The sequence below is a fragment of the Salvia splendens genome, chromosome 15 (assembly GCF_004379255.2).
Source record: "Salvia splendens isolate huo1 chromosome 15, SspV2, whole genome shotgun sequence".
Lineage (NCBI taxonomy): Eukaryota > Viridiplantae > Streptophyta > Magnoliopsida > Lamiales > Lamiaceae > Salvia > Salvia splendens.
The window spans coordinates 15891729-16033232 of record NC_056046.1 but is presented as its reverse complement, the minus strand read 5'-3'; the positions used below and the strand labels follow the sequence as shown (position 1 = coordinate 16033232).

The window sequence follows — 141504 nt, the reverse complement described above, 5'->3', positions numbered from 1 at the left end:
AGGATTATTGCCTACGAGCGATTCCGTTTACCTTGAAGGGGGAAGCTAATACGTGGCTATTGAGGTTGCCTCCGGATTCTATCCGCACGTGGAGGGACTTCAAGTTAGAATTCTTAGATTATTTCTTCCCATCCAACAAGACGAATGCACTTAAGAAAGAAATACTAGAGTGTAAGCAAGATTACGATGAATCGTTGAGTCAGTATTTGTCGAGATTTAAGGGGTTGTTGGATGCATGCCCGAATCACCGAATGATAGAGGCAGAGACCTACTCTCTGTTTTACGAAGGAGCCACTCCCGAGTCAAAGGACTTAATGAACTCCTTGAGTGGAGGAAATTTCACAAGAAAAAGGGGAAGTGAGGCAAGAGAGATCCTAGGGAAGTTGACTGACGCTAAGAAGGCGTACGATAACCTTAGGAATGCAGTGAGAAGAGGATCGGTGCATGCTGTGAGAGAACAAGAAGATGACAAAGTCAAAGCAAGGATGGATAGGCTCGAGAAGGCTCTTTTGAACGCGATTGAAAAGGCGATTCCACTGGCTTCACAAGGGAAGGAGAAATCTCCTGGTCCAGGAGTTATTCAAATTCAACAATATTACGGGACCCAGGAAGGAGATTATCAGGCCCAGGTCAATGCAATGTGAAGTTGGAATCCCGATGGGAGCTGGAATCCAGGGAGACAGAGAGATGCGCCCTGGAGAAACCATCCAAATTTCAGATGGACTGACAATGAACAGAATCAGCCGGCACCGCAACAAAGTCAGCAGTTTGCACCTCAGCCCGAAAGACAAGGTAATTGGTCAGGAAGGAATCAAGAGGGGTAGGGCAACTGGATTAATCGGAACCAAGGAGACCACTCGAGCTGGGGAAACAGGAATCAGAGCAGTCAAGGGAACTCTTATGTACCCCCACACCAAAGGAATTTTCAGAACAATTACCAGGGCCAAGGAAATCAATACAATAACTCTTCAGGCGGTCAAGGAAACGCTCGTCAGAATCAAGCAAGTGGACCGACTCTAAGTATCGGCCCAGGACCCAGTCAGCCACCGAAACCACCAAAAAGTATCGATGATATGGTGCACGACCTCGTCAGTTCTCAGCAACATATGCAAAACAACCTGCAATCGAACAATGACGTAGTGCACAAGCTTCAAGATGCTCAACAGGAGCAGAAAACAGCCATGGATATGCTGGCTAAGCAATTGTCCCAGATAGCTACTTCTTTGCGTGATATGAGGGGAAATGAAGGGAAGATTCCCGCCTCCGTAAGGCCACCGGACAGAGCTAATATAAGTCAGATTACCTTGAGATCCGGGAAGGGATATGATGGGCCAGTGGTAAGAACAAAGGAGGTGACAGATCCCAAGGAAGACAGGGAAGAAGATGATACAATTCCTAGGCCAAGACACTTGGAGGGAGGAAGTCCCTTGGTCAAGGATGACCTTAAGACAGGTGATTTAGAGAAACCTTTGCCTAGATCAACTGAACCATTCTTCCTCGATCCAGAGCCGGAGTTGGAAGATGAGGCAGTGGGAAAAGAAACTGGAGAGTTATCAGCTGAAAGTTCTACCGGAGCAGGGAAGCGACTGAAACCCTTTCCGAGTCGGGGGGAAGCCAAGAAACAGAAGGAAAAACCGATAGACTTCATGGACATTTTTGGGAAGTTGGAAATCAATCTGCCATTCTTACAGGCCCTGAAGATGCCAGTCTTTAGCAAGTTCATCAAGGAATTTATAGCTGGGAAGGCTAGGCCCAGTGGGAAAATTCTGATAGGCGAGAACGTCTCCGCAGTGATTCAGAAGAGGAAGATGCCTTCAAAATGCAATGACCCAGGTATGTTCACCTTGCCCATCTCTATTGGTGATGTGAGAATCGAGCACGCTATGTGTGATTTGGGTGCGTCGATAATGGTAGACACGAGGGTTGTGATTCAACTGGCGGACAGGTCATGCATCTGTCCTGAAGGGGTGCTTGAGAATGTGATAGTCAAGGTACATGACTTCTTGTACCCTGCTGATTTCCATGTGATTAAGATGAGTGATAATGAGTCTGCAGAGTCGGGCGAAGTACTTTTAGGGAGACCCTTCCTACGTACCGCTAAGACTATCATTGATGTTTTTGATGGAACAATTTGCCTTGATTATAATGGGGAGAAATACACATTCAACATTGATGAGGCAATGAAGAAACCTCTTGACGTTGAAAATTTGCATGCTATAGATGTTATTAACCCTTTGGTCCAAGAATACCTTGAGACGGAATTAATGCAGGAACAGATTGAGAACTCCGGGATGAGAAATGCCATTGATAGAGAAGTGGCCAGTTGGTGTCAAGCAATGAACACAAGCGAGTTATCAGATGAGGAGCTAGCTGAAGCAATTCTAAAATTCTGTGCAAATCCGGAGCTAGCTAGGTCAAGGAATACACCTTATGTGGCGAGTGTGGAAGGTTCTGCTGGGTCGAGGAAGGGAATGACAACGGAAGTAACAGAGAAAAATCCCTTGCCCCAAGAAAAAAATGTTCCCAAGAAAGAGTTGAAAACACTTCCACCAGGCCTAAAGTATGCGTATCTAGAGGAGAACGAAACTTTCCCTGTGATTATCAACAGCAGCTTGACCGAGGAACAAGAATAGGGACTGCTGAAGGTAATCCGAAGAAACAAGAAGGCTATTGGGTGGACACTCTCTGACCTGGTAGGAATTAGTCCAGATTTGTGCATGCATCACATCCGCTTGGAGGAAGGAGCAAAAGCCTGCAGAGATCCTCAACGCAAATTGAATCCTAACATGAGGGAGGAAGTGCTGAAAGAAGTATTGAAACTACTCTCCCTAGGAATCATTTATTCCATACCAGACAGTGAATGGGTGAGTCCAGTCCATATGGTACCCAAGAAGTCAAGAATACAGGTGGTCAAGAACGACAAGAATGAATTGGTGCCCACCAGACTAGTTACTGGGTGGAGGATGTGCATCGATTATAGGAAGTTAAATGAAGCGACCAAGAAAGACCATTTCCATCTACCTTTCATTGACCAGATGCTGGAGAGGCTAGCAGGCAAGCAATACTTCTGTTTCCTAGACGGGTATAGTGGGTATTTTCAAATCTATGTGGATACCGAGGACCAGGAGAAGATAACTTTCACGTGTCCTTTCGGCACGAACGCTTACAGGAGGATGCCGTTTGGCCTGTGCAATGCGCCAGGCACTTTTCAGCGGTGTATGATGAGTATCTTCTCGGATCTTTTGGAGGACTGCATCGAGATTTTTATGGACGACTTCACTGTGTACGGGAATTCATTTGACTCATGTTTGGCTAGTTTGGATATAGTTTTGAGAAGGTGTCAGGAAAAACATTTGGTTTTGAACTTCGAGAAATGCCACTTTATGGTCCCTGAGGGAATTGTCCTTGGGCACGTAGTCTCGGAAAGAGGTATACAGGTAGACCAGGCAAAGATTGAGGTGATCTCAAAACTGCCTTACCCGACGAATCAGAAGGAGGTGAGAGGATTCCTAGGGCATGCAGGATTCTATAGGAGGTTCATAAAAGATTTCGCAAAAATTGCTCAGCCACTCACCCACTTGTTGCATAATGATGTTGATTTTGTCTTTGATGAGGAATGCAAAAAGGCTTTTCAGTTGTTAAAAGACAGGCTAGTATCTGCGCCTATTATTAGAGCGCCCGACTGGAATCTACCCTTTGAGATTATGTGTGACGCAAGCGATTATGCCGTGGGAGCAGTGCTAGGTCAAAGAGTTGATGGGAAAAGCTATGTGATCTTTTATGCTTCAAAAACGCTAAATCAAGCTCAGAGAAATTATGACACTACTGAAAAAGAAATGCTGGCGGTAGTATACTCATTTGAGAAATTTCGCCCGTACTTGCTTGGGTCGAGGGTGATAGTCTTCACCGACCACGCGGCTATAAAGTACCTGTTGGCAAAGAAAGAATCCAAGCCGAGATTAATCCGATGGGTGTTGCTTTTGCAGGAATTCGATTGGGAAGTCAGAGACAAAAAGGGAACAGAAAATAAAGTAGCCGATCATCTGAGCAGGATATTTCAAGGGGAGACGGAGGAAGCAATACCGGATGCATTCCCAGAGGAACATTTGTACTACGTAAAAAAAATTCCTCGACCTATCAGCTGGGAAGAGATTATGGTGTTAACAGGTCCAGGGGATACCGAAAAAGGGAAATGTCATCAAAACGCTGAGCCATGGTTCGCAGACCTGGCAAATTACTTAGTCACTGGAGAGGTGCCCAGTTCGCAAGTAATTTCCCGAGCCCAGAAGATGAAATTGAAAAGCGAGGCCAAGAACTATTTCTGGGATGACCCGTATTTGTGGCGAATGGGAGCCGACCAAGTAATCCGGAGGTGTATTCCGGAGTGGGAACAGAGGGATGTGCTGAATCATTGCCATACCCTAGCTTGTGGAGGTCACTTTGGACCTAGGAAGACCGCAAGGAAGGTGTTAGATAGTGGTTTTTACTGGCCTACATTGCATAAGGATGCATTCGAGTTTTGTCAGAATTGTGAGAGGTGTCAACAGACTGGGGGAATCTCCAGAAGAGATGAAATGCCGCAAGTCCCGGTGATCGTTTGTGAAATTTTTGATGTTTGGGGAATGGACTTCATGGGTCCATTTCCATCTTCATACGGGAATACATACATACTAGTGGCAGTGGATTATGTTTCGAAATGGATAGAAGCCAAGGCGACCACTTCTTGCGAAGCTAAGGAGGTATCGAAGTTTCTTAGAGCTAATATCTTCAATCGGTACGGAGTGCCCAGAGCTATAATATCTGACAATGGGACGCATTTCCGCAACCGGACTATTGAAGCTTTGATGAGAAAGTATGGCGTCCACCACAGACTGTCTACACCTTATCATCCTCAATCTAACGGCCAGGCGGAAATATCCAACAGAGAGATAAAGGCAATACTGGAAAAGACGGTTAATCCGTCTAGAAAAGACTGGAGTAAGAGGCTTGGAGACGCACTATGGGCTTACCGGACGGCATACAAGACGCCTATTGGGATGTCACCATATAGGCTTGTGTTCGGCAAAATGTGTCACTTGCCCGTGGGAGTAGAACACCGAGCATATTGGGCGGTCAAGGAGATAAACATGAGACCCGAATCTTGCGAGGAAGAGAGGAAATTGCTGCTGCAGGAGTTGGAGGAGCTAAGGCTGGAGTCATATGAATCGGCAATGTGGTACAAAGAGAAAACAAGACTTTGGCATGACAAGAACCTCCGAGTCAAGGAATTGCAAGTTGGGCAGAAAGTTCTCCTATTCCAATCCCGGCTCAAGTTGATGCCTGGTAAGCTGAAGTCCAAATGGGTCGGACCATACACTGTTGTGAGTCTTCGTGCAAATGGAGCAGTAGAGATCCAGGGAAGTGCTCCAAACTCTACTCCATTTCTTGTCAATGGCCATAGGGTGAAGGTATTTAGGGATAATTCGGAGATGTGTGTAGTGGACGAAATGCCACTACGCGCACTCCCTGATATCGCCTAATCGGTCTGGGAAGTGAGTGTTCTTAGAGAATTTCCTAGGTCCAGCATCCAAGAAGTTTTAACATGTCCTGACCTAGGGAATCTTGAGAACACTTGAACATAAAATGTAAATATTTAATCGCTTTCTTTAAAATCAAGAAAAACCCAAACAAATCAGAAAAAAAAAATAATCTTCCAAAAATATTTTCGAAATACTAGACTCCTTAAGGAATGTTTTTGATACTGTCATACCCTAGACCCGGGGAGTCTGGCGTTTCATTTTTTTTTAGTTTAATGTTTTTCTCTAAGTGTGATTTTGCAGAAGGAAGTTACTTGGGCAGGGAATTGAGAAGTAAAATTTTGGAGGGAGTTGGCACCGGCTCGGATTTCAAAAGACACCTTTATGGGATGCGTACAGTCGCTGGCGTCATGCCTGCAACCCGCCTGCAAAAGCCGTCCTCGCCCTTACTTATCGGATAATAACCGTGTTCTTTTATTTTTACTTACTTACTCTCTCTCTCTCTACATCCCAAATTCTCTCTAGGTTTTCTTTTCTAACCCTAATCAAAGAAGTTTCCGTCCAAGTCTTTGTCAAAAAAATAAAAAATAAAAATTTCTGCAGAATTCTCCATGGATAACAAGCAAAGTGCCGGGAACACCTCAGGATCCGCCGATTCAAGTGCGGCGGCGTTTATGGCAGACATGCTACAAAAGTTGGGGGACCAGAAAAGGCGATGGAGGCGTTTGCCATGTTCGCGGCTGTAATGGGGAAATCCGTACCAACCGCCTCAACATCCTCCGCACCACCACCAGAGACCGTTCAAGAAACCACCGCTGAGCCGGAGGCCGTCGCAGAACCCACTGCCGCCGTTTCAGAACCAACCGCTGCAGAAACTCGTGAAGACGAAGCAGATCTGGCCGCGGGGTTGGAGTTGTTGGCCATAAGTGCACCCAGGTTAGGATCTGCCACTGAGGGGGAAACCCCTGTTTTAGAGGATAGAGTGGTTGGTGTTTCTGAGGGGGAAACCCCTGTTACTGATAGCCGTGTTGAGGGGGAAACCCCTGTTTTGGAGGAGTTTGTTGAGGGGGAAACCCCTGTTGATGGAGTTGAAATTCCAGAGGGCAATGAAGCCCTAGATGCTGAAAGAAATGTGGAGGGGGAAACCCCATAAGTGGTTGGGGGCGACGAAGCCCTAATTACTGAGGAAGATGTCAGAGAGGGGGAAACCCCTGAGAAGTCTGCGGGTACAGAAACCCACGTTGGAGAAGGTTTGGAGGGGATAGAGACCCCTGTTTATTTTTCAGGGGCAACCCCATTGTTGAACGAGGAAGGAGAAGCCCTCGGTGCTGAGAATGTCCAAGAACCCGTCGATGTCGGGTTGGATTTGATAGTGGATCTGACTGATGTCCCCGAAGGGACCGATTCACCGGTTAATGCAAGGGAAACGCGGAGACAGGCTCCTCGGAGCCAGCTTGATGAGATAGATGAAACCGTCCAGCAGACGGAGGAAGAAATGCTGGGCCAGAAGCCACAGCACCTGAGCAGGCAGAATCTCCCAGACCGAGCAGAGGGGAGAGTGATGCAGAGGAACGCCGCCACGCGGCCGAGAAGAAAAGGAAGGGGAAACAAATTGCTCCTTCCAAGACCAAGAAGGCGAAAGGGAAATCCACTGAATTCCCACTACCTCGACCTGCCAAGGTACCATACGCTGCAGAGCCCGAGGATTCTGCTGGGTCTAGTGACTCTGAAGAAGAACAAGAAGAGGAGCTCAACTTTGAGCCAACTGAGATCTGGATTACAAGAGAGCTCCTGGACGAGATGAGAAAGTTTGACGACCCGAAACGCGCAACCATCCACAAGGAGAAGAGTGCCCAGGGCAAGTACGCTAAGTCTGGAAAAATGTACAGCTCATCGGAGCTCAAGCAGATCACTTGCAATGATGAATTCCGAACTTATATCGACGCAATCGGCTTTGATTGGTTGCTCAAGCACAGCACCGCCGAAGTTCCAATCGACCTGGCAAGGGAATTCTTCTCCACCTTCTGATTTAAGTCCACCACCGATCTGAATGCTGACTCCATCAAATTCCGGCTCTTCAATGAAGAGCATGTGATGAGCATCCGTGAATGGACTCTACGGATGGGCCTGCTTACGCGCACAGAGGATGATGATGGTTTGTGGAACGAGAGAATGATTGGTCCGCCGAAGCTGACGCCGGGATTCAAGACGCAGAACGCATGGGAGTTTGTGGCTCACCCTAGGGTAGGTCAGTTCAAAACCAGCTGGTCGAAGGCCCACCATATTGAGAACAGGGTCCTGCGATTCGCCCAGACCTTCATTAGCTACAACCTGATGGGCACAGCCAACAACGCTCTGACGACCCCCGACTTGTACTTTACTTGGTGCATGGCCAAGGGAGTACGTGTTCACTTGGGCTATTGGTTAGCCCAAGCCTGCCATCAAGTGACAGCCAACCCTTCCCGACATCTTTACACATGCCACTTCTAGGGGCTTACCTGCAATGCAACGTTATTATGAAAATCCACAAGTCCTGCAGAGAAGTGAAGATGTGTCTACCCCCGGAGGTGTTCAACGTGGACTACTTTTTCAATAAGGGGCTGCTCATTACACAGGGAAGGGACGTGTGCTTTTATGAAGTTGGTCAGTCGGAGGCGCAGACGAAGCAGGAGCCTGAGATGGTGGAGGCGAAGGATACTGCTGACATGGAAGCCGGAGCCAGGATAGAAGTAGAAGAGGTAAGGAAAGAGGTTGGATGGATGAGGTCAGAGATGAAAATGGTTTTGGAGGGGATTGTGGCCCTACGGGGTAAAGGAAGGGACAGTGCTGAGGATGCAGAAGTCAGAAAGTTAGTTGAGGAAGTGAGAAACGAAGTAGAGAATGTGAGGAAGGAGGTAATCGGTGTACGAAAAGAAGTGACGGAGATACGGAGGGAAATGGGGAGAAGTAGAGAGGAGGTCATAGCCCTGAAGGGGCGTATCACCGACCTAGTGGCAGAATCGTCAAGGCGTTCCGACAAGATGGCGGAGGCCGTCGCACTGATGATGAAGATGACGAAGTGGCTTCAAGTGAAGTTCCCCGAGACACCGATGGGACTTCCTGAACCTAGCGGCGGTTCCAAGATGCCGGGTCAAGGGAGTCTAGCTGTGCAGAAGCCGCCACAAGCCCAAAGGCCTCAGACCACCCCGTCTTCCTCCAGGCCCGTGCTTTTGAAGAAAATCGTACCCCGACCCACAGAAGATCAGAAGGAGACGCCGGAGTCACCGGCAAGAAAGAAAGTTAAAGTGACCCAACAGACAGTGCCACCCAAGTCTGGCTCCCGCGGGGGCCAGAACCCGAATTGAATTTCCCCCAGAACCAAGTAACTTTTACTTTTCTGTCTTTTACTTTTCATTTTTCTTTCGCTTGTGTTTTTATGTGCCAGCATGCATCGTTCTGTATATATGTGTTATACCTTCCTACACTTAGCCCAATTTTTGGTCTAAGTGTGAGAAGGGGTTGTTTTGTTTTGGTTTTGTATGTTGCGCTTTCTCCCACTTAGCTCGATGTTCGGTCTAAGCATGAGAAGTTTGTTTTGTTTTTGTGCTTTGTTTGCGTTTGTGTCTGTTGTCTGTTGTTCTTACTTCCTTTTCCCCCTTCACTAGGATAGCTTGGGGACAAGCTTGAGTGAAGTGGGAGGGGGGGAGTAAGTATGGTGTTTGTGTTCTTTCTATTTTAAGAGTCTTTAGGATGTGTGTTTCGCATGAGCTAGTGAGATAATAAGGCAGGTTTCCCTTAGTGAGAGCGATTGAAGAGAGAATGCATGTCAACTTTGACACCTTCTTCCTTAATAAACCAAAGGCGATCTGAATGAAGTTGGGACGATGGAAAAAGCCTTAGATAACCCAGCTGTGCAGCCCTACTATAAGAGCGAGTTATAAGCCTAAACACTTTTTTGTGCTAACATGTAAATCGGGCTGCCACTTGATGCTTACGGAGTAGAGTATGAAGGAGAAAAAAATGGGTTTCGGAGGTATAAGCTGGACGAAGTCCAGGAAAAGGTGGAATAAGCTGGACGAAGTCCAGGGAATGAGTAAAAAAAAATAATAATTTGGAGGTATAAGCTGGATGAAGTCCAGGGGAAAAGGGGATATAATACAGGAAAAAATAAAAAAATAAAAAAATATAATATCAGTATCCTCAAGGGCAGGAAGCAATTTCAACCTGACCCAAGAAAATCAATGGGAAAAAAAAGGAGAAGTAAGAAGGGTAAAACTCTCATAACCCAACGCATCAGTGGCATAACTTTAACTGGGGAGCGTTTTGATCCTAACATACCTGGTGAGGAATGAGTGAGGAATGAGTGATCGAGTGAACCTAGTTAATGCTTGTTTGTGTTTTGATTCTTTGTGTTGTTTTCTTTTATAAGTCTGTTTTTTTTATTTTGCCAGTTGTCTAGGTCCAGGAGTCTGTTTTTGTTTTTGTTTGTAGAGTCGTTCTTGGGGACCGTGCATTGAAATTCGCCTTATTTCTTTCTCTTGTCTTTCATACTTGAGGACAAGCATGGTTTAAGTGTGAGCAGTTTGATAAGGCTAATTTCATGCATCGGTCTAGGGGTTTTATTTCGTGAAATTACAGGGTCTAACGCATGTTTTAAGCCAGGTGTGTGAAGGTTTTCGCTAGATCCAGGAAAAGAAGAGGACGCTTGCATAGTCCTAGGAAACTGGCGAAAGAGCGGACATTATGAAAGAAATTGCTTGACGGAGGAAGCCTCGGAGTTGAAGGGTAGAATAGGGATTTCTACGAAGACTCTAGAAGGCTATGTCCGCATCTATAAAAGGAAGAAGCATGCAAGCTGGAGGGACCTTCTCGGTGGAGGCCTCACGAACAGCCTGTTGCTCAGTTCACTTTTCACATACTTAGTTCTAATTCGCGGAGGATCTCGGGTTCGCGCTGGGGTTCACATTTAGCTTTCCGATAGTGTTTGTGGGTTGTAACACCGTCCTTCTTTGGGGCGAAGAAACAATTTATTTCTGTTTTTCTTATCGTTTCTGCTGAATTCGCCGAGCTTCGCTGTTCGAAGCTCGGTCCTCTTTTGTTTCTGGATATTTCTCTACTTTTATGCAAGTTTTGTTTTCGCTTACGCAGATCGTGATGATTTTTGTTGATTGATTGTGTTTACTTGAATTCTGGAGTTGGATTGTTGGAGTTGGTTGTTTTCGTGGTTATTTTCTGGATTATTGCAGGTTAATGGTGAGATCTGGAAGAATGGAGTTTGTTTGTGGATGAATCGGGGTTTTGTTTTGCTGATGTTGTGGAGTTGTTTGTGATTGTTGGAATTTGGAGTTGATCGGAGCAGATCTGTGAGAATCGGAGTTATGGAGTTGATTTTGTTGGTTGTTGAGTTCGGATGGCTTGGATCCGGAGTGGATTAAGCGTCTGAAGTGATTCTGAGCAGGAGTGTTTTAATTTTATGCCTAGCTTACGTGTTTTCATTTCATTTCGCCTAGTTTATGTAGATCTGATGTATTTTCGATTCATAGCAAGTTTCCGGCGTCCAAATCTTTATATTCTGTTTGAATCTAGGAGTGTGCTCTGTTTTCTTCATCTGCGAGTTTAGTTAAGTTGCGAAGGTGCATGTCGTAGTTAGTTGGAGCATGGGTTGGTTATCTGCAGCTTTTTACCGTACTTGCTATTTCTGGAAATATGGTCCCCACTGTTATTTGCTTACTGTTTAGCTAGATTAGGTAGTCGTTTGCTTAGTCTAGGGAGTAATTGTGTCTTTCGGTATTGATGTCTGAATCCAGTAAGTTTTCTGTGTCCTAGGTCTAGCGTTTACATTTCTTGCCTAGATCTAGTGGTAGTTTAAATCTCAACCCCTTTGCGTGGCAGCAGCCGTTTGTTTCCATAGTCTCTTAGCACTACTTTGCGAATCCATCTCTGTGGGATCGACCCCACTTCCCTATACTAATTCATAGTATTCGGGTTGAGGGATTTATTTTTAAAGGGGAGTCGAGTGTGTCCAACGACAAAAACACTGTAGTTCTCTAGAGTTCCTGGACCCAGTGATCCAGTGGATTTAAGGAGCGTTGTGTCTGGACCGAGCTTTGCATTAATTCTCATATGTGCACACTAGCTTACTCCTGAGTCTAGTTATTCGACATTAGAGTCGAGCGAAGACCCACCACTTCACTGCCTCAGTAAGGCCGCCAAACAGAGCTAACATCAGTCAAATCACTTTAAGATCTGGGCGAGGTTATGAAGGTCCAGCGATGAGGAAGGAGGAAGAAACACCTTCCGTGAAGGGCAATGAAAAGAAGGATCTAATTCCTGAGTCCAAGAATTCGGAAGCAGAGGGTTTGAGGAATAGAGATGACCTTCAGGCAGGTGATCTGGGGAAACCGCCACCTAGAGAAACTGAACCATTCTTCCTAGACCCAGAGCTAGAAGCAGAGAATGAATTAGCAGAGGGAAAAAAGGACGGATTTCCAGCTGAAGGATCTGCAAGACCAGAGAGGCAAGTGAAACCGTTCCCGCACCGAGGAGAGGCTAAGAAGAAAAAGGATGAGCCTGTGGATTTTATGGACATCTTTGGAAAATTGGAGATCAACCTACCATTTTTGCAATCTTTGAAATTGCCAGTGTTCAGCAAATTCATCAAAGAGTTCATAGCGGGCAAGACCAAACCTAGTGGGAAGATTCTGATTGGAGAAAATGTATCAGCAGTAATTCAGAAGCGAAGGATGCCATCGAAATGCACTGACCCAGGTATGTTCACCTTGCCCATTTCAATCGGTGATGTCAAAATTGAGCATGTCATGTGTGATCTAGGGGCATCGATAAATGTTTTACAGCTGTCCATATACAAAAAGTTGGTAGGAGTAGGGATGGTGAGTACAAAGGTGGTGATTCAATTGGCGGATAGGTCGTGCATTTGTCCAGAGGGAGTTTTGGAAAATGTTATAGTCAAGGTGCATGATTTTCTGTATCCAACCGATTTCCATGTTATCTAAATGAGCGACAATGAGTCTGCTGAGTCTAGCGGTGTACTTCTAGGGAGACCTTTTCTCCGAATCACTAAGACCATAATTGACGTTTTTGATAGAACCATATGTTTGGACTATAATGGGGAAAAGTATACGTTTAGCATAGATGAGGCAATGAAGAAACCTTTAGATGTTGAAAATTTGTATGCTATCGATGTTATTAACCCCCTGGTCCAGGAATATCTTGAGACGAAGTTAATGCAGGAACAGATGGATAATTCAGAGTCGAGCCATTCTATCGACAGAGAAGTAGCTGGATGGTGCGAGACAATGCACACAAGAGAATTATTGGATGAAGAGCTGGCCGAAGCTATTTCGGAATTCTGCATGAATTCGGAGGCAGCAATATCAAGAGGATCAGCTCATGTGGCTAGTATGGAAAATACTCCAGGGTCTGGGAAGGGAATGAAATCTGCTGAAAAAAATAATCCCTTGCCCCAGGAAACAAGCACTCCCAAGAAGGAATTGAAAACGCTTCCACCGGGACTCAAGTATGCCTATCTGGAAGAAAACGAGGCATTTCCAGTAATCATCAACAGCAACCTGACCAAGGAACAGGAAAAGAAGTTACTGGAGGTAATCGGAAAGAACAAAAAGGCGATAGGATGGACTCTCTCAGACCTAGTAGGAATCAGTCCGGATCTTTGCATGCATCATATTAGACTAGAGGAGAGAGCAAAGGTCTGTAGAGACCCCCAACGCAAGCTGAATCCAAACATGAGAGAGGAGGTTCTGAAGGAGGTTTTGAAGCTGCTATCCTTAGGAATCGTTTACTCTATTCCAGATAGCGAATGGGTCAGTCCGGTTCACATGGTACCTAAAAAGTCAAGGATACAGGTAGTTAAGAATAATAAGAATGAATTGGTGCCGACTCGACTTGTCACTGGGTGAAGGATGTGCATCGATTATAGGAAACTGAATGAAACAACCAAGAAAGATCATTTTCCTTTACCTTTCATTGATCAGATGCTAGAGAGGTTGGCGGGAAAGCAATATTTTTGCTTCCTTGACGGATACAGCGGATACTTCCAAATTTTTGTAGATCCCGAAGACCAGGAGAAGACTACATTTACGTGTCCCTTTGGCATGTATGCTTATAGAAGAATGTCGTCTGGGCTGTGCAATGCGCCAGACACTTTTCAACGTTGTATGATGAGTATCTTCTCGGATCTACTAGAGGATTGCATCGAGATCTTTATGGATGGTTTCACGGTGTATAGGAATTCTTTTGACTCCTGTTTAGCAAGTTTGGAGATAGTGTTAAGGAGGTGCCAGGAAAAGCATTTGGTCCTGAATTTTGAAAAGTGCCACTTTATGGTCCCTGAAGGAATTGTCCTAGGGCATATAGTTTCAGAGAAGGGTATACAAGTAGACCCAGCAAAGGGCGGTGTGATTTCAAAACCACCTTATCCTACGAATCAGAAAGAAGTTAGGGGATTCCTAGGGCATGCTGGGTTTTACAAAAGTTTCATAAAGGATTTCGCAAAGATTACTCAGCCGCTCACCCATCTTTTGCATAATGATGTTGATTTCGTTTTCGGCATGTAGTGTAAGGAGGCTTTTCAACTACTGAAAGATAAATTAGTATCTGCCCCTATTATCAGAGCACCCGACTGGAGTCTGCCGTTTGAAATAATGTGTGATGCAAGCGACTACGCAGTAGGGGCAGTGCTAGGTCAAAGAATCGATGGTAAAAGTTATGTGATCTTCTATGCCTCGAAGACACTCAACCAGGCCCAGAAGAATTATGACACCACGGAGAAGGAAATGATGGCGGTCGTGTATTCATTTGAAAAGTTCCGACCATACTTACTGGGGTCGAGGGTGATAGTTTTTACCGATCACGCAGCTATTAAGTACTTACTGGCGAAGAAATAATCCAAGCCAAGGTTAATCCGTTGGGTGCTACTCTTGCAAGAATTTGATTGGGAAGTAAGAGACAAGAAAGGAACGGAGAATATGGTAGCGGACCACTTGAGTCGGATTTTTCAGAGAGAAACAAACGAAGCTATACTTGATGCATTCCCTGAGGAGCATCTGTACTACATAGGAAAAATTCCTAGACCTATCAGCTGGGAAACGATAATGGCGATAACAGGTCCAGGAGATACTGAAAGAGGGAAATGTCAATTAAACGCTGAACCGTGGTTCGCGGACCTAGCAAACTACTTGGTCACTAGAGAAGTACCTAGTTCTCAGGAAATCACCCGGGCCCAGAAGATGAAGCTTAAAAGCGAGGCCAAGTATTACTACTAGGACGACCCTTACTTGTGGAGAATGGGAGCTGACCAAGTGATTCGGAGATGTATCCCCGATTGGGAACAGAGGGACGTGCTGAATCATTGCCATGCGTTGGCATGTGGAGGTCATTGTGGACCAAGGAAGACTGCGAGGAAAGTCCTAGACAGTGGATTTTATTGGTCTACGCTACACAAGGACGCTTTTGAATTCTGTCAGAACTGTGAAAGGTGCCAGCAAACAGGAGGAATTTCTAAGCGAGATGAAATGCCGCAGGTCCAGTGATTGTCTGCGAGATTTTTGACGTCTAGGGGATAGATTTCATGGGTCCATTTCCATCTTCATATGGGAATACTTATATCCTTGTGGTTGTAGATTATGTTTCGAAATGGATAGAAGTAAAGGCTACCACTTCATGTGAAGCCAAAGAAGTGGCCAAGTTCCTTAGAGCCAACATCTTCAACAGATACGGAGTGCCGCGTGCGATTATTTCTGACCAAGGGACACACTTCCGTAACCGGATGATAGAAGCTTTAATGAGGAAATACGGGGTCCACCACAGACTTTCTACCCCCTATCATCCTCAGTCTAATGGACAGGCGGAGATCTAAAACAGGGAAATCAAAGCAATACTAGAAAAGACAGTGAATCCATCAAGAAAAAACTGGAGTAAGAGGCTTGGAGATGCGTTGTTGGCCTACAGAACAGCCTACAAAATGCCCATCGGAATGTCACCCTACAGGTTGGTTTTTGGCAAGATGTGTCACCTGCCCGTGGGAGTGGAACACAGAGCATATTGGGCAGTCAAGGAGATTAATATGAGACCCCAGGCTTCGGAAAAAGAGCGGAAGTTGCAACTTCAGGAGTTGGAAGAGTTGAGACTGGAGTCATATGAGTCTGCAATGTGGTACAAAGAGAAGACAAGGCTCTGGCATGATAAAAATCTCCGGGTCAAGGAACTCCAAGTAGGGCAGAGAGTGCTCCTTTTCCAATCCAGGCTCAAGTTGATGCCTGGGAAGCTAAAGTCCAAATGGATTGGGCCATACACTATTGTTGGCCTTCAAGCAAACGGAGTTGTGGAAATTCAGGGCAGTGCCTCAAACTCTACTCCTTTCCTTGTGAATGGTCATCGGGTAAAGATTTTTAGGGATAATTTTTAGTGGAGGAAGTGCCACTACGCGCACTCTCTGTTATCGCCTAATTGGTCTAGTAAGAAGTGCTCTCGAAGAACTCCTGGGTCAGGTAAATGGGAATGCATTTTTAATCTATACACTGAACCAGGGGATCTCGAGGGTACTAAATTGAAAGTGTAAATATTTGGTTGTTTTTATAAAAGAAAAAATACCAAACAACGAAAAAAAAATTTAATCTTCAAAAAATATTTTCGAAACACCAGGCTCCTTGACCTGGGAACCTGGCGTTTCATTATTTTTGTTTTTTTCTAAGTATGGTGTTGCAGAGAAGAGCGTTTACATGGGGTAGTGAAATTGAGTTTAGGAGGGAAGTGGTACGATTTCGAATTTCAAAATCACACTTTATGGGAAGGCGTACGATTGATGACCTCATGCCTGCAACCGCCTGCTGCAACCGTCCCATCTAATACCTATTTTCCCTCCTTATTCTTTATTTCTCAAACTAAACTCTCTCTCACTCTAAAAAATCCCCAAAATCTTCTCTCGCATTAACCATAATCGGAAATTTTCTTCCAAGTTTTTGTGTGATTTTCAGAATCAGATCATGGAAAACAAACCAAGTGCAGGGAACCCCTCTGCATCTGCCAGGTCGGCGACGTTCATGGCAGAATTAATGCAGAAGTTCGGCGGACCAGAAGAAGCGATGAAAGCCTTCGTTATGTTCACGACGATGATGGAAGGCGCCAAACCTGCCGCGTCGACAACCACCGCACCACCACCACCGCCGATTCCTGAGGATTCGACAGCCCAACCTGTACAAGCCGCAGCCGAACCATCTACTAGCGCGCCCGAAAAAGGCGCCACGGTAGGCGACGAGAAGGGACATGAGGCGGATCTAGGTGCGGGGTTGGAGCAGAGGACGGGTATTGAGAGGGAAGCCCTAGTTGTTGTGGGTGTGTCGGAGGGGGAAACCCCTGTTTTACCTGTGAGTGTGTCGGAGGGGGAAACCCCTGTTCTTTCTGGAAGTGTTGTTGAGGGGGAGACCCCTGTGAAGATTGTGGGCGGTGAAGCCCAAGAGGAGAAATGGTTGGAGGAGGGGGAATCCCCTATTTACATTGAAGGGGCAACTCCTGGATTGTCTGAGGAGGTGGTGGCCCCCGTTACTGAAGAATCACTGGAGCCCGATGATGGTGGGGTGAATCTGGTGGTAGATCTGACAGAAGTCCCGAAAGGGACGGGTTCGCCGGTAGATACACGGAAAGCTAGGAGGCAGGCTCGACGAAGCCTGTTGGAGGATATTGATGATACAACCCAACCTATTGAAAGAGAAGTACTGGATCCAGCGGCTATGGAAACAGGGAAGGCAGATTCTCCTGGATCTAGCGATAAGGAGGAGCGCCGCCAGGCGGCGGAGAGGAAAAGGAAGGGTAAACATGCAGCTACTTCCTTGGTCAGGAAATCAAAGAAGCCCACTGAGGGCAAGTCTGTCGAAACCTCACTTTCTGCACCCGCGAAGGTACCGTACGCGGAGGAGCCACTTAACCCTGCCGAGTCCAGTGACTCTGAAGAGGTCGAGATAGAAGAGCCAGAAGAGTGTTTAAATTTTGTACCTGCAGAAGTATGGATCACCAAAGGACTGCTAGACACAATGGAAAAGTTCGATGATCCCAAGCGGGCGGCGACTTACAAGGAACGGTGTAGCACGGGTAAGCTTGCAAAATCTGGAAAGCAATATATGTGCGGGAAAAATTGGAAGAAATAGACTCCAACGAGGAGTTTCGTCAATACATCAGCGCGATCGGGTTTGACTGGCTCTTGAAGCATAGTGAGACGGAGGTTCCAGCTGCGTTGGCCCGGGAGTTCTTTTCCACGTTTCACCTGAAGTCCACCACAGATCTAGACGCGGATTCCATCACTTTCCGTCTTTTTACTGAAGAGCATGAGATGAGTCTTAGAGAATGGTCCCACCGGATAGGCCTGTTCACGCGTGCTGAGGATGACGATGGCATATGGAATGAGAGGATGGTAGGAGCCCCAAGGAACACACCCGGATTCACACCACAGTCAGCTTGGGAGTTCGTCACGCACCCGAAGGTTGGACAGTTTAAGTGTTAGGGTTTGTATACTAGAAATCACCTTTCGAGTGATTGAATACTGTAAAACTCTAATAATTATTTTCCAATTAATGCAACAGATTATTTTTGTCATAATGTTGTTATGTTTTACATTTAATGGATGTTTATTGCATATTTAAATGTATAAGCGAACATAACATAAGTCTAAGTCTTTGTTCTAGTAGACCGGTTGTGGGCTGCGCTCAATTTAAGGTACGCGGTCAGTTCTGAACAAAGAAAAATAAGAATTTCACAACCCAGATAGACCTAGACTACCTATCGTGAAAGGTTGCAATGTCAGTCCGATTATTTCTAAGCCTTATTGAAATATGATGACGTTGGTGTGGTATAGCACTGAATGGATCCAACAGCAAGACGAGTCTTTATGCTATCTACTGAAAGACGAGGTCTTGATAATTAATTTTTTAATCAATGTACATTAGCATTGAGCATACGATATTGAGTATCTACTATTTTGACTTACCAAAGGTGCGGGTTTTTCGTCAACCAACGATCCAGGTATATTGGGTAGTGGTGATCATTGTCTAGCGGTGCTAGGATTGCTATTATGTTGAATCGTGCGAGAAGAGTCTCGTTTGATAACATCCACAAGAGGAGCTCGAAACGAGATTTTATTATTCGGAACCTAGCTAGTTGGAGTTTAATTACTCTATGAATAATAAATAAGAGTTTCTTGTTAAGTCCACTCTTGGAGAATAAAATATGTTAATTAATTAAGTCCATAGGAGACATTAATTAATTAATTGATGTTTCTATCTTAAGCGCGGAAAATGAATTAAACAAATAAAAGGAAACCCGGAATACTTGTAATTTCGGATTTGGAAAGGCAGTGCAATATTACTTCTGTAGTGGCTGCTTGTAATATTTCAATATAAGCTTATATTAAATTGTGGGTTCAATTTAATTAATAAAAAGCTAATTGGGTGAGGTCATGTCCAAATTCTTCCTTAGATCCCTGACTGGGCCCAATATGTGACTTTATAAATTGGAGAATAAAGGAAACAGAAAACATAATTAATAGAGCCACAATTTTCGCCCCCCTCTAGAGAAAGAGAGAGAATTCGAAAATTGTTCCCTCCGTGAGCTGAGTTATGTCTTCATTATTCGAGTCCTAGTATTCTGGTGAGATTTGCCCACACAAGTATCAGTATACAGTCCGAGACACCAGTCAGAAGATCAGAGGCCGAGTACTGAAGATCTTCATGTGGAGACGAAGCAAGCCATCATCGATTCTTGATTGAATCAACAAGGTAAATTGGCTAATTCCGTAGTGAGCATGTTTTAGGGATTTTATATGCTAAAGCGTGTTTTAATTCAAGTTATGAGCATTATACATGTGATAATTATGCGAATAGAATTTGTCTAAATAATCTGCCAAATAGATCAAATTTATGTGATCGGATCTCATGCACGCTTCCGCTGCCAACCCCTTCATTAAGACCAGTTACTCAAAGGTGTTCAATATCGACAACCGGATCCTGAGGTTTGCTCAGACGTTTATCAGTTACAACTTGATGGGGACCGCAAACTCAGCCTTGACCACAACCGACTTATACTTCACATGGTGCATGGCCAAAGGAGTGAAAGTGCATTTGGGCTACTGGTTAGCTCAAGCCTGTCATCAGATGGCCGCAAACCCTTCCCGACATATGTACACCTGTCATCTCTTAGGTGCCTACCTCCAGCGAAACTCTATAACGAAGATTGCCAAATCTGGGCCGGAGATAGAAATGTGCGAGCCTCCAGAGCTTTTCAGTGTGGATTATTTCTTCAACAAAGGCTTGTTATACATGTCGTGGAAGAATGTGTGCTTCTACGAGGTCGGCTGGTTGGAGCCCTAGGTGAAGCCCGAGCAGTGCAGAATTGAAGCAGTCGCCAGTGTTGGGTACGAGGAGATGAAAACGGACGTGGGAGTAATGCACAAGGAACTGGGTGCAGTTCGACAGGAAATGAGTGTAATGCATACGGAGCTCAGTGCTATTCGGAAGGAAATGACTGAGATGCGGAAAGAGTTAGGCAGAGTCAGGGAGGACATGCAGGCCCTCAAGGGGCGCGTCACTGTCTTGGTGGGAAAGTCATCTATACAGAACGACCGTATGGCGGAAGCCGTCAGCTTAATGATGATGATGACAAAGTGGCTGAGGGAGAAATTTCCCGAGCCTCAAATGACATTGCCTGCTGGATCTAGCAGTGTGCCCACGCAGCAAAGGCAAGGAAGTTCTGGCCTCCAGCTGCGCCCACCAGCGTCCAAGCCCTTGACAGCCCCGTCCGCATCAAAGCCCGTGTCAGTAAGAAAACCAGTGTCTACGAGAAGTGCGAAAGAGGAGGATAAGCCGGAGTCACCGGCGAGGAAAAAAGCAAAAGTCACCCGATCCTACGTTCCACCGCAGCTTGGCTCCCGCGGGAGCCAAGCCCCGAATTGAGTTCCTCCTTTGACCAAGTAACTCTACTTTCGGTTTTTCTTATGTTTTGTGTTAGTTATTTTTTCCAGGCATGCCTTGTGATATATCTGGTAGTCTGCATTTTTTTATGTCTTCTCCCACTTAGCCCGTTGCACGGACTAAGTGTGAGAAGTTTGTGTTGTTCTTAGCATGTTTTGGTTTTTGCCTGTTGTCATTTCTCCCACTTAGCCCGTTGCTCGGTCTAAGTGTGAGAAGTTTGTTTTTGTTAAGTGTTTCTGTGTTTTATTGGGATCTGTTATTACTTCCCTGTTTCCCCCCTTCACTAGGATAGCTTGGGGACAAGCTTGAGTGAAGTGGGAGGGGGAGGGAGTAGTACAGTTTGTGCCTAAGTTTGATAGTTTTTTTAGGTTTAAGTGTTTCTGTGTGTCGCATGAGCTAGTGAATATAATACGGCAAGATCCCCTTAGTAAGAACAATTGATGATAGGATGCATGTCAACTTTGAGGCCTTTTTTCTTAATAAGCTGAAGTCGGTTTGAATGAAGTAAGGACAATAGAGGATGCCCTAGATAACCTAGTTGTGAAACCCCTCTATAAAAGTGAGTTATAAGCCTATACACTTTGAGCTAACTTGTATAAAAAGGGGATCGCCACTTGATGCTTAGGGAGTAGAGTCAGAAAGAGAAAATAAAAAAAATAAGAAGAGGAGAAAATAAAAAAATATAGGTTCTGGAGGTATAAGCTGGACGAAGTCCAGGGAAAAATTAAAAAAAATATATCCTAAGGGCAAGGAGCAAGTACCTCAATATTTGACAGGAGACGCGGTCGCATCCGAAGTATAGGGGAGGCGTAACATCCTCCTCTAGCGGCTCCTCCAAACGGTCAAGGTCGGTATCCCTATCCGGCGCCGGCTCCGAAGACGTGGTTAGCCAACTCGCCAGAGCCAACTTTGGTAGCCCCGACGCCGGCCCGAGCGGTTCCCAACGCCGACCGCAAGGAATGAAGAAGGCGGCGGCCAACCGCCGTCGCGTCGCGACTCCATCCGGCGATGCTCCCGAACCCGCTTCCGTTCTCGTGCCCTATGCGCCACCTCCACCCCCCGCCAACTCGTTGTGGGGGATTTTGGCCCAACTCAATATGGCCGATAGGTCAACTATGACCCTGCGCAACTTCGATCGCACGAGGCCTTGATATTGGGCCTCCAAAAACAATTGGGGGTTGTGCCGCTGGATGAATAGTCTTCCACGGGAATATTTTTAGCTTTAATTATGTAATTTTTAATTTTTAGTATTTTAATTATGTAATTTTTAATTTTTAGGATTTTAATTATGTAATTTTTATTTTTTAGGATTTTAATTATGTCTTTTTTATTTTATTTGTAATGTGTAATTTGAAATATTATTTCGATTTTTTAATGAATTTTAATATTATGGAAATATTTTTATTTAAATTGAATAATAGTATGGTGGGATCCTTGTGCTCGTCCTTGCGGAAGAGCACAGCTATGGGTGTTGTGTTCTTACTTAAGAGCAGGCAGAAAAAGTGGGGTCGGATCCACAACTGTGCTTGTTGGCATGAGCCCGGTTGTGGGTGCTCTGACACGAGCCCAGATGAAGAAAACCGAGTCCAATAGATCCGCGATGACGACGACAATTAGAGGCGTAATTTAAGGTAAGAATAGTATATAGATGTTTGCTGAGTCCGAATTATTTTGTTTGAGTGAGGGTTTCATAATTGTAAGAAAAAGAACAAGTCTAGCTAGTGGGTGACTTGGTGTATAATGGGCCATTTATTTCCTCTAACTAAAAAAGTTGAAGCTCAATATCCATATTTTGTTTATTAAAATATGCTGTAGGTGCGAGCTCGGCATCTTGTTTAATTTAAATTAATGTTGGATTAAACTTCTGAGGTCAGCATATAATAGAGTCGAGCTTGAACATAATTTTTTTGAAGCGAATTTTATACGGAGTAATAATTTTCTTTTGGAGTCCACTCCCGTCATTCTCAATTTCAAGTTGCCGAGTCAACTTGACTTTAGCATCTTTCCAATTAAATAATAGTGTGTGCGAGTTAGAGATGTTAATGTATTCATTTACTGATTTACACCGGCCACATCATCACATGTTATGTTTCATTGAAAAGAAGACGAATAAGATAATTACGAAGCTTCATCATTTATAACTCGATGTTTGAAAATGTGGAATGGATCGGAATTTGACTATCTTCCATGATCTATTAGACAATTTGCCTTTTACTCCCTTCGTCTCCCATTATATGTGATAGTTTTTCATTTTGGTTCGTCCGATATTAATTATCTCACTTCATTTTTACCTATACCTCATATTCCCCTAACTCATTTTCACTATTATTTTATTATAAAACTAGTACCCACAATCTGTTAAATTTTTCAACCTACTTTTTATAACATTTCTTAGAACCCACCAAGTGAGACACATGTTAGGATAAAACATGCATAAGAAATCTGGTTGAAGAAGCAATTGTGAAGTCTTTTGTCCAATTTCGTGGAAATTAATGAAGTATGGACTTAATTGTATTGCATCTAGATAACTACACCATTCTAAAGACGCATACTAAATTTGTTTTGGAAGTTTGCAGCCATGTTTGAGAAGCTACTGATAATTTTGGTGGTGTTGTTGCTCAAGGCTGGAACATCCATTGGACAAGGAGACACTCTCTCAAAAGGGACCCAGACTTCAACCTCAAAAAATGGAATGTTCGAGCTGGGAATCTTCAAAATATCCGCAAACAGATTCTACCTCAGCATTCGCTCTGTTTGGGTCGCAAACAGAGAGAAACCGTTGCCCGACGCAGCCGCTTCAGAGCTCCAAATAGCTTCCAACGGCCAGCTGAGAGTGCGGCCGACCCCGCTTTGGCAGAGCTTCGATCATCCGACCCATACTTGACTGCCCGGGGCTACGCTTGGTGTTGAGGAACAGAACGGTGGATCTTTTGTCGTTCGATTTCGACTCAACTAATGATGGAAAGTTTTTGAGGACAAGAAGTAACATGGAAGTTGATTTGCCCATGTTCAGTTACTCAAGTGTTTCTGCTGCAACAAACAACTTCTCACCAGAAAATAAGCTTGGAGAGGGAGGATTCGGACCAGTTTACAAGGTAAACAATATACTTGACTAGATGCAAAGCTTAATATATGTATTTGTTTATCATATACTAGTATAAAACTGTAATATAAATAGTTGTATGTTTTGGACAGGAAGGATTACAGAATGGGCAGGAAATAGCCATGAAGAGGCTTTCCCAAAAATCTGGACAAGGTTTTGGAGAATTCAGAAATGAAATCTTATTGATTGCAAAACTGCAGCACCGGAATCTTGTTCGCCTCTTAGGTTGCTGCATTGACACTGTTGAGAGCATTCTCATCTATGAGTACATGCCTAATAAGAGTCTAGACATGTTCCTTTTCGGTTCGTACCTACTTAACTTAACAAACAATTCATCATATTCTTTTCCAAGTTCCATATATAGATGAGCAGCATAACCTGGATCAGGATCAAATAAACAAGAAACACTAGACTGGAAAACACGTACCCGCATTGTTGAGGGGATTACTCAAGGGCTTCTCTACCTCCATGAATACTCGAGGGTGCTCATAATCCACAGAGATCTCAAGGCGAGCAACATTCTTCTTGACGATGAGATGAGCCCCAAGATATCGGACTTTGGGCTGGCGCGTATCTTTGGAGGCACTGATTCGCGGGGATACACCAACAGAGTTGTTGGAACATTGTAAGTCTATATGGTCTGAACAAAGATTTTCAAACTCATTTAGCTGATCCAAAGTTGTTCCATTTTTAGTGGCTACATTTATCCGGAGTATGCATTGCAAGGCCTCTTCTCCACAAAGTCTGATGTGTACAGTTTTGGGGTTTTGGTTCTTGAGATTATGAGTGGCAGGAAGAACACTGGCTTCTACAAAACTGACTCCCTCCATCTTCTTGGACATGTAAGCAACAACAGAGTACATTTCCTATTTTTTTCACACACTTGTGAGAAATAAAAAACTGTGTTTGGAATGTGTTGTTGCAGGCATGGGACCTGTGGAGTTGTAGAACTGGTGGATAGTAAGGTGGGATCTGCGGCGGCTTCGACAGCGTTGAGGTACATAAATGTGGGACTTTTGTGTGTGCAAGAAAATCCCAATGACAGACCAAACATGTCGAGTGTGGTGTCCATGCTTAGCAGTGAGATTGCAACTCTTCCACCACCTAAGAAGCCTGCCTTTTCAACTACAAATTTGCTCAGTTCATATTCATCACAGCCCAAAAGTTACCCTTCTGAACATCACCTAACTATTTCAGAGATTGTGCCCAGATGAGATGATGTTGGTATTGCCATTGATAGCGTTATTGCTCAGCTACTGTTTCTCTATCTAGTAGTACTATTCAATTATAAGTATTTGGTTTAAATTTCTGTTCCATATATGTTTTCAGTGTCCCTATATTCATGGAGAAACATATGCAAGCTTACCAAATTAATTTTAAGTTTGTTAAACAGTTATAGAAAAGATTTTATGACACTTGTATTAATGAAATTTAATGCACAACTAAAGAAGTCAATTGTGAAATTTAAGAAGTCAATTGTGAAATTTCTTGGAAATGAATGATTGATTAATTGCGTCTTGAAAATGTTAGTAGTATCTAAAGACTTTTCTCTTGGAATTAAATCTTGTGGGGTTACTGTAATTAGCTAGCTTTATTGTTGGTCTTAGAAACACTCGCAGCTACATTCCAAACAAACAGATTTGGTTTTAATTTATCATTTTCTCCATCTCATGATCAATCATACTCCTACAAAACTTATCTTGCAGCCATGCATGGAATTGGAAAGCTACTAGCAATCTCAATAATTGTGTTGGTGATGGCTGAAAGATCCAGTAGAGCAGGAGACACGCTTGCACGACGGGAATATCTTACCGGAAACCAGATGTTAACCTCAAACAAAGGAACCTTCCAACTGGGCTTCTTCGAAACTTCTAAAGGCACAGGCAGATTCTATCTCAGCATTCGTCACACCAAGTTAGAAGGCCAGCCTCTTGTCTGGGTCGCAAACCGAGATAAACCGTTGCCCGACGCCACCGCCTCCATTCTACGAATAGCCACAAACGGAAATCTTGAGCTTTTTAACGGCCCTGCTCTCTTTTGGAACATATCCTTGTCCACGTTGGCCGAAAGCGCGGTGCTCCGCGAGAACGGAAATCTGATCGTCAGAGACGGAGGGGCGGGTGTGGTTTGGCAAAGCTTCGACCACCCTACGCATACGTGGCTTCCCGGAGCTACCCTTGGATTTGACAAGAAGACCGGCACCGCGCGCCGGCTCGTTTCGTGGAAGAGCAACGAGGACCCTTCGCCGGGGGAGTTTGCGGTGGAGATAACGCCGGAATCCAAGATGGTGTTGAAGTGGAAAGAAACGGCGGTGTATTTCGAGAGTGAAAGCGAAGGTTCCGGCAATAATCAGTTCGGTTTTGATGCTCAACTATTGAACTCCCTCTCCATCAGGTTTGTTGTTTGAACTTTAGAAATAAGGCTAATTATAACAAAAGCATTGACTTAGTTAATATAATAAGATTGATGCATGAGTTTTACTAGTATTAAACTATGTCAAGGCAAAGTTTTTGATGTTCTCCTATAATACTGTGGTGCGTTATCAAGTTGAAGCATTTTTATAATACAGGTTTGAAATGGAGAAGCAAAGTTCGTATGTGACGCTTGAGAACACTGAGGTGATAATGAGTGGTAATAGTTCCAGCCTTGTTTTCGTGATGCTGGTGATGCAAGATCGCGATGGGAGGTTGAAGAGGGTGCCATCGAGGGGTGTAAGCGGCGGTGGAGTATGGGCTGATCCGTCGGCCCTGCCATGGGAGGACTTCTGTGGGGCATACGGGCTGCTGCAGCTCAATAATAGTTGCACGTGCCTGTTCGGGTTCCTGCCATCGTCGTCTCCCAACCCCATGGGCAAGAGCTGTTATAGATCTACCTCTATATCAGATTGTAATGGGAAAATAGTCAAGGAGGGTTTTAATGAGGTTTCGAGTATCAAGTGGCCTAATCAGCCTAAAATAGTAACAGTAAGAGATGGTGGTGGTGATAACGAGTGTAAGGCGGCCTGCCAGCAGAGCTGCTTGTGCACGGCCTATGCTTTTAATGGGAGCGAATGTTTCATGTGGGAAGGAGATTTGTATGGTATACGAACCAACATTGCAGAGGATCAGAAGCTGCACGTTAAGCTTGCCTCTTCTGCTCTCCCGGATACTGGAAGTAAGTACGTTTTGTGTAGCGACACTCTAGCACCCCAACCAAAATCGTTAAACTAGTAGTATATCTTTTATTTTAGTGGCACTCGTAGTTAAAAATATTCGATTTTAGTTTTCTGCATCAGTACCTGACTTGATGCAGGTATTTATGTATAGGTAAAAGCAAGACTTTGGAGGTGGTTATTGCAGTTGTGGTTCCGGTTTTGGTGATTGTTTCCGGTGGATTTCTGGGCTTTTTTTACAATAGGAGGAACAAACACAACAAAGGTTAGTTAGTTGTACTACTTCTAAAAGATTTGAGTTTGATTTACTCTAAATGGGAGGACTATTTTTGTTCTAGTTTTTCATACGATTGTCAATCACCATCAAATTATAAATGTTGAGGTGCATAGTTGAAATGTCTACATAGTTTAACGGATGATGTGCTAAACGGCCTAATTGGATATTTAGCATTAGTTTGTAGAAAATTGACAAGTATGTGAGAATATCGAAACAACTGAATTTGGTATAGTCATGGATGAAACTTCCATGTAGTTAGGCCCATTCACCTTTTAATGATTCAAATTGTACAGACAACAAAGAGCCAGGTGATGATCTATTGTCCTTCGATTTTGAGGTTAGTATCAACGCAACTAACGATGGAACAACTTTGAGGAATATGGAATTCGATCTGCCCATGTTTAGCTACTCAAGTGTTTCTGCTGCAACAAACAACTTTTCACCACAAAATAAGCTCGGAGAGGGAGGCTTCGGCCCAGTGTACAAGGTATATAGTATATAAACTGCCCTTAGATATGTAACATGTTCTTTTTTTTATACAAAATTTACAAGAAAAAGCCATGTATTCCACCCTTTTCCATATTTTTTTGAAAAAAAAGCCACACCCTTCATAGATTACTCAGTATACTGTTGGATTATTTGAACAGGGCGAACTACTAAATGGAGAAAGAATAGCGCTAAAGAGGCTATCCCAAAAATCTGGACAAGGTTTCGAAGAATTCAGAAATGAAATCATACTGATTGCAAAACTGCAGCATCGGAATCTTGTACGCATCTTAGGCTGCTGTATTGACCCTGTTGAGAGCATTCTAATCTACGAGTACATGCCTAATAAGAGTCTAGACATGTTCCTTTTTGGTTAGTACCTACTAACTCAAAACTTAACCAACCATTCTTCCTACATTTCATCCTATTCTTTTCCTAAGTTTCAATAATAGATTAGCATAACATGGATCAGGATCAGAGAAACAAGAAATGCTAGACTGGAAAACACGTACACGTATTGTTGAGGGGATTGCTCAAGGGCTTCTCTACCTCCATGAATACTCGAGGGTGCGCATAATCCACAGAGATCTCAAGGCGAGCAACATTCTTCTTGACGATGAGATGAACCCCAAGATATCGGACTTTGGGCTGGCGCGTATCTTAGGAGGGACTGATTCGCAGGCTCACACCAATAGAGTCGTTGGAACATTGTAAGCTCAATAAAGAAATATTGTTGCAACCTTGTTAGTCGAAAGCTGATCTAAATTGATGTGTTTATTTTATAGTGGCTACATTGCTCCTGAATATGCAATGGAAGGCTTATTTTCCATAAAGTCTGATGTGTACAGCTTTGGAGTATTGGTTCTTGAGATCATAAGTGGCAGGAAGAACACTGGCTTCTACAAAACTGACTCTATCAGTCTTCCTGGACATGTGACCATTTTCTCTTTCTACTTTTCTTGATTGCATCATGTCTTTTTCACATAGTACACCTCCCATTGTGTGAGAATTCAGGAGACATGTTGAATGTGTTGTAGGCATGGGAACTGTGGATTTCAGGCAGAGGAGTGGAACTGGTGGATGAAAAGGCGGGATCTCTGGCAGCTTCGACAGCGTTGAGGTACATAAATGTGGGACTTTTGTGTGTGCAAGAAAATCCCAAAGACAGACCAAACATGTCTAGTGTGGTGTCCATGCTTAGCAGTGAGATTGCAGCTCTTCCACCACCTAAGAAACCTGCTTTTTCAACTACAAGTTTGGTCAGCTCATCTTCATCACAGACTAAAAGTGCAGGAGACCCTTATTTTTCTGGAAATCACTTAAGTAATTCAGATATTGTGCCCAGATGATGATGATATTTGCTACTTCAAAAGAAATATTCCTATACTACTATTTTTCAGTCTATATATAGAATTATGTTTGGTTTAAATACTCTGTTCAAGATATGTTTGGACACTGTCTAAGAGAAACATACTGTATCAATAATATTTAATGGATGTGCATTTCATAAATATGTGATTGAAATGGACAAAATTGAACCCCAGGTTAAACAGAACATCAAACAAATTACTCAAAATCTAAACGACAAATTTCAACAGAAATCTCTTGTGCTTACAGTCCAGCATCTCACTCAAGCTACACTCCACGCCGTTTTGTGTGAGCAGTTTCTGCCTCGACTTTAATCTTCGTATGTCATGCCTAAAGAAGCCCGGATACTCAGCAATTTCATCAATGCTTCTTCCCATCGCTTCTTTCAAGAACTTGATTCTTGGTCTCAATAATTTACTTACACTGTTGATCATAACTAGAGGATAGCCAGCAACCACTGCTGCTAACTGACTCGAACTGAAGCCACAAGACTCCAAGTACATAACATTATATCTGAGAACTCTGTTCACATCCCTGCACAGAACTTCTGGGAAATTCATCGCTGCTCTTTGGAGCTGAGGCTCTGTCAGACCAAGTGATCTTAAAAACTCACAAGCTGGTCGTAGCCGTTTCTCAACACTATACCTCGTGATAAATGGATGTTTGGCCACAAATCTACCGACCATCCCATCTTTGGACAGACCAAGGCTGGCAAGAAAATCCACCAACCGAGAAAGTTTTGATTCAATGCTGTAACTTACGATTATAGGGTTTAAGAGTATCAGTTTGCCAATTTGCTGCTCGGGAGCACCAAGAACTTCGAAGAAGCCAAGAAGCGGGCAGAGCTTCTCTTCCAAACTATGCAAGAGTATGTGTGGGAATTTTGCTATGGCAGAAGCTACCTCCTTCGGTCTTGACTCCAACGTTGCAAGACACTGGATCATCGGTACAAGTTTGTCGTGCAAGTCGAGGGTAAGAATTTCAGGGCACTTCCTAACGACCATGGAAAGTTTCCCCCCTGGTATGCCTGTGCTTCTCAAATAATCCCAAGTTTCTGAGGCAATTTCCCTATCGACAACTTCAAGCGGTCTGCACTTGTTGAACATATCATGAATGCTTTTATCATCAAAACCTCTGTCTTTGAAGAACCACATAATGCCACTACTTGTCTCCATATTTCTGTAGCAATTTGTAAAGGTTCGGATAAAACATTCTAACCTCAAGCAGTAAAAATGCAGATTAAAACAAAAGCTCACTTTCTTCTTTTACCCAAATTTTATGAAGCAAAAACTACAGAATCTTAGCAAACAACATTATAAAACCATGCAATAAATTCAATACAGGCAGGCAACCAGACCAGTAAATTCTACGGAAATATGCATCAAACTCGATTCTTCAGAAACTCATTAATAAACACAGTCAATGTGACATCATTCCACTGATTTTCAGCAAAGAGGTCAATGATTTGTAGTAAAATATCTAGCATTCCGAACTCAATTAACCTAAAATATTCGAAAATAACCCACGAATCTCGAGCCTTATATCTCAGTAAAATCGAGCTAAACTCCGAGGAAAAATATAATCGAACAAACAGGGAGTAAACGGAGAAGGGGAGGATAACTGCGACAGAAGAGAGAGGAGAGAAAATGGAGAAAAAGTGTACCCGCGGGCTGCGGCTGCGGCGGCCGAACGTGGTGGTTTGTGTGGATGGCGACGGCGGGAGTTATTTTAGATTGCACTCTATCTCAAACTATATCCATTTTTTTAAATGTCTTTACAGTAAACTAGTAAAGTCCTAGTAAATATGTGAATTATATGCTAAAATTCAAATTTTATCGTCAGAAAAATAAAATGGCTTTTGCGCAAATCTATTTTTGCTAATAATCGGGTCACTAGAGCTTATGTGACATTTATATTGAAACTCTAATATTTTAGTTGTCTGTCAGAATATAATAAGATGAAAGTTTGATTTCCAAGATAAAATAATATCATGATACAATTTAGGATTGAGTTGTGAGATTATTTTAGTCATATGAGGTTAGCTATGACTAATTATCCATCTAGGATTGAGTTGTGGAGTTGAATCTCATGAACCAAACACACTACAAATTTTAATCCCGGATACAATCTTGTAAACCGAACACCCCTAACTAAATAAACTATGGAGTTGTTTTTATTCTCTTAACAGAAGTCCAAAACAATGTTACAAAATTTAATAGTACTTCAATTCTGTTTACTAACAAAATTTTCGTGATATAGTGCTTATTTTTGAAATATTGGATTATTGAGTTTTAGTTTTAACTTTTAGGTTTGAAGTTTGACAGTTTGACTGCTCATCGCGGCATTGCCCATTGCCATTCCCCACTTATGGAAGAATTAATTAAAAATAAATAAAAACCTTAATCTAAGAAGAAATTAAAATTAGTACAAAAATAAAAAAAAATCGGTGAGAACTAACAATAAAATAAAATGTTTGATCCGCAGCACATACCGCAACTAAGGGTGCCAGGCCAAGCCACGACCCCTGGTAAGTGGTAAGGCTTACCCCAGCAGTGCACCGCATCACATTTCGGCCTCCATTTTCCTTACCATTATTTATCCGTTACAATTATTTTCCTTTTGCCTATATGTTTATATTTTCATAAAAATCAAATCCCTCAACAACAACATTATACATATCATATCACACTAAAAACTTAATTATTTGGAGAACTTTTCTCTCGTGGATACACTTATTCACCGCTACAAAACAGTATGGACACAGACACGGGCACGAACCAGTCTCAAGGCGAAGTTGTTTTGACGGTACTTGATGCTATAAATTCTTCGAACCTGGAAGAAACTCGACATCCATCCTTTACAAGAAAATATATGGATAATGATTTAGTTGCATTAGCAAAGCACCATAGCATAACAAATACACTTGCAAATTTCCCAGGATGCTGCAAAATATAACTTCTAATGGTATTTGTGAATTTATAAATCAAGTAGTAGCATTTAATCAGATAAGCTTAACCTGAAATTAATCAAATTTTCTCCTAGCAAGCGAAAAAAAAATTTAACTCTCATAGCAAGCCAAACTTACAGTATGATAGCTGATCATTTCAAAGTACTTTCATTGTTCAAGAAGAAAATATTTAACAAGCATTGTGTTAATGAACGTACCAGCTCCACCCGAAGCGCCCCCCAACTCTTTGAAAGCAATCTGCTATCTGCTTAGCATTTGAAGCCACTGAACTTTTTATGCAATCAAAATCTACAATGTTCTCCTTCCAATTTACAGCCTTGAAGGAGGAGAAAGGCGCATACTGATACGGATTCTGTAGTACTTCAGAGATGTTAGAACTAATCCCAGCCCAGCCATCAGTTTCAAGACCCCTCTTCCCAAGTGCCCGAGCAACATCCCACGCTCCCCTCGTTGTAACCTTAACAGCTAAAACAGGAAACTTAGAACCACACGACATGATAAGCCTAAAAAGTTGGGTGCAAACCAGATATTCGAATCACATATATAAGGATCATCCTTGTATCTCATCTGTCTTTAAGCATACTCTACAACAGTACTTAGAATTGCACATTACTCTATAACTTTGCACCACGGGATAAAGGAAGATACAAACCAAATATCACAATCACATAAATAAGGACCACAACTCTGTCTTAGCCGTGTTTAAGCATGCCTCCTTTACTAGAGATGTGTTGATTAGCAAGATAATATACAATGTCAGTTTATAGAGATATACCACTAGAAGGGAGCTGTAAGATGTAGTTAGCCGGAAGGCCAATTCCGAAGCCAAGAAAAGTGATCCCAACGCTAAATCCAGCACCACAGCCAGCTCCAACATAACCAACTACCTCGTGTCCAAAGCCGGGACCCCATCCTATGCCACAACCAATGCCCACCCCCACGCCCCAAAAGGCTCCGGTTGTTGGATGCACGGGATTCCACCTCTCATATCTCCTAAAGATACTTCTTATTATCATTTCCTACATCAAACTTAGCAATACAGAGAGATAGCAATTAGGGGGCATTCTCAATTGTATTGAGTAAATGATGCAGGGCTGGCAAATAATTCATTTCAACTTCATATGGATACTTATGCAAGGATTACTGCAACAAGGGCTGTTTATAAAAAAATACACACGTGACTGTTTATGCTAGATATGAAAAGTGTAACTGAAAATAGAAAAAAGAACACATCAAACAGGGAAATGAAGAGGAAACTGATGAATAAATTGTAACCATCAAATTTGATTGTTTTTTGAATACATATATTCTTCCAACAAAAGTTGCACATTTAACAGCTAGAAAAATTACTTTAAGATGTAACAGAAACACCCCACAAAGGAAATGATTCAATAGCAGAAATTTCTGAATGCATGAAAATAAAGGAAAATTCTATAAAATAAAATAATAAAAAAAAAAAGATGACGCAAATTTGCAGGCATGCAGACGACCGAGCGGAACCGAAGATTGACATCAGTGTTTATCTGAACTTTTTTTGAAAGAAAACCCAACGCGAAAGGTATAACTAATTTCCTTCAATGTCAGCAACAAATAAATGAATAATCTTGTAATCAAGCGCTGCATGCACAGGGAAACGGAAATTGAGTGGCTGCTTATCAACAATATATTGATCTATTCTGATTTTTTTCAGAATAATAAGGAGAATTGAAGGGATTGGATAAGTACTTGCAGTTGAGTTTGAGTTTTTGCATAAGGTTGAGTTTCACCGCAAAATCTGAAAATGGATATTGCGATATTGGATAATGAACAAACGGTAGTACCTTTTTGTTCCGGATTCGGGTCTGATCTTGCCCAATCCAAGAATTGAGTGGTTATGACTTATGTGTGAATATTATTTTTTATACATTTTGCTATTTTTGTCCGTCCAATAATAAAAAGTAAAGACTTAGTATTACATATGATAAAAATATTTCGCATTCCACTAACTCACTTCATTCACTATTATAAAATCATACTATAAAAAAAATAGACCTAACTTTTCCAACCCACAATTTTCATATTTCTTAAAATCCGTGTTTAAATCATATGTGACTTCCATTATGAGATGGAGAGAATACATATTACACTGTCCTTAAAAAATAAAAACTTAAAAAATGGTACAATGTGTAGTTGTGCGTGAAAAATAGAGTTGATAAAGTTAACAAGGTGAAGAGAAAAATAAATAAAATAAAAAGAGAAAGAGAAAAAATAATCGAAGTAAGATTAATAGAAGAGTATAGTACTCCATCCGTCCCATAGTAGCTGGCACACTTGAGGAATGACATGTGATTTTAGGAGATGTTGTTTTATGTATTAGGTGGAGAGAGAAAATAATATATTTATATTAATGTGAGAGGAAGCTTTTTTTCAAAAAGGAAAATGTGACATCTTTTGTGGGACAAACCAAAAAGGAAAGTGTGACATCTATTATGGGACGGAGGGAGTACTATTTTGGTCCTAAACATATGGCCGATTTACGATTTTAGTCCAAAACATTCACTTTTTGAGAATCGAGTCCAAAACAAACGAAAAATACTATCGTTTGCATCCTTTTTTGACGGAACCGTTAATTCTTGACGGTCAACCGTCATTTAGCGAAAATTTGACCCGATTAGACTTAATCTGAGATTTTTAGTTGGTTAATATTATGTTAATTATTTTGCTAAATAATTCAATATTAGAATTTGAAATAAAAAAAAAACAAATCTCCTCATTCTTCCAAAATTTTCTAAGTCTGAAGAACAAAACGAAACGTCACTCTCTCTCTTTTCTATCTTCTCTCTCGCCCCTCTCCTAAGAACCCTAGCTCCGATTCTGACCAAGAAACCCGATTCCGACCGATTATTGTTAGTTGTCATGAGTGAAGTGAAACACGCATTCTCGAGAAAGAGGAAGACGACACAAGGACGTTTGCCTGACGAACAAGGAGCGTCAGCTTCGTCGGATGTTGTGGGTTCTAACCCTAGTTCTTCTCCTCCGATTCCAGAAGTCCATTCTTCTCCGATTCCAGAAGTTGAAGACGGCGAGGAAGCAAGTTAGAAAATGAACCCTAGTCCTTCAGTGGACGACCCCGATTTTGAGAGGAGGAAGAAGTCCCGATATCCCCATATTTCGAAGCCATCGGACCATCTACTTCGTGTACTAAACAGAGACGAACTCCGCCTCAAATTCCAACTCCTCCTCATCCAGTTCCTGATTTTCATTCAGAAGGTAATGTTCGATAGAAATTTGGTAATGTTTGAAAGAAATTTGTTTGACTTTGTGGTTCAAAATCTGGTATGGATTTCATGTTTGTTTACTAGGGTTTGCATCTAGGGTTTGTATTTATTGGTTGTGGTGTATTGAATGTGGTGTATTAAGTGGTCCCATTAAATATGCCAATGATTTTTTGAATTTTTAGGGCTTGGTGTTATGCAGAAAGGGTTTATTTGTCTGCATCTGTAAAAAACTGTGAGTTGTAAAGGGTTTGTAAAGGGTGTTAGGTAGGCATGCACAAACCGACCCGGCCCGGCGGTTCAGAACCGCCGGTTCATGAACCGGAACCGGGCCCGGAACCGGCGGGTTGAACCGGCAGAAGGGTCGCAGGGTCATAAGGGCCGGTTCAGGTTCGGCAATATCTTGAACCGTGAACCGGCGGTTCAAAACCGGCGGTTCGAACCGCCGGTTCAAAGGGTCGAACGACATAGGGTTCGTAGGGGTTCGTAGGGGTTCAAAGTAGGGATTGGTATGAACCGGCGGTTCGCCGGTTTTGGGCGAAAACCGCCGGTTTTGGACGAAAACTGCCGGTTTCCGCCGGTTTCGGAAGCTTTTCAGGCGTAGGGGCTAGGTGAGGTCAGAAACCGGCGGTTTGTGTCGGAAAACCGTGGACCAACCCGCCGGTTTTGTGGAAAAACCGCCGGTTTTGTGGTTGAACCGCCGGTTCAGGCGGTAAACCGGCGGTTCGCCGAAAATTTGAAAATTTGAAATTTGAATTTTTTTTTATTTCTTCCAATTTTACTCCTATAAATACCCCACTTCTCCTTCATATTTCCTTACCCCATTCTTGTGTTAACAAGGATTTCATTCTCAATCTCCATTTCTCTATTCTCTCCTCATTCTCTCTAATTGCGCAAGTTTAATTCTACACTTTCTGCTCACTACTATATTTGTTGTGCTCATAATTTACCACTTCTTTTATTCTTTATACATATTTCATTCCAAGTCAATATTACTTTTCATTTATCAATATATTCAATATGTCTTCTTCTCGTGGTGGATCGGGACGTGGTGATCGGGGCGAGGGAATAGCCCAAGATCAAAGCACTACGCGTCCCTCAAAATCTCGACGACCTAGTCGTCGAGATGTTATGAAAGATGTTTCCCGATTGGCAGCCGAACGCATGCAAGTAAGTAATGAAAAATTTGTTTTCCAATTCACATGCACTAAATTTCATTAATTTTTTTTTTGCGTTCATACTTTTAACTTCTACGTACATAATATTTGTAGATGGAAGAAGATCATAGGACCGCCATGCTACTTGCTGAAATGCAACAAGGTGGGGGTAGGGGAGGTCGTTCCCAACAAGATGAGGAGTTCGACGTTACTATATCGTCGGACTCGGACAACAACGAGGATAGATCGCATTCTCGTATTCCTTCTAGCACCGTCGGAAATGAGGAGATGTCTCCCCCTGCACCCACTAACACGGCAAAAGCTTTGAAATCGGACATTTTTATCAAACACTACAAATCGACGTCCTCCCGCCCAAATCGACGTCCTCGATTGGTGGGGAACCCACGAGAAAGATTTTCCCATCCTTGCTTCAATGGCCAAAGAGATTTTTTCTGTTCCGGCTTCCACCGTCGCCGTCGAGTCTGCTTTTAGTGTTGGCTCGCGCGTTTTGGATGAATCAAGAAGTAAGCTCTCGGCGAAAAATATGGAAGCCGTGATGTTACTTGATGATTGGGCCAAAGCTGACGTCCGAGAACAAGAAAATGATTGGAATGATCGTCAAGAGGGATCACAAGATGAATTCACCAGGGATGAAGATTAGGCCAACCGTCAACCGCCGCCGGCCAAGCCAAATAGGTAAGTAAGGTAAGAGAACTACGTGGACTTTGATTCCCTAATGCAAATGAGCAATTGGGATACGTAGGCACCTCAACTTAAATTTTTTAATTTAAGTTGAGCTCAAGTCCTTTTTCTTTTATTTCTTTTTTTCCATTAATTCCTACTTTAAAAATATGCAAATACAATTACATAATTGTATTTGTATATACTCTAGTCGATGAAGTATATTTCTCTATACGGCTAAATGAGGGAAACTTTTGACAATTCTACTATAATTGTTGATTGTTAGACGAAACTCAACATTTAAAGTTGAATTGCTAAAGGTGTCCTTAATTTAGTTATGTAGAAAGATCTTCTTCGCCGGTTAAGAGTATATATATAATACACTTATACGTTTAAGAACTTCAACGTCATTTCTTGTCATTTGTAATTAGTTCTTCACTAGTAGTCTCATTTGTATTTAAATTTTGTTTAAGACTTCAAGACCGCCATATGTTTTCAATTTGTAATTGTTGTAACTTGTAACGTGTAATTTGTAAACATGCAATTTCAATAAAATTACAACTTTAGCCGTATTTTTTTCAATTTTATTTACTCACATTGCATAAAAAAACAAACTTGAAAAGTGTAATTTAATTTGATTAAAATTGAAAAGTTGAAAAATGCAAAAAAAAAAAAAAATTCGTCGAACCGCCGAACCGGCCCGGAACCGGCGGTTCAAGCCGAAAACCGGCGGTTTTGAACCGCCGCGTAACCCGCCGGTTTTTTGAACCGGAACCGGAACCGCCGGGAGCTAGGCGGGCCGGTTCAGGTTCGGCAATTTCTCGACCCTTGAACCGCCGGTTCGGGCCCGGAACCGGCGGTTTACGACCCTTGTGCATGCCTAGTGTTAGGGAACCAGACGACATGGGACCATTTATCTTGTCTGTAAATGTTTAAGACTAATCTGATATGTTTTGCTTAAATATGGGACCAATATGTTATCTTATACTCTCTCCGTCCCATAGTAGATGTCACACTTTCCTTTTCAGTTTGTCCCACAAAAGATGTCACATTTTCTCTTTTGGAAAAAGTTCACTCTCACATCAATTATAAAATTATATTTTCTCTCACTACTTAACACACAAAATAACATCTCCTAAAATCTCGTGTCATCTTCCAAGTGTGACATCTACTATGGAACGAAAGGAGTATTGTTTCGTTATGATGCCTGATATCAGTATACATGTATGCATACAGATGAGACATTCACTACAAGATTGCACTACAATGGTGTCCTTGAGGAAGGGTTTGGGAAGAATTATGTCAACGGTGAGCTTCAATATCTTCACAGCTGCGATCCAGACAAATGGTCGAAGCTCGAGATTGATGATGTGTTGGAGAAGCTGGGGATCGATGTGAATGGGTTAGAGTACTACTATCAGATTCCTAGGATGAACTTCGAGGATGGAATGATGTGGCATTTTGACAACAAGTCTGCAATCGAAATAGCAGAGTTAGGGGTCAGTGCTAGGGTGATAGATGTGTATGTAATTCACCCCGGGGGTGTTGGTGAGGTGTCAACAGGCTCACAGCCTGTTAGTCAGTTAACACGGGAGAAAATTCAAAGTCCGGTTAGAGAGCGTATAGATGGTTTAACCGCAAGTGAAGACGATGAGAGCGAAAATGAAGGTAATGTTAATGGGTATGGTAATGGTGATGATGGGGGGTCGTGTGATGGTGATGATGAGGGAACTGACGATGGTGAGGACGAGAGTGTAACACCCCTTACTCGGTTAGTTTTAACCCAATAAGTGACGTTACCTTTCGGTACGATCGATAAACAAGACCTGCCTATTTTTTTTTCCAACCACTCTGCAAACACCCACAACATACAATACTGTCATAAAAAAAAAACTAAACCTGTTAACACAACTCTTTACTACTAAACATGACAAAATAACATTAACCTGTTTCGATATATATATATATACTACTCCATTAGCAAAAAGAAGGTTATAACCTTACATTTGTAAGTTAACTAATTACAAACAAAAGAAACCTAAGCATGCCACGTGTAAACTCCGACTGTACCAGCAAAAAGGGAGGTGGTGACTTGACACGTGCTGCTGCCAACTAGCGAGTTCACTCGCTTCTATACTCTGCAAGAGGGAGAATAAAAGGGGGGGTGAGCTTCGAAAAGCTCGTAGTGTAATCGCATTTCAGAATAAAACCTCTAAAACTTCAATCTATATCACTATCACAAGTAAACACTTTATTACCTGGAATGTCGTACAACACATATTCAATTTACGTCGGCATCAATATACAAATTTAAAATAATGTCACCCGGTATAAGCATTCATAACAATTTGAATCATTTAAAGGAATCACCTATATCGTTTACAAACAGTACAACATCACAATCATATTAATCAGAACTATATAACACAATACACATAACTTTACCTGAGGAAAACATAACTATTTAAAGAGTTCAAAGCACAACCATATTATTTCAAAAATAGCAAATCACATTCCGCCCCCAAGTTATGCTTAGTGATGGACACGGGTACACGGACACTATCGGTAGCCCTATGAGGGCATCTATCATGTAAGTCTGTACCGGACACTGTAATCTTCCATATGGCCTATGCAAGGCAACTGTCATATATTACCCGTATAGGGTACATTTCAACAATCGATATATCATATAGACCATCGCTTCGGTTATCCAGAAAACGAGTGATCAACATGTGTGCAGTACTGCTGTCCTATGGCATGCCAACTATACCCTGTGGTTCACTTAAGCAATGGGGCACAACGCAACTATCTCATATCAACTTTCACCTTATTCAACACAATTTCAATATCACCGTTTCTATCACATCACCTTGAAGTACACAAAATCCACACAATCATTTTTAAGTTCTATGGCATAAGCATGCGAATCACAAACAAGTAGTAATATTTATCGAAGTTAAAGGAATTAAATTCTAGAACACGCGTACACTATCTGTACACGTCAAAAAAAACCGCTATTACTTGCTAGTCAACCATGGAGGTGCCCTTTTCCCTTATCGCTTGTGCTTGCACTCGGTTCACCTAATTTTTCAAACAAGCACATATGCAATTATAAATAAACACTTAAAGCACAAATATGGAAGCCAACATATCACATCTATCTATCTTCCTTTTAGCATAAAAACCTCTATTCTCAACTTTTAAATCTTTAGAAAGTATTGACTGCATTACATCAACTTCATATAATAAACTGACTTAGCTCGGAGATAACTAGGGGTCGAGCCCTACACCAAAATAAACCTCTAGGTGTCTATTTTAATTACAAAAAAGGTTTTTCTCAAAATTCCAAGGGATTAGGGAGTTATGAACGTTTTACTACAGCCTGCCAGTTTGTGACAGATTCTGGCGACGGTTTAGCATGAATTTTTAAAAATAGCAAACGTTGACGAAACGATCTGAAATTTTGCAGACATCTTACCAAGACCTTATAGTGTGCATTAAAATTTTTATAACATAAATTATATCATGTTAAAGTGGCCGAAACTGATCAGGACAGCAGCATCAGAACAGCCCACATACAAGCTATTTCCTATTTGTGTGTCATTGGGTAATTTCTCCAAACACCTTATGTTCAACACCAAGAATTATATGCTTTTAGTCCAATTATGATTCATATCCAACAATTGAAATCCCCAAATCAAGAACCCTAATTTTTTTAACCAAACAAAAAGGAATCACATCAAAATAACATGATACTACCTATAAAAACAAGATTAAAGAGTTCATGGGATAATCTAACCTCCCATTGCACCCATTTTGGATATTGGTTTGATGTGGGTTTGAATTTCAGTTTCTGATGTGGAGATAAACTAATGGGAATTGGAGACTTGGGTAAGCTATGTGCGCTTTCGGCGTCCCGACAACTTCGCCGGCGATTTCGGGCTGAGGTGTGCAGCTGAACGGAGGGGGAGAGCGGCTGATGAAAATCTTCACAGTAAAGGAGGGAGCATGCGTGGAGGGAGAGAGCAAAAGAAAGAGGAGAAGGATGAGGATCAATTTTTTGTTTTTAATTCTATATTTTTCTTCCTAATTTCCATCCATAAGACACGTAATTTTCACCAACTTACTCATCATCTTCCTATTCTTTTTCTTTCTTCTTTTTCTTTATTTCATTCTTTTTCTTAATTTTCCAAAAATCCTATATTTATCTCTTCTATTCCTAACAAAAACATATACATATAAAGCCACTAACTAAACTATAAATTCTAATCTCTAATTCTTCTAAGGTTGGGATATTACAACTCTCCCCCACTTAGGAAATTTCGTCCCCGAAATTGATACCTGATTCAAAAAGGTAGGGGTATTGCTGTCTCATCGTATCTTCCGGCTCCCATGTAGCTTCTTCTATTTTATGACTTCGCCACAATACTTTAACAAGCGCTATTCTTTTGTTTCTAAGCTCTTTCACCTCTCTTGCTAAAATCTGCACCGGCTCTTCCTCATATGTCAAGTCTGGTTGTATTTCAATCGATTCAGCTTGGATAACATGAGAAGGATCTGATCTATATCTTCTCAACATTGAAACATGGAACACATTATGTATCTTTTCTAGATCAGGTGGTAATGCGAGTCGATATGCTACTGGACCAACACGTTCTAAAATCTCATAGGGGCCAATAAATCTCGGACTCAACTTTCCTTTCTTGCCAAATCTGAGCACTTTCTTCCAAGGAGACACTTTTAAAAACACTTTGTCACCAACACAAAACTCAATGTGTTTCCTCTTCAAATCTGCATAAGATTTCTGTCTGTCAGCCGCTTCCTTCAATCGATTTCTTATCAATCGGACCTTTTCTTCCGTCTCTTGTATAATTTCAGGACCCACAATCTTGTTCTCACTCAGCTCTGTCCAACATAGTGGTGTTCGACATCTACGGCCATAGAGCGCTTCATATGGAGCCATCTGAATACTCGATTGGTAACTGTTGTTATATGCAAATTCTACCAACGGCAAGTATCTTTCCCAACTACCTTCAAAGTTGATGGTGCAACTTCTCAACATATCTTCTAGAATCTGTATTACTCGTTCCGATTGACCATCTGTCTGTGGATGAAAAGCTGTACTAAGGTGTAGTCGAGAACCCAAGGCTTCTTGAAATTTATTCCAGAATCTCGAAGTAAATCGTGGATCCCTGTCAGATATTATCGAGCTAGGTACTCCATGTAATCTCACAATTTCACAAATATACAACTCAGCCAACTTTTCTAGTGAATAATCAGTTCTTACCGCAAGAAAATGAGCTGATTTGGTCAACTGATCAACAATTACCCAAACTGAATCTTTCTTCCGAGGTGATAAAGGCAATCCTACAACGAAATCCATCGTGATTCGATCCCACTTCCATTCTGGTATAGTGATTAATTGTAATAAACCGGACGGAACTTGATGTTCAGCTTTGACTTGTTGACATGTTAAGCACCTTGCCACATATTCAGTAATATCTCTCTTCATACCATGCCACCAGTAGAATTCCCTCAAGTCACGATACATTTTATTACCTCTGGGATGCATAGAATATAAGCTATTGTGAGCTTCTTGGAGTATGTCATTCTTCAACTCTTTGTCTTCTGATACACATAATCTTCCTTTAAAATATAAGTATCCATCGGGACTTTTATCAAATCCATGTGTCTTCCCTTGAGAGATCTGATCAAACTTAAACTTCACTTTATCATCACTCTTTTGAGAATCTTTAACCCGCTGAATCAGTGTCGATCTCACTCTTAGTTCTGCCACAAGATTTCCATCATCTGACATTTCCAGCCGTGCATTCATCGATCTCAAAGCTGCAATTGATTTCCTGCTGAGTGCATCTGCCACAACATTCGCTTTACCTGGATGATAATCAATCACACAATCATAATCTTTAAGTAATTCTACCCATCTTCTCTGTCTCAAATTAAGTTCTTTCTGTGTAAGTAGATACTTAAGACTCTTGTGATCTGTGTAGATATAACATTTTTCACCGTACAAGTAGTGTCTCCAAATCTTCAAGGCAAATACAACGGCTGCCAGCTCTAGATCATGTGTAGGATAATTTCTCTCATGTGTTTTCAACTGCCTGGAAGCATAAGCAACTACCTTGCCTTCTTGCATCAATACACAGCCCAAACCATTATGTGATGCATCACTAAATACAGTGTACTCCTTTCCCGATTCAGGTTGAATTAGCACTGGTGCTTCTGTCAAAATCGTCTTTAGTTTTTCAAAACTTACCTGACATTCATCACTCCAGTTAAATGACACCTTCTTCTGAAGTAGGGTAGTTATTGGCTTTGCTATAACAGAAAATCCCTTCACAAACCTGCGATAATAACCCGCTAAGCCCAGAAAACTGCAAACTTCTGAAATATTTTTCGGAGGTTTCCACTGTACCACTGCTTCAATCTTCTTCGGATCCACTCGAATTCCCTCTGCTGATATAACATGACCCAGAAAAGCTACTTCCGTCAGCCAGAACTCACACTTACTGAGCTTTGCGTACAACTTCTTATCTCTCAATACTTGCAGCACTGTTCTCAGATGTCGTTCATGATCATCCCTGGTTTTAGAATACACAAGTATGTCATCAATAAACACAATTACAAGTTGATCAAGGTATGGTTGAAAAATCCGATTCATCAAATCCATAAAAGCAGCTGGGGCATTCGTCAACCCAAAAGGCATAACTTTGAATTCATAATGGCCATAACGAGTTCTGAAAGCCGTTTTAAACACATCATCATCTTTCACCTTCAACTGGTAATAACCTGATCGTAGATCAATCTTCGAAAATATGCTTGCTCCCTTCAGTTGATCAAATAAATCATCAATTCTAGGCAAAGGATATTTGTTTTTAACAGTTACCTTGCTCAACTGTCGATAATCAATACATAATCTGAATGATCCATCTTTCTTTTTCACAAACAACACTGGCGCTCCCCAAGGTGATATACTCGGCCGTATAAACCCTCGATCAAGTAATTCTTGAAGCTGAGCTTTCAACTCTTTCAATTCTGTCGGAGCCATTCTATAAGGAGCCATTGATATCGGTGTGATGCCTGGTATAACCTCAATAGCAAATTCAACCTCGCGTTCTGGTGGCAAACCTGGTAACTCTTCAGGAAACACATCAGGATATTCTGACACTATTGGTATATCAGTTAACTTCGGATCCTCTGCTCGTGTATCTAGAATATAGGCTATAAATATGCCTCACAACCCTTTCTCACCAGCTTACGAGCCGTAGTAGCAGAAATCACATTATCAAAGTAGTCTGATCTCTCACCAACCACTACCACCTCATGGCCATCTAGTGTGTATAATATTATTCTCTTCTTACCGCAATCAACTAGAGCACGGTGAATATACAACCAATCCATTCCCAAAATAATGTCAAATTCACGAAACGATAACTCCATCAGGTTGGCTAAAAAGAGACATCCTTGAACACTTAGAGGACAATTTCTATAAACTCGATTCACTACCACACTCATACCCAGGGGATTTGACACTAAGATATCATATTTAGTCTTTTCTAAGGGTAAACTATGTTCTTCTATGAGTTTGTCACAAATATATGAATGAGTAGAACTGGGATCAATCAAAGCAATAACAGGCATATCAAATAATGTAAAAGTACCCAGTATAACATCAGGAGCATCAGAATCCTCGCGAGTCCGCATAGCATAAGCACGTGAAGGAGCTCTCGATGCTGGCCTCTGTATGGGCTCAGATGCTGATCTCTGTCCTCTTGCTGCTCCAGACCCCCTTCCGGTTCCACGACCTTGTTGCACTCCTGGCGCCGATCTAGTCTCAGAAGATACTTGTCCCCTCGGACACTCTCTGTAGTAATGATCCTTAGATCCACATAAGAAGCACGTCCCTAGCAATTTTCGGCATTCACCATGGTGAGGTCTTCCACAATGTTGGCACATCGGTACTCTGTCTGATCCTCCAGTACTAGCCATTGAAGTTGCATGTTGCCTTGGCCTAAACTCTGACATTTGGCTTGGTCTTTGGCCTTGGAATCGACTAGGCGCTGAACTCCTGTTACCTCTAAAGTCTCTGAATCTTTTTCCCGAGAATCGAGAAGCCGAGTGAGATGATTCTGCAGGTCGTTTCTCTTGATTCATAGAGCCCTCTTCGACTTTCTCAGTAACTTTAAGTTGTTCAAGAGTCCTGGCAGCGTGTGATAACTTTGTCAAATCTGATGTCTCCAATCCAACTAGTCCAGCCTGTATAATACTCCTCAAACCCCTCCTGAACTTCCGACACATATCTACATCTGAATAATTTACCTCTGGTGCATATCTCGAAAGACGTCGGAACTCAATCTCGTACTGTTGAACAGTCCTTCTACCTTGAACTAACTGTAGAAATTCTTGTCGTCAGTCTTCTATGTACTGCTCTCCAACATAGCATTCACGAAATTTATTAAGAAAGAAATCCCACGTCAACATGTCTGGAAGAGTAGCACGAGCCACACTGACCCACCACCTGTGAGCCTCTTCTTTCAGAAGTGCAGTTGCACCCTGTAACTTTTCATCTGATGTACAAGTCATACAGCCGAATATTCGCTCTAACTGTTCCAACCAGTACTCAGCCTTGGTTGGATTATCATCTAGTTTACCTCTGAATTCTTCTGCGTGATATTCATGCATCTGTTTAAGGATGGACGATTGACTTGGTGGCACATTCCGAGCAATCTGTTGCATTGCAGTTGCCATAGTGCGTAATATATCATCTTGCCCCGCCATAAGAGCAGCAACATCGGCTAAAGGAACCCCCTCGGACTCAGAATCAGAAGAAATATAAAAAGGACTAGAGGCTTCTTCACCTGACATCTCGATCCTGATTAAAATGGCAGCGGTGTCAAGTCACAGACATTTCAAACCTATGTGGCATGCTTCTATGCATATTAAAGACTCAACTAAAGCCCGAGAATCACTTAAATCTGGGCTCTGATACCAAACATGTAACACCCCTTACTCGGTTAGTTTTAACCCAATAAGTGACGTTACCTTTCGGTACGATCGATAAACAAGACCTGCCTATTTTTTTTTCCAACCACTCTGCAAACACCCACAACATACAATACTGTCATAAAAAAAAACTAAACCTGTTAACACAACTCTTTACTACTAAACATGACAAAATAACATTAACCTGTTTCAATATATATATATATATATATATATATATATATATATATATATATATATATATACTACTCCATTAGCAAAAAGAAGGTTATAACCTTACATTTGTAAGTTAACTAATTACAAACAAAAGAAACCTAAGCATGCCACGTGTAAACTCCGACTGTACCAGCAAAAAGGGAGGTGGTGACTTGACACGTGCTGCTGCCAACTAGCGAGTTCACTCGCTTCTATACTCTGCAAGAGGGAGAATAAAAGGGGGGTGAGCTTCGAAAAGCTCGTAGTGTAATCGCATTTCAGAATAAAACCTCTAAAACTTCAATCTATATCACTATCACAAGTAAACACTTTATTACCTGGAATGTCGTACAACACATATTCAATTTACGTCGGCATCAATATACAAATTTAAAATAATGTCACCCGGTATAAGCATTCATAACAATTTGAATCATTTAAAGGAATCACCTATATCGTTTACAAACAGTACAACATCACAATCATATTAATCAGAACTATATAACACAATACACATAACTTTACCTGAGGAAAACATAACTATTTAAAGAGTTCAAAGCACAACCATATTATTTCAAAAATAGCAAATCACATTCCGCCCCCAAGTTATGCTTAGTGATGGACACGGGTACACGGACACTATCGGTAGCCCTATGAGGGCATCTATCATGTAAGTCTGTACCGGACACTGTAATCTTCCATATGGCCTATGCAAGGCAACTGTCATATATTACCCGTATAGGGTACATTTCAACAATCGATATATCATATAGACCATCGCTTCGGTTATCCAGAAGACGAGTGATCAACATGTGTGCAGTACTGCTGTCCTATGGCATGCCAACTATACCCTGTGGTTCACTTAAGCAATGGGGCACAACGCAACTATCTCATATCAACTTTCACCTTATTCAACACAATTTCAATATCACCGTTTCTATCACATCACCTTGAAGTACACAAAATCCACACAATCATTTTTAAGTTCTATGGCATAAGCATGCGAATCACAAACAAGTAGTAATATTTATCGAAGTTAAAGGAATTAAATTCTAGAACACGCGTACACTACCTGTACACGTCAAAAAAAACCGCTATTACTTGCTAGTCAACCATGGAGGTGCCCTTTTCCCTTATCGCTTGTGCTTGCACTCGGTTCACCTAATTTTTCAAACAAGCACATATGCAATTATAAATAAACACTTAAAGCACAAATATGGAAGCCAACATATCACATCTATCTATCTTCCTTTTAGCATAAAAACCTCTATTCTCAACTTTTAAATCTTTAGAAAGTATTGACTGCATTACATCAACTTCATATAATAAACTGACTTAGCTCGGAGATAACTAGGGGTCGAGCCCTACACCAAAATAAACCTCTAGGTGTCTATTTTAATTACAAAAAAGGTTTTTCTCAAAATTCCAAGGGATTAGGGAGTTATGAACGTTTTACTACAGCCTGCCAGTTTGTGACAGATTCTGGCGACGGTTTAGCATGAATTTTTAAAAATAGCAAACGTTGACGAAACGATCTGAAATTTTGCAGACATCTTACCAAGACCTTATAGTGTGCATTAAAATTTTTATAACATAAATTATATCATGTTAAAGTGGCCGAAACTGATCAGTACAGCAGCATCAGAACAGCCCACATACAAGCTATTTCCTATTTGTGTGTCATTGGGTAATTTCTCCAAACACCTTATGTTCAACACCAAGAATTATATGCTTTTAGTCCAATTATGATTCATATCCAACAATTGAAATCCCCAAATCAAGAACCCTAATTTTTTTAACCAAACAAAAAGGAATCACATCAAAATAACATGATACTACCTATAAAAACAAGATTAAAGAGTTCATGGGATAATCTAACCTCCCATTGCACCCATTTTGGATATTGGTTTGATGTGGGTTTGAATTTCAGTTTCTGATGTGGAGATAAACTAATGGGAATTGGAGACTTGGGTAAGCTATGTGCGCTTTCGGCGTCCCGACAACTTCGCCGGCGATTTCGGGCTGAGGTGTGCAGCTGAACGGAGGGGGAGAGCGGCTGATGAAAATCTTCACAGTAAAGGAGGGAGCATGCGTGGAGGGAGAGAGCAAAAGAAAGAGGAGAAGGATGAGGATCAATTTTTTGTTTTTAATTCTATATTTTTCTCCCTAATTTCTATCCATAAGACACGTAATTTTCACCAACTTACTCATCATCTTCCTATTCTTTTTCTTTCTTCTTTTTCTTTATTTCATTCTTTTTCTTAATTTTCCAAAAATCCTATATTTATCTCTTCTATTCCTAACAAAAACATATACATATAAAGCCACTAACTAAACTATAAATTCTAATCTCTAATTCTTCTAAGGTTGGGATATTACAGAGAGAGTTGGTGAGGGTGAGGGAGCTGAAGAAGGTGAGGGTGAGGGAATTGGTGGATATGATTGGTTAGTACAGAGTTCTGCCAGTGATTACGAGGTGGAGAGTGAGAAGAAATATGATGAAGAGAGGCTTGTGGCTGTGAAGGGCAAGGGGAAAGGATCTGGAAAGGGGAAGAGAAAGGCTGAGGGAGTTGGAAAGGGAAAGCTAATGCTGAGGGAAGGGCTGTTGTGAAGGGAAAAAGAAAGGGGAACTGCAAGGAGAAGGGAAAGGAAAAAAGGAAGGCTGATTCCGATGATGACAACGTGGGGCAGCCTACATTTGTAGACAGTGACTATGATCTAAGTGATAAGGAAGAGGACAACATCATGACGGCTCAAGTTGAGGGATGGAAGAATGTGGTGAATTCCATGAGAAACCTTGGTGATTTAGATGATGGTGGGAAAGTGACATTCTTCGCAGTGACTCACCTAGCTCGGGGTCTAGTGAGGATGACTTGGTGGGTGAAGGTGACTGTGATGTTTTCCAAACTTTGAGCCGGAGATATAAGCCTGCTACGGATATAAATGATCCAAGGTTGGAAGTAGGGTTGCGGTTCAATTCCAAGGAAGATTTTACATACCTTATACGTCACCAAGGTGTCCAATTGGGTAAGAAGTTGAGGCTCAAGAAGAACGACAAAATTCGTTGTGTTGCTTACTGCAAGGAATTGTTGCGAAGTAAGAAAGTTAAAGCATGTTGTCCTTGGACGGTTACCTTATCCTATAAGAGTGGGCTTGGTTGTTGACATATTTCAGCTCTGCGTGATATACACAAGTGTGGGGGTGCTTCTTACAACCACGGTTGTGCTAATGCCAAGTACTTTTCACGACTATTCAAGGATGATATGAGGGTATTTCCCGGGATGACGGTTGCTCAGTTTGTGGAAAAGGTGCATTGGGAGTTGAAGATAACCATTTCTGTAGGAAAGGCGAAGCGTGCAATGGCACGTGCGAGGAGGCTGATCGAGGGTAATACAATCAAGCAGTACAAGAGGCCGCTAGATTATAGGGCATAGATTTTGAGGACAAATCCAGGGAGCACCGTTGTCCTAGCAACTAGGCACCTGTCGGATGGAACTGACAAGTTCAATGAAATCTACATAGCTTATGAAGCTTGTAAGACTTCCTTCAAGCAGCACTGCAGGAGCATCATAGGATTGGATGGTTGCCACCTCAAAGGACAAGGGAAGGGCATACTGCTCACTGCCATTGGATTAGACCCGAACGATCAGATCTTTCCCGTCGCATATGGTGTTGTAGCCATTGAGAACATTGATACTTGGAGCTGGTTTTTGAATTTGTTGGTAAAGGATTTGGACATCAAGGATTCGAGCAAGTGGAGATTCATCTCCGATAGACAGAAGGTACCGAATTAAATTGTAAAGTAGTCAGTTAACTATTAGCTAATCTTTTTTCTTCATCATGGGCAGGGCCTGATCAATGTCGTCCGAAGCTGCTGCCATAATGCCGAACATTGCTTCTGTGTGTGGCATATGCACAACAACTTCAAAAAGGTTTTCTCGTCCCCAACGCTAAAAGACAAGATTTGGGAAGCAACCCGTGCAACAAACGTATACGCCTTCGACAAGGTCATGAAGGAAGTGAAAGGGTTGAACACGGCTGCACACACGTGGCTTACCGCGCACACTGCCAAGGAGAGTTGGAGCCGAGCTTTCTTTGGTTTTGAGGCCAATTGTGACATTCTAGTCAACAACATTTCAGAATGTTACAACAGAGTCCTATTGTTTGCGCGGGAGAAGCCCTTGTATGGCATGCTGGAATGCATCTGCATGTATTTGATGGACAAGTTCACCTCCCGACGGAAGATGGCTGCAAAGTTGGAGGATTGTGTCGGGCCCAAGATAAGGAGGAAGCTTGAGAAGATAAAGGAAAAGATTGGAGATTGTATGGTGAGAGAGGCTGGTGAATGGGTGTATCAGGTGAACACCAAATTCAATGAGCAGTTCGTGGATGATATATGAGATCGGAGTTGCAGCTGTAGGCGTTGGATGTTGATCGGGTTACCGTGCCAACACGCAATTGCTGCTATTGAGATGACAGACGAGGATGTGGACTCCTTTGTAGCTAAATGCTACTCAACGGAGATGTTACAATTGGTGTATGCGCCCGTCATCTACCTGGTACATGGACCAGATATGTGGCCGAGGAATCCCCATCCCGATATCGTTCCACCAGACCTTACGTGATTGCCCGGACATCCGAATGGAGAAGCAAGGCCAAAGCAAAGGAAGCAAAGATAGCCCGTCAAGTTGTCACAGTCCGGGATGAGGAGGATGGACGCCAGGGAATGTCGAGGAAGGGGCTGATGTCGGAGTACAAGTGTCAGCTTTGTGGTGAAAAAGGACACAACAAAAGGAGATGTCCCCAAGGCATTCAATTGGGCAAACCGAAAGGTATAACTTCTTTTTTGAACTATTTTCATTCAACTGTAAACCATAATCAATAACACTTCTTTTCTAAACTATTTGTAGGGCCAAAACTATTTGTAGGGCAAACGGTTAGGAAGGAGCGTAATCGTGATAAAGAACAACCGACTTGTACGTTGTGCCACCAACCCGGCCACAATAGGGCAAGTTGTTCAAGTGAGGTTGCAGATATGTTTGTAGAACCCGGCTCCTCAAATGCTGCTGCCTCCTTTGTTCCTGCGAAGAAGAAAACACACAGCAAGGAGAAGGGTGTTTGATGTTGCCATTTTACTTTAAAAATCGTGTCATGTTGTGTAAGAAATACAATGAATACTTGGTCTTGATGTTTTTGGGTTTTGATGGTTTTTGGTTGTTGATGGTGTTAAGGTTGATACATTGCCTTATGACAATATTTTTGTGTGGATGTAACTGTGGTTGTTTTTAAGCTTTGCTGGTGGTAGGATTGATGCAGTACCTTATGACAATAGTTTTTTGATCGTGTAAATGTTCAGGACCAATTCGAAGTAAAAAATGAATATGAAGGACCACTTTGTATTGTATTTTGTTGTCCATTTATTGGTTCAATTTGATGTCATTTTATTGACATAGTCGACGAAAAAACAATCACATACGAAGAAGCAATCACATAACATATGAAACCAACATCAACTACAAAATTTTGTACTTGTAAGTCTGCAATTGGTGTGCTTAAATGTTCAGAACCAATTCAAAGTAAAAAATGAATATGAAGGACCACTTTGTACTGTATTTTGTTGTCCATTTATTGGTTCGATTTGATGTTAGTTTATTGACATAGTCGACGAAGAAACAATCACATACGAAGAAGCAATCACATAACGTATGAAACCAACATCAACTACAAAATTTTGTACTTGTAAGTCTGCAATTGGCGTGCTTAAATATTCAGGACCAAATGGAAACATTTCTGCCAATTTTTCTAAGAAGATTATGAAGGATTCACTTCAAAATTCAAATATGAATAAAAATTTAGGGTTTTCAAACACTCCATCAAACCATCAAATTACTTGAACCTACTAACAAGTATTACAACAACAACAAAACAAAGACCATATCTCAAAACATTCACTAATTTCTAGATTTTATCCTTAATTTCGGTTAAATTCAATACCAAATCCTTAAAATCGACACCACCGACTGAGGTTGACGAAGAATAGGCCCGAGCTTCGACATCACGATTTGGCTCGCACCACTTGAAGAAACTGCATTCCTTCCTCTCACATACGAAGGAAAGCTTCCCCCTCGACGGTTTGCCTTGTCCGGTGACAATACGAAGTGCTGCCGTCTTCCTACAGTAGCAGAAAGCGTAGCTAAATCGGAGGTCTCCGAAGTCACGAACGCGGTCGTTGTCGACGGAGTCCCGACTGCACGTCGAACGGCCCATGTTCGAAGGTGTTTGGTTGTTGCAGAGATGGAGAAAAAAAATTAGGGTTCTTGGGGAGGAAAAAGAAGAAGAATGAGCGGGAGAAAGGGAGAGAAATTTGAATGAAATGAAGTGTTGGAATTTGTGTTTAATATTACCCCATTTTCACTATTTTCATTTAGGATTTTAAATTGTAAAATCCGAAAAAACAAAAAAAAATTAAATTAGCTACAGTAATTAAAATCAGCTAATCGGGTCAAATTTTCGCTAATTGACGGTTGACCGTCGATAATTGATGGTTCTTTCAAGAAAGGACCTATTCGAGAGCGTTTTCGTATGTTTTTACTCGATTTTCAAAAAGTGAATATTTTAGACCAAAATCGTAACTCGGTCATATGTTTAGGACCAAAAGAGGATTATACTCTTAATAGAATAAAAATAAAAATAGTTTATATAGTATTTTCATTAGAAAGAGTTAGTAAAATTATTATCAATTGACCATAATTTTAAGGGTACAAATAAAAAAAAAAGAATTGCAGCGGATAAAATGCCTTATCGCGGCTATCCACAATCACCCTTTTCGCCGCCTTGCGTCGCTGCTTCCTCCGCGGAGGTTAGTCCTTTTCTGTTCTGTCGCATATCTCCTCCTTATGCTTCTCGAGTTTGGTACCGTTTTGTTCGATTTCCTCTTGAAATTCAGCTCTATTTTTATTTTATTGTTTGCTGAAACTACCGGTGTTTCTCGACGATTTCGTGAAATGGTATCGATTCTGAATTTCATTGACTTCATTTAATTTGTAAATTAGAGTAAGTACTCGAGATTCGTTGGTATAACATATATTGGAAACTTTTGCCTAATCGAGTTCGAAATGTATGAAAAATCTTCTGGAAATTATTGACGTCGTAGCTGAAAATCGCTTGAATTTGATGCCGTATTGCTCCAAACTTGGCAAAGTGTATTTTTTGGTGTAGTTTTGTATTTTGATGAATGAACCGGAGTTTGCTCCATGAATAGAGCATAAGGTGTTTATTGGTGTGTTTACAAATTACAAGGAACCCAAGTCCGCTGCAAATTTTGCCTACAATTTTATGAAATGGTGGCTTTGATTGAATTTATTGCACGATTATTTGTTGTGGTTTGCTTCCTTCTTTCGTATCCTTCCTTAATGTCATAAATGTAGTATTCTGCAATTTTTGCTTCTTAAAATTTGGTAGAATGTGAGTAAGTAGAAACCAAGCGTAAATTGACCTGTTCGTAGAAGCTGTATACATATCATTGACCTGATATAGTATTTTCTTATGTGTAAGGTATAATGGAGAGCTTGATTTGTTGACATTGTTCTGTTTTGGTCTTCAATAAGCCATAGAAAGGCTGTAGTCACAGAATTTTGCTATGGTGTGAGGTAGATCACATATGAAGAAGAGCGTGCTTGCCTTGGTTTAATGCTTTTGCCATCTATGTGAATTTTTGTTTGAAAGCTGTTTCATAGTAGTTGATTTCAGAATGTTATCTCTGAAGCTTTTAATAATCCAACAGGAAGATGGACACAGGTTTCCAGGGTAGTGGCATGATGTGGTTCTTCAAAGACAGAGGTTTTGATGATAAAAGTATCCATGATATGTCGAAGAAGTGCAAGCAGCTTAGTGATGTCGACAGGGAGAGGGCCTCAGAGACTTGGGACTACTTGAAAAGCATAGGCATACCAGAGAGGAAACTTCCCGTGGTTATTGGGAAGTGTCCCAAGATTCTTACTCTTGACTTGCACGACAAACTTGTGCCGATGATCCAGTGCCTTGCAACATTGGGGACAAAACCAAAGGAGGTTGCTTCTGCCATAACAAAATTCCCACATATACTCGGGCACAGTTTAGAAGAGAAGCTCTGCCCCCTTCTTGCATTTTTTGAAGGTCTTGGTGCTCCTGAAAAGCAACTTGGCAAAATGATCCTGTTAAACCCTAGGATCATAAGTTACAGCATTGAATCCAAACTTTCTCAGATGGTGGATTTCCTTGCTGGCCTTGGTCTGTCCAAAGATGGGATGATCGGTAAGGTTCTGGTCAAACACCCGTTTATCATGGGTTATAGTGTTGAGAAACGGCTAATACCAACTTGTGAGTATCTAAGATCACTAGGTCTAACAGAGTCTCAGCTCCAAAGAGCAGCAATAAACTTCCCAGAAATTCTATGTCGGGATGTTGACAAAACTCTAAGGCCTAATGTTATGTACCTTGAATCATGGGGTTTCAGTCCAAGCCAGATAGCGGCAGTGGTAGGCGGGTATCCTCCGGTTCTGATCAAGAGCGCAAGTAACTCCTTGGGACCAAGAATCAAGTTCTTGGAACAGGTAATGGGAAGGCAAATCAACGAAGTGGCAGAATATCCCGAGTTCTTTAGGCATGGTTTGAAGGGGAAGTTAGAGTCTAGGCATAAGCTACTGACACGAAAGGGCATAGAGTGTAGCTTGAGTGAGATGTTGGAATGCAACCACAAGAAATTTCTTTTGAAATTCGGCATGTGAATTCTGATGGATTTGTTTGCGAATTGTTTTCCTTTCTTCGTAGGCGGCGTTCTTTCAGAGGTTTGATTTCTACTGAGATGAGAGATGAATTGGTAGAGGGATAGGCGCATAAAGCTTTGAGTTTGAGGATTTAGGAAATGATTCAGGTTATGCTGATAGGCATGTGCTACTACCAGTCTCTCTCTTTTTGTTAATCCTTGTTGAGGGTTACTACTAGTTGAAATTCCCATTTGGTGTAGATTAGAATTCTCAGTCGTTCTGTAATTTATGATTATATGTAAACTTTTGCGGATCATTTATTACGGGGACAGAATTTGAAGTTGGGGTGGGTTCAGGTTGAGAGTTTGGTTGGTTACACATTAAGTCTTACAACTTACAAGCAAATCCATTTTCTAAATATTTAAACATTTCTTGCCATATGCATTATTCAAATAAGGTGTGTTCCGTTTGCTAGATAAAATAGTATCGAGATATAATCTATAATTAAGTTGTGAGATTATTTTAATTGGAGAGGGTTGATCATGAGTCCTGACCAATTATCACAAGATTATACATCTTCGATTGAGTTGTGAGATAGAATCTCTTAAATCAAACACACTATTTATTTAATCTTGAGATACAATCTTGCAAACTAAACATCCTCAAAGAAGATATTTGCTATAAATTATTCAACAGAAAGGCAATACACTAGTGAAATGCACCTAGTCAACTAGTTATCAACTCTTTATTGCTAAGGTGCAAACAAGAATTGAACGAGAGAAAGTTAGCAGATGCTCAGGCTAGAGACTGGGGCTGACACTAGAAATATTGTAAATGCGACTGCAGTACATTTTGGCTTTCTTTCAAACTAAAATATACTAGTACTTAGTCAAATACAGTATAATTCTTACACCAAGTGAATATGGTTTTTTTGTAAATTAAGTAGTAAGTACTATATATATTTACTTTTTTATCGTTTTAGTTATATTTCAACTAGTAATTGTATTTTCAAGATATCCATCTGATATTAAAATAAAAATGAATTGAGAATTTTTTAAATCTATGTCAGAGTTGCCCTTCCCTATTGTAATTTCACGCTCAATAATTTAGTCACTAACTGAGTAACTGACGGTTTATGCAGCATAGTCATATCTTCTCGATGTTGTGATTTGCAATGTTGAATAAAGTGAAATATATTAGGTGCTAGTGTACTTAAAATGGAAAATACATTTATAATTCTATATTTGGAATGCAAAAAATTAGCTTCGAAGTATCAGCATTATTTGCGGATACATCATACATCAAAGCGACGTAGCCAAGAGATATAGTATAAAACATAATTAAAGCTTGTGCGCTTTTTGTTGTACAATGTCCCAACTAGAATTCATTAGATCTTATTAATTCCTAAATTTCAATTTATTATTACAATTTTGAATTCAATGCACCGCATCCAAGTGTGCCTCTAATTCTAATTTTCTAGGCATTTTTTCCATAAAAAGAATAGCAAAATAAATGTATACATGGATAAGCGAAAGGCAAGTAAAACACTAGTCATCAAAATATTTATTTGGACAATAATACAAGCAGTCGATTTTAGGAATACTAAATACCGATAGTGACATAATCCAGTGTTTAGTAGGGATGATAGCTTATTATGGTACATGATGGAGATTACAAAACCAAGCAGTACCAACTCATCATCCAACTTCAAGCGTCTGCTATCAACAAAACCCAAGGTTTTAGTAAACTCTTCCATAACTAAATAAACAAATAAAGTAATAAATGACTACATTAACTCACCATTTGGAGAGTAAGCAGTTGCTGAAGTAAAACCAGAGGATGTCCTAGGAGTGGGCATGGACAGCTGAGTCGAGGAGAAGGCATTCTCGTTTGTTCCATTGTTGTCAAGATTGGACCATGATTCCTTGGTCGTAGGCCACTCGCTGAAGAAAAGATGTTCCTGCTTCAGTGTCGTTGGTGAACTGATATCACTCCCGAAAAGGCCGTGGTGCTGCTGTTTTGATGAGACGGGCTCATGAGCATGAGGTGTATAAGAACTGGCTAGCATCCGGGAGTTGGATCCTTGTTTGAACAAGGAGCTCGAAGAAACTTGAGAAGGCATGAGACCCCATGTGCCGCTGCCTGCACTAGGACCTAAACCCAGACCTCCCGTCCTTCCAGAAGCTTCTTGTGTGAAACTACGCCAGCAAGCATCATAAAAAAAACCAGAGAGATTAGAAACATATAGCTTCTCATTGCTGAGGGTTGGATCAAGTGATTGCAGAAATGTGATAAGATAGATATGTCTGCATAAAAATATTATTCCAATATTAAAACTTGTTTGATCATGTATCCTCAAAGTTCAACCTTGTCATATCTGTATTTATCTTTTCCATATGAATCAATTTATTGAATGCTTCAAATTTATGCACTAATCTCATGTATTCATAATCCTCATCAAGATTTACAAGTTCCTTTTTCATCACCTACTCTAGCCTGTCCCTAATCCCACAGATAGAAGAGGTAAATATCAGTAAATCAGTAAAGCAAAACTAGCAGACCAGGAGCCATCCCAACACAAGTACAATAATTGTATCGCATTGATCAACAGTCTCAGTAATGCATAACCCATTGGACCAGCCAAGTTAGAAACAACTTGGTTAATATTTAACAGAGGTTCATTAATGGTTTACGGAAATGGTGTTCATAACTTATATGCCATGCTCTTTAGATCATGAGTATGCACAACAAAAACCATAGGCCACCGACAGCGACAAGCTAACAATTCATTTAATGCAGTAGGTTGAACATCAAGCTATATTTGTTGTTCAAATAAAAGGGGTGGTCTCTTGTGTGCTCCACCACATCATGTGCCCACAAAGACAATGCATTAATTACTCTAATTAATTCATAACCAATCCTTAATAGTTAATACCTTAAACACTTAAGATAATCAATGCACACAAGGAACGCGCGCACGAGTGTTTGTCCAAATAAAATTACTGTTAGTAGTCTACAATTTAACTAAAATCTCAAGCATCACTAAGTCAGTAGTACCTGAATTCCCTGCCACTGATGCCATACGGTCCCATCTGCAACTTTGTTGCATTGCTCCCAACAGATGATCCTTCAGAATTAGCACCAGAGTACAATGGCATCTGTTGAGAGCTTCCGCGGTTTATACTGCCCCCAGTAGAGGAGTGAGATCCTGCAGTCAACATGGACTGCGATGTAGATTGAGATTCCACATGCTTTCTTGAACGGTTGCGACCACGGTGCATGTGCCGCTCGCAATATTTTGAGTCAGGATGTGCATCTTTCGAGCACCTCCACTTCTTTCCATCAGTTCTCCGGCATCTCCCAGGCTCAGGATCAAACTTCTTGCCATAGTAGGAACAATAGCCCACTGAATGAAGAATAGTTAGATTGCGTCAAAAAATGCATTTTAGTGTACCAGAACAAACAAACAAGAAGTAAATGTTCCATCACAAGAAACTCATTTATTTCAAACCACTTTAACACATTTCTTTATCACTCAATCACGCAGAGCATTTCTTCACTAAACACTTATTATCCAAATTACGCCTGACAACCAACCATCTTAGCATAGGAAGGAGCTAATCCACATCCCAACAAATAGAGTAAAAATCTTTGATTCAGACTCAATATAAGCAATTCTTCTCCACATAGATACCATACAATGAAGAAAACATTTATGCTGCAAATCTCAGATTGTGTAACACGAAAGCTTAAACAAATTTCAGCAGCCAATAAATGAGAAGAAACTTACACATAACAAAATCTGACTAGTTACCACACATAGAAATACAACTATTTCCACACTAGAGAATGGCAACTACTCATAAGCAGGCAGGCTTCAAATTAAACACTCAACTTGAGCTTGTTGACATGCATATAAATCTTAGAGTTAGTTATCATCTCTTTACACATAGGATGCAAAGACAAATATCAAGAAGTCTGCCATTACATGCAGGATTGTTGAAGAGATGGGCGTAGAGTCCCTCGAAGCTGTGACGAATAGGCGTAACGAGGTCTGGTGGCACCGGCAAGCCAGCCACCATATACTTGTATATCATGGCTTGCTGCTCCAGCTCCTTCCATTGCACATCTGTGAATGGCGGTGCCCTATACCCCCCATACCCCAGCTCCGCCCCCATTCCCACCACCGTGATTGGCGCTTTCTCGCTCATCCTCCCTCCTCTCAACTACACACTCCCCCCTATGTAAACCGATCAAATACAGCAGCACTAACTAAGGAACCTGCAACAACGATAGTAAACTTTGAATTAGGCAAAACATAAACATGAAAGCATTTCTTCTTAAATCTTCCTTGTTACTGCAATAGTGATTCAAGAGGCTGAATTAGGGTTCAATATGAGAAATTTGTATCAATTTCTATTAAAAAAAGCTAAGCTAAGCTTAAACCGTGCACGTTTTTTGCAACAGAAACGCACGCACGCATAATGCAATCAGAATCTGAACAATCAAAGAGGCAGGGAAAATTAAAAATCGGAAAAAAAATTGAGAAGAAAAAGCAATCCCCAACCCCATACACACAGAGTGAGACTGAGAGTGTTCACCTGCAGCGGGGACAGACAGATCTAGGGTTAGTAAAAACAGGGAGAAGGATCTGAGAGCATAAATTGGGGGAATAAATGTGGTGGGTGAGGAAATAAAGTGAGACAAAGTGAGAAGTGGTGATGCATTAGCGTACGTGAGAAAAATAAATGAGAGAAGGGGGGGCAACCTGCGACGGGGTGGGGCTGGGGGAGGCCGTGAAGTAGTCGTAGCTTCGGCGGTGGCGTTGGCGGTGGTCCAGTGCTAGTTTACTTGCTACCGTATCAAGACAAACACTGGGCAACTGGCAACCTTTGTCGTTTTCTTTACTCATAAACTTATTCAAATACATTTTGGCTTTTGCTATTTTCATACATATGCCTAAATACACTAGAAAAAAATGAGTATTGATAATATTTATGTGAATTTAGCTCTTTATGGAGTAGTAATTTTAATTAATTGCTATTACAAACTTACTCAAATACTCTATGCTTTTGCTATTTATATTCAAATGGTTAATAGTTGACAAACAGTATATGGATTATAATTTATATGTCAATTTAGTCATTTATTGGAGTATTGAATGTGATGGAAAATATATATTCTTATTAATGTATAGCCAAGTAGTAGTACTTATGATAATAAATATTACTACGACAAAATTAAATTTTATCTGGTCACGTGTCTGATGAAAATGTATACCTCTGTCTATACCTACAAAATGGGAGTTTTGAGAGTATTAACATAAATGTCATAAGAATTATAATGAACTACACTAACAGTCTCTGATCTTGTCGAAAAATGCACTAATGGTCTCTAAAAAAATTTATATCAGTTTTGGTACAATAAGACTAAAGTAACATTAGGCACTACTAGTATGAATATTTAAAGATCTGACGCATTTTGGACCTTTCCTTTTAATTTTTTTAATTTTTTCTTCCATCACCATTTTCTTTTATAAACTCAATTATATTTTCATTTAAATAATATTTGATGCTTTGTGATTTCAAAAATTTAAATAAGAAACCATATGTTTTAATTATGTTTTATTTATTTTTAAAATTAAATATTATTTTATACATATTAATCTATATGCTTGCGAAGAAAATATTATATTTAATAGTAACATTTTTAAATATAAATATTAAATTGAATTATAGAAAATTATTTGTGGGATTTATTTTTACTTAAAATTTTACTAAAATTATTTAAATTTGAGAAGAAATAATATTATAGTGAATTATAGTAATTTTTATTTTAAAAATGTTACTTAAATATTTAAATGTTACTATACTTAAGTGACAAATAAATATTTTTATTATGTTAATTAAAATATAGTATAGTGAAGAATATTTTTTAAATATAATAATTAAAATTTAAGTGAATTATATCTAACATAAATTAAAGTGAACTCTTGCAAGTAACATTTTTTTACTAAAAATATTAAAGTGAACTGTAGTAAATTTTTCATTATAAAGCTTAATCTATACATTATTCAAGTAATTATTTAAAAAATTAAGTGAATTAATTCAAAAGAAAATATTTTTGTTGTAAAAGGTGCTTTTATGTATGTTCAAGAGCATCCACAATGGCGCCCGTCCCGGCGGACGTCTGGCCGGCGTGCCGGAGTTCCGCGCGGGACGTTCGCCATTGTGCAGCGGTGACGCGGATACGGACGTCCGCTGCGGACACCGGAGTTCCGCAGCGTTCCCGGGACGTCCGTCGCGACGTCCTTGCGGACGTCCGCCATTGCGTTGACTTCACAGACGTCCGCGCGGACGTCCCGATTATTTTATTATTTTTTATTAAATAAAGTGGTTGCAATTTCTCCGTATTTGTGTCGAAATTTTAATTTCGTAAATTGTTTAATTTGGTGAATTTGTGAATTTTTATTATTGTGGGAACTCTGTCGGGATGTCCGCCACTGTACAGTGAGATGTCCTTATGACGTGGCAGTACAGTGGGAAGTCCTTATGACGTGACATGAGTTGTTTTTGCGATGTCCGCGGGGATGTTTGCCGGGACATCTGCACCACTGTGGATGCTCTAAAATAATTGTATGATTGAAGAGGTACCAAAATTGTAATTTTCAGCTACCGAAAATGCCCTCCATGGCATTTAGGAGATTTTCCAAATGCTGAGGGGTATAAAAGACCGACAGGTACCAAAAATGTAATTTTTAGGACCAAATAGGCTATAAATTTTTTTCCATAGACCATTAATGCATTTTCGACTAGATTAGGTACTATTAGTGTAGTTCACTCTTAGAATTATTATAAAATCATATTAGGGTTTTTATTGCAATTTTAACACATAAAAAAGTGAAAAGTTTTTTTATTTTATAATTAAATAATAGTAAAGGAAAATGAGCAGTTACCGAAAACGCATAACAAAAATTTTATGCTAGAGAACACTTTCAAATTCCCATTCAAATAGAGAGCTATTACGGGCCCAATAATAGTAACAAAATACTCCATACTAGTGCAAAAAAAATCTCATTGAAAAAGAGGTGCTATTGAATTTGCGAATTGAATACTACAAACATTTTGTTTTTAAATTAAATTTAACAACGGTTAATTAGTCTTTCTATGAAATGAAAAAGTTTTTTCTTTTGTCATAATAGAGGGAGTGAATAGTTTTGCAAAGGTTTTTGGAAAACAATTTATAATAAAAGTTTTATTGATTGATTCAAGAACGGAAGGATGTCTGGTCGTGCTGGCCTCGCATCTGAATAGAATTCATAATACTAAGGATTGCAAGTTCTATGTTTGGGTAAGGAGCAGACCTATAATCGAGAATATTAATGGCTTCTATTAGTGGGTAAGGACCAAATCTATAATTGTTGTCAGATTCTTGCCGTATTGCTTGAGTTACAGAGGAATAGAGGAGGATCTGGTATAGGCAAATCTTGATGAGGAGACCGTGAATTGAGCGAAGGTGAATGATTTTCGATGGCCGATGATACCACAATCTCTAAATTATGTGAATAATGAGATATTTATGGATGATTATCATTAATGATTTGGATGAAAAAATTGAAAAAATAAAATTGAAAAAATGGTAATATAATAGAATTATATTTTGGAAAGTAGAACAATTTTATAATTATATACTGTTAATTTCCGTTTTCTATCAAAGAAAGAAATGTTCTAATAATAGTGGGTTTCACATATGTACGCAGAGACCGCCACGTGGGTGGGTACGTGACTAGACAAACCGCAACACATTTCCTCCCTATTCGTCTCGCCGAGACGGGACACGATTTTTTAAATGCATTGTGACTTGCGGATGCTCTGAATTGTAACTAATTTTTAGGTATAGTCCAAAATTAAAATATACTTTACTAGAAGTAACAAAATATTAGTGTTAAACGAAAGGATTGGTAATCTGTATCATTCTTATTCACTGTATTTTAGACGATAGAGATTACATTGTTATATAGGCTACACAATATCTACAAATGGTAAACCTAATTTACATTAATTGCTTCCTCTATTTTAGGTTGAATATCTTCTCTTGATTTCCCGTGATATCCTCTAATATCTTCCAATATCTTCTAACAATTAGTAGTACTAGTAAGAGCATCCATAGTGGTGGATGAGCTCGCGGATGAGCGACCGGCGAGCCGCTCGTCCGTCGCGCTCGTCCACCATTAGGCGCGGCGAGCGGCTCGAGGACGAGCCAGACGGACGAGCGCTCGTCCGTCGTTTTTTTCGCTCGCCCTCGCGCTCTATATATACGGCTCGTTGCACTTTATTTTCATTTGCACCACTTATTTTTTAAAGAGTTTCTCTTCTTTCTCTCTACATCCCGAGATGGCTAGTGGTAGTGGTGGGGATGCTAATGACGTTAGGCGGCGAATTAACGAAGAGTTGTGGGCCTATACGTCCGCGGAGATAAATCGGTTAATACAAGCGCAATTGCAGCTGGCGCAGCAGGCGGCGGTGGTACCTCGCCCCGTCCAACATCGAGCGTATATACCCCGCGACCACGACGATTTCTCTGAGCAGCCGCGGTTTGGGACAAGTTTTTCAGGCGGCGTTTTCGGATGCACCAGACTCTATTTATGCGTATCATGAACGCTTTAGAGCGTCGGTACACGTATTTCCGACTCAGGGAGGATGCGATTGGCAGACTCGGTCACTCGCCTATACAGAAGTGCACTGCCGCAACCAGGCAATTGGCCTACGGAGGCCCCCCCGACATGTTAGACGAGTACCTCCACATCGGTGAGACAACTGCCCGCGAATGTCTCATGTATTTTTGTTAGGGCGTCATTGAGATTTTCGGGGGTACGTATCTTCGTAAGCCTACCCCCGAAGACTACCAGAATCTAATAGATATGCACGGGTCGGTGCACGGGTTTCCCGAGATGTTAGGCAGCATAGATTGTATGCATTGAGAATGGAAGAATTATCCCACCGCCTGGAAAGGGATGTACACGACCTGCTTCAAAGGCAAGAACTCGACGATGATCCTCGAATTCGTGACTGACTACCGGCTATAGATTTGGCATGCGTATTTTGGGGTAGCCGGGTCAAACAACAACGTCAACGTCCTCCAGTCTTCGCCCCCTTTTCAACGAGCAGTGCATAGGTGTTGGTCTAGCCATCAGTTTCGTCGCCAACGGCAACGAGCACAACATGAGCTACTATTTGGCGAATGAGATATACCCTAGGTGGCCCGTCTTTGGAAAGATGATCAGATGCCCATTAGATCCAAATAAGATCTACTTTGCGGAACGATAAGAGTCGTGCCGCAAGGATGTGGAGCAGGCTTTTGGTGTGCTCCAGGCTCGATGGGCGGTGGTGAAAGGTCCAACACGTTTGTGGTATGAGGACTGCATTGCTGATGTCATGTACGCATGTATTATCATGCACAACATGATCGTCGAACAAGAAGGTCCAGAACTGACTAATTGGGCCAATGAAGATGCTGCCGCTGCCAGTCCAAGCCATGGCATGGCCACCGCCAATATACGAATGGGGATGCCTCATGATGCAGCCGGACGGGTCCAAACATTTGCCGACATGCGCCAACAAGAAGCCCATATTCGACTCCAGAAGGATTTAATTGAAGAGTTGTGGGCGTATAGGGGTGCACGTTGATAGGTATAATGTAATTTTTTTGTTGAACTATGCTTTATTTTTTTTAATTATGTATTTTTTTTAACTATGTTTTTTTTATTTAATGAAATTATGAATGCATTCCTCGTATTCATGTTGAAATTTAATTCTTTATTTGTGAATTTGTGAATTTGTTTGTTGGGATGGCCCAGCGCTTGTCCACTATTGTGCAGTGGGATGTCCTTATGACGTGGCAGTGCAGTGATGTGTCTTTAACGTGGCAGAAGGAGTTTTTGGGATGTGCTAGTGTTAGTCCGGATATCCATAGCAGTGTGAATGCTCTAAGAGCATCGCCAGTGGGCGGACATCCCACTAGGACATCCACTAGGACATCCCAAAAACACCTTCTGCCACGTCACTAGGACTTCCCATCCCACTGCCACGTCACTAGGACATCCCCTGCACAATCTGCCCTTCCCATCGCCCTTCCCACTAGGACATCCCGCAATAAAAAAAATCACAATATTTTAATTACGTAAAAACGGAAATATAATTTTGACACGGAATACGGGAAAGCAAAATACGGGCAAGAATACATATTCATAAAACATAAAAAAACATAGTTAGAAAAAAAGCAAAATACATAGTCATTCAAAAAAAGAAAAATACATAATCCAACATCCCCGGCTCACTCCGCGCTGTCCTCGTCGCTCGTGCCGCCCCCGTCGCCCGTGCCGTCACCGTCGCCCGTGCCGCCCCCGTCGCTCGTGCCGTCACCGTCGCCCGTGCCGCCCCCGTCGTCCCCTCCGCTAATCTCGGCGCCATCATCTCCAATGGGGGGCATCCCCAAATCGCGCCGACATCCATCGATGACATCCTTCAGCATCCTCTTGTACAGCGGATCGGTCGTGCTATGCCACCTATGCATGGTTCGGACCAAGCTTGTCGTTAACTGCGCGTGGGCGAGGCGGTCGATATCTTCTTGGGGAGCGGGGGCCTCCGATTCGACCTCGAACGACCCGCTACCGCTGCTGGTTCCCCTAGCCCTCCGCTGCGCAGCCTTTTGCCCAACCGGGCGACGACGACGGCGAGAGTCTGATTGCGGTAGCGGGGACACTTCGTCGGCTTCCGGGAGCTCGTGCGAACCAGCACTGCTGCTGTATTCACCGGAAGCGTTGATCTTCGTCCGCTTCGCCCAGCCCGATTCGACCCCCCCACAAAACTTTGGGGAATCCTTCACCACGAGAAAGGCATCCCACTGGTCGAATTGTTTGAGTTTCAAGGCTCTGTCAGGGTACTGAGCAAAGGCACGGTTCCGGACATCCTCCTCGGACATACCGCTGCTTGCCTGGCGGAGGTTGTTTTGGTAGAGGCCAGCAAATTGACTAAGCTTAGGCCTCAACCGCTCCCACTGTTTCCGGCACTGTTCGGGAACACGACGCTTCGCCCCAGCCGGTTTGTGTGTGTGGTAGGCTTCAGCGATCCGATGCCACAGTCTGTCAATATGCTGGTTGGCACCGACATAGGGATCCTCGACTATTGCAACCCAAGCCTTCGCAAGCGCGACGTTTTCCCACTGGCTCCAGATCGTCCTCTTTCCCGTCTCCTCCTCATCCTCCTCCTCTGCCACCGTTCGTGAGGAAGACCCTGGGGCTTTCCCCTTGCCCTTGCCACGTCCCTTCCCCCTGCCTCCGCCCACATCATCGGGCGTCTGCCTGACTGGAGATATCCCCAACTCCTCAAAAGAGAAAGTTTCTATGCCGGTGAACTGAGTATCCGGAACATAAGTGGAAGGGGTATCAGTAGACTGCGTATCCACAACCGGCCGATAGACATCGTCCGCTAGTGGTTCAGGGCCCCTGCCACCCCCTCCCACATGCATCATCCCCGGCATCATCCCTGCCATCATCCCCGGCATCATCCCCTGCATCATCCCACCCATCCCCATCATATTTGGGGTCATGCCCCCCATCCCCATCCCCGGCATCATCATATTTGGGGTCATGCCCCCCATCCCGGCTGCCCTGGGCATCATACCACTCATACCACCCATCTGTCCCATCCAATTGTACATATAAGGGGACATCATCCCACCCATTCCACCCATCTGTCCCATTGCCGGAACCGTTGTCGCATTTCCGCTGACGTTTCCCTCCAGGTCGATGGGAAACGCCGGAGTCTGCGACTCGCTCGTGGCCGGGGAGTTCCTATCGTTCTCCATTAAAAGTAGAAATGAAATTTGTAGTAAAAGAAGAGAGAAACTTGTTAACAACAAGTGGTGCAAATGAAATGAAGTTCAACGAGCTGTATATATAGAGTTTAAAAAAAAAAGAAATTTCGGACATCCGAGCGGGATGTCCGACCCTTGCCACAGTGGCGGACGTCCGCCCGCCCGTCGCAGGGATGTCCGAGGACACCCGACGTCCTCACGGGACGTCCGTATCCGACCCTAAACGCCACAATGGTGGAAGTCCCGGTCGCCCGTCGCGACGTTCGACCGGATGTCCGACCGGACGTCCGCTATTGGAGATGCTCTAACATTGGGGAGGATACAATACATTTTTCTTAAATTGCAGCAAAGTCCCTGGCTCTGTTTTTGTGGAGTCGGTGCTCTCTCGTCTCTCCCTCCCAAAAGCAATGAGTCTCTTTGGCATTGGCAGGTAATATACCCAATTTACCTGTTTTTGGTTTTGTTTTCGATTTAATGTCGCGCGATCGCCTAATTTCAGATCCTTTATCCACGAAGCTTCATTTTTCTGGTGAATTCGTTGCATCTCGATTACTGTTTGTGACCTTATTTGTGTTTTTGGGTGTTTTTTCCTGGAGATAATTTTGACTTCCATATATTGAAGTTCGAAATTGAAATGGATGCATAATCGAGAGAATTTGTTACAATCGTATATGATTGAAGCTAATCAAGCCACTTAGTTGTTGGTTGTTGATCAAAATGAAAGCTGCGTGATTCATAATTGTTAAGAGATGCGTGATCGCGCATAGAGATTTATGAATCAATGCAATTCGTTGCAAGTTGCAGGAGTTGGAAAGTAGGCAGAGATGCAATGTTTGTTTCGTTTTGTGGATCGATGTGAATTGTCTTGTGATATATATAGGCTCAGCACGATCCATGGTGCCTGAGTGTAAGATTGATAATGCTATCTCAAATCGATGATTTTTTTCTATGTGATATTCTGACTTGATTTTCTTCTGGACTTTTTATTGTTACTAATAATGTTTGATGTACTGTTTCTGATCAGAAACCAAAGAACATTTCGCCCCAAAAAAAGTGCACCATCAGGCAGTAAGGTGATTTATTTCTCGAGCTCTTTTATTTCAATTTTCTTGGTTTTCAAGATCACTGCTTGACTCACACTAGCATTCTTATTTATTTTTTTCCAAAGAAAACTATGCTTACTTTGTTTCTCATTCTGCCATAAAGGTTAAATTTTCAATTTATTTGTTTCAGGGGGCACAGCTGAGACAGCATATCGATGCCACGTTAGGTAGTGGAAACTTGAGAGAAGCTGTACGGTTACCACCTGGAGAGGACTTCAATGAATGGCTTGCTGTCAACAGTATTATCTCTGTCCTCCCTCCCTCCTTCCTCTCTATGTGTGCAATTATATGCGTCTATAGGGATTTAAACTGATGGAGAGAATATTGGAATGATGAAAACTGATGCATCTGCCATCATGTCTGTATGATATCAGCAATATTGCATTAGTGCACCATATACTAGTATAGTTTGTTTAATCTCTTTGATTTAGCTGCTATAAGGTTCTTTGTGTGGTTTAAAAATTGAAAACTTCATGACTTTTACTTTTCAGCTGTGGACTTCTTCAACCAGGTGAATCTGCTTTATGGCACTCTCACTGAGTTCTGTACGCCTGAGAACTGCCCTACCATGTCTGCTGGCCCTAAGTATGTTATACCTTGATTATTCTCTTTAAGTTGTTGTTTGCAAATATATGTATTAAGGATGTTTTTCTCATGTAAGAAACTAAAAGGAAAATAATATTTTGATCTTTTTGTTAGTGCATGTATTTCCAGAGGATTCTACTGAATTTCTTGGGAATTGGCTGGGTTGAAATAAATATAATTGTATGGCCATGTATATCTATATCATTTACTAATCTGCATTTTACTTTCTAGACAGTCCTTACGGGCTCTGCAGAATAAAAAAGTACTGCAGATGAAAGGAAATTTGAAAAACATGGGCAAGTCTGTTTCATGTGTTCATTTTTTTTTCTTCGGAAGCTGCTTGCCTGCATAGAGTAGTCTGTGTGGCTTGATTTACATGGATTTATAGCTTTACTCTTCCATTGTTTGTATTCATGTTGACATTCATTACATTCATGGTGATAAACTTTAGTTAACCTATTAATCTTTTATGTCATGCTGCCAATCACTTTATCCTCTTTCAGGGGAAGTTTAGTTATGCTTATAACGTTTTGCATAATTTATAGTATAAAAAAAGGAACATGAGAGTAAGTTTTTCTGATGAACATAAATATTTTGTAGGTATGAGTACAGATGGGCTGATGGTGTGCAAATTAAGAAACCTATTGAAGTTTCAGCTCCTAAATATGTTGAGTATTTGATGGACTGGATTGAGAGCCAGTTAGATGATGAATCCTTATTTCCTCAAAGACTAGGTATAGTCCTTCCATATACCATTATCTAGAGAAGCCATTTGATGTTTATAGGCCTATAGCGTCCTGCCTCAACTATGTCTTTATTGGGGTAAAATAGTGCTGTAGCTTTACTTTTATGCATGGTGGTAACCACTCTCTCTTATTCATCCTCCTTTCCTTGCCTTCTTTTGTACAATATCATAAGTAATTCTGATGACTGATGAGAGAAAAATTCGCAGGTGCACCATTTCCTTCAAATTTTAAAGATGTTGTAAAGACCATATTCAAGCGTCTCTTCCGTGTATATGCGCATATATATCACTCTCATTTTCAGAAGATTGTGAGTCTTAAAGAGGAGGCCCATCTTAATACATGCTTCAAGCATTTTATACTGTTCACATGTGTAAGTTTTCTATCTGTTTACTTATTTGATCAGTTTCTATTTTATGTAGATCCTAAGGTGACAAACTTGTTGGTTCTAAATAGATGGTTTCTAACTTTCTCTTGCTATCCAATAATGTATATTCAACCTGATTGACAAGAAGGAACTTGCACCCCTGCAAGAGCTCATAGAGTCCATCGTCCCATAATCAGCCAGTAACATGCTATAAGATAAATTGTTGACTAGAAAAATAAAAGAGTAGATTGAAACAAATTTGAAATGAGAATGGTGTAAAAACGTTGGATTTGGTTGCTTACTGGTATTACATATATTGTTGTGAATATGACTATTCCATTGAATTTTTTATTCTAAGATGGTAAGATATAAATCACTTAAGGCCTTTCATGCTGCTGAAGCTCGATTTATTTCTATGTTAGTGCTTATACTGTTGGCCTTCAGAAATCGACTGATAATCGAGCATTAATTCCCTTTTCTTGCTGAAGCTATAGTATGTGTTGACTGTGCAGGAATTTAACCTGATTGACAAGAAGGAACTTGCACCCCTGCAAGAGCTCATAGAGTCCATCGTCCCATACTAAGCAAGTTTGACCCTCGCCTATCATAATTAGCGTTTTGGAGACATATAGGTATTTGTTACACTCCTAGTAGGAAAATCTGTATTTGCATCTCTTTGCAGCTTCAGTTTCATCTCGTCTTGTTGCTAGAATCTAACATTTAATTATTAAATAAGTGTGTTTCCAAGTTTGTATGTTGTATGTAATGTTGTTCTTCCATGGACCAAGTGACTAGCTAGGTATTTTCATTTCACTGCTACACATGTGGGCGTGAATGTGGTGAGAACCGCAGGTCTATGCTTTCAATGCATGTTACACCATAACAATTTGATTAGTACTGATTGAGAGTTTCGTACACGCTGCTTCATTGTTGATGGAAATTTCATGAATTCTTGCACATTCATTCTCTGCTTTTGATTTTTTGAACACGAGAACAAACGCTCTTAGCACTGTTTTCGTTTTCTCATCATTCGCGGAATTGATCATCTGTTGAGGTGAAGTGAAACAGAAGATGAAATAAGATCGACAAATGTTTATCATCTCTTAACTCATTATAATTGAAGATTGATTTCAACCTCATGCCTCCAACGTGTTATGAATTCAACAGTCATTGTGAAAGCAAGAAAAAAACACAAATTGTGGTCAAGTCAAATATTTTGTACTGTAATGTTTTTGAATTCAACACTAATCATACTTTGATTAGAATTTATGATTAATTAATAAGATAGATGATTAAGTTACTCCTTATTATCGGGATCTCTCTAATTCCATGTTTTCAATAATAGGATATTAATTTTCAAAGGAAAATTACAATATACTACCAAAAGTAAACAAGATATTATACTTGAAAAGTAATGCCTCCTTGGCCTCCATTGCCCAGCACAGGACACGTTCAATACAACAAAAATCAAAGAGATACAGTGTCACAACAATGGTCAATAATTTCTAAGCGGAAGGATATTTTCTACAAGAAATAAGGAAATGTTGCAATTCTGCTATAACCTTGGCTCTGATATTGGTCTACATGTAAACTACATAACACCATGAACATGTAATAAAGAGTGTTGGTATATCTATGTCCGAAACAGAGTATCCTCAATCTACGTCCCTCCTCGTGGAGAATCGAAGAAGTGAACCACTTTGAGGGAAAATAAAAGCATGTCATCTGTCTGAAGAAATGATATTCTGATCTTCGGCATCATCGAGAGCATGTGATTCGATATAGTTAGAACGCCCGTATTTTGGCTCGATATAGATATACGCTCCAGCAACAGCGACAAGAACACTGAAAGCTTGAATGAATAGTTGGAAATTCGCCAGCAACTCACCACGGATTTCATGTTCTGGGGAATGGCATTTGACCTCGTTGTCCTTGAGCAAACAACCATCTGGCATCATTGAACCGTAGAGAGTGAACGCTGTCTGGTAGAACCAAAGGCCTTGGAGTGTCATAGCCATGCCACTGCATAAATCCGCTGGGAAGCTCGTAGGCATGAGAGCTCCAGCGATAGTCGACAGTATACAGAGGCCGATTAGGAGGACGAGGATGAAGTGATACCATCCTTCGAGGCCCTTGTGAGTGGTAGAGTGAAAATAGAATAAAAGATACTCTGCTGTGAATGCTGCTGAAGCTACCAAGCATAAAGCGCCTTCCGGCAATGGTAGGTATCTGAGAAAGGAGCAAGACAGAAACAAACATATTCATCTATATATTAATACAAATTGACCTCAAAATTCCTATGAGCAACTAGAAGAAGATGGCTGTATATTTAAACACAACAAAAGCTAAGTTTAAGCAATGCTAAGAAATGCAAGAACTCGAATTTGCTACAGAAGCAGCAAATGAAAAGATTCCCAAACATGAAGTTTTCATTTGCACATGCCAAATAACCAATAAGTTAACTTATCAAATCTTCAAGATCTCCATGAGGCAATTCTCAAGAAAATCTAGAGAGGGTTTAGTTGAACCACAATCTATGTTTCATGTTCTCTTCCCAAATCAAGTCATCAAAATACAAGACACTATTTTCCAATCAAGACTTCAAAATACAACACACTCTAACACAACAAGCAACAAAATCTAACAGAAACCGCAGGAGACAAACCTCGTCTTCTCAGAGAGAAGTGCGACAACGCCAAAGATGAAGAACATAAGCAGCATCCCCGAGTGCTCAAAGTCGTTCATATGAGAAGGGTTTAAGACTCCATGAACAACGATCTTGAGATGGGTAGAATACAGAAACTCTATGCATAGATCGAAGAAAGCTCCAATTGCAATCACATAGAGCTCCAAGTACTTAAGCCTGCCATCAAAACCAGGAACAGGGTTCCAAACCCTGACTTGGAAAGATTTTGGATTTGATGCATATCTGATTAGAGAGCACCACATGTGCCACACACCAATCACTAGAAACAAAGTCCCAGGAATCGCATGCCCTGGAAATGAACCCATCTCTCCTCAACTATTTTCTGCTAAATCTGCCAAATCTAAACTATTGATGATAGCGAAGGCAGAAACAGAAACACCCCCTTTTTGGTAATCAGTAGGTATCGACAGAAATTGAGGGTGGCATCTAAATCTTCTTCGTCAAAAACTCACAGAAATCCCCAGAAACTCAAAATCCAAAATCAAATACAGATATTTGACTCTGGATTTCTGCCTCAGAGCAAACCTTGCACCGCCTGCCGCAGAGATTTAAATGAGGTTTTCAATTTTCCAGAGAACAACTTCCAAAATGAACACTCAAAACCAGAAAAATCTAACAATCAATACAGATTATTAGCTCTTGATCTAAGCCAAAGCCTCAGAGAAAAAGCCTTGCACTACCCGTGGCAGAGATTTGTACTAATTTCCAGATCTTTTTCACAACAAATTCTTATATCAGTGTGAACATAGAAATCAGAGGTATAAATCTCAGAAAATGGAGAAGCACTTGAGTTCATGCAAAATATTCAATCTCAAAAAAGTCAAAATCACTACATGAACGCGACCAATTTATAAATAATTTCAGGCAGCAAAAAGTTCACAGAAAAGCAGCCAAAATTCAAAATCCAGAATCACAGATGGATCTGTTAATATTTCATAAATTATGCTGCTCTTCACTAAAATATTCAGAATTTTGATCGTGATTTTCAGCTATAGCAATTAGCAACCAAGATTAAAGAAGAGAGGTACCTGAATTTGTTATTAGCAAAATCGAAATGGCAAAAAGGCCTCAATGAAGAGAGAAGTGAATTGAAGTGAGGTCGGTGGGGTCAAACTCAGACGGCAATAATAAATGAATCATTGAATTCAGAAATCTAGCTGTAGTTCATAATATTTTTTTTATATACCCCTTTCTCTCTCTAGAATTGCAGAATCGAGAAAAAGGAGAATTTCCTTTTCGCTAAAACTTGATTGACCTTTGGTGTGTTGCTGCATGAAAAATCATTGCGGCATGCAAATTTGAACAGTTTATTTAAGTTGACAAATGATAATGACGGGTTTTTCCCGTCTGTCATTGCTATTTTGGGCATTTTTAGAAACTAATGATATTTGTTTTGGTGTTTATCTTAATTTTGACCAATTCATCATGTACGGTTTGGAGATTGGGGCCATAGGAATTAGGAAACTTAACCCATTTTGAGAAACTAATCACATTAATTATTACTCCCTCCCCTCCGTCCCACATAATTTGACTCAGTTTTCCATTTAGGGTCGTCCCACATAATTTGACCCATTTCATTTTTACCATTTTTGGTAGTGGACCCCACCTTCCACTAACTCATTCCTACTCACATTTAATTATAAAACTAATATATAAAAGTGGGACCCACATTCCACTAACTTTTTCAACTCACTTTTCATTACATTTCTTAAAACTCGTGCCCGGTCAAAGTGTCCCAAATTATGTGGGACGGAGGGAGTACTTATATAAAGAAATTTTAATCCTTATGTTGATTCAAAAACCTGCGTTCAAAGGCCATTTTAATCCTTTGAAACATAGATAGATAAATACTCCGTATGTTGATTTCGTTCAAATTTTAAAATAGATAGATAAAAATATATGCACGCGGCAAGCCTACAAGTATGGAAGTGTTGATATTCGCGACATAAAGAAAGTCGCTATAAAATATAGAGATATTGGTTCCTAAAATCATAAATTTAGCCAAATTTTAATATTTTACAAAAACTTTAAAATTGTCTTAAATATCACAAATTTTATATTTTGTCTATTTTTTTAACGGCAGGTCAATCATCATATCCGACTAACGTATGTGCATTTTTTTCATGCTACTTGGCTCTACTAAAATATACTCCCCGGTTATTAGGGCATTTCTTTTTGGTTCAGAAATTAAGAAATTGATGTGTTAAATGTTAAAGTAGAGAAAGTAAAGTAAGAGATGAAATACAGTAGTAAGAGAAAGAAGGGAGAATAGAGTATGAGCAAGAGAGAAGATAAAGTTTTTGTCAAAAAAGTAAATGACCCAACTATCCCGTAACAACCCAAAAATGAATACGACTCAATTATCTTGAGACGGAATATATAACGAGTACGCTTTTAAAATTTATAAAGTTTGTACACATAAAAAATGGATAGTGATTAATTAACAAACATTGTACATACAAAATTGGGGTATGTTGGTCGATTTCTATCATTTGCAGTTGAATATCAATTTTACATTATAATCCTTCATTTGATTAAGGATTGAATATAATACTTTCAACAAAATATTAAAAAGAAAATACTTAGAATTTTTTCTAATATAAATTTTTTTATTTTAAAAATTAAAATAAATTTTTTACATCATCCTTTTTATAGTTTGAAAAAAAACATGAAAAAATCAGTTAAAAGAAAAAAGAACAAAAGATAGTGAAAATATTATAATTAAATTAATAATAATTCAATAAAATTTAATTTTGAAAAGAATATAATAATATATTATATTATAAAATCATTTAAAGATTAGTTTTGCCAGTATATTATATTTTCCACTTTCATTCTATACTTAACGTTTTTTATCTATAAAATAATTCTTAAAAACTTATTTTTTCAATAACTTATTTTTAAATTATTATTTTATCCCAAAAACTAATTTATACAATATATTTTTTTTAATTTGGATCTCGTATGTTCACTATTTTTTATTTCATTTTCTTCAATTATTTTAGTATTTGTGATTTGGAATATCATTTGAAGCTTGTGATTGCAAATATTTTCTGTATAATATAATATGAGTTTAAAAATTATAGAGAAATTATTATATAATTCATCATATCGATTTATCTGTTAGTCATAAATTTAAAGAATATGTCACATGTTGGGTGCATCATATTGCTATTATCGGATCATCCCTATTATGGATTTTATTTAGGCACTATGAAAAGAGTTATGAAATTAATATTAAACTATTTCAATGAAATATTGAAATTATAGTGATTTATCATATAATTTCAAATTTTCATGATCTTGTCAATTTGTGAGCTATACATTAGAAGATTGTATTATATGTACCGAGTCAAACAATCTCACATCATCTGACCCCTATTATATTATTAATAATATTTTTTAGCAATGCCATACATCCACATAATATCATTCAATGACAATAGTTTCTTAATTATATAAAATTTTCATTTCTGAAATCTTATCAATATATATTACACTATATAAAATAAAGAATAATCATATAATAGCAAAATAGTATTTATAAAAGATAAAAAAAATATTATTACAAAGAAATAGTATATTAAAGAAATTTAAATGAAATATTTTTTTTTGCAAACGAACAATCTCTCTCTTTGAAATATCTACCAATATGTACTATAATACTTGCAAAATTAAAAAATAGAAAAAAATGTCAGTATATATGGCATAATACGAGAGAAATTCCAAATAAAAGATTATTTTGCACAAATTTTACTTTATTATTAAAAGAATAATTTATTTATCTTCATATCATTGTGATAGTTTAAATAAAAATGAATAATTTTTTTTATTCTTATTAAAATACTATGAATGATTATTCTATCTAAAATTTTATTTTGAATTTTTGAACAACAGTGGATATATTCAAGAATAAAATCAGTTGCATATTTTCTAAAAAAAATGATTAAGGAAATACTGTAGTAGCACAATTTTTCTCCTATAAATAGCAAATATGGTTAAATTAGTCATAGATATATGTAATTAATGAAGCTACCAATTCAAACTAATTTGATCTTATCTTATTTAAATTTGAATTTTTGTTAATTTATAAATTTGTTTAGGCCAATATATTGCATGCACATAAATTCGATAATACTAACTCAAAAGACTATCGCTAAAGCGTAAATTCAAGAACGACTCGAATATTGCTAATTTTTACCTATTGGCCGTATTTGGTTTACCAAAAAAGACAAGGAAAGTTAGACGTCCACTACAACAGTTTGGTTTATATGTTATTTCTGGATGACCTTTTGAATTAGGAATAGGAAGGTACTTTATATCGAACCAAAAATATCATAACGTATATCGCATTAAAACTATCGGAATAAAAAAATACAACATTGGTATCGTACAAAAATTTTGGATATATCAAATTACGCTATAACGAAGTTTTGATATGAATCATTTCCAATACCGTTACCCTATCGAATTTCAAGTTTACTGTACCAAAATCTATCAAAATTTCAAGTTTATTATGTTGTAGTACTTTATAATATACCAAAATTGAGTGATACATACTTGAATACTATCTTTATACCATAAGTTACTACTCTCTCCATAGTCCATACAATAAGCTACTCATATTACTCTTGGGGATGGGGATGTCCCACCTAAAGTAAATCATTTTCTTATTTTGGCAAACTATAACATAATTACTCTTTACTTAATTATTGTCTTATAATTTATTTTATCTCTTACTTTATTCTCTTTCCACTTAATTCTTAATATTATTTTAGAATTATATTTGAAGGTATTTCGCACAATAAAACCATTTCAAACTTGGAGTATATTTAATTATTAGGCTAATTTTAATGGTTGTGTTCCATTTGGAGTGATTATGGAAAGATATCTATTTTTCCTCCAATTAAAGTTGACACATACGTTGAAAATGTCGCAAAAACGATGATCACTAAAAGGATGCCTATTTGGATAGAGGAATGTAATTTGCTTGTAAATACATGAACCAGTGATGTTTTATAATTTTTTAAACTTCTAAAAATTTTAGAATTTTCTGAAATTTTAAAAATTTACTATTAACTTTTTTCAACTATAGATGTTTTTTTTGGTAATTACAAAGGCTTTTTAAAATTTACTACTCCATACCACTCGACCACACCATTGAGTTATTGTAGATGTTTTCTAAATGCAAAATGTTTCATGAAATTATGTTTCAATCAAGATATTAGATGGAGTATTATCTAAGTCAAATATAATCCATATGTTTAGGCTACTAACTAGGGATGTCAGTGTAGCCCGAAACCTGTGGGCTGGCCCGAATAGCCCTCTAAATTTATAGGGTTAGAGCTGGAAATTTCTAGCCCGATAAAATTAAAACTCGATTAGCCCGCACTCAATTAACCCGCAACCTGTTAGGGCCAGATCTGAAAACCCGATGGGCTGGCCCGAAAACCCCATAAAATTTATATTATTCTATTTTTTTACTCCTAATTCGACACTTCATTGATTAATTTTATATTATACAAATAAACAAATTATATATTAGATTTTTATTAATATAATAATTGATAAATAAATTAAAAACTTCAAATTCACTAAAAAATATTAAAATTTTTAAAACATGCATTAAAATTTCACAAAATATCTCAAGTATTAGTATTTTATCATGTTTATGATTGAGTCACAAAATATCTCAAGTATTAGTATTTTATCATGTTTATGATTGAGTTTAAGCATATACCTCAAATTTATCATAATTAAATATTTTACATTTTATGAATATAACTAATTTTCATCATTATTTATTGGATTGATCGCATGTTAATCTTATCGGTAGCAATCTGATTAACCCGCTGGGCTAGCCCGAAACCTGAGCTTTTAGGGTTATGGTCGAACTTTTATAACCCAATTAGTATGCACCCGATTGACTCACAACCCGAGTAAGGTTGGCCCGAAACCCGATGGGCCGACCCGATTGACATCCCTAGCACTAACCATAATTTGAATCATATAAATATGTTTACTTATCTATTATTAAGTGTGAAAATACAATAAATTAATTGAAAAATTGGCCCGACAAAAGCTGGCTGTATCATTTTCTATTTACGTACACCATGCGCGCATTTATATGTTCATAATTAGGAGAAGGTGATCGTACTCTATCGCTGACAAAATTTCGTAGATGATCGCGGCAATTTCCAGTGAATGTTTTTTGGATGCATGTTCTCTATTCGGTGTGTAAAATTCCGGAATTTTAGGGGTTGTTTCCATGTCTTAAGGTTTGATTTTCTTTTTCCCCACACATGGCGAAAATCATTGCTCTCTGCTCCATTAATTTTAGCATTTTAATTGTTTTCTTCTGTGGTGACTGATTCAGCTCGCGCGGCATTGTTTTAATCGGAATTGAGTTGAAATCGTTTTAGGAGGAAGATAAGTATCCATCAATTGATTGAATTTTGAGGAAGAAATTAGTGTAAACTTCGAGAAAATGCGGAGATCGAGGGTGGTTCATGAAGGATGGATGGTGAGGTATAAACGCAGGAAGATTGGCAGATCATATTTTCACATGCGATATTTTGTGCTCGAGCCTCGATTTTTGGCCTATTACAAGAAGAAGCCCCAAGATGGTGTGGTAATTGCCTTACTTTACAAATTTATTTTTCAGTGTTGATGTTCTCTTACGAAATGGGTGATCACGGGCTATTCTGATCGGTTTTTCGGTCAGAGGTTTGCATGTAGTAAAGTTAGTGTTTTCACAAACATTGCAATTCAATGGGAAAGGAATTCATAAAGTTGTAGGTTATAGTAATTCAATTGCTTATAGAATTTATACCTTTACCTTTAGCTTTCATGGATGTGGGCTTTTGATACTTTAATGCTTGGTTATTGATTGGACGAAACATATTAGTATATGTTCCAAAGTAATAATCAATTGTTTCTGTATTTAATACGGTAAGGTACCAGTGAAGACTCTTCTCATAGATGGAAACTGTAGAGTGGAGGACCAAGGAGTCAAGAGTCTCAAGCCTAACAATGATCATGTGAGCCTACACAAATTATTTTTCTCTTCGGTGTTAAGATTGCATCTTATCTTAGCATTATATTTATCCAAGAAAAGTAGTTTCAAGTTGGATTATTGTTTACTATGATTAGAGAGGCCACAAAATCATGAACAATCACGTTGGTCTTATTTTGGTAAGAAAATTATTTTGGTGAGTTACATATTGGTGAAATGAGATTCGGATCCTGTCTCTCCATCTCAATATGACAATGGGACCTCATAGCTCCATCTAAGGTAAGCAAGCCAGAACTAGCTTACTTACTTGATCTATTGAAATAATTCAAACTACTTGAGAATAAGATTTAATGTCAAGTGGTTCTAGAATTTCCTTGTCCATTTCCTAAAACTTCTACCTCCCTATACCATTTGGCAGCATTTTCCGTTTGGGCATACTGCAAATTAGTTTTGTAATACTGAATACTTCTTTTTAGTTTCCACCTTTTATTAATCATTTTAAGTTTTGTTTGATTTATGTGAGAGTTGTGATAGATAAAACTTATTCAAGTGATGCTATCATCATACATGCTTTCTACTAATGCATTCATATTCTACAATAATGTCTGGTTTTATGGCAGATGATTTACGTTCTGTCAGTTTACAACAAGAAAGATAGTTCCAATCGGATGACGGTATGTATTATAGTAGTGCAACTTTTTCTTTCAATACCAGAAGTGTTTCCCTTGCACATCTATGAGAAATTTCTTTTGAGATATAGGCTCTATCTATTTACCTTACAGCACATGTTTTAATGCCCCTTATGAGTGACTAGGATGATTCTTTTATCGAGGATATGAGGATCCTTTTAAAAATAAGTCCACCTTAATGATAATTTATTCTCATGTATTGGACAAGTGTTCTAAGAGTGCAAAAGATATCAGTAGCTGTCAACAAAGTATATTTCTGTAGAATATCAATGTATTCTTACCACAGTGAGAAACATTATAAGTAGTGCCCGTAAAACATTAACTCAATAAATTATTCTAGCTAAATAGTCAAATCTTTCCAAACCATCACCATTTTCCAAATCTGTCCTGTACTATAAACTCTGACCAATTAATCCAAATGTGAGAATTTATGCAAATCTACCCGCAAAGAAAAATTTTCAGTACTTGAAAGCTGAGTAGGACTGAATAGAATTCAGTGACAGAGGATGTTTACAAAAGAACAACTCCATGTGGTGGTAATTCATGGTGCATTCCTTTAAAAAAATGACTATGATGGTCCTAGTCATGTGGTACTCAATCTTGAAAGTAGAGTATGGCTTGCTGATTCTAGCCTTCAGTTTTCAAGCAAATCAAAGAGCGAGTTACCCATATGACTAGTGATATTGCTAGAAATTGTATTAGGAACTATGAACTGTTACATGTCGAGTTCTTATTTGCAGGTCATGATACATTTGTTTTAAATGAAATGAAAATGATGTTTCTGATTCAGATCCTGGTGAATCTTGACCCCTAATAACGGTTCATGTTTTCCTTCAAACCTTCAGTACCATATAGTGAAAAAGGAGTCTATTAGATTTGCCAATCCTCCAGCAAAGTTCAGATTTTGTATTACACATTAGCCTGAATATTTCTGTTCCTCTTATCATTTTGTATCCCTCTAATTCCATGAAAACTTTCTCTCTGCAAACTTTCATTTTAGGATTTATAACTGTTGACAGATTCATGTTCCTTGTTCAGATGGCATCTTACAGCATTCAGGAGGTTCACAATTGGAAAGAAAAACTTGAATCTATTATTGATCAGGTTTTTCTATTCTACATGTCACCTTCAAGTGTTAATAGGTTTTTATATTTCAAATGCCATAAAGTTCCTTTTTACTGGATTTTGAACATAAAATTCTAAAATCGATGAATGTTGGTTGTATGCAGCAGCAAGGGTCAAATTCTGCCCATGGTAACAAGTACTTTTCTTTTGAGTATAGACATGGCTTGGATACTGGGAGAAATGCTTCATCATCAGACCGTGAGTAAGTATTTGTTCTCGATTCACCCAGTATGTGGGTGGCATTTTAAGCATGTTCATACAGAATATTAACTTAGTTACTCTAATCCACTGCCCCATAGGTTTGCAAAAATATAATTTCCATGAAGGATTGCATGATGCTGTCTGGACTCTGGTTATATATATCATAACTCATAAATAACTTTAGTTATGTAACTTTGTTGGTCCGTGTCCTTCTCCACAAGAGAGAAGGGAATTGCTTTTGATTTGAACCAAATTTGATTTTTCTCAGCAGTCGTGAGTGCTCCTTGATTAGTAGTACAAATATATAAAATTTTCTGATTGTTGTATATTAAATACATCGCACTTGAGGGTTTCAGGGATAGAGCTGATAGTAGGACTCAAGCCTGGAAATCTGAAAAATGGTCTTATTACATAGCAGTGGGTTATGTTAGCCCGTCCGAAATCCGTAGGTCCTTGCAAACTTCCTATCTATATTGATGTCTTCAATTATATGGCCTGGGTACTCAATCAAAAATAAGTACTGTATAAATAATTCCCAAGTGATGGTCCACAATTCGTTACAATTTTCTTGTGTTATTGCCTATATTTAGCACTCCCATTGCAGCACTTGTTGACTACTAGTTCTGTCCCTTCACATCTGAATGCATTGCATTTGTTGATCTCCTAGTAAAAGGTTGTACTGTTCAAGAACTTCAAGTCTTCAATGCATGTTGGATATCTTTCGCTCAATGTGCTCAACTTTGCTTTGTGAATTCCTTTCAGTGCTGCAGAAGAAGAAGATGATGATGATGATGATCATCCAGATTCTCCACACCAAACGATAGGAGATGGTTTGTTGACTACATGCTTATCTCAGCTGATATATGGCACTCATATCTTTTGTAGTATAACTTCACTAACCATATTGATGTGGCAGGTCCCCCTGAATCTGTTTTTGACTGGACGGATGAATTAGATTCGAATTTACACATTCAGAATTTCAACAGTCAGGCCTTTACAAAAAAGTCCTGGCGCCTTCTTCAGTGCCAAAATGGTGCGTCCATGTGCCTTCAGTTTCCTTTCTGATTAAATGGAGAGATGTATACACCATAAATATGTGCCTGTGGGATGTCTGAATAATTCTTCAGTGAACATTTCTTTGGTGCAAGTTTGCAGGGCTTCGAATTTTTGAAGAGCTTCTTGAAGTTGATTTTCTTGTAAGGACATTTTATTAATTTTCTGTAGAATTTACTTAAATTTATTTGCTAGACAGTGGATGCGTTTGGTATATTCCTCAAGTTATTTTAATGATGTAGCCAAAGAGCTGCAGCAGACCAATGAAAGCTGTTGGGGTAGTTGAGGCTACTTGTGAAGAAACGTTTGAGCTCATAATGAGAATGGATGCTACGCGATGCGAGTAAGGTTTTCTTTCTTCTCTCTCAACATTGGATTTGATCATTCTCCTGTATGGTGTCTTTAGTTGGATGTTGAATTTTTGCCAAGAATGACATGCTTTACACTTTGTGTTCATTTCCTTTGAATACAACTTGCATTGTCTAAAATTAACTAGACCTCTCACCACTGGTGTAACAAGATGGCCAGTTGCTGCTCACTTCTTGACAATGAAAATTAAATGCATTGAGGGTATTGGGATCTCAAAACAAGGTTAGAATTAAGAAACTTTATGAGGTTAATTACATATACACCTACATTTTAATTTCACCGTTGAAGTTTTCAGGCCCTATCATTTTGATGGGTACTTCTTCTTGAGATTGTCTGCTTTGTAAAAGCTCTTCAACCTCTGGAATGTAAAAAATTATGAGGTCAAACTAAGATAGGTTTACGAAAGTAATATAACTACTTTCATTAATTTTCCCAAGCATCTTAGCTTGCTCAACTCATGTCCTTTTTCTCACTCTGCTGTTCAATCACTAAATCAGAGTAAGCTCTCAGCCCTACTCAGCCTATTAAGGGGTGAATCATTCTTTTATTTCTCTATCTCTATCTATGAATAAAATGTTACGCAAATTCTTAATCACAGCTTATGAAATGCTGCTTCTCTCTCTCTCGCTCTCGCGCGCACACACACACATCCACATAGAGTGCAATATAATGTAATGAAGAATTTATTAAAAACTTCGGTTTTTGGTGCAGTGCTCTTTAAACAATAGTACCATTGTGCAGGTGGGATTGCAGTTTTCAGTATGGTAGCTTGGTTGAAGAGGTAGATGGACATACTGCTATTCTATATCAAAGGCTTCAGTTGGACTGGTTTTCAATGTAAAGCCTATTCTTATCATAACCATTTCATCTGTTTCTTTCTATTCTTTGGATATTTTTTGCTCTTTGTGCTCTTCCTTCATTAATTCTGTTTTTGTAATTTAATTATTTGACCGAGGAGCTACTAGTTAACTAAGCTTGTTTCGGGTGGCCTCATAGATGAATATGATATTTTCTTATGCTATTGCTAATTTTGTCTTTCGACGCCGTTCAATTTTCTTTTCTTCTGGATGTTACATTCGGAGTCTTTTGACTGAAGATGGAGCATTTACATATTTTGTGTTGTTTTCTGGGATGCTCATTCTTCTCTTACTGTGTATTCTCTCCAATAGAATAGTTACTTTTGTTAGTGTATCAAAATTAAGTTTAACATCAAGTTTGGTTGCAGTTATGGATGTGACTTTGAGTTCCAACCACTAGAATTAATGTCTAGGTTGTATTTGAAATTTATCATGTATTTGCTTTCTTGTAATACTACAGGTTTGTATGGCCTCGTGACCTCTGCTATGTACGCTATTGGCGTCGAAATGATGATGGGAGTTATGGTAATCTTGAGCAATTCCATGTTATCTGCTTTCTCATTTAGTTTTCTGAATGTATTTTTGGGCTTTTCTTTTATTTCTGCAGTTGTATTGTTTCGTTCTAGGGAGCATGAAAGTTGTCGCCGACAACGAGGATATGTGCGGGCTCATATTGAGAGTAAATTCACTGAGATTTTCTGATAAATTGCATATTACTTTCTTAATAGTATAACCTGGAAGATAATCACATATATAGAAACCTTCACTCCCATTGTATGCAGTACCTTACCTGGACATTTTACTTTGCATGATACGCTTGTCATTGAAAGATGCAGTATTATATATAATGCATTATCTTGAACATGCATTATTGTAATACATAAAGTGTATTATCAAAAGAAGCATGGTATACATAAAGTGATTAATATAAAAAATGCATGGTTCTACGGTATTATGGAATGGATGGTTTCTATATGATCCTATCCCTGTATATACACAAATATTTTACTTCATATCTTTTGATTTTTGTTTCATTGCCGTGTTAAATGATTTTGGTTCTGCTTTTTCAGGTGGAGGGTTTAATATATCACGTCTAAAGTCTTGTGGTGGCAGACCTAGAACAAAGGTCCAGCATCTTATGCAAATTGATCTTAGAGGCTGGGGAGCTGGTTATTTTTCATCATTTCAGCACCACTGTCTTCTTCAAATGTTAAATAGTGTCGCTGGTAAGATGTTCGAGAACTGAGATATTGAATTATTCCTTTTGCGGTATATAGATCATATTATATTACCATTCCAGACCTCATATATCCTTTGATATTTCACCTTTATTAACTGATTTACACTAAAGAAAAGAGAGCCATATCTTATACCTTTACAGTTAAAAGTTAAGTGGTCCAAGCATGGGTCTCTTAAATCTCTTTTTTAAGTCCTTAGTTAAGGTGTTGCTCGATTTATCAATTGACTATCGTCTGTTAATAATCACTGATATATTCAGTAAAAGAGCTTAAACTGTATGCCTGTCATTGCATTTGCTGCAAATATCTGAATTTTGAACTCTGTTTCACTTTCTCAAAGCTTCCATGACAGCAGACGAGGGTAACTTATATGGCCTCTTATAATTTCTTAAGCAAAAGACTCAGATTCGAATTTTGTTTGCAAGGGTATTGAGTGTTTCAAGGTTATTGTTGCAGGCTTACGAGAATATTTTTCTCAAACGGATGAAAGGGCCATAGCTCCTAGGATGCCAATTATGGTTAATATGACATCAGCTTCCGATCCTTCAAAGAAAAGTAAAAGATTTCAGTCATCTTCCTTTCGCTTCCCCAATTCTTCTAACAGGATGATGGATGAATGCTCAGATGATGACGAAGATTTTCAATATGCTGGTCAAGAGGTCGGTTTGCACTTCTTCTTATATGCTCTCCTTGCAGCATCGATGATTGAGTTTTGTTATCTGTATGTTACAGGTTTCTACGTCAGAGGTTAATGACAAAAGAAATGGTTGGTAATATCCTTAGTTTATGCTCCCCCTGTCCCAAACTACTTGCACCATTCTTTTGGGCACGAGAATTAGGAAATTGATGTTTAAAAGTTAAGTGGTGAGGTAATAAAGTATGAAAGAGAATAAAGGCACGAGAATTAAGAAATTGATGTTTAAAAGTTAAGTGGTGAGATAATAAAGTATGAAAGAGAATAAAGTAAGAGAGAGTAAAGTATGATAGAGAATAAAGTTTTTGACATAAAAGAAATGGTGCAAGTAGCTTGGGACGGAGGGAGTATGAGTATATACATGTATTATTTAATCTCTGATAAACACATCTCCTTGCAATTTTCTGCACATATAGAATCCTCTGACGACGAACCTGAACTAGACATGAACTTTTACTTTGGCAACCTTCGCCGCGATGATCAGGAAAATGCCCGTAATTGCTGGACATTATCTGATGGGAACAACTTCAGAGTACGTGGTAAGAATTTCTGCAGCGACAAATCAAAGGTATACAATAATTTTCATATATAGCAGATACGAGCTGTTTCAGTTTAGAAAGTATTATTTCTCTATTCAATCTCACATTGCTGTGCTCATATTTTAGACTGCTGGAGGTAAGCATCTTATGGATCTTGTTGCCACAGACTGGTTCAAAAGTACGAAACGAATGGATCACGTTGCCAAACGCCTTGGGTGTGCAGCACAAGTAAGTTTCAGTAATGATGACTCAATAGCTTTAAGTTCATTTGATCTCTCTTATACCACAACTTAATATTTTTCAAATTATTTACATTATTTTATTTGGTTCCTAATTATTGCTTAACATATGTCTTCATACAAATGATCTTTGTGCTTTCTTTTTAGGTTGCAGCAGATAGAGGACTTTTCTCTATTGTTATTAATCTCCAAGTGAGTTGATTGTCAAGTGGTTGATCTTATTTATTGTTTATATCAAATGGTTATCTGAAAAATTGACAATAAAAAATCTAGGTACCTGCTGGATCCACACAATACAGCATGATTTTTTACTTTGTAACAAAGAATTTAGTACCAGGATCTCTCTTGCAACGGTTTGTTGATGGAGACGATGAAGCCCGCAATAGTAGACTGAAGCTTATACCATCAGTACCAAAGGTATCTCTGTCCCTGTTTCAGTTTGTTTGGGCTATTAATACATTGAAAAGTTTTGGTTAGCCTGGCCAACATCATTTATTTCACAGAGCTCAAATATTTGTTATTACATGCGCTTTGATAACATTATTGTTAAGTAGAGGGACTTTGCAAAACTGTTTATACAGATAGGTAATCAAAGATGTAATATTACATCCTGAATTGTGCTTTATTCAAGCTATAATCAGAAGTCTACCGAATTCCCCTTGTTTGTTGTTTCATTTATATTTTGACTCTTGATTTGCACCCTTGAGATTAAAACCAGTCATTTAGAAAATTTAGTGCATGCTGTACTTGGATGTTTGTTCAGTTTAACAATCTTGTACGAAGATCAGAAGCCTGCTTTCCTTCTCTTGTTAACTTCATTCTGGTCTGGAAACTTTATAGGGCTCTTGGATCGTGCGGCAGAGTGTCGGAAGCACTCCTTGTTTACTGGGAAAATCAGTTGATTGCACCTATATCCGTGGCCCCAGTTACTTGGAAGTGAGACTATTCATCCATCAATTCCCTATAACACAGCAAATTAGATTATTGGGTCACGCAGGCTGAAATAACCAACAATAATTTCAACTGAGATCACTGATTAACCATTTCCATTTGTGTAGATCGACGTTGATATCAGTTCCTCCACCGTGGCAAATGGAGTGCTGGGGCTTGTGAATGGTGTTATCACAACGTTGGTTGTAGACATGGCTTTTATTGTACAGGTACTTTCTTCTAAGCTAATGAATCATAGTATTTCATAGTACATCCAATCTTGGAAGGAGACGTTGTTGTGATTCAATGCTATCAAGAAATGAGAGAGAGAGAGGTGTGTTTTAGTGTGATTACAGATATGCATAGTTGAGCTGTTGCATGAAAAATGAAATGCAGGGTAACACGCCGGAGGAGTTGCCAGAGCGATTAATTGGCGCCGTCCGAATTTCACATCTAGAATTATCATCAGCACTAGAGCCCAGAGAGGAAGATGATTTTTGATTCCAATCAACCAGTTTTCAACACCACCCGAGGCCCTTCAATATTTTTTTTTATTGCACTTCTCCAACACCATTTTCCCATCGTTTAGTTTAATAAAGAGCACGTGCTTTGTGTGTCGAGTGTAAATAGAACTCGTTTTTTTGGTATATTTTGATGGTGAATTGAACTCCTTCTGTGATACTACAACTTTCTTGACCTTATTATTAATTACACTATTATTATTATTATTGAATTATAGTGGATGAGAAGGAAATATATTGATTGGAATAATTTGTCACTTAATTGTTATTTAAACGCATGCATGCAGGTCTTACAAAAACTTAGTGTATTAATTTTAATATGAATGTTTATTCCTTAATATCAGACTCAGAAATTTAAAAATTTCTAAATCCCAGACGAGTTTCGAATTGTTTATATATCATGAAGTAAACGCTTGAAACATCTTAATTCATTCGGTTTTGGTTGGTCCCTTTCAAATTCATTTTTGTTAACACGTTTCCAACTTTGGATTCCCGGATCGGCGGATTAATCTTGTTGCTAGGTTCGATTTTCAGCTTGTTTTTCTCACTTTCTTCGATATATCTCTATCTCACAATTGTTTCTGTTGCAATTTTGAGCCAATTTTAACCTTCTTTTCCTCCCAAAGGATATATAAGATGCATTGTTCCCATTGTTTTCGAAAACAGAGCGTAAGTATGGATTCTTATTTAGGTGTTGAGACACTTGTTTAGCTAGCTACTTATGAAATCTGAGTTACTTACATGCATATGGCTATGGGAAATTCTTAAAACCATTACAATTTTAATCTTGCTTTTATTTTTAGTAGATCAATGTCACATCACATTAGCTATCTACTTTCTTATTTTCTCTAGTTGATATTGGCTTTTTTCAATGCTACAGATGGATTTGTGGTGCTCTAGTAACAGACAAATAGGTGCTCTCACAAGAGATATTTTTACTCGGAGGTAAGACTGTGCATTTTACTTTGTTTACATTGATTCTGTGGTTTAGTATTTAGAATTCGATGCAAATTGGACACACACAATGTGTAAAATGTATAGAACAACTGGCTACACTTGATGAAGTACTTTTGGGGCCAGTTTTGTAAGTAGAATTCGAAGCAAACTATAGACAAACACAATCTAACAATTGTATAAAGCTTGCTACCCGTTATGACCAACGTTTGGGCAGTCTACGGTGTCCTGAGACCACATAAACGACCGAGTGGCAGCATGTCAATACAAAAACACATGCCACTCCATAAGAAAAATATAATCACTCCTTAAACTCTTGTTGTATGCTGTATTTGATTGGTAGGAAATCAGGCTATTTGCTTATAAGCTCATCCAATGCCTTGACCGATGCAGCAGAACTTGAGGGATAACCATCCTCTTCAAGGCAGTTGCTTGATTGTGAACTTCTCCATCATCCACCAGCATGTCAATCCCTTTAATTATATTGATCTTCTTCACCGTGGAACCATGTGGCCAACTTGATGATACTTGACCACCAGCTTGGCATTGTAAAACTAGTCTCCCCTGATTGGCCAGGCCAAGATTGGGGTGCTGCAAGCGATTGCCTCCACTGTCGAATTCCATCCACAGTGCGACAAGAATCCTCCCGTCGAGGGATGGCTGAGTATTGATAACTGTGACGCCCATCCCTTTATGATAAGGCCTCTCTTCCCAACTCTTTCTTCCAAGCCATGGGGCTCATACCCTCCTTCTTTAGAATCTGATGTGGCTTTCCCGCCAAAAAAAGTTGGCAGGCGGGCTAGGACGTCCAGCTCCGGGCTGGATGACCCATATAAACGATTTCTCGGTCTCTGCCAATGCCTCATACTCCTCCATAGATGGGCCCACCTCGCTACCAAACGACACATAGATGACAGATCCACCTGGCTCCGAGTCCAGCCACTGGATCACCTCATCTTCCGTGTAGTTAGTTTCATGCCTCGGCCTGCTATCTTGGTCATGCACAACTGAGCCAACCGATTTCCAGAACTTCCCCTACAGCAACGGACCCACACCGAAAACAGGCTTCTCGACTTGTCCCGTAAGGTACTTGAGAAAAGGAGATTCAAGACCTTCACAAGTTTGCCCTGCCCCATCGCTCCTCCCACCATGCTCATGCTGTCGACGGTCCCGTCTCCTAGTATCCGAATAGCTCAGGGCCATGCTCTGGGGCAGCCCGGGTATTTTTCTTGCCTGGTCAGGCCCGATGTTATCCACACGAGCACTCCGCGCAGCATACTCCATTGCAGCTGCGCAGGCGCCAGAGGTGAAGAAGGACACAATAGGTATGCTGGCTTTCTTGAAAATGTGTTTGCTCCAGTTCATCATCACATCCATCACCACAAACGCAGGCGGGGCATTCTCGAACCTTCGAGAGAGGAACGACTCTATCCCCTGCCCCAGCTGGTGGTGATGGTGCCGCGGATCAATCTCCATTAGAAGCATCTGGTGGCGGTGTAGCCTCTGAGTATTCGATTCGGACGAATTCGATGGAAGGGTGGTGGTCGAGATCGGAAGGAATGTAGGAGGAGAGGTGAGAAGGGATGATGAAGAATGAGTTGCAGTTGTAAGAGGATAAATGTTTGCAGAGCTCAGCACATGGAAAAAGATGGCCTTGACCAAAAAATGGCACTATCAATATATCTTTTGTTGCACCTCCCATTTCTTACTCTATTCATATTTTACACCATTCTTGACTGCTATTTATACACACGTGCCAATTGTTTTGCACACTCGGACACACAGCCTTATAAATGCAAATATCAATTCTATTCCAATCATTAATTAAGGAATTTCATCAATTTTCTGTAATTAAGGAAATATTAACGCAATTATTCCCATAAATGCACAAAATTAATGCAGTCCACCTTATTTAAATTCATGTTCTCTCCTTTCTCACATAAAGTTTCCTATTTTCAGTGGTATTCACTCCATAATTTTCCTATATTACATCAAGTGTGTGTAATCAATTTTTTTGTTTGCCTTAACATAAGATTTTAGATTCAAATAATCTCATATTATCATCTAATTAATATTATTTGGCAAATAAAAACAATAAAATCTAACGATAGCAAAGATAATAATGTTATTAATTATTAAAATCACAAATTTTGACTGAATTTGATATTTTTCGCAAACTCAAAATTTTGTCGCAAAAATATGAACCTGTTAATGAGTTTACCATGAATTTGAGAAAAATTTAAATTCATAGGAAATTCATTGCACCTTAAGCTTATGGTTTGTGCGATTTAATTTTAAGTTGATGAGAAATATCAAATTTTGGCCACAATTTGTGATTTATTCATTTCATATTTTTTCTTATAGTGTAATCAAATATTTTTATGTCTACTGCTCTAGCATAAGATTTCAGATCCATATAATACTATTTATTCATCTAATTATTATAATTATTTGCCAAATAATAGTAAGTGTCTATATCAAATATAGTAATCAAATAAGAGACTCGGTTAGGTTAATTAATTTGCAATAGAAGAATATTACCAACTTTATCAAATCGAATTATGTAGTATCATCAATTTTCTTGAATGAAATTTACCTTAACATATATACCGAGTCTTCTCACAATTGGAGTGAGATATTGTAATAAATTTGTACATTGTGAAAAGATATTTATAAATACTTGCATTTGTATAAAATTTTGAAATAATAGTTCTATAATATGTGCTCAAATAAAAACAATAATAATTCAATAATATGTGCTCAAATAAAAACAATAATAATTCTATAATATGTGCTCAAATAAATTGGGATGTAATCAAATGGTAACAACATCTTTGGTCGGCACTATTTTTAGGTCGTTAGGTTTCCAGAACTGATGTCAATACCAATATATGAGTGACAATGTCAACACAATGTCTCATTTAACTCCGGTTGACATTTTTATAAAGTGAGTTGAAATTCGTATGTTTTAATCCTAGTTGAGACATTTATTTCGGGCACGGAAATTAAGAAATTGTGTTAAATGAGTTAAATGAAAATGAGATAAAATATGAGAGATACGAGAGAGTAAAGTAGGAGATGAAAAAGTAATTAGAAGTTTTAGTTTTTGTTAAAAAATGACTCAACTCAGTTAGGACATTCGAGAAAAAGAATACGACTTAACTTAATTTGGACAAAGGGAGTAAAATCTATCCAAACCATCACCATATTTATAAAACTATCGTGAAGTGAATGATCAACTCCGATCAATTAAACCCAATTGATGGTGCATTTTTTTCTTCAAAATATGACTATGATAGCCCTAGTTATGTGGTACTCAATCTTGAAAGTAAAGTACGGCTGGCTGATTCTAGGCTTCAGTTTTCAAGCAAAACAAAGATATGAATGGAGGTTTTTGCAAGAAATTGTATTAGGAACTATGAACTGTTACATGTGGAGTTCTTATTAGATAGGTCATGATACATTTGTTTTAAAAGAATGAAAATGATGTTTCTGATTCAGATCCTGCTGAATCTTTAACCTTAATAGTTTCTTTCAAACTTTCAGTACCATATAGTGAAAAACAAGAGTTAAACCGATTAGCCAATCCTCCAGCAAAGTTCATAGTTGACCTCTAATTCCCTGAAAACTTTTGCTCCCTGCAAACTGCAAACTTTCCTTTTAGGATCCATCAACTGTTCACAGATTCATATTCCTTGTTGGTTCACTATTGGGAAGAAAAACTTGATTTCAAATACCAAGTGTTGATATATCTCAAATGCCATAAATTCCATTTTTAGTAATACTTGATTTTGAGCTTAAAAAGTTCTAAAATCAATAAATGTTGGTTGTATTTAGCAGCAAGGGTCACATTCTGCTAATGGTGACAAGTACTATTCTTTTGAATATAGATATGGCTTGGATAGTGGGAGAAATGCTTCGTCATCAGACAGTGAGTAAGTATGTGTTCTCCAATTCACCCAGTATGTGGGTGGCCTTTTAAGCTTGTTCATGCAGAATTTTCATTTACTTACTCTAATCTACTGCCCATGTTTGCAAAAAAATGTAATTATTCATGAAGGCTTGCATGATGCTGTCTGGTTACATACTTTCATAAGAAACTTTAGTTGTGTGACTTTATTGTTCCGTGAGAATTCCCCATCCTTCTCCACAAGTGACAAAGGGAATTCCTTTTGATTTGAACCAAATTTTCTTTTTCTTTTTTTCCTGAGTGTGGAGTGCTCCCAGATTAGTAACAAATACAGAAAATTTTCTGATTGTTGTTTTTGCTTTTTAAGCTTCTGAGCAATTTTTGAAATTTGATTTTCAGCTTCTTTTTGTTACTTTCTTCGATCTCTCTCTCAATTATTTATATTGGAGTTTTGAGCTAATTTAACCCACCGCTCATGATTTTCTTCTTTTTTAGTTATCGGAGATAAGATGCATTGTTCACATTCCCCAGTTTCAGGTTTCTATATGGAGTATAATTGGTGCGTGTATTTGTTGATTAGGTCGCTTCGGTATTCATCCTCTGGTCTTTGATTTCTGAATAGTTAAGGATCTTGTTTATCAGCAATTCAGCATTATAGTGTTTACTCTTATATTTTTTCTCTTCTTGTTAGCCATTTTTATTTATGCTTCGTTATGTTTCCTTTTTCCATTTTTCTCTTTAATCATCCTAGAAACTTCAATCCTTAGCTATACTTTACTTATGTGAAAGATATTCCATGAAATGGTTGGAGAATAGTTGCATATACAACTTGACTGGTTTTTCTGCAGATGTGTATTTTTGGAACTTAATTTACTTCGAATTAGTAAGCTAATCTTTTTTTTTCTTTTTCTTGCCACAGTTATTTCAGCAACACTCAACATCACCTTCGTTTGTTTCTTTATTGAGCATGGGATATTTGGTTATTTTTCTTTTTCTTGCCACAGTTATTTAGGAATTACTAGAATATTTACATTATCTGAGTTCCTTAAAAGTTAAAAGTATTACAATTCCTTTTGAAGAAAACTTGGAGAATGGTTTATAATCCATATTTTTCTTTTTTAGTTGTAGTATATCAGTGACATATCTACTTATTTTGACACAGTGATCCCATAGTGTATCTCTCAATTATCTTGTCTAACAAAGTGAACGTTACCTAGATGAACTACTTCTAGGGCCAGTGGTATTGTAGAATTCAAAGCAAACTAGGCAAACACAATCAAACAATTGTATAAAACGGGTAGAGCTTGCTACCCTTGATGAACTAACTACATAAACACGATGCACGTCAACAGAAAACACATGCTGCAACTGGTTTCTTCACACTAACAAAAAGTATAATCACTCCATAAATTCTTGATGTATGCTCTGTTTGATAGGTGGGAAATCAGGCTACTTTCTTATAAGCTCAACCAATGCCTTGACCGATGCAGCAGAACTCGAGGGATAACCATAACCACCCTCGAAGATTCTTCTCAAGGCAGTTGCTCGACCGCGAACTTCTCCATCATCCATCACCAGGTTAATCCCTTGAATTATATTGCCCTTCTTCACCATTTCCATTTGATCATCTATACCAGGAAGCATATGGCCAACATGATGATACTTGACAACCAGCTTGGCATTGTAAAACTGGTCTCCCCTGATTGGCCAGGCCATGATAGGGGTGCCGCAAGCAATTGCCTCCATGGTCGAATTCCACCCACAGTGCGACAAGAATCCTCCCGTCGAGGGATGGCTGAGTATTGACAACTGTGGCGCCCATCCCTTTATGATAAGGCCTCTCTTCCCAACCCTTTCTTCCAAGCCACGGGGCTCGTACCCTCCTTCTTTAGTATCTGGCGTGGCTCTCCCACCAAAAAGGCTCGCAGGTGGGCCTGGCCGTCCAGCTCCGGCCTGGATAACCCATATAAACGATTTCTCCGTCTCTTCCAATGCCTCTGCCAGCTCATCATACTCCTCCATACACGGGCCCACCTCGCTACCAAACGACACGTAGATGACAGAGCCACCAGGCTTCGAGTCCAGCCATTGGATCACCTCATCTTCCGTGTAGTTCGTTTCGCGCCACGGCCTGCTGTCTCGGTCACGAACAACTGAGCCAATTGACTTCCAGAACGTCCCCGGCAGCAACGGCCCCACGCCGAAAACGGGCTTCTCAGCTTGGCCTGTAAGGTACTCGAGAAAAGGAGATTCGAGAGCATCACAAGTGTTGATTAACAGAGCAGTAGAGCCTTCCGTCTCATCCATCCAGCGTGCGTGCTGCCCTAATCGCGGGCGCCCGAAGTTCGCCCCATCGCTCCCCCGGCCTCCTCCTCTGCCTCTGCCTCTGCCACCGCCCAGCTCATGCCGCCGGCGATCCTGTCTCCTAGTATCAGAATAGCTCAGGGCCATGCTATCGGGCAGCCCAGGTAGCATCCGGGCCGGGTCAGGCCCGATGTTATCCACATGAGCTTTCCACGCAGCATACTCCATTGCAGCTGCGCAGGCGCCAGAGGTGAAGAAGGACACAATAGGTATGTTGGCTTTCTTGAAAATGTGCTTGCTCCAGTTCATCATCACGTCCATCACCACGAATGCGGGCGGGGAATTCTCGAACCTTCCGGAGAGGAAGGACTCGATCCCCTGGCACAGCTGGCGGTGATGGTGGGGCCCCGGAGCGGGCCAATCTCCATCAGTAGCATCCCGTGGCAGTGTCTCCTCCGAGGATTCGATTTGGACGACTTCAATGGAAGGATTGAGGTGGAGATCGGAAGGAATGGAGGAGGAGAGATGAGAAGGGATGATGAAGATTGAGTTGCAGTTGTAAGAGGAAATGTGTGTGCAGAGCTCAGCACATGGGAAGAGATGGCCTTGACCGAAAAAGGGCACTATCAATACATCTTTTGTTGCACCTCCCATTTCTTGCTTTTCCTATTTTGCACAATTCTTGATTGCTATTTATACATATGTGTTTGTGTTTGTGTTTGTGTGGACGCAATGCAGCATGACAAATGTGAGGAGACTTAGGGGTGAAGAGACTTGAGGATGAGTGAACTCGAAGAAAAGAATTGCAATTGGAATTGGATTTTGTCAACTAGATTTAGACTTTTAGTTAAGAAGTCAAAAGTAACGTGTTGTTTTATGCCAAAATGTGGGGTCTAATAGAAATTATAAATTGATTGCAAAACTTGGAGTAGTGGCAAAACATCTTCGTGCGTATGCAATGACGTGGTCATATGATTTTTGTTTCTATTTTTTTTCGGAAGGTTTATTTTTCATTTCTTAAAATGTGCTTCTAATTTGCCCGTCTAATTGTTTAAAAAGTACTCCATATTATTAGGGATTATAATTTCTTGCAATAAGTAGTACTACCTCCGTCCCCCAAAATTCGTCCCGGTTTGACCGGGCACGGGTTTTAAGGAATGTAATGGAAAGTGGATTGAAAAAGTTAGTGGAATGTGGGCTTGACTTTTATATATTAGTTTTATAATAAAATGTGAGTAGGAATGAGTTAGTGGAATGTGGGGTCCACTACCAAAAATGGTAAAAGTGAAATGGGACAAATTTTGGGGGACGGACGAAAAAGGAAAGTTGGGACAAATTTTCAGGGACGGAGGGAGTATATTTTAAAGAATACGATCCTTATAGTACTTGAAAGTAGAAAGGACAATTAGTTGTATTTGTAATTTATATTAATAAATATCAATTCAATTGAATTAATTGGCGTCATATATGAAGATAATAACAAAAGCAGAGATTTATTTAATTAAAGTTATAATAGATAAAATAATACTTATAATAACATAATTAATAATTTATTACATTTAAATTCGATTAATAAGTTACAAATCATGAACATTATATTATTAATTCATTATTATGACTCATAAATGAATAATTTGCTAAGATTTTCTTAATAATTTATTAATTGATAATATATTAATAAGCATGATAAATATAATAACATAAATACTATTATAATGATAGTTATGTATATTTGTTATAATTAAATATGATTCATAACTTTAAAATTATATTAATATTTTAATGAGTATTAATTTTTGATAAAAAAAACATTTAATTACTATCATTCTCAATTAATTATTATATTATAATAATTTTTAGAAGTTATTAATGAATAACATAGTAATAATAATAATAGTAATAATGACAATAAATAATATAATAATAAATTAATTACTACAGTATTATAATTATAACAATTTATTAATAATATATTAAATATGATACATTATTTAAAATTATTTTAAGAATTTTAAAATTTATTAACTAGTACTGAATAATTTTTTGTTATTTTATACAATAATTATAGTACTACGCCTTATTATGTGTCACATATTGATCCGACACGTATTTCAAGAAATGTAAAGAAAAGCGGGTGAAAAAATTAGTGAAATGTTGGTCTTATATCAGTTTTATAATAAAATATGTGTGAAATGATTTAATGTAATACATGGGCCATCACAAATTTGATTTTTTTTGGTTTCTTGTATTCTGATTAAAAATCATACAAATAACATAATTTCAAACTTAATGTATTAGCTTTCTTACTCAGAATCTTGACTAACAAACATGTTTTTCCAACCACATCTCTTAAATGAATATACATAAAAGTGGGAGTCCACATTACACTAACTTATTTCCTTAATTTTTTTTGTAAAGTTAAATAATTTTTTAAAATTCTTGCCAAGTAAATATGAGATTATAAATGGCGGACTAAGAGAGTACTGTTTTTCTTTAATTATATGGAGTATCCCTAACCCTAAATGTGAAAGTCACGACTACAAATTTTGGCCAAATTACCATTTACCTAGATTTATCTACGATAAATGAATTAAGATCTGTACAGATGCATTTAAACTAGATCCTATTGCTTTTTATTACTCCCTCCGTTTCATAGTAGTTGAGTCATTTTTTCAATTTTGGAACGTTCCATGGTTGTTGAGTCATTTCCTTTTGAGCAAAAAATAACACGTTTTTTGTCACTCTTAATTTATTCTCACTCTTACTTTATATGCTCTCTACTTTTCCCTTTCTCTTGTTTTATTATTTTGATAGGGTCCTCGATCTTGTGAATCTCGTCAAGTATATATCGCGCAAAATCTCCAACATATCTTCTTGATTTTATTTATTTAGCATATCTTCTATTTTAGTTAGTTATTTTTATGCAATCTTTATCTTTATTGAGTCTAGTTAGTATTCTATAAATTAGACGTCTATACTCTTTTATTCATTGGGAAATAAAGTTAAAACTTATTCTCATTCCCGGTTCTGGCGGAAATCGCCCCCTAGCACCTCAACTAGGGTTTATCTTGTTCTTCGTTTCGCTACAAATTGTTGGTGCTCTAGTTTGATAAATCTTGATAGGGTCTATCAATTGATGCTTCCATTGTTTACTCTTCCTCCATCACAAGTGATATCTCTCCACAGCTCTCTCAAATTCCCGCTTGCCTAGGTTTTTTCTTGAAACCCAAGTTTTTGTTGCTTGAATAGCTTAATTCACACGCATAAACCTATCCTTCTCAAAATATCATGTCTTTTCTCAAGAAATCACAAGAGCACCATCCAACTATCGATGATATGCTCTTGGTATTAAAACGAATGATCAAGGCTTTTTTTTTTTTTTTAAATTAACTTCATATATTTATATCATATATATGAAGGAGGAAATTACAAATCAACTCCTATAACAAGGAGGAAAGACAAATTACGCCACCCAGGATTCGAACTCGAGACCTCCCCAGGATGGACGCGATATCCAGCACCCTTTACCGCTAGGCCAAGGGGCTTGGATATTAAAACGAATGATCAAGGCTCAGAGTCAAGCCTTGACGGAAAATTTCGAGCAGCAAACGCTGATTGAGGAGGCTCCGAGCAGCCTTGCCGAGCGCTCACCTCCGAATCAGAGACCGAAGGAGCCACCGGACCAGCAGCCGGTGATGACACCGCAGTAGGGCTGCTCTCTTCCACCGTCGGTCACAAACCCACCGCTGGGTATCAAAACCTGGGCCGTACCACGACTCTGCCTCGAGCCACCACGTTTCGACGGAGAGAATGCCTCAGATTGGATCTGTAAGATCCAGAAGTACTATAATCACCACTGCACACCGCTAGATGATCATCTTTATCTTACACAATATTTGTTCGATCACCCAGCATCAGATTGGAGAAAACATTGGGTGGAAACTAACAAAGGAAAGAGCTGGGATGATTTCTTTAGACGTAAAACAGTGGTTTGATCCCGATTTATACGAGTCCTACAGGGCGACCGCCTCAATTGGGTCGTTTGGGTCGACGACAGGGACCAGTCAAGACCATCTACAACCCAAACGCAGAACAGAGGAAACATTTCTTCACACCACACTCCAAATACTTGGAATCGAATCGACTCCCTCCCCAACTTTCTCTTCTCCCACTCTCTTCTTTCTCTCCACACAATCCACAAAAACCCTAAGTCCGATTCCAACCCAGAACTTGTGAACGTCAAAGTGGCGTATTCGAGGAAGAGGAAGACCAGCCACCACTCGCCTGAAAATCAAAGTGAAACTGAAGGGCGGTCGGAGTCCGATTCGGACGGACACCATTCTCCTCCTCTGAAGCAAATGGAACAAGGTCCGTCGGCAAACCCTAGAGCCGACGCAGAAGTTGAGCTTTCCCCAATTCCAGAAGTCGAGCCCAACGGCGAAGTCCATGAGGAAGAAGACGACGTAGGGTGGACGACGACGAACCCTGGTTCTTCCGACCATGACCGTGGAGCTTCGTGGTTCAATTTTCCAGAAATCGATGAGGATTTTGAGAGGAGGACTAAGCTTCAAAACGACCGCCCGCTTCCGCTGCCTCAGAAATCGAAGGAGAAAGGAAAGGTTTACTCTTTTGAGAGCAAGGAATGTTGTTTCTTCAAGTGGTGCGGGCCAATTAATGAAGTCGAAGGCAATTCTTCGTCAACCTAAGTGGGTGGTTCCGATTTTGAGGGTTTAGCATTAAATTTATCTGAAATAAAGGATAAAATTGAGAAATTGGTGAATGTTATATCGTATTGTCTATGGTTTGTTGTCGTTGTAACACTTGTTTGTGTATTCAAGAAATTTGATGGATTTGAATGCAAAACCCTAATTTTGAATGATGAATTTTGAATCTGAATTTGATTTTGAATATGGATTGATGAATTTTGAATCTGCTACATACCATTATGGGATGGCTTTTTGAATTTCGATTAGCAATTCTAGATGGATTTTTTTTTTATTGTGGATCTGAATCAGAAAACATACAACTTAATAAACGTCAAAGTAGTCCATGATATTCATAATCAAGCTCAAATAAGTCCTGAACATTTTAAAATTAGATTACTAATAATCCAAGATTAAGCTTAATTGGGTCAAAATTTCGCTAATTGACGGTTGACTGTAAAAAATTGACGAAGCCGTCAAAAATGGATCCAATCGACACGAATTTCATTTGTTAAGCACTCAATTTTTAAAAAGTGAATGTTTTGGATCAAAATTCGTATTTCGGTCATATGTTTAGGATCAAAATTGACCTTAACTCTTAAATTAACTGAAATTACTAATATAACCTTCAGATTCAATATACTATAAAAAGTCAGAGGATAGTTTTTGAATTTCACACTATAAAGTGGTAGTATATAGCATATCAAACATATGTTATTAAAGACTATAGATAATATACCATCAATTCAAATATCATAAATAAAATTAGAAAACCAAGAAAAGCATTGTTGCAAAATGATTGTGTTCTTATCTAAATGAAATATAAACTCCAATTCAAACACACCGCAAATAGCTGCGTTTTGACCACAGCAGCTTGGTGCTGTGGTTTTTAACACTGGAGAGGATCGGTGGCCCTTCATATTTTAGTGCATCAGTGCCACTCTGTTATACTCAGTGTCTACAACCGTACATAAAAATAGTAAATCCATCTCATAAATCATAATCTCATGGAGTATTTATGTTAGTAGAATAACAGAACAATTTTGAGCTAGTTTGGTCGCATAATCCTATCCCCAGAAACCCCCCCAATGCTTTTCTGTTGACTCCCCATTTGACATGTATGTGCATGCCCAGTGTTGGAAGTAGCATATGTACACTTAGGTAGCAAACACAAAATATATACTATAACAATCACAAAACATATAGAACTTGCTGCACTTGATAAAATTCATGTTCTACAAGTGAAATTCACTAAAAAGTTCTTGATGCATTACATTGTAATTTGTAAACAAGTCTAGTTTTTGGTTACAAGCTGAACCAATGCCTCTAAAGCAGCAGCAGAAGTTGAGGGATAACCACCCTCAAATATCCCTCTCAAAGCCATTGCTCTCTCCCTAACCTCCCCATCATCCATCACTGCCTTAATCCCTCTAATCACATCAATCTTCTTCACCATTATCGATTCCTCATCACTAATCTCAACCTTCGATCCAACATTCAAATACTTGGCCACCAAATTCGCACCATAAAACTGGTCCCCCCTAATCGGCCATCCCAAAATCGGGACGCCACAGCATATGGCCTCCACGGTCGAGTTCCACCCACAGTGCGACAAAAACCCTCCCGTCGAGGGATGGCTCAGTATCGACAGCTGCGGCGCCCATCCCTTTATTAGGAGCCCTCTATCCCCAACCGTTTCCTCCAATCCACGTGGCTCGTACCCTCCCTCCTCCTCTTCCGAGTCCGGGGCCGAGGCGGCTTTCCCGCCAAACATGTTGGCGGGCGGGCCGGGCTTTCCTGCCCCCGGCTGGATCACCCATATAAATGATTTCTCGGTCTCCGCCAGCGCCTCCGCCAGCTCATTGTACTCTACCACGGATGGGCCTACCTCGCTGCCGAACGACACGTAGATGACAGAGCCACGTGGCTTCGAGTCCAGCCACTGGATCACCTCGGCTTCCGTGTAGTTCGTTTCCCGGCCCGGCCTGCTGTCCCCGTCCCGCACAACCGACCCGATCGATCTCCAGAACGAGTCCGAAAGCAGCGGCCCGACTCCGAATACGGGCTTTCCGGCCTGGCCCGAGAGATACTCAAGAAACGGAGCTTCAAGATCATCACAAGTGTTGGTGATCAGAGCCACTGAGTCCTCAGTCTGATCCATCCACCGCCCGAGCGGGCCCGACCTGGGTGGGCCCATGTTCGGGCCGAGATTCAGGCCTCTGGGCCTTCCGCCGGCCCGATCCTTCCTCCGGCGATCCCGTCTTTTGACATCCATATCGCTCATGGCGATGGAATCGGGAAGCCCGGGAAGTGTTCTGGCCGGGACGGGCCCGGTACCGTCGGCTTCGGCCTTGGATGCGGCGTACTCCATGATGGTGGCGCAGGCGCCGGAGGTGAAGAAGGAGACGATGGGGATGTTGAATTTCTTGAAAATGGGCTTGGTCCAGCTCATCAAGACGTCGATGACGACGAAAGCGGGCCGAACATTTTGGTAGGTTGTGGAGAGGAAGGATTCGATCCCGGGCCCGAGGGAATCGGAAACGGTATCGAGTGGTAATGGTGGGATTTGGAAGACATGGACGGAAGGGTGGCGGTGGAGATCGGAAGGGATGGAGGAGGAGAGATGGGAAGGGATGATCAAGATTGATTTGCGGTTGTGTGAGGAGAGGCGTTTGCAGAGCTCGGAGCAGGGGAAGAGATGGCCTTGTCCGAAAAAGGGGAGGACCAAAATATCTGTTGCTGCACCTTCCATTTCTTGATTTTAGAGCTTTGTTTGGATGCTTGATTGCTATATATGCGTGCGTGGTGGTGGGGGAGTAAAATTGTTGAATTAGATTGCGATGTGTTGGGGGTAGCAGGAGGAGTGAGAGGGAAGGAAAGATTGGGACGTGTTTGTCAACAGCTATGTCGGTAATCTACAATCAAACATAAAAAGAATCGAAGAAATTGATAAAAGAAATGAAATGTGAACAGTGAAAACTCTGTGGAGATGCCATTGCGTAAGCAATGACGAGAGCAGTTGCTACTTTACTATCTGAAAAAAAAGGGAATCATATTTTGTTAGTATGAAATGGTTTTCTAGTACTCCCAGAGTGTTCACAGTGGTGGCCCTTGAAGGCCATCAAATATGGCCCGGCCACCATTCGTGGCTTTCTTGTGGCCTTCACAATGGTAAAGGCCACGAAATGTATATGTCACGCCCGCTGATGGGGTACGAACTAAACCCTAATGGCAAGCCCAATAACAGTGACGGCCCATCAGCCCAGAGCCCAAGAAAGAGTATCTGTTCGGCACCAAAGAGTTCGGCACGACCCAAGAGTTCGGACTCAGCCTACAGCTCGGTAAAAGCCGACCAGTCAAGCTCTCCTCTCAGATCGGCAAGAGCTGATCGGTAAAGTCCAGCAGTTCGGTCTCAGCATTCGACCGAACTAGGAGTTAGTGGACTCATGAAAGGCCTCCACGACCTCCGCTATACCCACGATCTATTTAGTGGTACGAAGCAGTTATTGAGCAGTTATTGCTCACCCACGATCTTGTTAGTGGGGCTGCAAACCACGACCTTAGTTCAATGTATAAATAGAACTTAGATCAGATAGAAAAGGGTTAAGCTCTCTAGAGATAAAATACCCTATAGCAAGTCTGTGTTGTAAGCTGTAATCCCAGATCAAGCAATACAATCTTGCCCTCCCTTCTTCCCGTGGACGTAGATTTACTTCAGTAAATCGAACCACGTAAATTCTTAGTGTCGTAGTTTTCATCCTCTACCAGCATTTATTAACATCAGAAATTCGCGCATCCATCACTGGCGCCGTCTGTGGGAAACAGAGAACAAAATTTGTGATAAAGCGAATTTTTGATCCATTTTTTCCACCAAAAAAATGCATACCAGATCGCAGAATACCCGTATTCCTGCCCGTGAGAACCAGGAGGAAGCCAATCCATCCCATAGGTCGGGAAAACAGCCTAGGGATAAATCCACCACCAGTTCTCATGGCGAAGGAACAAGCCGCTCCAAAAATCGTCCCACTGAGTCTTCCCAGCAGCCCGATTTGAATGAGGCTGTTAAGCAGTTTTTGGCTGAAAAGCAGGAGGAATTCTTAACCTTCCTGCGAAAAAGCCAAAAGCAGCCGGAGACGAAAACGACGGATTCTCCTTCTCCCTCCGCACAAGAAAGTCACTACCGCAGTAGTGTCGCATCTCCCAGGAGAAAGAATCCTCAACCCCGACATATTCCTGTTCCTCCTCGGTACCGGAATCACAGGAGAACTCAATCTCCTCCATACCGACGAAATATCGGATTCGCCGTGTACGGAGCACTGAAGACTCCGTTCTCGGACGACATCACCCGAACTCCCCTACCACAGAACTACCGAACTCCGTCGATGACTTACGACGGGCTCGTGGATCCTCACGATTTCTTGGGGCGCTATCAATATAACATGGCGAACCAGGGTCTCAACGAGGTCCACATGTGCAAGCTGTTTCCCGAGCTGCTCATCGGGAACGCGAGAAGGTGGTTCGATAGCCTCCCCCAGGGCAGCATCAGATCTTACCGAGATCTAATGGATGCCTTCCACAGGAGGTTTTTTCAGAAAGCGGAAGCCCGAATCACTTCGGCTCAGCTGCTTTCCATTCGTCAAGGTCGCGACGAAAAAATCAGCGACTTTATGACAAGATTCCACAAGGAATGCCTGCAAGTAGACGATCTCAACGATCTGCTTGTCATCTCGGCATTCCAAAATGGAATCCTGCCCGGAGCTCTTTACAGGAAGCTCGTTGAGTGCGGTCCGCAGACAGCTCAGGAAATGTGGGACATTGCGGACCAGTACTCCCGGGCCGATGAGGCAGACCGTCGCAAACGGTCGTTAGACAGCTCATCGTCCCGAGGAGACAGAAGGAAGCCCGATCATAGCGATCAGGGGCATCCTCGCCGGACTCCATTTGAAAGAATTCAAAGGGCTCCGGTGCAAGACAGATTGGGACCTCGTCTCAATCCCGAGAAGCCGCCCGCCCAGTTCGTACCGCTGAACAAGCCGAGAGCGGAAATTTTCGAACTGCACTCTGACCTGTTCGAAAAGCCAAAGCGGATGACGAAATCAGCCGCGCGCCGACCCCAGGATAACTACTGCTCCTACCATCAAGACCACGGTCACGATACTGAGGAGTGCAGAAACTTGGCTGCAGGTATCGATGTTCTTGTGAAGGCAGGGACATTGAAAAAATACCGAAGCAAGCAGCCAAAGAAGAATAAAAAGCAGAGTGGTGCGAACTGCGCTCCTCAGGATCCGAAAAGGCAGCCGGATCCCGAAGACGATGACGAGCCGCAATATGATGGAGTAATCCAGACTATTGACGCGCTCCCTGCCGGGAAGACCAAGTCGTCCCTAAAGTCAGAACGCAGAGGCTCCAATCGAGAGGAGCCAACGCATAAAAGGCTGAAGCAGGACGAAGTGATTACGTTCTCGGCTGCTGATCCCGTCCCGGCCATCTCTCCTCACCAAGACGCCATTGTCATCCAAGCCGGAGTGGCAAACAAGCTGATCCACAGGGTGTTTGTGGATACAGGAGCGTCGGTTAGCATTCTTTTTAAAGAGTGCTTCGACAAACTAGAAGTGGACCCAGCTCGGCTCAGTCCGGCTCCGCTTCCCCTGAAGAGCTTCACCCAGGAGGACACCCGCCCTGAAGGTATTATCAGCCTTCCGATCACGGTGGGGAAAGCGCCTACTAGCTCCAGTACGATGATTGAGTTTTTCGTGGTGAAAGCTCGGTCCCCGTACAACGTCATCCTGGGAAGAGACTGGCTCAACACAGTTCGGGCCGTTTGCTCCACATATCACCTCACCATCAAGATCCCTACTAAAGGAGGGATAGCGGTCATCCGAGGTGACCAAAAGAGAGCAAAGGAATGTCTGCAAATTGCGCTTAGAAGTGCCGAGCAGTCAGATCGGCACCACCAAGCATAGCAATCACAGCAGCCGGAGTCAGAGGCGATGACCGAAGTCATACCGGAGCCGAACTCGATGACAGTTCAGCTGTACGAAGACGATCCATCCAGAACGGTTAAGATCGGCTTCGCGGGAACGCCCCTACTTCGGGAAAAAACCATCCAGCTCCTCAAGGAGTATAAAGACGTCTTTGCATGGTCTCCGTTGGACATGACCGGAGTGCCCCCCGAGGTAATCACTCATCGGTTAAATATTGATCCTTCAGTCCGGCCGATAAAACAGAAGCAAAGACTCTTTGCGGCAGAACGAAGTCAAGTCATCCATGACGAAGTCCGTCAATTATTGAAGGCGGATGTGTTATTCGAAGTGAAGTATCCTTCGTGGGTGGCCAATCCTGTCATGATCAAGAAAAAGGAAGGAGGATGGCGGATGTGCATAGATTTCACCGATCTAAATAAGCACTGTCCCAAAGATTGCTATCCCCTTCCGAACATAGATAAAAAAGTAGAAGCTTTGATAGGCTTTGAAATTTTTTGTTTTCTTGATCTGTACAAAGGATACCATCAAGTTTTAATGGATGAGATTGACGCTTCAAAAACGGCCTTCATTACTGATTTCGGCATTTTCGCTTATAAAAAGATGCCATTCGGTTTAAAGAATGCCGGAGCCACTTATCAAAGGATGGTAGACAAGCTTTTTCGGCACCTGATTGGAAAGGAGGTCGAAGTGTATGTTGACGATATAGTCGTCAAAAGCAAAAGCACTTCGGAGTACGAGCACAACCTCAAGTCCACTCTCGACGTGCTCAAGAAAGCCAACCTCAAACTTAATCCCCAAAAGTGTACCTTTTTGGTAGATTCGGGAAAGTTTCTGGGTTGTTGGGTTTCAAAGGACGGACTCAAGGCAAACCCCTCAAAAGTTCAAGTCGTTCAGAACATGGCAATGCCGAAGTCCATACATGACGTGCAAAGGCTAACCGGATGTCTAGCCGCACTGAATCGATTCCTTTCCCAAGCAGCCGAAAAGCAACTGCCGTTCTTCAAGGTGTTGAAAAAGGCACCAAAATTCGAGTGGGGAGCCGAGCAGAAAAAGGCCTTTGACGAGCTCAAAAGTTATCTAGCCGAGCTTCCTATTCTCTCTGCTCCAACCGAAGCCGAAGTAATATTCTTATACTTAGCGGCTTTGGATCAAACCATCAGCGCGGTGCTTGTACGAGAAGAAGGCCTAAAGCAGCTTCCCATCTATTTTACAAGCCGAGCATTACGAGGACCAGAAACCAGGTATCAACCTCTGGAAAAGATTGCTCTGGCATTAGTAAATGCAGCAAGGAGACTGCGGCCATACTTCTATGCTCACAAGGTATGCGTCTTAACTGATCTGCCACTTCGGCAAGTGTTGACCAAACCAGAAGCATCAGGCAGAATCGCCAAGTGGGCTATAGAGTTGGGAGAGCACACAATTGAATATCTACCTCGGAAAGCCATCAAGGGACAAGCCTTGGCAGATTTTCTTGCAGAAGCGAAGTTCGATCAAGCAATTCCTGTTATTGCCGAACAGAAGAATTCTGCCAGTGCCGAACTAGTACAGCCCTTGGAATCCGAAGTAGAGCCGCCGGACTGCTGGAGCGGGTTCGTAGATGGAGCTTCGAACAAGATGGGAAGTGGAGCTGGTATTTTACTTGTCGCTCCCGACGGACACGAGGTAGCCTACTCACTTCGGTTCCTATTCCCCACTACTAATAATGAAGCCGAGTACGAAGCCCTCCTGGCCGGACTCCAGTTAGCGCAAAGTCTACTCGTCAAATCTCTCAAAGTCCATTGTGATTCACAAGTCATAGTAAATCACATGTTGGGTACAAGTGAAGCCCGTGACGAGAGAATGAAGAAGTATTTGGACAAAGCGCAAAGCATCAGCCGAAGTTTCTCCTATTTTCGGATAATCCGCATTCCCAGAGCGGAAAATAGCCGAGCAGATACCTTAAGTAAGTTGGCCTCAGATCCGAGCTCAAAGGCGGAAGAATTAATGCATCGAAGCATTGATGAAGCCGAGGTACATTCAGTATCCAGCTCGCCGAACTGGATGACGCCGATCTTGCAGTATCTGGATCAAGGACAATTGCCCGAGGATAAGAGAGAAGCTCGGAAGATCACGTGCCGAGCACTTCGGTACGAACTTCATGAAGGAGTCCTCTTTAGAAAGTCTTACCTCCAGCCGTTATTGCGGTGCGTAGGACCAGAAGAGACGGACTACATCCTCAGAGAAGTTCATGAAGGATCGTGCGGTAGCCACATCGGAGCCAGAGCTTTAGCTAAAAAAGTTCTGAGATGGGGATATTATTGGCCAACCATGGTACAAGAGGCAGTGCAGCTCGTCAAGAAGTGTACGAAGTGCCAAATTCATGCAAATGTCCCAAGGATGCCGCAGACCGATCTATACACTATGCAAAGCCCTTGGCCTTTCATGCAATGGGGCATAGACATAGTGGGACCACTTCCTCAAGCTCCTCGGCAAATGAAATTCCTTATCGTTGCCGTGGACTACTTCACGAAGTGGGTGGAGGCTGAACCATTAGCTACGATAACGAGCTCAAAGGCATTGGACTTCGTCTGGAAGAACATAGTGTGCCGATTTGGCATACCCCACATCCTCATCTCGGATAATGGGACTCAGTTCACCGACAAGACGTTCAAGAATTGGTGCCAAGAGCTGAACATTCAACAGCGGTTCACTTCGGTCTCCCATCCCCAAGCAAACGGACAAACGGAAGTAACGAACCGGATTCTGGTGAAAGGGTTAAAAGCTCGGTTAGAACAAGCCAAAGGACAATGGGTAGAAAATCTCCCTCAAGTCCTATGGTCCTATCGAACTACACCCAAAACCTCCAACGGTGAAACTCCGTATAGTCTGGTGTACGGCACTGAAGCCGTAATTCCGGTGGAGATCGGCGTACCCAGTCCCCGAACTCTAAATTTCTCCTCAGAAATGAATGACGACGGACTGAGAGCAGAACTAGATCTCGCCGAAGAAAGAAGAGAATTGGCGTGCATAAAAGCAGCCAAGTATAAGGAGCAAGTAGCCCGGTATTATAACCAAAGGGTGAAAAAGCTTCAATTTCAAGTGGGAGATCTCGTCTTGAGAAACAACGAAGTAAGCCGAGCAGAAAAGCTGGGCAAACTCGAGCCCACATGGGAGGGTCCGTATCGGGTGTCAGAAGTCCTCGGCAAAGGGTCTTATAAATTGACTCACATGTCAGGAGAACAAGTACCCCGAACATGGCACGTCTCCAACCTCAAGAAGTTCCACTTGTAAGAGACAAAGTCCGGTCAGTCTGTCTTGTGTCTAGTTCGGTCATAGGGGTACATGTTTTTATTTGTTTGTTTTTACTTGTACCTTTTACTTGTCGTTTTATAAAAAGTTTAAAGTTTTTTTTCTTTCGTCTTTTTCATTTTTTCTCTATGTGTTTTGTCTCTATGTGCTTGTCGTCTCTTACAAATGGTACCCAGGTATATCGTTCTTTAAAGACTGATCCCCTTTTTAGATCGATTATTAAAGACTATTGTGAGTCCAAGCTTCTAAGGAGGATATAAGACCACAATTCAGCTCAACAAGCAGTCCGTCTGAAACGAACTGCAATAAGCCAACGATTGTGAGTCCAAGCTTCTAAGGAGGATACAAGACCACAATTCAGCTTAACAAGCACTTCGTCTGAAACGAACTGCAATAAGGGAAAGTCCGATCCACGCGATAAACCTCGCCGAATGAGGACGACCAAGTTCGGTCAAAGAAGTTTACCTCATAAGACCGGGGACGACCATGTCCAGTCAAAGAGGTTTACTGCATAAGACCACTTCGGTTAACTGGGAAAGTCCGATCCACGCGATAAAACTCGCCGAATTAGGACAAGGGAAAGTTCGATCCCGGCGACAAAAATCGCCAAATTAGAACACAAACCAAGTCCGGTCAAAGATGTTTATTTCATCAGACCAAAGACGAGTCCGGTCAAAGATGTTTATTTCATCAGACCAAAGACGAGTCCGGTCAAAGATGGTTATTTCATCAGACCAAAGACGAGTCCGGTCAAAGATGTTTATTTCATCAGATCAAAGACGAGTCCGGTCAAAGATGTTTATTTCATCAGACCAAAGACGAGTCCGGTCAAAGATGTTTATTTCATCAGACCAAAGACGAGTCCGGTCAAAGAAGTTTACTTCATAAGACCAAGGACCAAGTCCGGTCAAAGAAGTTTACTTCATAAGACCGAGGACAAGTACGATGAAATTTTTTCGCTAAGCTGTAAATACAGTGTTAGAAGCGAAAACAAAATTTCATTTTTCAAATCTTGTTCGGCATACAACTCCGCTACCCTACAAAATGGCGTTACGCTATTACAAAGGACTATTCTACTGTCCAGGGTTGCTGAAGTTAAGCCACCTATCTGCAAAACCCTCTGGAAGCCGAGTTCGGTTGTTCCGAGCAGATGAAGAATAAGCAGGTCGACGAGATGCTATCCTCGACCCAACGCCTCTTCCCCGAGCCCGAGAAGTCCTAACACCTCGGCGATGAAGAGTCTCTGCAATAAGCATCTGCTGATCTTGCTCGCTCATAGTCACAACTCCTCGGCGAATTTCAGTCCGTCCCTGTCTTGACGATTCCGGTTGCTCCTGAGCCCGTTCTCGTCTTGACGTTTCCGGCTGTTCCGGAGTTCGTTGTTGACTGGGAGTAGGATTTTGAACAAGGGAACCAGAGGTTTGATCTGGAGTGCGAGCATCTGTTGCCACGATATGCCGAAGGAATCTTTCTATGGAGGGGCGCCGAGAAAGAACAATGTCGTACCGAGAAGCCCAGCGCCGTAATGATTTCACAACTTGTTGGCAAGCCGAGCTCTCCAGCGCATTGTTCCTCCGGAGTACATGATATTCCTCCCACAGTTCGTCAACTCGACCCTGAACATCTGATATGGTCAAGCCCCCGCGCACACGGATGTAATCCTCGTACGCAGTCCTCTCAGCAATGGTCGTATTCAGCTCGGCCTCCAGATCCTTCTTATCGGACTCTAAGTCCTTATTATCGGCCTCCAGCTTCACTAAACGAGCCAGAAGCTCGTCATTCTTCGTCTGATCGGCTATAGCTCTTTTCTCAGCTTCGTCTAAAGCCGAAGAGTACAGCCGTTTCCAGTGAAGTATCTCCATCTCCTTGAGTACAAAGCAGCTATATTAGTTCGGCAGATGTACCGAGCAGATAGTAAAATACTACAGGAATAAAGGCGAGTACGAAAAGCTATACGAAGACAAGTGTAGAGAATTTTTCATTCACAAGGAAAATTTTTTACACTAGGAGGGCTTCAAGGCCATTTTACAAGGAAGAAACTAGACTAAGAGAAGGGAGACGAAATCATACTCCGCCAGCTTCGTCTCCGGCTCCTTGGTCTGGTTCAGCTTCTTTCTCCTGAACTACCTCAGCCCCGGCCTCGCCTCCTGCCGGCCTCGCCTCCGCCTCCTGATCGGCCTCCTTCTCCGGATGCCCGGCCCGCTCGACTTCGGCCTCCAGCTCCGGCGGCTCGGCCTCACCCTCTCCGTTGTAAGTCGAAGCGGGTGAAACGGGTCCCACGGAGGCAAAGATAGCCTCCAGGTTCTCGTCCCGATCAGCTCGGCAACTCCGGACTCGGTCTGCAGAAAGCAGGACCGAAGATGAAGCGAGCTCCTCAAGGAGCGGCAGATTCTGAAGCCGAGCTGCTATCTCTCGGCTGTACAGAGGCAGCACGACGTCGGCCCCCTGCTCGCCCTTATCGGCAATTAGCCTTACCAGACTACCGACAAAGGCCGAGAACTGGCTGCTCAAAAAGAGTTTCTCCGTGTAAACACAGAGAGCCTCCCCCTGGGCAGCCACGGCGGCAGCATCCCTCCGTTTCGTCTGCTCTCGCTGGATGACGAGCTGGTTTTTGGCAAACTGAGCTTCATCCTGGGCCGAAATCCTAGCAGCTCTGGCCTTCTCAAAGTTAGCCTCAGCCTGTTCGGCCCGATGACAAGCAGCCGCCAACTTCCTCTGCATCTCAGCATAGTCATTGGACGCTTTGGAGAGTTCGACGGCGACGAGCTTGGAGAGCATATCGTTCCTCTGAAAATGGATAAAGAAAAAAGTCAACAAAGGGGCCACAAAAAATACAGGAAAAAAAGCAAGGCCAGAAAATCAAGAAGAGAGTTCACCTCGGCGAAGTCCGTGGGCCATAAAAACGGCTCACAGATATGTTCCGAAGGAGGCGCCAAGACCACATCTTTCTCTGGCACTCTCGGGGGCTTCTGGGCCCTCCCCTTCTCCTTTGCCGAAGTCGACTCCGGCTTCTTCGGATCCGAAGAGGTTTTTTGCCTTTTCGGAGTCCTCTCGGCATCAGACGCCGAGCTGGTGGTTTTCGGCCTCTCCGGCTCCTTGGGCTCCGAAGATTTGCGGCTAGCCTTACTCAGCATGTACACTGCCAAAAAGCAAGAAAGCAAAGTCAGGTTTTCTTCGTTAAAGCAGTAGAGCATAAAGATAAAGAGAAATCCTCACCCTCGGCCTCTTCGTCCGAAGACGAGATGTCGAACACGACGTCGCCCTTGACGAGCTCAGACTCCGTGTATTGTTTCCTAACTATGGGAATCTTGTTGAGCTCGCCATCGAGCTCGTCCAACGGTTCAGGCCGAGGATGACGGATAACGGACTCCGGCCCTCTCCAGGGAAAACTAGGAGCCGCGGTCCTATCATAGTAGAAGAAGCGATTTTGCCACTTCGGCCACTTCGTTTTACAAAAGGCCCTAAAGGGCTGTAACGGGATCAAGTAAAACCAAGACCCCTTCCTCTTAAATTGAAAGAATTTAAGGATCGCCTTCAAAGACAAATCCCTTCCTAACCTACGGAGTTCGGCAGCGAAGGCCGACAAGTGCCTCCAAGAGTTCGGAGTCACTTGGCCTAAAGGAAGCTGAAAAAAATCTAGTAAATCTATAAAGGCAGAAGGGAGGGGGAAACGAAGCCCGCATTCTAAGCAGGCCTCGTACACGGTGGCGTACCCCTCCGGCGGGGAGTCAGCCCTATGATCACCGTCAGGTACCACCGCCTTCCCCCCAGGAAAAAAGTATTTTTCGGGTAGGGATATCACAGTATCCTTACTCAAAATACTAGGGAAATACTCTACAGTCTTCTCCCCGGACTCTTTCCGGCCAGAAGACCCCTTATCCCCTTTCCTACCGCTACCCGACTCCGAAGAAGAAGAAGACATTTTTCTTACTTTTTGAAGATGAAGAAAGTCGGAAGAAGCTCTTGAAAGCGGAAGAAAATTTCTCGAAAAAGAGAGAGTATAGAAGACGCAACAGCAAAAGTGCTTCAATGATGAAGAAAGGAGCATATTTATCAGATTCGGGAAAGATTTCGAGATCGTTGCGCCGTTTCGAATCCCACCTTTTCAGGATTCAACGGCCGGATTTTACTGTCGCATTTAATGCAGGCACGCGCAAGGCACGTCCCCTGACGTCAGCCTCCCCCTTACCATTATCCAGAATGCCGAAGTGACTCACCTCGCCGAAGTGATTCACTTCGCTTTTCGGGGGGGGTAGTGATGGGGTACGAACTAAACCCTAATGGCAAGCCCAATAACAGTGACGGCCCATCAGCCCAGAGCCCAAGAAAGAGTATCTGTTCGGCACCAAAGAGTTCGGCACGACCCAAGAGTTCGGACTCAGCCTACAGCTCGGTAAAAGCCGACCAGTCAAGCTCTCCTCTCAGATCGGCAAGAGCTGATCGGTAAAGTCCAGCAGTTCGGTCTCAGCATTCGACCGAACTAGGAGTTAGTGGACTCATGAAAGGCCTCCACGACCTCCGCTATACCCACGATCTATTTAGTGGTACGAAGCAGTTATTGAGCAGTTATTGCTCACCCACGATCTTGTTAGTGGGGCTGCAAACCACGACCTTAGTTCAATGTATAAATAGAACTTAGATCAGATAGAAAAGGGTTAAGCTCTCTAGAGATAAAATACCCTATAGCAAGTCTGTGTTGTAAGCTGTAATCCCAGATCAAGCAATACAATCTTGCCCTCCCTTCTTCCCGTGGACGTAGATTTACTTCAGTAAATCGAACCACGTAAATTCTTAGTGTCGTAGTTTTCATCCTCTACCAGCATTTATTAACATCAGAAATTCGCGCATCCATCACCCGCATTTCCTAAGGATAGGAAGTACGGTGGACCGCGACTAGGGGAGGAATAAAGAAGCGGGGAAGAAAGGGGAGAACAAGAATACTTGACCCGAAAACGTTTAATTAGAGGAAGTTCACTTCAAAACAATGTACTGTAGCGACATTTCTAAAGTTAAAGTAAACAGAGTTTAAATGAAAACATTGTATCGGATTACAAAGCAGCGGAAAAGACCAAGAGATAGATAATGCCGGGTATGACGACACGACACCATCCAAAAGGCAAAGTAAAAACACAATTTTGACTTTAATTGCTCAACATCCGTCATCCTCATCGTCGCTGAACCTGCACATTAAGAAAACAACATGCAGGGCTGAGTACTTATTGCACTCAGTGGACACACGCCAAAATCATAGTTTGTCATGCCATATCAGTGTAACCTTGGGGTTTTAAGTGTAAGAAAATAACCCAAGTACACTAAAACATATTTCATAAATTCGACTGCGCAGTCATTTTCAGATATTGCCACCCTTATTCCCACCATCATACACTATCTGATCCAACGGGTGACAAGGGGCGTGGCCACACCCCAGGTCAACTAGACCGGCCAACTTGCTCTCAGATGGCTCCCGATCTCGTGTACACTAGCCTGAGGGTTCGCAGCCCAACAGACCCGAATTCGATTAAACATATGTGGTAAACCACTTCAGATAGGTTTCAAAACAAAACAGTTGGCAAGACAAACAGTTCATCTCCATAAACATTTCCGGAACAACGTCCGTATTAAAGATAACCCACAAAATAGTAGGGTAGAAAAGCCCAGCTCAATTGCTTAGCTTTTAAATAGTTCCCTTCTTCAACCACAATTTCCTCGTAAAAGATCACCCTTTTGAAAGATAAATAAATATCATAATTAGAGTCAGGAAAGACGAGGTTTAAACGACAATGCATGATTCCTACGTGGATGACTTCAACATCTAGCACGTTACACGTACACACACTTAACAACATCTTATAAGCCAATCACACAAAATCACACGTCCGGAACACACCACGCACGCACCCGACACGCATACAACGTACTCAAGACGCGCACACGACACACACGCAACACTCATACTTCCGGCATACCCTCACTGTGCAAACGGCTCACTTGGCTCGGAAAAGGTTCGGAAAAAGGATCGGCGTCTCGGCCTGGCTCGGTGTCTCGGCCGCCTGGCTCGGCACCTCGGCCGGCTGTCTCGCCGCCTGGCTCGGTGTCTCGGCCGACCGTCTCGGCTGCCTGGCTCGGCACCTCGGCCGACTGTCTCGGCCGCCTGGCTCGGCACCTCGGCCGACCGTCTCGGCCGCCTGGCTCGGCACCTCGGCCGCCTGGCTCGGCACCTCGGCCGACCGTCTCGGCCGCCTGGCTCGGCACTGGCTCGGCGTCTGTCTCGGCATCTGGCTCGGCACCTGGCGCGGCACCTGTCTCGGCACTGGCTCGGCACCTGGCCCAATCAAGTGTACACCCGTTTTCCCCCAACCCACGATTCTCAAACCTTATACGACATTCCCACCATACATTCTACATCCCAAAACACACCCAACCCATGGGATCAACCCTTCAAAACTCTCCACAACACTGCCCTAGGCCGAACCCCAAAACTCTCGGCCAACACACACAAACCACCCGAACCAAACGCTGTTTTCCCCGAGCCATCCCCTGGCCAAACACATCCACATACCTCACACTATCGAAGCACCCAGAATCACCCCCATTGCACACAAATACATCCCCCAAAAACATACATCCATCAGAAAAGCGCAGTTCACTTACAAAAATCATTATAAAATCATCCGACATCCAATGAAGCTGAGATTTACACACCACACAGAAGACACACCAAAGTTTAAACAGTTAAAATTTCGTACTAAAAGGAGATCGTTTGCTCAGTTAAAAAGGGGTCGGAACCCACTGTCAGTCACCACCGAAGACATACCCCACACAAACACATAATCACAAAGCCTATTCAGCATCTAAAACATTCAAAACGTCCTAAATGCATGTGTTTTCGAAATTATCATGAGTTAGGGTCTTGGGTTACCTTTTCCGGATAGTTCAAACGTAGTTCAAACGCTTTACTTCCTCTTCCGACTCCGATTCACAACGAGAGAGAGTAACACCTTGAAGAATCCAAGATTCGATGAGAGGGAGTGAAAGGAAAAAGGTGAGAACCGAGGGGGAGAAAGAGAGAAGCCTTACCGGTGAGAGAACAACTTCGAGAGAGAGAGAAATGAGCGACGGTGAGAGGGAAAGGTTGAGAGAGAGTAGATAGTTTTTTTTTCTATTTTGGATCGGTTGTGAGGAGTGGGGAGAGGTTGAGAAATTAGTGGGAGAGGGGGAGGGGTTTTCGAAAAAGAGAGAGGGAGAGGGAGAGAAAACAATTAGTTAATTAGGATGTTTAATTCATTGATTAATTAATTATCCCAACTAACAAATGCTTAGGTAAAAACATATCCACAAAAAAAATAAAATAAACAAATAAGATTTACCAACCATATCTTAAACAAGATATTCACAAAAAGAAACATCCCTTAATAAAAACAATATTCAAAATATTTTTTTTTTTTCGGATATTACATTCCTCCCACCTTAAAAAAAAATTTCGTCCCGAAATTTGCCTAGATTACTCAAACAGTTCCGGAAACTTCTCTCTCATCTTATCTTCTAATTCCCATGTTGCTTCTTCGACCCCATGATTCCTCCACCGTACTTTCACCGAAACAATTGACTTATTCCTCAATTCTTGCACCCTTCGATCCAAAATGGCCTCGGGCTTCTCCTCATAACTTAGATCGGGATTTAGGACCATCATCTCTTCTTGGTGAACTATGTGTGTGGGGTCAAACACGTACTTCCTCAATTGTGACACATGGAAGACGTTGTGCACATTTCCAAAGTTTGGTGGTAGGGCCAATCTGTATGCTACTGCGCCGACTCTATCCAAAATCTCGTACGGACCGATAAATCGGGGTCTCAGCTTTCCTTTCACACCAAAACGAGTTATTCCCTTAGAAGGGGAAACTTTCAGAAAGACCTTTTCTCCGACCTCGAATTGTAAATCGGTCCTTCGAACATCCGCATATGATTTCTGTCGATCCTGTGCCTCCTAGATCCTCCCACGGATTTGTCGGACAATCTCTATCATCTCTTCTACAGAGTCTGGTCCGAGAATTCTTCTCTCACCCACTTCATCCCAATAAAGTGGCGATCTACACTTCTTTCCATACAATGCCTCATATGGAGCCATCTTGATCGTCGCCTGGTAACTATTATTGTAAGCGAACTCAACCAAAGGCAACACTTCTTCCCAACCCCAACCTCGATCTAGCACCACGGCTCGCAGCATATCCTCTAAGGCTTGAATCATTCTCTCTGACTGCCCATCGGTTTGTGGGTGGAAGGCAGTACTAAAATTCAATTTAGTCCCCAACTCGCGCTGCAGGCTCGTCCAAAACCTAGAAGTAAATTTGGCATCGCGATCGGATGTAATTGTCGCTGGTACTCCATGCAAGCGTATAATCTCCCGCACATATATTTTAGCCAACTCGTTGGATCCATAAGTAGCACGAACCGGTACAAAATGAGCAGATTTGGTGAGACGATCTATAATCACCCAAATCACAGTGTTTCCTCGCTGGGATTTTGGCAGTCCTATCACAAAGTCCATTGCAATATGTTCCCACTTCCATTCTGGAATCTCAAGGGGTTGCAATCTCCCATAGGGTCGTTGGTGTAGCGCCTTTACTTGTTGACATGCCAGGCATCTCTCCACAAATGCTGCAACATGCTTTTTCATACCGTTCCACCAAAATTGCCTCTTCATGTCTTGATACATCTTGGTACTTCCTGGGTGAGCAGCGTATGGGGTTTCATGTGCTTCTCTCATGATTTCGATCCTCAGGCCTTCATCCTTAGGCACACACAACCTTCCCTTGTATGTGAGACCATTATCCGCTGCCTCACGAAAGTTTCCGGGTTCACCCGTCCTCACTTCTGAGCGAATCTTCTCTAGTAACGTATCTCGCCGTTGAGCTTCCACAATTCTGGCTCTTAAGTCGGGTTCCATCACCAACGTGGCTACTATTCCTTCCACAGTCTCGGGCATTCTCACTACTTCCAACCGCATCTTACTGAACTCTTGGATTAGACTCTCCTCGATAGTAAGAAAGGTGGCCAGCTGTGATTGAGACTTCCTACTAAGAGCATCGGCCACTACGTTTGCTTTTCCCGGATGGTAATTTATACCACAACCGTAGTCCTTCACCAACTCGAGCCACCTACGTTGGCGCATGTTCAACTCCTTTTGCTCAAAGAAGTACTTTAGACTCTTATGGTCCGTATATATCTCACAACGGACTCCATAGAGATAATGTCTCCAGATCTTCAGTGCATGTACCACGGCTGCCAGTTCTAAGTCATGTGTCGGATAATTCAGCTCGTGGGGCTTCAATTGCCTCGATGCATATGCAATCACTTTCCCCTTCTGCATAAGTACACATCCAAGTCCCACCTTCGACGCATCCGTGTACACCGCATAGTCAGTCCCTGACTCCGGTACAGCTGGAATTGGTGCGGTGGTCAATTTCTCCTTCAATAACTGAAAGCTCGCCTCACATTCTGGTGTCCAAATCATCTTGACTCCCTTTTTCAGTTGCTGTGTCATTGGCCTGGCTATCTTCGAGAATCCCTCAATGAATCTTCGATAATAGCCCGCCAGTCCTAAGAAGCTTCGAATTTCATTTTGTGTAGAAGGCGACTTCCATTCCTGCACCGCTTCCACCTTGGCCGGATCTACACGAATTCCATCTGAAGTTACTACATGTCCAAGAAAATTCACTTCCTTGAGCCAAAACTCGCATTTACTGAACTTGGCATATAGTTTCTCGTCCCTTAGGGTTGCTAGGACGGTTCTCAAGTGCGCTTTGTGCTCCTCCACGTTCTTTGAGTAAACGAGCACATCATCGATGAAAACTAGGACAAACCGATCCAAATACGGTTGGAACACGCGGTTCATAAGGTCCATGAACACTGCCGGGGCGTTCGTCAGTCCAAAAGGCATCACAACGAACTCATAGTGACCATATCTTGTTCGAAAAGCCGTCTTGGGTACATCTTCTCGCCGAACCCTCAGCTGATGGTACCCAGACCTCAAGTCCATCTTAGAGAAGACTCCTGCCCCTCGAAGTTGGTCAAACAAGTCGTCTATCCTTGGTAGTGGATACTTGTTCTTCAGCGTCAGTTTGTTTAGCTCTCGATAGTCGATGCACATCCTCATCGTTCCATCCTTCTTCTTCACAAACAACACTGGTGCTCCCCATGGCGACACGCTAGGTCTAATGAATCCCAATTCCAGTAGCTCTTGTAGTTGCACCTTAAGCTCCTCCAACTCTTTTGGCGCCATCCTATAAGGTGCCTTGGATATTGGTGCCGATCCGGGCTCCAGATCGATCGTGAATTCTACTTGCCTGTCGGGTGGGGGTCCCGGCAATGCATCGGGGAAGACATCGGGATATTCACTCACTATCGCCACATCTTCTATCTTCCTGTCTTTCTTCTCCTCCCCATTCAAATAAACAAGGTACGCTGGACATCCCTTCCTCATCATTGTAGTGGCTTGCAGCGCGGAGACAATGGACTTGCGTCGGTTCATTGAGATTCCGTAAAACCTCGTCGGCTCTTTTCCTGGGGTTTCAAACGAAATTTCCCTTTCTCTACAATGAAGGGTAACGTGGTTCTCCGCTAACCAATCCATACCCAAGATTATGTCTACGCTACCCATCGTCATTACTTGTAAATTATGAGCCAACAAACTGAGTTCACCTATTCCAACGTTCACACACGCACAAGATCGGGATATATCTATGGTCCCGCCTACCGGTGAGGTCACACTCATAGTGGGTTCGGTCTTAACAGTAGGTAATCCTAATGTATCCACACAAGAAGTTGATATAAAGGAATGCGATGCACCCGTATCAAACAAGATAACTATAGGCATGTTGAGAAGTGTGCCCATACCTGCCAAGTTTCCTTGCCCAAAGGTTTCTTTCCCGTTTGCCGGCTGTTTCCCCTTTAAGGCGTAGGCTCTTGCTTGCGACGGCAGTCCTTGGCGGCGTTGTGGCGGTTGAGGTGCAGGTAGTGCCTGGGATGGTGGACGGAAACCTAACTGGTTCTGTCTCGCCCCTGTCCCCATGTCCTTATTTGGGAAATTTCGGAAGTAATGGCCACTTCCACCACCGCTGAAGCATCTGGGGTCTCGATACTCTCCGGTGTGGTACTTGAAGCATCTTCCACATTGAGGGTTCCTCGGCGGAAAGTTTGCCCTCGGGTGATAGGTATTCTGTCTCCCGCCATTGTAGGGTGGGTTCCTCATGTGTTGTGGCCTCTTGCCACCATACTGAGTTTGATCACCATCCCACCTCCTCTTCTCTTGATGACCTGACTGAGCTTGTAGGGGTGTCGCGTTTGTTGTCGCCACCACTTTTGGTTTAGGGAGTGCATCTTCCACGTCCAGTGCACAAGTCAAGATCTCCGAGTAGGAGAGTTCTCCTCGACAAGCCAATGCGGCCTTTATCTCATCCTTGAGCCCGGCCCGGAACTTCACCGCCCATTTCTCGTCGGTGTCCATCAACTCGGGCGCATATCGTGCCATCTGTGCGAGGGCTCGGTCGTACTCAGTTACAGTCATTCGGCCTTGGCTCAGCGTGTGGAATTCTACCACCTTGGCCCGTCTGTACGTCTTTGGGACATACTTGTTATCAATCTCCATTTTAAACTCCTCCCATGTTAACGCTTCCAAGCGTGCAGGATTCATAGTTCTTTGCCGAGTCTCCCACCAGTAATCGGCATCACCTGATAGTTGAAAGGTGGCGCAAGCAATGCGCTCCCTATCTGTGCACTCCATGACCCTGAAAATACGCTCGAGGCCGCGTATCCACTCTTCGGCTTTTGAGGGATCTCCATGTCCATCGAATTTAGGGGGATTCTGCCTGGGGAACGTAACTATGAATCTTTCTTGCTGAGGTGGGGGTGGAGGTGGTGGTGGAGGTGGTGCCTCCACGTTGGGTCCTTGTCGTGGTTGGCGTACACGTCTTGGCGGCATTCTGATTCAATATCCAAAAAGTGTTACTACAATTCTCATCCAAAATTACCACTTTCTCAAAATTTTCTCATAATCTTCATGTAGTAAGATGCAACACATAGGATATATATCAAAATCAAATTCTCATTAAAAGAAAGGAGGTCAAACGTTGTTTCCCAAGAGCAGATCGTACTAAAAACAAAACTAAAAAGACATCAACTATTCTATTTCTAGACTACGACTCGATCATCCTCATCCATAGGCCCTTCCTCCGGGTCTTCGTCATCGTCCTCCTCGGGGTTCCCTTGCGGAGCCTCCTCGGGTTCCTCCTCATAGTCATCTTCAAACCCTTGCTCATCCTCGTACATACTCACGTACTTGTCCTGATACACGATCCTCTCTTGCACATCCTGTGGGGGCTGCTCCTCTCGAGAGTCTACCAGTGCACAATACACGGCCTTCCGAAAGCCAGCCATGTCGCCCACCATGTCATCGGTAACGGGCTCATGCCACGTGTACCTCCTCGCCGTTCTTTCAGCCCACTCCTTCCAGCTGTCAGGGAGCAATTCTATTAGCTTCTCAATGCCGTCATGCTCTGTCACTCCGAACTCCTGAGCTGCCCTCCAGAGGGTATCGAAGTGCGCTACGAACTCAATCAACGGTATGTGATCCTTCTTCCGGTACACTCTATACTCCCTGAGCACCCTCTGTGCCCTAAGTCTATCACGATCACTCCGTCGCGGGGTTCGGAACATACGCGCCATCTATAGAAAAACAGAAACAATCGCCTCGCATATAAAAACAGGGTGCATAACCGAAGAAGAGAAAGATATGTGTATGCAGACGTATCGCTGTTCTAATTCCAAGCCCGCTGGTGTTCAAAGGCCATAAGTCCTTATCTACTATAGGTCCAAGAAGCACTAGTGAAACCTCTCACGTCTAAGTTCAATCATTCAAAAGGCCAACACATTCACACGTAAAAGCTCACATCAACATTCACGTCATCATAGCATCACACATCAGCCACATGCTTTCATATAAATTCAACACACAATAACAGTTCATAACTCTCATAATTTCCAACTTTTCACATCACTTTGTACCCTTCCACATGCATCAATATTTACTTAAACTTTCCAAAAATCATTTTCAAAACCCAAAATCACAATTTCCTCCACTTCCATATACTTTCCAAAAATTCAAAATTTTCATTACCTCATTTCAGGTTGAGTGCGATGAGTCGGATGTTGAGCCAATGACACTTTTGAAAACTTACTCAAAACAGAAAAAGACTCTTGGGTCCAGAGCAGAAAGAAAACCTAGGCTCTGATACCACTCTGTCACGCCCGCATTTCCTAAGGATAGGAAGTACGGTGGACCGCGACTAGGGGAGGAATAAAGAAGCGGGGAAGAAAGGGGAGAACAAGAATACTTGACCCGAAAACGTTTAATTAGAGGAAGTTCACTTCAAAACAATGTACTGTAGCGACATTTCTAAAGTTAAAGTAAACAGAGTTTAAATGAAAACATTGTATCGGATTACAAAGCAGCGGAAAAGACCAAGAGATAGATAATGCCGGGTATGACGACACGACACCATCCAAAAGGCAAAGTAAAAACACAATTTTGACTTTAATTGCTCAACATCCGTCATCCCCATCGTCGCTCAACCTGCACATTAAGAAAACAACATGCAGGGCTGAGTACTTATTGCACTCAGTGGACACACGCCAAAATCATAGTTTGTCATGCCATATCAGTGTAACCTTGGGGTTTTAAGTGTAAGAAAATAACCCAAGTACACTAAAACATATTTCATAAATTCGACTGCGCAGTCATTTTCAGATATTGCCACCCTTATTCCCACCATCATACACTATCTGATCCAACGGGTGACAAGGGGCGTGGCCACACCCCAGGTCAACTAGACCGGCCAACTTGCTCTCAGATGGCTCCCGATCTCGTGTAAACTAGCCTGAGGGTTCGCAGCCCAACAGACCCGAATTCGATTAAACATATGTGGTAAACCACTTCAGATAGGTTTCAAAACAAAACAGTTGGCAAGACAAATGGTTCATCTCCATAAACATTTCCGGAACAGCGTCCGTATTAAAGATAACCCACAAAATAGTAGGGTAGAAAAGCCCACCTCAATTGCTTAGCTTTTAAATAGTTCCCTTCTTCAACCACAATTTCCTCGTAAAAGATCACCCTTTTGAAAGATAAATAAATATCATAATTAGAGTCAGGAAAGACGAGGTTTAAACGACAATGCATGATTCCTACGTGGATGACTTCAACATCTAGCACGTTACACGTACACACACTTAACAACATCTTATAAGCCAATCACACAAAATCACACGTCCGGAACACACCACGCACGCACCCGACACGCATACAACGTACTCAAGACGCGCACACGACACACACGCAACACTCATACTCCCGGCATACCCTCACTGTGCAAACGGCTCACTTGGCTCGGAAAAGGTTCGGAAAAAGGATCGGCGTCTCGGCCTGGCTCGGTGTCTCGGCCGCCTGGCTCGGCACCTCGGCCGGCTGTCTCGCCGCCTGGCTCGGTGTCTCGGCCGACCGTCTCGGCTGCCTGGCTCGGCACCTCGGCCGACTGTCTCGGCCGCCTGGCTCGGCACCTCGGCCGACCGTCTCGGCCGCCTGGCTCGGCACCTCGGCCGACCGTCTCGGCCGCCTGGCTCGGCACTGGCTCGGCGTCTGTCTCGGCATCTGGCTCGGCACCTGGCGCGGCACCTGTCTCGGCACTGGCTCGGCACCTGGCCCGATCAAGTGTACACCCGTTTTCCCCCAACCCACGATTCTCAAACCTTATACGACATTCCCACCATACATTCTACATCCCAAAACACACCCAACCCATGGAATCAACCCTTCAAAACTCTCCACAACACTGCCCTAGGCCGAACCCCAAAACTCTCGGCCAACACACACAAACCACCCGAACCAAACGATGTTTTCCCCGAGCCATCCCCTGGCCAAACACATCCACATACCTCACACTATCGAAGCACCCAGAATCACCCCCATTGCACACAAATACATCCCCCAAAAACATACATCCATCAGAAAAGCGCAGTTCACTTACAAAAATCATTATAAAATCATCCGACATCCAATGAAGCTGAAATTTACACACCACACAGAAGACACACCAAAGTTTAAACAGTTAAAATTTCGTACTAAAAGGAGATCGTTTGCTCAGTCAAAAAGGGGTCGGAACCCACTGTCAGTCACCACCGAAGACATACCCCACACAAACACATAATCACAAAGCCTATTCAGCATCTAAAACATTCAAAACGTCCTAAATGCATGTGTTTTCGAAATTATCATGAGTTAGGGTCTTGGGTTACCTTTCCCGGATAGTTCAAACGTAGTTCAAACGCTTTACTTCCTCTTCCGACTCCGATTCACAACGAGAGAGAGTAACACCTTGAAGAATCCAAGATTCGATGAGAGGGAGTGAAAGGAAAAAGGTGAGAACCGAGGGGGAGAAAGAGAGAAGCCTTACCGGTGAGAGAACAACTTCGAGAGAGAGAGAAATGAGCGACGGTGAGAGGGAAAGGTTGAGAGAGAGTAGATAGTTTTTTTTTCTATTTTGGATCGGTTGTGAGGAGTGGGGAGAGGTTGAGAAATTAGTGGGAGAGGGGGAGGGGTTTTCGAAAAAGAGAGAGGGAGAGGGAGAGAAAACAATTAGTTAATTAGGATGTTTAATTCATTGATTAATTAATTATCCCAACTAACAAATGCTTAGGTAAAAACATATCCACAAAAAAAATAAAATAAACAAATAAGATTTACCAACCATATCTTAAACAAGATATTCACAAAAAGAAACATCCCTTAATAAAAACAATATTCAAAATATTTTTTTTTTTTGGATATTACAGTATAAAAACAATAGGGCCACGAAATGTATAAAAACAATAGGGCCACGAAATGTGGCCCTCTCCAAAAAATAAAATTAATTTGTTTGCTTTTGTAATAATATTTTTAATTTATGTCTAATAAATTTTATTAGTCATTAAATTTATGATATTTATAAATTTAATTAAAATAAAATAATTTGGATTGTAAACAAAAAAAATTCACAACCTAAAAAAAATGTAACAATAATTTCGTTGTATTATATTAAAATAGGAAAATTATACAACGAAAGTGATCTAGTTTAAAAACAATGGGGGAAACCCAAATCACTCTACGGCGCTACTTCTACGGTTCCAGACCTCTTCAATCATATCAGCCTGCAGTGATGAATGCGATATTTGGCTCCGCATGTCGGTGTACCGCTGGATCAAGTATTCATTACTAGGTGGTACACCCATCTGCATGGGCTCCATGGCAGTACCTGAGCTCGAACTAGCACCATCTTCCGGTGTCCACCGCTCTGCAGCAAATCCTTCGTCATCTATTATCATATTGTGCAATATGATACATGCAGTCATGATGTCTGCGACATCATTTTTGTGCCATTGTCGAGCCGGACACCGTATAATTGCCCATCGCGCTTGGAGTACACCAAAAGCTCGCTCCACATCCTTCCTAGCACCCTCTTGTTTTTTCGCGAAGTAGGTTTGCTTCGGTCCAACGGGTTGTCGGAATCTACCGCTTGTTGGAATTGTTCATCGTCGAAATCAATAGTTCCAAGGTTGTAGAAATTGGAAGGAAAGATTGGAGCAAAATGGAAGTAAAATGGAGTTGGAAAAATGGAAATGGGAGTGTATATTTATAAAGTAATTTTCGAAACTTAAAAAAAAAAAATCCCGGGCATAGCCGCGAAACGCGGCCCGCTGCAGTGGAGGGCCGCGGCTCCCACGGCTCAGCCGCGTGAAGGCCGCGGCCGCGGCTCACCCTCGGCTCCCGGCCCTGCACCCCGGCTCTCGGCTCTCTACAATGGGGGGCCGCGCACCGAGCCGCGGGCCGCGGCTCCCCCATTGTGGACACTCTTAGAGCATCTCCAGCGGTGGACGTCCGGCTCGGACGTCGGCGACGGGCGACCGGACGTCTGCCATTGTGGCAAAAGGGGTCGGATACGCCCATCAAGGTAGGACGTCCGAGTGGACGGGCGCCATTGTGGGGTGGGGGTAGGACGTCCGGTCGGTCGTAATATTAATACAAGCGATTCTTTTTATAAAAGAGAAAAAGAAGAAATTAAAGTAAAAGAGATAATTATTTTTTGTTAAAAAATATAAATGACTCAATTAATTTAAAATTTTTTGAAATAATAGAATAAGTCTATTAACATGAAATGGAGGGAGTAATATTCAAATCCTATTTTCAGATTATGATTTGGGGAATTAAAATAGTATTTAAGCAAGTTATAATAGTATTTAGACATATGGGGATAGGTGTTTGTTAAGGATCTTCCTCCTTAACGTCGATTTCCACACAAAATCAAGAAACGAGATGTCGTCGTTGTCGAGCGCCCAACGTTGGGTCGTGACTTGGACGGCAAAAAGGGGCGGTTGAGCGCGAGATCAGCCTCGTCGGCAACCTTAGGAGATGTTTCTTGTTTGCTACTCAATTGAGCCAAAAGAATGATAATTTCATATATTGATTGAATGAATAAAAAAGATAACAGTCTATCCTATTTATAATGCTACTGACTTAATGAACAAGAAAACAAAGATATAGAAAAAGATATGCTAAATCCCTATAATATCTAAACTAAATAATAATAATAATAATAATAATAATAATAATAATAAACTCGTATCAACTCCCCCACGGTTAAAATCCACCTTGTCCTCAAGGTGGGAACCACGAAGCAAAAAGGAGAGTTGAAATCAGAAGCTTCGGCGTGGCAACTCCTCCTAGATCAAACACACATCGAACAGCTGAACGTCTCCCTTCTTCACCTCCATAAAAAATCAACAATGGTAGACTAATGTGGTCGTCCAAATTCAACGCTAAAATGGAAAGTTCTGCCACACAGTCATGAATGCTCAAACACGGCGTGTTATTTCGCAGAGGAATCAACCTTGGATCGGCGTCGAGCGATGTTGATAGTTGATTCAGACTTGTAACATCACCAACATTCAAATCCTTATAGACACAAGCACTTTCGTGGAAAACAGTGTAATCACCAATAGAACCATCCTCCTCTTTATCTTCTAGCAATGTCTCCTCCTTTTCACCAATCTTCTCATCATATACCCCAACGAGCACTTGCAGTGACTTGTTGTCGTTCATGACAATCCCTTTGTTCGTGACGAACTCTCCAGGGGACTCGTTGTTTGGAACATCAAGAGGAGCGCCATCATTGTGAACATCGGTAATGTCATTGGGAACATCATCACCGAATCCTATCGTGGGAGTACTATTAGTTTTCTCTTTGGCTAAATTCTCATCTTGAATGTTCTCCTCAAACTCCTCCCCATCATCCGCATAACAGAGAATGCGTTGTTTACACACATGTCCCATCACCCATTTCTCGGGACAGTGCCAGCATAGACCCAACCTGGACCGTTCTGACTTCTCCGCCTGGGAGACCCGTATTAGCGGTAGGCGTGGCTGCTCCGGAGTTTGACTGGTCACACGTGCGGACTGACTGTACAGGTCCCGCGTTGGCTTTTCGGTGAAGTAGCGGGGCTGGTGGGAGGCGGGCTGGACTCGCGCTCTTACCTCCTCCCGAGGGCGAGGTCGGTCCCAGCACGTCTCCGAGCGTCGGGCCCGGTGAACGGTCGGGTAGCCGTGGTCCTGCTGTTGCGCTGGTGGGTCCCAGCACGTTGGGCGGTGCCGCTGCGTTGCGGTTGTCGGGTAGCGATCAAACCCTAATTGGGTGTGATGATCTCCGCGATCAGATAGGCGGCCACCCCCCTCGACGTAGCCACCGCGGTGTCGGGGCCAAGCGTCTTGCGTGCGATCGCGGCACCCGATGGCCTGGTATCTCGGCCGTGGGCGATGATCAGGTGGATCCAAGTGGTGTGATACGTAGGGTAATTCTGGATCAGGCCACGACGGCGGGCGGAGTACTTCCACCCGGCTGCTCGGAGGGTCCCAACTGGTTACACGGCGAGGTTGGGCCTGCTGGTAGGGACGGAATGGCTGTGTGGCCTGAGGAAAGTCGTATTGACGACGGCGATAGCCGGCGTAGTCGTATGACATGTTGACGGACTGAATCGTGGTTGCGGTAGAAATGGTGGTGATTTATTTGGGGATATGGATGAACGCAGATGGAGGATGCTGAGCTCTCAATGAAAGCACCAGTTGTTAAGGATCTTTCTCCTTAACGTCGATTTCCACACAAAATCAAGAAACGAGATGTCGTCGTTGTCGAGCGCCCAACGTTGGGTCGTGACTTGGACGGCAAAAAGGGGCGGTTGAGCGCGAGATCAGCCTCGTCGGCAACCTTAGGAGATGTTTCTTGTTTGCTACTCAATTGAGCCAAAAGAATGATAATTTCATATATTGATTGAATGAATAAAAAAGATAACAGTCTATCCTATTTATAATGCTACTGACTTAATGAACAAGAAAACAAAGATATAGAAAAAGATATGCTAAATCCCTATAATATCTAAACTAAATAATAATAATAATAATAATAATAATAATAATAATAATAATAATAATAATAATAATAATAATAAACTCGTATCAGTGTTTGATACATCTTGTTTACAGACATTCATTAAGGTGTTTAGGACAATGAAGTGCAACGCAGTTGGTAGGACGCTTCTACTCAATTGTAGATTCTAGTCATCAAGAATGGATGAAGAATCATTGTTGATCCTCTTTAAAAAATCTAAATAAATCCTTGAAAGGTGTTTAGATCAACGCAAAATGGCAAGGTGATTTCATTTGATAAGGATTGAACAGTTAATTAGGATATGTTTGAAAAGTCATATCAAAGTTTGTGATTTAGGAAAAATGAGGAAGTTGAAGGAGGTGCTTTTAATTCTTCATTTGGGAAGACGTGAAAAAAAAAGAGACAAATAGTGAGACAAGAAGACAAACGACTTTGCCTTATGGGACTTCTTGAATTGCTTAGTTTGCAAGTCGGGTCATGCATTTGGACAAAAAGCAAGTCAGGTAGTAGTATTAATGGAGTGCTTATTATGAAAACATAATAACGTATAGAGGTAAAGTAGTTTATTTGTTTGCAAAGATAGTCTTTTTAGATGCAATTTTTTTATTTATTTTTTATTTATTTCAGTTTCCATCTAGAAAAGTTGTTAAATTGCTCTCAATAGATGCAATAACGGTCGGTCCTCTTTAGCACCAAAGAAAAGGTAGAGGTGGATCTTGATTCTTGATTTAGAACTAGATGTGTTGTGTAAAAAAAATTAAACAGGAATATATAGAATTATAAATTTTAAAATAAGAAATATCTAAGAAATAAAAAAAAAGAATAAGAAAAGAATAAGAAGACTAGAATTAAGGCACGCTCGTAGACTTCTAGTAAAGAAAGAATTATTTAGTCAACCGACATTAACCATGCTTTGAAATAAAATTTATACTCTATTATCTTTTTACATAAGTGATTCTTTATAATAGGAGTATTTCTTACATTTCACGTCTTTCAAATGAAATAATTAAAGTAATTCATGAGAATGACTAACATATTAGATACTAGTTCAGATCGAAACTCATAGACGGACGGACCCAACTTCCCTATTCAATTTAGATGATTAACTATGTCCCTTTCCTTGCAAAATAATTAAACTTTTAGATACTTTCATGTTTTGCTTTAAATATTACTCTCATCGTCCCGTTCCACAATAAGAGTCTTGTTTTACCATTTCAGTCTATCCCACAATAAGAGTCCAATTTCATTTTTACCATAAATGTTAAGTAGGTCTCACATTACATCAACTTATTCCACTCACATTTTATTATAAAACTAATACATATAAGCGAGACTCATATTCAACTAACTTATTCAACTCACTTTTTTTTACATTTCTTAAAATTCGTGCCATAACTAAATATGATTCCTATTTCGGGACGGAGAGAATATCAACCAAATTAATTCATACAAGAAGATAACCGACTCTGCACATTTTAAAAATACTCCATATGGAGCCGTCTCTTAGGTTCAAAGTCAATTTACGTATTTGGGCTGTTACAATTTTAGAAGAATTTGTTGGAGATGAACTTCATTTACCCATTTTGAAGGAAATATTGTTGTAAACGGGACGGATCTATATGTATCCCACAACTTAAAAAAATCTATTTATGCTATTTTAATCATTATTTTTTATATTTTTTTAGAATAGTTTTATAAATATCTCTCCTCAAATTATTAAAATATCTTTATATATATTTTTGCCCCATTTATATAGAATCCCTTGTTCGTTATAATTAAAATTATTCAGAAGTAGAATATAGATACAAAAAGAAATGGAAGATCCTAGAACAAATTCACGAAGATTATTCATTATTTAGTTAACCGACATTCACCCACTATTCAATTACGTGTACGTACACATATATGAATGGAGTACTATATTTTAGTGGGGGTGGAAATTGAATTATTAATTCTCATTTTTTTAGAAAAGAATTACGTGCTTGAGTGCTTCTCTCTTCAATACTAGTTAATAGTATTATGATAGCTACACACGCATACTCATAATTAAATTCAAAATATATTGTATTCGACGCGAACTTTTGCACGTTCGATTATCCCCATAAATTCAAAAGTATTAGTATTTCGTTTAATGCAATCTCGATGTGATGAAAACTGAACAAAATCAAATATTACTAGAAATTAAAATTTGTTAAAAAAACAAATTAGGTAGCAACACCAACTTTAAAGATGAAAGCAAATCCAGCTTTTATGTCATCACTAATCATTTCGAGAGTAAGGCCCCAGTCCGGTTAAAGATTTTTTATTACTAATTCTTATTTTGGGCTTAAATACGTTCACAAGTTGCTGACTTTTTCACTCCCTAATCATAATCCTTTATTTCTTACTTTATTAATTCATATAAAGTATGCTAGTAGTAATTTTATGGACTTGATTAACCTTTAATCCTCGGCGATTCAACTATACTTTGCTTACAAATTAAGTCAGGTAGAATTATCTTAATTTATCAAATGATTGGATGACTAAAAATAATTGTAAGAAATGCAAGAATCTTAAATACTACTCTCTTCATTCTCTAATATGTGTCCATTTTAACAGGATAAGAGATTTTAATTTTAAATAGATTAAATAAGTGAGTGGAATATGAATTTTACTTTTAATTTTAAAATAAAATATATAGCAAAATAAGTTAGTAGGATATAATAAAAAATTACTAAAACCAATAAAATGAAAATAAGTTAATTAATATAAAACTTAATAAAATGAAAATTTAAGACATATACTTATAATAAAGACATCGAATCTCCTCTTATATCATGCGGTGTAGTACATTTTTGCCAATTGAATTCGTGTTGTGCTGCAATCAAATCAAGAAACTTAAAAGGAATAGGTAATTTTATCTCTTATTAATTATTATGATGTTACATTTTAGTTGGTCTGTTTGTTTTTGAGACGTTAACGAATCGAGAGATGGGGAATGAGCAGAATATATCTTTACCAACTCCTCACCCTTCTCTTTTACACTGCCAGCCTATTTTTCCAAATTGTTTTCGTCTCAATTTAGATCATATTCAGTGTTGTAATACACCGGTATTGTTCTTATTTTTAGGTTGAAAAACTTTCAAGATGACATTGTAACTTTTCACGATCGATAGCCAAAAGTTATCTAAGTTGTGAACATGTTTTTCATTTGTAAAACACTTGGCAAATCACCTAATATGAGTATAGTTTTCGCATATCATATTATAAAATAAAACACTATGATAATATATATTCCCTCCGGTCCACATTAGAAATCCTATTTTTTGACTGGCTCGGGTTTTAATAAATTGTTTCACTTTATAAAGAAAAGTGGTAGAAAAAGTTAATCTAATGTGGGTCCTACTAAAATATGTATTAATTTTATAATAAAATATGATTGGAATGAGTTAGCGTAATGTGAGGTCTAACTTGACAAAAATAGTAGTAAAAGAAATAGGAGTATGAGACTTCTAATGAGGATAACGATAAAATGAGACTTTTAATGGAGACCTGAGAAAGTATTACTATTACTATTTTATCTCCTTTGGGTAAGAAGTGAATCTAGAGTTCTCATTACTTTGTATACTCGTTTGCGTATCTATGTTAGCATCATACACACTAGAAATATTCTTTTAATATGCTAACCCTAGCAACAACATCGTGATATGGTAAGTCTTACAATTAACATACCAAAATACAATGAGTATAAAATGATAACAATAAGAAATACAAAACATATATAAATATAAAAAAATCTGAACTTCGGAACACAAGATCTAAAAGAATCGAAAAACAATTACAAATAAAATGTAAAGCTCAAAAGACTCAATCTAGCACAAACATTGGTTTTTCGATCAAAGATGATCAGAGAAGACGAGAGATCACAAAGAGAATCGCGAGAGAGAATCCGTAGGTTTTGAGATAAGAGTGTAAAAATGATTAGAATGAACAATGTGTGAGAGAGGGTACTTCCCAATCCAAAATCCCAAATAGACTACCTGCGGATCCCCATAAAGATGGAGAGACTTCATAGAGCGACCCAAATTTCAGTTAAAGGGATTAAGGGACATTGGGCTTGAGAGATTGAGCCTCTATAATGAAATTATTGGGCCACATACATCACATACCTCACATACTTCATCTTGAAAAAATTTGTTTTTCAAGAATAATTAAATACTCCCTCTGTCCCAAGTTACTTGAGTCGTATTCCATTTTTGGTTGTCCCAATTTACTTGAGTCATTTCTCTTTTTGAATAAAAACAAAACATCTAATCACACCTACTTTATTCTTTCTTTTACTTTAGAGCATCCACATCGGTCCTTGTGGGGAAGGACGGCGTCCGTGCCGTTGGCACGGCATGCCCCTGTCCGCCGCTGTGCTCTTGCCGACGGCATGGCTCTGCTCGATGCATCAAGCACGTCTGTGCCGCTGAGCAGGGCGACGTGGCGCATTGCCGTTGGCATTTCCTTTTTTATTTAAAAAATTCAAAAATAATGCCAAAAATAAAAAAAAATTCTGATTCCCAAAAATATAGCCGTTTTATTACCGTTTTTTGAATTTTTTTAATCCCAAAATCATCTATAAATACACACATTCATCATCCATTCTTCACATCAAATTATCTCCCATTTATATTTTTTTCATACAACTCATCACATCTTCATCTCTAAATCAAACCCTCTCTAAATTCAAAAATGAATATCAACGATATCATGGTGGAAGCGGAATGCGAAGAACAAGAATACTATGAACAATATCGTGCCGCCTATGAAGCCTATGTCGTCGCCGCTACCCCCGCCCCTCCTCCTCGACCAACTAAATCAAATCGCCGCTACATCCCTCGTGACCGGGAGGGAGCCCACGAAAGGCTCGTTGCCGACTATTTTTCAGACCCGCCGCGGTTTCCGGAAGATTACTTTCGGCGCCGTTTTCGCATGTTAAAACGGTTGTTTATGCGTATTGTCAACACATTGTCCGCCCGTGTTGAATACTTTCGATCACGTAGAGACGCAACCGGTCGGTAAAGTCTCTCAGCGTTGCAGAAGTGTACTTGTGCCCTCCGACAACTTGCTAATTGGCAAACGGCTGACCTCTTCGATGAGTATTTGCATGTGGGTGAGTCAACTGGAATCCTATGCCTCAAAAATATTTGCGACGGCGTTCGTTCTGCTTTCGGTGAGGAATTCCTTCGGGCACCCACCACCAAAGATTGTCAACTGTTGCTTCATCTTCACGAAACAATCCACGGTTTTTCCGGTATGCTTGGCATCATTGACTGCATGCATTGGAAGTGGAAGAATTTCGCGAATGCTTGGAGGGGGCAACACTTAAGCAGCCACCAAGGCGGCGGCCCAACGCTTATCCTTGAAGCGGTCGCCGACTACCGCCTATGGATTTGACATGCATATTTCGGTGTTGCCGGATCCAACAACGACTTGAACGTGCTCTATTCTTCACCACTATTCAATGATGTTTTGAATGGTGTAGCACTGGTGATCGACTTCACCGTCAACGGAAATCCATACCACATGGGATACTATCTCGTCGATGGTATCTACCCAAGGTGGTCGACTTTCGTGAAGACGCTCAGCAATCCGCAAGACCCGAGACGGGTTCTTTATTCGCAACGTCAAGAGTCTGCTCGGAAAGACGTCGAAAGAGCTTTGGTATCTACCCGAGACGAGGCCTTCACAATGTTGGGGTCCTTCAAGGCCGATTCAACATTGTGAAGACCTCGTCTCGGCTGTGGTACGTTAAGAATATTGCCGACATCATGTACACGTGTATTATCTTGCACAAAATGATTATAACTGACGAAGGACCGAGAGCGACTAACTTTTACGACGAGGATGAAGCCGAAAGCTCAACCGCAAGGTCTCCCTCACGCCGAGGTGTGCATACGACGGTGCGCGAGAGGATCGAAACAAGACACACAATGTGCGATACCAAAATCCACATTGAGCTACAAGAAGACCTAATCAAACATATTTGGGCGAAATTCGGCCACGAGTACTGGGTTTTTTTTTTATTTTATGAACTTAATTATGTAATTTTTAATTTTTAGGATTTAAATTATGTAATTTTTTATTTTTAGAACTTTAATTATGAAATTTTTAATTTTTAGGATTTTAATTATGTAGTAATTTTTAATTTTTTAGTAATTAGTAATAGTATTTTGGGTATTTTTAATGTATTTTAATATTGTGGAAATGTTTTTATTTAAATTGAATAATAAAATGGTGGGACCCTTGAGCATGTCCTTGCGGAAGAGCATGGACGTGGGTGTTGTGCTCTTGCCAAAGAGCATGGAGTAAAAAAATGAATAAAAGTGAGTCCGGGTCCACATCCATGCTCTTTGGCAAGAGCATGGATGGGGATGCTCTTACCCTCTCCTCTCTCTTACTTTATTCTCTCATCTACTTTAATTTACTTTATTCAACTCACTAAACACAACTTTCTTAAATCTTGTGCCGAAAAGAAACGCATCAAGTAACGTGGGACGGAGGTAGTATATGTAGTGGGCATATTGGTGTGTTTGAAATTTTGCTTGTGTAAAATATACGATGTAGATTATACTCCCTCCGTCCCGCACTACTCGCACGTATTTCCTTTTTGGGCGTCCCAAGTTACTTGTACTCTTTCCATTTTTAGTAAAAATTTTCACCTATAGCCGTCATTTTTGACTTTCCTATACACTCATTCCTTAATCTCCGTGCCGAAAAGGAAATGAGCGAGTAGCTCGGGACGGAGGGAGTAGGTATGTATTGGGAATTATGATATTTTAATTACAAAGTCATGATCCCACCCACTAAGCACCCAAGCTACAACTTGGGGACACATTATGGAAATTTACGTAATCAAAGTCTTTTCTTTATCATTGAAATTGGAAGTTCATATATGAATGCTTGAATACATATAGGAGTATGAGCTATACCAATTACCAAATCAAAATTCTTGTCATGATCGTTTTTTATTTTCTTGGAGAAAATGGAAGTTGATGGAGTACGTACTAAACAAGCCCAACAGCAGTAAAGCCCATCAGCCTAAAGCCCAAGAAAGAGTATCAGTTCGGCGTTACCAAAGAGTTCGGCCCCAGCCTATAGCTCGGTAAAAGCCGACCAATCAAGCTCTACAAAGCTGCTCGGCGATAGTTCAGCAGTTCGGTCTCAGCATCGGCAAAAGCTGCTCGGCAATACCGAACTGGGAGCCACGACCTCCACTACACGATCTATCTAGTGGTGGACCCATGCAGGCTCTCATGACCTCCACGACATCCACGACATAATTACTGATGATGTAAGCCACTGCCTAGTTAGTGGCCATGCAGGATCTCATGACCTCCATGACCTCCACGACATCCACAACCATCATTAGTGGTGATGCAAGCCACGATCTTAGTTCAATGTATAAATAGAACTTAGATCAGATAGAAAAGGGAATTTTTCTGTTAAGCTCTCTAGAGATAAAACATCATATAGCAAGTCTGTGTTGTAAGTTGTAATCCCAGATCAAGCAATACAATCTTGCCCTCCCTTCTTCCCGTGGACGTAGATTTACTTCAGTAAATCGAACCACGTAAATCTCTGTGTCGTGATCTGTATTTTCCAGCATTCATCACCATCAAAAATTCGCGGATTCATCACTGGCGCCGTCTGTGGGAAACAGAGAACCAAATTTGTGATAAAGCGAATTTTTGACCCTTTTTCCACCCCAAAAAAATGCATACCAGATCACACACTACCCGTAATACCGTTCGTGAAAACCATGAGGAAGCTAGTCCAGCCCGCAGGTCCGGAAAACAGCCTCGGGAGACATCTACTTCCAGCATTAGATCTTACCGAGATCTAATGGAGGCTTTCCACAGGAGGTTCTTTCAAAAAGCGGAAGCCCGAATCACTTCGGCTCAGCTGCTTTCTATACGTCAAGGTCGCGACGAAAAGATCAGCGACTTTATGACGAGGTTCCACAAGGAATGTCTACAAGTAGATTATCTCAACGATCTACTTGTCATTTCGGCGTTCCAAAATGGAATCCTGCCCGGAGCTCTCTACAGAAAGCTCGTGGAATGCAGTCCGCAAACAGCTCAAGAGATGTGGGACATTGCGGACAAGTTTTCTCGTGCCGATGAGGCAGACCGTCGAAAACGGTCTTTAGACAGCTCATCTAGAGAAGACAAAAAGAAGCCCGATCATAGCGATCAGAGGCTTCCTCGCCGAACACCTTCCCCACCAAAGGAGGGATAGCGGTCATCCGAGGTGATCGAAAAAGAGCAAGTGTGTTCGCAGATTGCGCTTAAAAGTGCCGAGCAATCAGTTCGGCACCATCAAGTATAGCAATCACAGCAGCCGGAGTCAGAGGCAGGCGAAATGACCGAAGTCACACCGGACTCGATGGTGTACGGCACTGAAGCCGTGATTCCGGTTGAGATCGGCGTACCCAGTCCCCGAACTCAATTTCTCAGCAGAACTGAATGAGGACGGACTGAGAGCCGAGCTAGATCTTGCCGAAGAAAGAAGAGAATTGGCATGCATAAAAGCAGCCAAGTACAAGGAGCAAGTAGCCCGGTATTACAACCAAAGGGTGAAGAAGCTGCAATTTCAAGTGGGAGATCTCGTCTTGAGAAACAACGAAGTAAGCCGAGCAGAAAAGCTGGGCGAACTCGAACCCACATGGGAAGGTCCATATCGGGTGTCAGAAGTCCTCGGCAAAGGGTCTTACAAATTGACTCACGTGTCAGGAGCACAAGTACCCCGAACATGGTACGTTTCCAACCTCAAAAAGTTCCATTTGTAAGAGACAGTCCGGTCAGTCAGTCTTGAGTCCTGTTCGGTCAATGTGCTTTCTTTGGTTTGCTTGGTCTTTGTTTGTCTCTGTGCGTTTTGTCTGTGTGTTTTGTCTGTCTCTGTGCGTGTCGTCTCTTACAAATGTTACTGAGGTATCTTGTTCTTCGAAGGCTGATCCCCTTCTTAGAACATATACAAGCCAACGATTGTGAGTCAAAGCTTCTAAAGAGGATACAAGACCACAATTCAGCTTAAACAAGCAGTTCGTCTGAAACGAACTGCAATAAGCCAACGATTGTGAGTCCAAGCTTCTAAGGAGGATACAAGACCACAATTCAGCTTAAACAAGCAGTTCGTCTGAAACGAACTGCAATAAGCCAACGATTGTGAGTCCAAGCTTCTAAGGAGGATACAAGACCACAATTCAGCTTAAACAAGCAGTTCGTCTGAAACGAACTGCAATAAGCCAACGATTGTGAGTCCAAGCTTCTAAGGAGGATACAAGACCACAATTCAGCTTAACAAGCAGTCCGTCTGAAACGAACTGCAACAAGCCAACGACTGTGAGTCCAAGCTTCTAAGGAGGATACAAGACCACAATTCAGCTTAACAAGCAGTCCGTCTGAAACGAACTGCAACAAGCCAACGACTGTGAGTCCAAGCTTCCAAGGAGGATACAAGACCACAATTCAGCTTAACAAGCACTTCGTCTGAAACGAACTGCAATAAGCCAACGATTGTGAGTCCAAGCTTCTCAGGAAGATACAAGACCACAATTCGGCTTAAGAAGTAAGCACTTCGTCTGAAACGAACTGCAATAAGGGAAAGTCCGATCCACGCGATAAACCTCGCCGAATTAGGACGACCAAGTCCGGTCAAAGATGTTTATTTCATCAGACCAAAGACGAGTCCGGTCAAAGATGTTTATTTCATCAGACCAAAGACGAGTCCGGTCAAAGATGTTTATTTCATCAGACCAAAGACGAGTCCGGTCAAAGATGTTTATTTCATCAGACCAAAGACGAGTCCGGTCAAAGATGTTTATTTCATCAGACCAAAGACGAGTCCGGTCAAAGATGTTTATTTCATCAGACCAAAGACGAGTCCGGTCAAAGATGTTTATTTCATCAGACCAAAGACGAGTCCGGTCAAAGATGTTTATTTCATCAGACCAAAGACGAGTCCGGTCAAAGATGTTTATTTCATCAGACCAAAGACGAGTCCGGTCAAAGATGTTTATTTCATCAGACCAAAGACGAGTCCGGTCAAAGATGTTTATTTCATCAGACCAAAGACGAGTCCGGTCAAAGAAGAGTTCACTTCATAAGACCGAGAACAAACATCAACTTACCCCGTACCTTTATCCAGAATGCCGAAGTAATTCACTTCGCTTTTCGGGGGGGGTAGTGATGGAGTACGTACTAAACAAGCCCAACAGCAGTAAAGCCCATCAGCCTAAAGCCCAAGAAAGAGTATCAGTTCAGCGTTACCAAAGAGTTCGGCCCCAGCCTATAGCTCGGTAAAAGCCGACCAATCAAGCTCTACAAAGCTGCTCGGCGATAGTTCAGCAGTTCGGTCTCAGCATCGGCAAAAGCTGCTCGGCAATACCGAACTGGGAGCCACGACCTCCACTACACGATCTATCTAGTGGTGGACCCATGCAGGCTCTCATGACCTCCACGACATCCACGACATAATTACTGATGATGTAAGCCACTGCCTAGTTAGTGGCCATGCAGGATCTCATGACCTCCATGACCTCCACGACATCCACAACCATCATTAGTGGTGATGCAAGCCACGATCTTAGTTCAATGTATAAATAGAACTTAGATCAGATAGAAAAGGGAATTTTTCTGTTAAGCTCTCTAGAGATAAAACATCATATAGCAAGTCTGTGTTGTAAGCTGTAATCCCAGATCAAGCAATACAATCTTGCCCTCCCTTCTTCCCGTGGACGTAGATTTACTTCAGTAAATCGAACCACGTAAATCTCTGTGTCGTGATCTGTATTTTCCAGCATTCATCACCATCAAAAATTCGCGGATTCATCAGAAGTCACCCACGAAATATGAGTATGATATATACCAATTAATCAAAATTCGTGTCATGATTGTTTTTAATTTTCTTGGAGAAAATGGAAGTCACCCACGAAATATGTTCAAATTCATTAATTCCTGATGATGAGATCATGGAAAAAAATTCACAATAGTATAAAAAACAAATCTCAATCTAAAAATTCTCATAATTTGAGAAGGCGCATTGTTGAGGATTTGGCAATGAAGCTTTAAATTAATGGTATTTTGTATAAAAATAATATTTCATCAGTCCCCAAAGCTATAAACATTTGGTTCGGCATGAGTTTTAAGACATAATTGTAAAAGTAAGAGAGATAGAAAAAAAGTTTTTAAAGTATTATTAGTGGAGAATGAGTCTCACCTTATTAGAGAGAAAAATAGTTTTCAAAATTAGAAAGTTCATACTTTTTAGGGACGGATGAAACATGTATATACTATCCTTTCTAGTTTGATTGTAGGTTAACCTACTGATTTTAGACACATATGATAGTTTTCCTCTTAACTTAAAATGTAATGGATTTATGTAGGACATTATTTCAATATTTAACTTTTTATGATACTTTCTCCATTTAGGTGAGATGTATTCCTTTTTTGAATGTTCCGACCTAAGTGAGACATTTTCTATTTTAGCAATAATTAATTCTAGCTACTTTATATTCTTGTTTTTCTTATTTATTCTTTCTCTTTTACTACTTTATTCCACTTTATTCTCTCTTTCTCTTTTTTATTTTATTTTTTTTCCAGCGGTAATATTACTACAATTTAATATTACTATAATTTAATTCACTAAATATCAGTTGCCCGAATTCTTGTGTCAAATACAAACGCCTCATTTAACGGGACAGAGGGAATAATGATTTAATCACATGAACAAATTGATTGTAAGCAGCATGTAGGCTGAAGGGACGGAAATATACTAACACTAGGCATAGATAATAACATATGGATTAAATTGCATTTCTCAAAAATATTTTCACTTGATGATTGATAATAGTAATTTGAGAATTTTCTTTTTTAATAGTAGGATTTATAGGAGTAATAATGATCACAGAATGCTTTATTTGTTTTCTTCTAATGATTCTACTACAAGGACTATGTGGATTAAGCGCATCTCCAGTGGCTTTCGTCCAGCAATAGTCCAGCCACAAACTCCTCCTGCCACATTATCAGCACTAAAAATCCTCCTGCCACATCATCAGAACAAGCAATTAGCCCAGCAATAGCCTAGCAATAGCCGAGCCACATCACCCCTAATTATATAAAACAAATAATTGACAATCACACAAAATACAGAATTAAATTTACGACACAGACACAGGAAAATCCAATTATTTTATTTAAATTTTTAAAAAAGTATATTTAAAAAAATTACTCCATAATTAAAAAAAAACTAACGACGTGCAATCCTCCGCTCCCACAACTCTTCAATTAAATCCTTTTGGAGTAGAATATGAGCATCCGTTTGGCGCATGTCGGCATGTGCTTGGAGGAGGCCGGCTTCATCGTGCGGGACCCCATTTTGTATGTTGGGGGCGGCTATGTCGTGGCTTGGACCGGCTTCATTATCGTCGTTGGCCTAACTAGTCAGTCGTACACCTTCATCTTCGACAATCATGTTGTGCTCATACAAGCTACATTATATTAGCAATGCAGTCGATATGCCACAAACGCGTTGGACCCCTAATTGCCGCCCATCGAGATTGGAGCACACCAAATGCGCGCTCCACGTCCTTGCGCGCCGACTCCTGGCGTTCCGCAAAGTAGGTCTTCCTCTCATCCGATGCGCATCTGATCGTCTTCACAAAGACGGGCCACCTAGGGTATATCTCATCCGCCAAGTAGTAGCCCATATCATGCTGGGTCCCGTTGGCGACAAAACTGATGGCCAGACAGACACCCTGGCACTGCTCGTTGAAAAGGGGTGACGAGTTGAGGACGTTGAGGTCGTTGTTCGACCCGGCTATTCCAAAATACGCATGCCAAATCCATAGCCGGTAGTCAGCAACGGCCTCCAGGATCATCGTGGGATTCTTTCCCTTGTAGCCGGTCGTGTAGAACCCCTTCCAGGCAGCGGGACAGTTCTTCCACTCCCAATGCATACAATCTATGCTGCCTAACATACCCGAGAACTCATGCTTCTCCCCGTGCATCTGCATCAGATACTGGCAGTCTTCGCGAGTAGGGCTTCGAAGGTACTGATCACGGAAAAT

At 41.0% G+C, this 141504-nt stretch overlaps 12 protein-coding genes and 1 pseudogene across 28 annotated transcripts; 6 read left to right on the top strand and 7 right to left on the bottom strand.

Moving 5' to 3' along the window:
* The first annotated feature begins 22962 nt into the window (after nt 1-22962).
* On the top strand, nt 22963-25380 carry LOC121768981 (G-type lectin S-receptor-like serine/threonine-protein kinase RKS1). The gene is made up of 6 exons (XM_042165619.1): nt 22963-23583; nt 23684-23894; nt 23979-24216; nt 24286-24433; nt 24517-24588; nt 25298-25380. Exons 1-5 carry the CDS (start codon nt 23476-23478, stop codon nt 24550-24552), a joined length of 741 nt encoding a protein of 246 aa, XP_042021553.1. The 5' UTR covers nt 22963-23475; the 3' UTR covers nt 24553-24588; nt 25298-25380.
* LOC121768979 (G-type lectin S-receptor-like serine/threonine-protein kinase At4g27290) lies at nt 25150-28934 on the top strand. The gene is made up of 8 exons (XM_042165617.1): nt 25150-25985; nt 26161-26744; nt 26897-27007; nt 27313-27506; nt 27667-27877; nt 27978-28215; nt 28291-28438; nt 28543-28934. The coding sequence occupies exons 1-8, from the start codon at nt 25300-25302 to the stop codon at nt 28852-28854; spliced, it is 2484 nt and encodes an 827-aa protein (XP_042021551.1). The 5' UTR covers nt 25150-25299; the 3' UTR covers nt 28855-28934.
* Nucleotides 28935-28987: 53 nt separating this feature from the next.
* Nucleotides 28988-30690, bottom strand: LOC121768980 (transcription termination factor MTERF6, chloroplastic/mitochondrial-like). The gene is made up of 2 exons (XM_042165618.1): nt 30537-30690; nt 28988-30052 (listed from the first exon to the last, which is right to left on the bottom strand). Exon 2 carries the CDS (start codon nt 30046-30048, stop codon nt 29083-29085), a length of 966 nt encoding a protein of 321 aa, XP_042021552.1. The 5' UTR covers nt 30049-30052; nt 30537-30690; the 3' UTR covers nt 28988-29082.
* A 616-nt stretch (nt 30691-31306) lies between these two features.
* LOC121769516 (cadmium-induced protein AS8-like) lies at nt 31307-33702 on the bottom strand. Of its 3 annotated transcripts, XM_042166345.1 has the most exons (4): nt 33567-33702; nt 32617-32870; nt 32039-32306; nt 31307-31728 (listed from the first exon to the last, which is right to left on the bottom strand). In XM_042166345.1, the coding sequence occupies exons 2-4, from the start codon at nt 32855-32857 to the stop codon at nt 31689-31691; spliced, it is 549 nt and encodes a 182-aa protein (XP_042022279.1). In that variant the 5' UTR covers nt 32858-32870; nt 33567-33702; the 3' UTR covers nt 31307-31688. The 3 variants fall into 3 exon arrangements, with proteins under 3 accessions (XP_042022279.1, XP_042022278.1, XP_042022280.1); XM_042166344.1 differs by having other exon boundaries at nt 32617-33630; XM_042166346.1 differs by lacking the exon at nt 33567-33702 and having other exon boundaries at nt 32039-32298; nt 32617-32756.
* Nucleotides 33703-48897: 15195 nt separating this feature from the next.
* LOC121766757 lies at nt 48898-50552 on the top strand. The gene is made up of 5 exons (XM_042163011.1): nt 48898-49038; nt 49080-49248; nt 49327-49539; nt 49606-49934; nt 50001-50552. Exons 1-5 carry the CDS (start codon nt 48898-48900, stop codon nt 50550-50552), a joined length of 1404 nt encoding a protein of 467 aa, XP_042018945.1.
* A 2376-nt stretch (nt 50553-52928) lies between these two features.
* LOC121769324 (transcription termination factor MTERF6, chloroplastic/mitochondrial-like) lies at nt 52929-55257 on the top strand. Of its 3 annotated transcripts, none has more exons than XM_042166092.1 (2): nt 52929-53011; nt 53936-55257. In XM_042166092.1, the coding sequence occupies exon 2, from the start codon at nt 53940-53942 to the stop codon at nt 54915-54917; it is 978 nt and encodes a 325-aa protein (XP_042022026.1). In that variant the 5' UTR covers nt 52929-53011; nt 53936-53939; the 3' UTR covers nt 54918-55257. The 3 variants fall into 3 exon arrangements, with proteins under 3 accessions (XP_042022026.1, XP_042022028.1, XP_042022027.1); XM_042166094.1 differs by lacking the exon at nt 52929-53011 and adding an exon at nt 53141-53159; XM_042166093.1 differs by lacking the exon at nt 52929-53011 and adding an exon at nt 53718-53801.
* A 1164-nt stretch (nt 55258-56421) lies between these two features.
* Nucleotides 56422-59815, bottom strand: LOC121768072 (growth-regulating factor 4-like). Of its 5 annotated transcripts, none has more exons than XM_042164419.1 (5): nt 59665-59815; nt 58885-59177; nt 57954-58302; nt 56697-57094; nt 56422-56614 (listed from the first exon to the last, which is right to left on the bottom strand). In XM_042164419.1, exons 2-5 carry the CDS (start codon nt 59105-59107, stop codon nt 56604-56606), a joined length of 981 nt encoding a protein of 326 aa, XP_042020353.1. In that variant the 5' UTR covers nt 59108-59177; nt 59665-59815; the 3' UTR covers nt 56422-56603. The 5 variants fall into 5 exon arrangements, with proteins under 5 accessions (XP_042020353.1, XP_042020355.1, XP_042020352.1 ...); XM_042164421.1 differs by having other exon boundaries at nt 58885-59497; nt 59665-59803; XM_042164418.1 differs by lacking the exon at nt 59665-59815 and adding an exon at nt 59498-59654.
* Nucleotides 59816-67098: 7283 nt separating this feature from the next.
* On the top strand, nt 67099-70329 carry LOC121769325 (MOB kinase activator-like 1A). The gene is made up of 7 exons (XM_042166095.1): nt 67099-67200; nt 67795-67843; nt 68004-68112; nt 68365-68458; nt 69059-69192; nt 69411-69574; nt 70081-70329. The coding sequence occupies exons 1-7, from the start codon at nt 67178-67180 to the stop codon at nt 70150-70152; spliced, it is 645 nt and encodes a 214-aa protein (XP_042022029.1). The 5' UTR covers nt 67099-67177; the 3' UTR covers nt 70153-70329.
* A 614-nt stretch (nt 70330-70943) lies between these two features.
* LOC121769233 (transmembrane protein 45B-like) lies at nt 70944-73522 on the bottom strand. 2 transcript variants are annotated; one of them, XM_042165971.1, is made up of 3 exons: nt 73304-73522; nt 72234-72810; nt 70944-71797 (listed from the first exon to the last, which is right to left on the bottom strand). In XM_042165971.1, the coding sequence occupies exons 2-3, from the start codon at nt 72578-72580 to the stop codon at nt 71290-71292; spliced, it is 855 nt and encodes a 284-aa protein (XP_042021905.1). In that variant the 5' UTR covers nt 72581-72810; nt 73304-73522; the 3' UTR covers nt 70944-71289. The 2 variants fall into 2 exon arrangements, with proteins under 2 accessions (XP_042021905.1, XP_042021906.1); XM_042165972.1 differs by lacking the exon at nt 73304-73522 and having other exon boundaries at nt 72234-73293.
* A 4833-nt stretch (nt 73523-78355) lies between these two features.
* LOC121767723 (protein ENHANCED DISEASE RESISTANCE 2-like) lies at nt 78356-87960 on the top strand. Of its 8 annotated transcripts, none has more exons than XM_042164047.1 (23): nt 78356-78553; nt 78698-78906; nt 79232-79315; nt 79911-79964; nt 81018-81083; nt 81209-81306; nt 82068-82135; nt 82222-82338; nt 82461-82501; nt 82601-82701; nt 83469-83564; nt 84045-84109; nt 84192-84263; nt 84655-84810; nt 85279-85481; nt 85555-85588; nt 85933-86084; nt 86182-86283; nt 86442-86486; nt 86568-86711; nt 87135-87230; nt 87353-87454; nt 87621-87960. In XM_042164047.1, the coding sequence occupies exons 2-23, from the start codon at nt 78763-78765 to the stop codon at nt 87723-87725; spliced, it is 2145 nt and encodes a 714-aa protein (XP_042019981.1). In that variant the 5' UTR covers nt 78356-78553; nt 78698-78762; the 3' UTR covers nt 87726-87960. The 8 variants fall into 8 exon arrangements, with proteins under 8 accessions (XP_042019981.1, XP_042019982.1, XP_042019980.1 ...); XM_042164048.1 differs by having other exon boundaries at nt 78652-78906; nt 81212-81306; XM_042164046.1 differs by having other exon boundaries at nt 78652-78906.
* Nucleotides 87961-88984: 1024 nt separating this feature from the next.
* On the bottom strand, nt 88985-90429 carry LOC121768034 (annotated as a pseudogene).
* Nucleotides 90430-93872: 3443 nt separating this feature from the next.
* LOC121768885 (UDP-glycosyltransferase 73B4-like) lies at nt 93873-95684 on the bottom strand. The gene has a single exon (XM_042165486.1). The coding sequence runs from the start codon at nt 95565-95567 to the stop codon at nt 94059-94061; it is 1509 nt and encodes a 502-aa protein (XP_042021420.1). The 5' UTR covers nt 95568-95684; the 3' UTR covers nt 93873-94058.
* Nucleotides 95685-100778: 5094 nt separating this feature from the next.
* On the bottom strand, nt 100779-102528 carry LOC121768837 (UDP-glycosyltransferase 73E1-like). Its single transcript, XM_042165405.1, has one exon. The coding sequence runs from the start codon at nt 102366-102368 to the stop codon at nt 100911-100913; it is 1458 nt and encodes a 485-aa protein (XP_042021339.1). The 5' UTR covers nt 102369-102528; the 3' UTR covers nt 100779-100910.
* Between the last annotated feature and the right edge of the window lie 38976 nt (nt 102529-141504).

Excerpts from the sequence above, each read along its gene's own strand:
- LOC121768981 (XM_042165619.1), top strand. The coding sequence starts at position 23,476 with ATGGAAGTTGATTTGCCCATGTTCAGTTACTCAAGTGTTTCTGCTGCA. Across the intron at positions 24,217-24,285 it reads AACAGAGTTGTTGGAACATT|TGGCTACATTTATCCGGAGT; the intron begins GTAAGTCTATAT and ends TTCCATTTTTAG. Across the intron at positions 24,434-24,516 it reads CCCTCCATCTTCTTGGACAT|GCATGGGACCTGTGGAGTTG; the intron begins GTAAGCAACAAC and ends GTGTTGTTGCAG.
- LOC121768979 (XM_042165617.1), top strand. The coding sequence starts at position 25,300 with ATGCATGGAATTGGAAAGCTACTAGCAATCTCAATAATTGTGTTGGTG. Across the intron at positions 26,745-26,896 it reads TGCTCTCCCGGATACTGGAA|GTAAAAGCAAGACTTTGGAG; the intron begins GTAAGTACGTTT and ends ATTTATGTATAG. Across the intron at positions 28,439-28,542 it reads CTATCAGTCTTCCTGGACAT|GCATGGGAACTGTGGATTTC; the intron begins GTGACCATTTTC and ends AATGTGTTGTAG.
- LOC121768980 (XM_042165618.1), bottom strand. The coding sequence starts at position 30,048 with ATGGAGACAAGTAGTGGCATTATGTGGTTCTTCAAAGACAGAGGTTTT.
- LOC121769516 (XM_042166345.1), bottom strand. The coding sequence starts at position 32,857 with ATGATAATAAGAAGTATCTTTAGGAGATATGAGAGGTGGAATCCCGTG. Across the intron at positions 32,307-32,616 it reads CTTACAGCTCCCTTCTAGTG|CTGTTAAGGTTACAACGAGG; the intron begins GTATATCTCTAT and ends TTCCTGTTTTAG. Across the intron at positions 31,729-32,038 it reads GGGCGCTTCGGGTGGAGCTG|GATGGATGTCGAGTTTCTTC; the intron begins GTACGTTCATTA and ends TTTCTTGTAAAG.
- LOC121766757 (XM_042163011.1), top strand. The coding sequence starts at position 48,898 with ATGACGGCTCAAGTTGAGGGATGGAAGAATGTGGTGAATTCCATGAGA. Across the intron at positions 49,039-49,079 it reads GGATGACTTGGTGGGTGAAG|CCTGCTACGGATATAAATGA; the intron begins GTGACTGTGATG and ends CGGAGATATAAG. Across the intron at positions 49,935-50,000 it reads TCATCTCCGATAGACAGAAG|GGCCTGATCAATGTCGTCCG; the intron begins GTACCGAATTAA and ends CATCATGGGCAG.
- LOC121769324 (XM_042166092.1), top strand. The coding sequence starts at position 53,940 with ATGGACACAGGTTTCCAGGGTAGTGGCATGATGTGGTTCTTCAAAGAC.
- LOC121768072 (XM_042164419.1), bottom strand. The coding sequence starts at position 59,107 with ATGAGCGAGAAAGCGCCAATCACGGTGGTGGGAATGGGGGCGGAGCTG. Across the intron at positions 58,303-58,884 it reads TCTCTTCAACAATCCTGCAT|TGGGCTATTGTTCCTACTAT; the intron begins GTAATGGCAGAC and ends TTCTTCATTCAG. Across the intron at positions 57,095-57,953 it reads ATCAGTGGCAGGGAATTCAG|TTTCACACAAGAAGCTTCTG; the intron begins GTACTACTGACT and ends TTGCTGGCGTAG.
- LOC121769325 (XM_042166095.1), top strand. The coding sequence starts at position 67,178 with ATGAGTCTCTTTGGCATTGGCAG. Across the intron at positions 67,201-67,794 it reads AGTCTCTTTGGCATTGGCAG|AAACCAAAGAACATTTCGCC; the intron begins GTAATATACCCA and ends GTTTCTGATCAG. Across the intron at positions 68,459-69,058 it reads ACCATGTCTGCTGGCCCTAA|GTATGAGTACAGATGGGCTG; the intron begins GTATGTTATACC and ends AATATTTTGTAG.
- LOC121769233 (XM_042165971.1), bottom strand. The coding sequence starts at position 72,580 with ATGGGTTCATTTCCAGGGCATGCGATTCCTGGGACTTTGTTTCTAGTG. Across the intron at positions 71,798-72,233 it reads CTTCTCTCTGAGAAGACGAG|ATACCTACCATTGCCGGAAG; the intron begins GTTTGTCTCCTG and ends CTCCTTTCTCAG.
- LOC121767723 (XM_042164047.1), top strand. The coding sequence starts at position 78,763 with ATGCGGAGATCGAGGGTGGTTCATGAAGGATGGATGGTGAGGTATAAA. Across the intron at positions 84,110-84,191 it reads AAATGATGATGGGAGTTATG|TTGTATTGTTTCGTTCTAGG; the intron begins GTAATCTTGAGC and ends TTATTTCTGCAG. Across the intron at positions 84,264-84,654 it reads TGTGCGGGCTCATATTGAGA|GTGGAGGGTTTAATATATCA; the intron begins GTAAATTCACTG and ends CTGCTTTTTCAG.
- LOC121768885 (XM_042165486.1), bottom strand. The coding sequence starts at position 95,567 with ATGGGAGGTGCAACAAAAGATGTATTGATAGTGCCCTTTTTCGGTCAA.
- LOC121768837 (XM_042165405.1), bottom strand. The coding sequence starts at position 102,368 with ATGGAAGGTGCAGCAACAGATATTTTGGTCCTCCCCTTTTTCGGACAA.